The sequence below is a fragment of the Equus caballus genome, chromosome 28, assembly GCF_041296265.1.
Source record: "Equus caballus isolate H_3958 breed thoroughbred chromosome 28, TB-T2T, whole genome shotgun sequence".
Classification (NCBI taxonomy): domain Eukaryota; kingdom Metazoa; phylum Chordata; class Mammalia; order Perissodactyla; family Equidae; genus Equus; species Equus caballus.
This window is the reverse complement of record NC_091711.1, coordinates 32,882,887-32,997,393: the sequence shown is the minus strand read 5'-3', so window position 1 is coordinate 32,997,393 and position 114,507 is coordinate 32,882,887. Positions and strand designations below refer to the sequence as shown.

Sequence of the window (114,507 nt, the reverse complement as noted above, 5' to 3'; positions counted from 1 at the left end):
GATACTGCCTCTAGTCATAGTCATTCGTAAATGTATTAAGGCGGGGCTGCGTTGTGATCTGGTCCTACGCCTTCGCCCTGAAAGAGATACAAATCCAGCAGAAAAAAAAAAGTGAAAACAGTTTAAGTCCCTAACTCACATTCTCAAGCAAGTACAGAAGGGATAATACACACAGCATACCTCAAATTTCCTAAAGTGCCTTTTTCCTCATCTTATTATTTTCAATTTCTCTCCTATGCGTAGCTCATCCTCGCTCCGCCAACTCCTTCAAACCTTTCTACCTTCTCATCCATTTAAACTTTCTTTTGAGAGGTGATCCTCTACCTTTTTAAAAGGAATTCTCACTGTTCTTTCCAGCTCCTCCTTCTCGAGTTCTTCCTTTCACTGATTATTACCCCAATTTGATATTATGGTCAAAGAGAATTTGGGAAGGGAGGGGGAAGACGGCTGGGAACAAAGAAAGGAAGCTATGAATATTTATGTATTAATATTTTTTTGGTCACATACATAATGTGGGCTCTTAAATGTTTCTGTTACAAAGCTGTTGTGTATCTGAAACGATACTGGAAAAGTTGGGATAAAGCAATGAGTTTTTCATAAAACTTAAAATATTTAAAGAACTGTACTTTATTCTGAGGGTTTAGTGTTAAAATGTCCTAAATTTATGAATGATGCTGTAAGTAGGTGGTAGCTGTTTCTTTAATGCTCTTCCAGCAAAAGACTAAGAGCAAAATTAAAAGTTGCAAACCCGCTGTTGATATTCAAATTAAAAAACAAAATAAATCTGGTTTATGGTATTTGAAAATCTGAAAATCCCTGAACTAGGGGAAAGGTGAAGGGAAAATATTAAGACGAGAGATTACAAGTTATAACTGGCTGCTTAGATAAGGAGCTGCAGGAAGCGTGTATAATGGAGGAAGCATGTAGGAGTTTCCTAGGATTGCTGTAACAAAGTACCGCAAACCGTGTGGCTTAAAACAATAGAAATTGTTGGCTCACAGTTCTAGAGGTTAGAAATCCACAATCAAGGTGTCAGCAGGGCCATGATCCCTCTGAAACCTGTTGGGGAGGATGCTTCCTTGCCTCTTTCTAGCTTCTGGTGGTGGCCGTCAATCCTGGGTGTTCCTTGTCTTGTAGCTGCATCACTCCAGTCTCTGTCGCCAGCATCACATGGTGGTGTCCCTGTATGTCTGTGTCTCTTCTCTTCTTATAAGTTCACCAGCCATATTGGATTAGGGCCCATCCTAATGACCTCATCTTAACTTGTTTACATCTGCGAAGACCCTATGTTCAAATAAGGTCACAATAAGGGATTGGACATTAGGACTTCAGCTTATCCTTTTGAGGGACACAGTTCAATCCGTGACAAAGTGCTTAATCCACTGGGAGAGATGTTTTACCAGAGCAGCTTTGACTCCACTCTGTTTAAGTGAGGAGTCTAGAATTAGGTTCCCAGTTCTCAAGATAGCCACCTTCAATCTCTGAAACTACAGGAATGGAAGTCATCACCTGGGAGGAGAGTGTAGAAGGGAAGAGTGAGGCAGAATAGCTCCCCAGAGGAGCCAAGATTTGAGAGGTAAAGACAGAAGGAGGCACCCAGGAAGGAAATGAAGAACCAGTAGCCAGAGAGGTCAGAAGAGAACTGGGTGAAGTGATGTCAAAGAAGCCACAGGTGGAGGGGGTTTCACAGAGGCGGAAGTGGTTGTCAAAGCCAAAAGCAATAGAGAGGTCAGAGAAGAGAGAAATGAAGTGTCTGTTGGATTTGCAAATTAGGAGGTTATTATGGCCTAGATTAAAATATTCAGTGGAGTGGGAGGAGGGAAGCCAGAGAAGATCGAAGAACAAATACCAACTAAGGAAGTGCAGATAACATGTATAATGTTCTTTTTACAGAGACTTGCCGATGAAAGGAAGGAAAGACAAGTGGTTGGAGGGGAGAAATGGATACAGGACAAGCTGTTCTTACTTTTTTGCATGGGATGAGACTTGAGCATGATCGTGGGCCCAGGAGAAGCATCCAGTTGAAAAGGAAAGACTGAAGAAACAAAAGGGATGCCTTAGTCTGTTTGGGTTGCTAGAACAAAATACTACAGACTGGGTGGCTTATAAACAGCAGAAATTTGTTTCTCACAGTTCTAGAGGCTGGAAGTCCAAGAGAAGGGTGCCAGCGTGATTAGGTTCTGGCAAAGGCCCTCTTGCAGGTTGCAGACTACTGACTTCTCGCTGTGTCCCTACATGGTGGAAGGGGCAAGGGAGCACTCTGGGCCTCTTTCATAAGAGCACTAATCCCACTCATGAGGGCTCCACCCTCTGACCTAAGCACCAAAATACCAAAGGCCCCATCTCCTAATCCGATCACCTTGGGGGTGAGGATTTCAACATACGAATTTGGGGGGGACGTAAACACTCAGATCATCACAAGAGAATATGTCATTTGGAAATGCTTTCTCTCACAAGTAGCAGAATATCCAACACACAGTGGCTGAATGATAAGGCTCTTATCTTGCACGAGAAATCTGAGGTAGGTGGGTCCAGGGTTAGTTCAGCAGCTCAGTGGTGTCACAGTTCTAAGTAGGGTTCTGAATTTCTCTTGACCTTTCCTTTGTGGTCGTAAGAAGGCTGTTGCAGCTCTGGGCATTGTGTCTTCATACAACCATGCCCAAAGGCGTGAAGCAGGAGGACAGCCAGGATAGGGAAAACATCTTGCCCAGAAGCCATCCAGCACACTTCTCTTAGGTTTCGTTACCCAGAACTGGGGCATTTGGTAAATTAAGATTACCTTAGCTGTAGTGAAGAAATACCCAATAAAAATGGCTTTAAAGGTTTATGTTTCTCCCATGTAAATGAATTTTGGAGGTGGCAGTGCAAAGCCAGAGTGGCAGCTCTATTTCACCAAGTCCTCAGGAATATGTAGACTTTATGAATTGGAATTCCCCCTTCCAAAAAAAAAAAAAGAATTCTTCCTTCCAAGTCATGGTCCAAGATGGCTGCTCTAGCTCTAGCTATTGCATCTACATTCCAGCTAGCAGGAAAGTGTAAGAGAAAGGAATGTTCCCCTCTCCAGAACACATTCTGGAATTATACATATTATTTCTACTTACATCTCATAAGCCAGTGTTTAATCACAAAGCCACAGCTAGTTGAAGGAAGTTTGGGAAATGTAGTTTTTATTCAGAATGGCCACGTGCCTAGCTAATAGTCAAGATTCTGTTACAGAGAAAGAATAGGAGAGCAGACACTGGGGGTCATCTTGCAGGAGGGTAGCTACAGGCGCCTGGGAAAGTGGTCCTTTGTTTGTTTGTTTTCAGCCCCTCAATAACGAGAAGCAGACAAGGAAGAATAAGGTTGGAAATGAGAGTTGGTTGAGCTAAGCAACTAGGCCAGCCTCAGGGAGAGTTGAAACTTGATGGAACAGGATCCTGGAGGATCAAGAAAAGACGGACTCAGAAGTACATGTAGATTTACATATATACTAGGATTGAATATATTTCTATATTATAGATTATATAAATGTTCATAATCTATAAATATGTAATAGAAAACAGAAAGCTCTGTTGGACAGTGCAGCCCTAGCCTTTTGAGATTGCATTAGAGAAAGTACCTGCATCTCTCACCACTTTCTCTCCTTCACTGCCGTCCCCTGTATCAAACACCTATCATATACCTGCACTCAAAATATCACATAGGGGTCAAGATCATGGGAGTCAGAATCCACTGGTCTTAGCCATTTACTAGCTGTGGTCTTGGTCAAGTTATTTATCCTCTCTGAGCCTAAGATTCTTGGTCTATAAAATGGGGATGATAATAGCATCTATCTCTTAGGGTTATTTTGAAGATGAAATGAGATAATGCATGTTAAGTCCAGGCAGCCCTTGCTTTGCGTGCTTATGCAGTTCTGCAGAATGAACAGGCAAGTTGAAACTCTGCAAAGCAATCTTAATTCTCAATGGGAAATAGCACAGTTGTTCTGTGATCTTTAAACATTTTTGTCCAAATATTTAAAACTCTCTTACTGTTGGTTTTAAATATCTAAGGAAATGAAAAAATGAGTAGACCTAATATTTATTTGTTATATTGTGATTTAAAACATTAGAAACATTGAGAATTAAATGTGTTTTTTGTGTAAAACTTATCAAGAGTAGTTGGAGCGGTGCCTGCCTTATCACATAACCTTCTGTATGGAGTGAGCGTCTTTTCTGTGCCTTCGCACATTGTCACACTCCTTTCTAAGTTTGAGCAGCTTCCCGTATTTTATCCTTTGCGTCTTCAATGTCATGAAATATCTTTGAGAGTTCCTTTAATGTGAATTTTTTGCCCGTGTCATTTCCTCTGGAACATCTTCATCCTTCTCATCGAAACCGCTTTCCTCATTTATGTTCACAAATTCACCTTCACTAAATTTTTCTGGCTGCAATCTAGAGTTGAATAGTGGCCGTATCATCTCCAGGCCAGCTCTTTGTTCTCTCCCTCCATTTACCTTTGAGTTGAACGTCACTCCCGCCATTATCATTTTGGTTTCTGTGCCACACTTTTATCTTTGTTGGCCAATTCTCTCTAGTATCCATTTTTGTAAACATCACATGGGTTTATCACTGGGAATTAAGGAAACAACACGACTACATGCTTTGCTGTCTGTCTATAAACTGAGTAACAGATGTCCAGAGACCAAACACTGACAGACTGTCAAAGAAGTGACATGATTGGTCACTGGTCATGATGTGGATCTGTTATTTCATAGTAATTTTGTGGACTAAAAAGCTAGCAACAAAGTTTGTACTTGTGTAACTACTCACAGTTAATATACTGTGGTAACAGATTTGAACTGTGTTGTTGGGAGACCGATGTTTTTAAACTAAACCAGGGTAACTGAAATTTGTGCTGTTGCCATGCAAAGCAAGGACGGTGCTGCCCTGATGCCATGCCTGGCCTGTAGGAAGTAGTAGATTGTTTTAGTTCTAACATCATCATCATTTTCATTTTGTTGCTACTGTTTCTGCTCTTCCTCCTGAGCTACAGGCCACTGAGGAGTCAGCCCGAGAGGGAGGGGCTGGTGCTGGGAGGTGGCAGACAGCGCTGTGCTTTCAGCCAAGAGTGTAAATTGCCATGTCCAAGGGATACCTTAATCTCAGTTGAGGACTCAGGCCAAGGGCTTATTGGCAGAGGCCTGAGAAGGGGTTTGGGAGTGCCAACAGGTAGGCAGAACTCAACAGCAGAGAGCCTGGGCAGGCACTGTTCCCGAGATGAAGGAAGCAGATGGTGTGTGTTCACAGATCGCAGGGCTCTGGCCATGGGTCTTGGCTAGAGCCATAGCCAAGGCTTGGAGAAGGCAGTTGGCAAGAGCAAGGCAGAACTCTAGGCCAGGTGGAGCCTACTCCAGTTGCCAGAACAGGGAATTGGCACAAGAGCCAAGGAAGAAAAACAGTCATCTCCTGTGGGAGAGAGGGACCCCAGGTACAAAGAGTCAGGTGCAGGAGCAATGGCTGCAGCTCAGGGGGTAGCAGGGAAGAGTCTGGAGCACCTGGGCTCTGGACAAGGAGATGACCCATCACTGAGCCCCACCCGGCAAAAGAGGGGGAACCGAGGCTCCTATAGTTGTACTTCCTGCCCCACGTGGGTGATCTTGGAGCCCAGCCCTGGGAGACAGAGGCAATAAATAGAGGCTTGTCAGCGTGACCCAGTGTAGAGGTTCACTGCTGCTATAGAATGCTTCCTCCTTTTCTTCAGTTACTTTTATCAGCCTTAGTAGATTTTATCTAAGACCTTGTCTACAAAGTAATGACTCAGCCAAGGCAGGTCTATTGGGGAAGAGGAAATGATGAACATTTTACTTTCAACTAATTAGAAATAAACATGGAATAATAATGACTCAGATATACATTGTGTTGACTAATGATATCACAAATTTAAAATGCATAGAGATCACATGAGACTGCCTTCAGGCATATACCTGAGACCTGACCAATCGACTTAACCACATTAGCGTTCATTTTCCTCACATAGTTAGATGTTCCATAAGTAGTACAGGGCTGCTATGGTGGCTCCCAGCACCATCAGAGACTTAGGCTCCTCCTATGTTCTTGCTCTGCCCTCCTTAACAAGGGAGGGCTGCCGGGTCACGCAATGCAGGGGACCCCAGCCACGTTGTGCAAATTTTCCATTTGCTTACACAGCTCTACTCTCCACTCTTCTTCACCTTATTCAGTGCCCTGAGAAGCTGACCTAAATGTGCTACCTCACTTGAGCTCTCCTGCCCTCTGACTTCCCGTTGGGTTTGGCCAATGAGAGACACCCCCAATAGGAGATTGTAAGGTTGGGGTAATTAGCCCCCTAGTCCCTTTTGTGTGGGTCAACACAGGCTGCTCCTGTGGGATAGCCTTGTCCATACAGCTACTTTCTCCCAGTTCTGGTAGTTACTTCCTTTCCTTGCCCTTCAGGGCTAGAGGTGGTAACGGCTCCAGCAATTGCTAACCCCAGGCTACTGCACCATCTCTTAACCATGTTTCCTTAATACCAATTACATCTTTTCAAATGGTGCCTTTCTTCAAAGTCTCCACCGTTAGCCCGCTGGAGGGAGCCATCTGTGTCCTGCCAGGGCCCTGACTGATTCAACACTGCCATCTCTGTGTACAGCAGTGTGGCCACGTACCCCAGCACAGTGTGGGCCTTTTCTCTGCAGAACTGCAAGATGGCTACTCCACCTCCAGGCATCAAGGCTGGATGTCAGGTAGGAAGAAAGGGCAAAAGGCACCAAACAGCCCTTTGTCAGGAGAACAGCAGCTTTCTAGGAAGTCACAAACAGCTGACTTCTGCTTACATGGCGCTCTAGCTGCAGGAGGTCTGACAGGTGAGTATTTTTAACTGACAATTACTGCCGCAAATGAAAGAGTGTTTCTATTTGAAGGGAAGAAGCAGAGCCACAGAAGAAGTAGGCCCAGCAACATCATATAACTCATTTAGATTTTTTTAAAGTTACAAATAACATACTGTTACAATTTCTTTCCCTAGTTCTTACCTTGGGGTGTCTTTGGGCAACAATACTAATAATAACGATATATTGAGCCCTTACTGAGTGCTTTATGTGCATGTCTTTCTTTTCCTTTTTTTTTTTTTAAGGAAGATTAGCCCTGAGCTAACATCTGCCACCAATCCTCCTCTTTTTGCTGAGGAAGATTGGCCCTGAGCTAACATCCGTGCCCATCTCCCTCTGTTTTATATATAGGATGCCGCCACAGCATGGCTTGATAAGTGGTGCTCAGGTTCGCGCCTGGGATCCAAACAGGTGAACCCTGGGCCACCGAAGCAGAGCCTGTGAACCTAACTGCTACACCACTGGGCCAGCCCCCATGATGTCTTTTAAGCCTCAAACAGTCCTGTGAGGCTTCCCCACTTTATAGACGAGGAAACTGAAGGTGAGGTTTTCAGTAATGTGTAACTTTAATACCTGAGCAAACACCTAGGTCTGTCTGTCTGCAGAGCCCATGCTGGTAGCCACAGCACTTATCAGCGTGTCTCTTACATCCTGTGTCTCTTTCAGTTCTTCTCATTTCTTCCCCAGGGAACAATCTGTGCGTACAATGTGGAAATCTAGGTCATAGATAGTAAGCCTCTTGCATCTTCAGAACATGGCCCAGCAGAAATAAAGGAGAAAGAATCAGAGGTTGGAGACAGAGGGGGCCAGGGGGAAAGTGTACAGAGAATAATGACCACAGAGATTTGGGTCCATGTGGAAATTAATCTGAATAGCAAGCAGAGTCTGTGAAAACAATGTGATTCCTATTTCAGTTCTGAGTTCCCTCTTGGGGCTTTGGTTGTCATACTCTCTGAACCTGCTTATTCACCAGCTCCTACACTGGGGCAGGCATTCTGCAAGTGCATGAGAGATGCAAAGGGGAGAAAACCCAGTCTTTGGAGGAAGCTGGAATAGGCCAGCTTGGAGAGCTTTCCACCACGATGCCTTGGGACACGTCTGAGGGCCTCTCCTGATGCTCCTGACAGCACATAATTCTGGAAGGGCAGCGGCAAGCCCTGAGCCAGGAAATGTTGATATTTTTGCTCACGTGGGTACAATGTGGACTGGAGCAGGAGGACTTAGAGCCACTGAACCTTCCGGCTTCCCACAGGGGATCAATGTATACAAAGTATCTTTGCTGTCACCAAAGATAAATATCTTACTACCATGCCTGTTAGCGACAACATTGAATGGTGCTGTGGTTAAAACAGAATACAACTTGCTGGGAGGAAAGAGAGAAGAGGAATAGCATAATGTCAAGCCTGCCCCAAAGAAAAATGACACACTTGCTGGATTGTGTGAGCACTTTAACAGGAGTGTATAAGGGAATGCCGCCAGGGCAGCCAGTTTATTTCTATACAAACAGTGACGTGATGCTGAAGGATGACCGAGAGAAGAATGCAGTAACTGTGGATGCAATAAAACCCTAGAGCTGCAGCCAAAAATCTTAGTATTTGAAACAAGTAAGGAACAGTTAAGAAGTACTGAACGAGAATTGCAGTCCTGGCTTCATCAGTAACTTGCTTTGGGAACTTAGACTTTAACTTGCTCACAGCCTCAGTTGGCTCATCTGCAGATTGGGGCAAAAACATCTGCTCAATTTACCTAAAAGGAATGTCGTGAGAATAAAACAAAATAGATGCAAAAATGCTTTGTCAATGTTGGAAGTTCTATACAAATGGAAGCTATTCGGGATACTCCCACTCTCCAAGTTCGAGTCTGAAAAAACCCCACTCAATCCATTAGAGCAGCATGGTTCAATACAGTAGCCACTAGCCACGCTGGCTACTGAGTACTTACCCTGTGATTAGTGCCACTGAGGAACTGAATTTTAAATTTTACTTAATTTAAATGAATTGAAATTGAAAAACTGATTCTTGATTCAGTTATTGGAAAATTGTTAAGTGTGCTTGGAACAACCTGAATATGTGAATCTACTGTTTACACTGTAAATTTTATGAAACCTAAATACATATCAATTGTTTCTGATGAAATTTAGTGTTTGAATTGAGATGTACTGCAAGTATAAAATACACACCAGATTTCAAAGACTTAACACACACAAAAAAGAAGGTAAAATGACTAGTTAATAATGTTTTATGTTGATTATATGTTGAAATAACATTTGGTATCTAGTGGGTTAAATAAAATATATTGTTAAAATGAATTTTACCTCTGTACTTTTCTTCAAGTGACTACAAGAAAATTTAAAATTACCATGTGGCTTGCATTCCATTTCTATTGGGCAACACCGCTTTAGAAAGAGGTTGTGAGCAGAGGGGTCCTCATTTCCTTATAGGAACTAGGGAGAGAAGCCATGGCAGAAATAAATTCTGTGATCCCAGGCAAAGCGCTAACACATTCCCTGGGTTTCTGAGATTCAATGGCAGAAACACAGAAGAGCACAGAGCTGGGTGGGGTTGATTCCCCGCCTTATTCTTTTCTGTGTTCAGGCACAAAACACACCATCTTGAAACTTCTGCCACTATCACTGCCTTGCTAGGATGAGACCATCATTCTTATCCTGGCTTTGATTTGGGGATGCTGGCATTTTAATGACTAGGAGATTTCAGGAGAAGCTAGCTAACAGGAAGATGTTCTTAAAATCAGCATGAACTTAATTTTTTTCACTTCTGCCATTTCAAAGTTTACCTTAGACCCAACGTGTGGTAGAAATTCACCCTCCAAGCATTTACTTTTCTCAGATTTTGAATCTTTTCCTCTAGAGCAGCCTTGTTTTGGAAATGATATGCGCACAGACTGCCCGTGGAGGAGGATGCCAGAGGAAGTCTGGCCCATCCCAGCCGGCCTGCCAAGCACATCTGGAAGTGGTTTCGGGCCTCCTCACGCTGCCAGCGCAACGCCTGGAGTCCCAGCTGCTCCGCGCAGGGGTGGAAGAAACCCGAGCCGCTCCAAGTCAACGCAAGCAAAGGCGGGTGGGAGGGGGAGGAATACTCTTGGAAACGTTATATTGGCCTTGGGGCTCTCCAGCCCTGTAGGATTTCCAATGAGATCTTAGAAGCAGCCGATGTATTGTGAAGGGCAGCAGCCCGCGGCCAGCCACGATCTGAACGCTCTGCCCTGCAGCTCTTCTGGACCGAGGAGCCCAAAGCCCAGCCGTCACCATTCACCAGGTAACAGAAATTTACGTGCGGCGTGGCAGTCTTTCCATTCGACCCTGGCCCGCCTGGAGCGCTCCTTTCTTTTGCTATAGATTCGAAAAAGCAAATCGGAGGTAGATTGTCCCACACAAATTTTGCTTTCACGAGCCCCTAGCCCATGTTTGCAGCGTTTCAACGGAAACTTTTTTTGCCATGGAAGCAAATCCAGAATACTCAGTGTGCAAGTTTTTCACAGCCTGGACTGCTTTTCCAGACCGGGGTTCAACCCCTCCCCCCACCCCAAACAGTGTACTCTTTGCATCAGATTTTCAGCATGGAAATCAGCGGTTAGCTAGGACGCAGACAAACGCTAGCATTTAATGCAGGTAAGTTTCTGAGCCACTAAAGATTTAATTGAGCTGTGATTCATGTTTTCAGAATCTGTCTTAGGCTGTTTTGAGGGCAGCAATCCCCCGAAAGAGGAACTGACAGTTGTGGAAATCTAAATGAGGCTTATTGTAGATACAATAGTCATAGTGTTTGGGTTGAAAATGCTTTTTAACACTCAAAAACTGTCTTGTTATGTTCACTTTATGAGCAAATGTAATACATTGGATAAGCCTGATGTATAACTTGTGACATGAGTTAAGACGGGATAGTTAACACAAGAGTAAAAAGAGAGAGAGGAAGAAAATATGATGATATCTAAAAATCTGGATGTGCTGTGGAAAAACATTAGTCCTCTAGCTGTTTGGTTTTATGGAGCGAAATATCCAAAATGACATTGGTTTGTTTGTTTTGTCTTTTTCTCCAAATGGCTCGGTGTTGCATTTCTGTACAGTATCCTTTTTGTGTTATGTAACGGAATCCCAGTCCTTCATCTAATGTGGTCAGACGGAGAGCAGTGCGGGGCAGTGGTGAGAACGTGGGCTCTGGGGTCAGACTCACCGAGTTGAATCTATGCACTCCCGCTCATAAGCTTTATAAGGTTTGACTCTTGGTGAGTTATTTAACTTGTCAGTGACTCTATTTGCTCATCTGTAAAACGGGACTTAAGGGACATCCTATGTCTAAAGGACGTGACTCAGGATCTGCAGGGTAGTGAGGCCTCAGGGAAGGTTAGCGTCTCTGGTGGTGCTGATGATGAGGATGGCGATGGTGAAAGTGACCACACCTCCTGCATTGGGCCGCAGCCCTGCTTTTGACACGTGTTCCCTCTGAGACTCCGGTCATCCAAGTGTTCCTTGTGTCCTCACATCCTGTCTCTCCAGGGCCCTGCTTTCTTCCTTCCTCTCTTCAAATGCCTCTCTTTCTTTTTTTCCACTCTGGCTCCCTTTGTTTCTTTTTTGTTCTCCCTCTTTCCTTGATGAGAGAAAGACATGCTTATTAAGCCACGCCCTCATAGTTTTCATTTCTAGTTCCCAGGGAGCATGATTCTAAAGCCACCTTTTATTTCAGTATTTACCAAAGAATGTTCTGAAGAAGATAGTCCCATGGGAAAAAAGTGCTCTGTGAACTATATCACCTTCTTAGAAATCTCAGAAAGCATAATGGCTTTTTAAAGGTCCTGAGAAGTCCTGCAGTAGAGAAATCTGCTTGCGATTGCTTAACAGACTGGTTCCCAGTTGACCCATGAATGATTTTATCACGTAACATTGATCAACACATCTCAGAGCGCACTCTACTATATTCTATTCTGGCCACATCTGTTTTTATTTGGTTTCTCTTATGAACATCCTACTTCATACCTCCCCTGGTGAACATGCAAGGGGACATCTTGTTCTTCCTTCCCTAGTTAAGGGCATAAGATTGATCACATGTGCCATGTTGAGATATGGAAAATCTGGCCTCAAGGGGACAGCAGGGATCAGCAAACTTTTTCTTCAAAGGGCCAGATAGGTGGCCTTGCAAGCTCTGTGGTCTCCATTGCAGCTACTCAGATCTGCTGTTTTAGTGTGAAAATAGCCATCGACAAAACATCAGAGAATAAGCCTGGCTATGTTCCTATAGAAATTTATATAAAAGCCAGGAGCCATAGCTTGTTGACACATTTTGTGAAAGAATGCCTCTTTCCAACACAGGAAAAAGCAGAATAGGTCCTCCACAAACTGAAGGCACCTTCATCGGGCTTCCCTGTCCTGTGTATCTTGGTGGATCTTGAGTAAACCTTTCATGCTATAGCAAAACCCAAAAAAGCCAGAGATGTTCTTAGAGGCCAGATTCCTGAGTTCTGATTTTGTTCTTTTTCTCTCTCTCTCTCTCTCTTTTCTTCTGGTGAGCTTGTTCTATTGTCCTGTTCGTGACTCTACAGCTTACATGGTTTAAGATGAAGGGCTCTATTAAATGTGTTTTATGCAGGTGTGAACTGCAGGGTTAAAGTCTTATGGAGTTTAAGTTAAATCACAGAGATTATGTCAGTCGCTGGACACATAGTGATAACAGTCAGCCATGGAAAGTAGTTGGCTGTAGTAGCTGTGAAGCTGGTTAAGAATATGAACTCAGAGCCAGACTGCCTGCCTGTGAATCCTAGCTCTGCCCCTCATTAGTTGTGTCACCCTTGGCAGGTCTCTAAACCTCCCTGAACTTCCATTTCCTCATTGGCAAATTGGGGATAATAACCTTATAGGGTTGTTGTGAGAATTGAATTAATTAATATATGTAAAGGTCTTAGAACAATGCCTGGCAGATAGAAATTGCTATGCAAGTGTTACCTATTATTATTATAGGTTATTTAATTTAATCTGCAGAACATCCCATTTTCCAGATTGGCTTCTATAAGTTGCCCAAGATTGCACAGCTAAGAAATAGGGCAGAATCAGGTTTCAAAGTCAGCTCTGTGTAATGACAAAGCCCAGGATATTTCCACTCAGGCACATTCCCTGACGGATTTAAGTCATTCAACAGTATCTTTTATGTTCCCCTCTGATTCCCAGGTCCGTTCCCATCCTCTGTACCTGAACCCATGGCAGACATAATTAATCAATCACAGCACTCCTTTCTTTCTTTCTTTCTTTCTTTCTTTCTTTCTTTCTTTCTTTCTTTCTTTCTTTCTCTTTTCTCTTCTTTCTTTCTTTTTTTCGTTTCTTTCTTTCTTTTTCTTACTGAGTCTTGTGATGGCTTTAGATTCCTTCTCAATTTAGCAATACCCAAAGCACCTACCAACTGATTAGAGTTGGCATGTGAAATAAAACCTAGGGGCTCTGCTTTTTGCAATATTTTTCTGGAGTCCTTCCCACTTCTGCTTTTTTTCCACAGCAGGGCTAATCCCCTTAGCCACTGCCAGGTCTTAAAACATTCTTTCCAGACTTGGCTACAGGCCCAAACTCTTTGGCATCTGGTAAAACAGCTCCCTATGCAAGGTCTTCAGGGGCCTGTTTTTAAACTTAACGGACACTTCTCAGGTCCAGACCAATTCCCTCAGCTCTCCTTTTCTTCCCAGTCACAAGCCCTATGACCTCAGCCTTCTTTTCTCCCCTCTTTGAAGCTGCCACCATCCAGTACCTTCCTAGGGAATTCCTCTAACGCTGGCTTTGAGGTGATTCCCCAGCTCTGTCTTTCTTGCTGTCTTCAAGACAAGCCTACAGGCTCTTTAATGCTACGTGCTTGACTGTTTATTACTACAGGGAAACCACAACACGGAAGTCACTCAGCCTAGGAAAGTTGATAAGGGTACAGAGGACACAGTTCTGGGGCTCCTTGATGTGTGATGGGAAGAGAGAAGCAGGTAAGAAAACCAGAGTCTTGTGCTTTTATTCCTGGAGTGGGACCATCTGTCTCCTCCTTCTGTCTTTCTTCCTTAGTGAAGGTATGCTGACCCCTTTCTTCCTGGGATTGAAGAGCAGAACAAGAGCCTCTTTCTCTTTCTTCCTCTCTCCTGTTTCTCACTCATTCATTCTGCACACATTCACTGAGGCTCACAGAGGTGGGTAAGCCACAGTCCCTTTCTTAAGTCATTTCCTGATCTAGTGGAGGAGACAGGCACACCCATGATGCTAGAACACAGTGTTCTGAGTGCAGGGATATGGACGGGAGTGGTGATTAGGGGAACGTCAAGGCAGGGCAATCAGGAGAGACTTCCTGAAGGAGGTGATGCCTGAAGCGGATCTTTAAAGCACAAGGAACAATTTACTGGGGAAAGAGGAGGAAGGGAAAGGGTGTTCCTTCCTCTGCCTGTTCCTTCCAGGCAGAGGGAACAGCAGGAACTCAAGTCCAGAGGCAAAAAAGCATAGACTTGGGTGTGGAGGACCGTGGAGGGCTGGAGACTAACCTTCAAGTGGTTCAGCTTGGACAGACGGCATAGCACGGAGGACCTACAGGCATCGTAAGCTCCAACCTTAACCTTTCGGTAGTGGGGTTCTAATGAAGGGCTTTAGGCAAGAAAGGGGCACTCAGAATTGTGTTGCAAATCGTCAGAAGAAATCTACAAGACAACTGGCTTGTCTTCTTCAAGAAAATTGAGGTCATGAAAACTAAAAAGGCAGTGTGGGTGGGGTGGGACTGATCAAGAGTAAAAGAAACTGAAGTCATGACAATGAAACTATCAAAGATGATGTTGGGATAATGGGGGAAATTTGAATGTGGACTGATTATTGGATGTTTTAAAATTATCGTTATTTTATTTTTCCTGAGTGTGATAATGGCATTGTGGTTATATAGGAGGATGTCCTTGTTCTTCAGATGTGAAGTAATTAGGAGTGAATGTCATGATGTGTATAGATAGATAGATAGATAGATATCAGAGAGAGAAAGAGAAATAAGAAATAACGCAAATATTGCAGCATGTAAGCAATTGGCGAATCTGGCGTAGGGTATATGAGAATTCATTCTTTCAACTTTTTGGTAGACTTGAAATGTTTTAGTTGATAAGAAGAAAAGGAAAATTGAACATAAAATTAAAGATACTCAAAATACATGTATATTTCAAATTAATTTACTGTACTTATCAAACGACAAAAATAGTCACTCTGGCAGCTGTGCCAAGGCTAGACTGGCAAAGGAGAGGGAGCAGAAATTCTAAGGCAGGAGGGCCGGGTGGGAAGCTGCTGCAGAGTCAGCGAGCGAGTGAGATGAGGCAGGTTAGAAAGGAGAGGGGATGGGGGGCCAGCCCGGTGGCGCAGCAGTTAAGTTTGCACGTTCGCTTCTCAGCGGCCCGGGGTTCGCCGGTTCAGATCCCGGGTGAGGACATGGCACCGCTTGGCAAAAGCCATGCTGTGGTAGGCATCCCACATATAAAGTAGAGGAAGGTGGGAACGGATGTTAGCTCGGGGCCAGGCTTCCTCAGCAAAAAGAGGATGACTGGCAGTAGTTAGCTCAGGGCTAATCTTCCTCAAAAAACAAAAAGAAAGAAAGGAAGGAGAGGGACTGAAGAAATACTTGGGAGGTGACCTCGTAGGAGGCAGTGATTGACTGAGGGATTAGGAGGGAGAAGTTGAAGAGGAGGTTCAGAGGACACTGGAGGAGGAGCTTCTCTGGGGGAGGTGCTGGTTTCAGTTGTGAAATCCGAGGTTGGATGTGCTTGGGCAATGTCCTAGAGGAGAGGGTCAGATAGTCGTTCCTTCAGTCTGGAAGTATTTGTGAGGGTTTATATCGCCAGGTGCTTGTGCTGGGCATCTGGCAATGGACAAAACAGACCAAAAGCCCTGCCTTCATGGAGTTTATAATCTGTCGTTGAAAGCACAGATGATAAACCAGTAGCAAAATAGGCTGCCTGTTGGGTGCTGGTAATTGCTGAGGAGAAGTAATCTATGTATTGTTGGGGTTCGGGGCTTTTGACTCAGAGTCTGAGGGAGGTAAAGGAGTGAGCCACGTGAATATCTGGAAGGAATTTTCCAGGTGGAGGGAACAGCATGCCGGGTGGAGGGAACAGTGAATGTAAAAGGCTCTGAGGCAAAAGAATGTCTGGCAAGGAGGCTCGTGTGGTCGTGTGAGATCCTGCAGGACACTGTAAGGACTTCGGCTTTTACTCTGGGAGAGACAGGGAGGCCTTAGAACGTTTTGAACAGAAAATAACATAATCTGACTCATATTTTAACAGGCTCCCTCTGGCTGCTTTGTTGAAAATCAGCTAAAAGGAGACAAAGGCAGAATAATCCAGTCAACGGATGACGGTGATCAGGCCAGCATAGAGGCAGGGCAGGTGGTGAAAATTCTGGATATATTTTGAAGGTGGAACTGACAGGATTTGTTGTCCATCTGTGTATGGAGAACGAGAGACACAGAGGGGTCGAGGATAACTCCAAGTTCATTTTGCCAGAGCAATTAGAAAAATGGAGTCTCCATTAATGGAGCTGGGAAGATTATGGGAGTGCCTGTTTTGGGGGAAATATCAGGAGCTTGGTTTTGGATAGGTGGATGTCTTCAAGTGGAGATGCCAAGTGGGCAGGTGGCTTTAGGAATCTGGGGTTTATGTCAGAGGTCTGAGCTGGGGAGAGTTATGTGGGAGTTGTCAGAGTGTGAATGGTATTTAAAGCTATGAGATGGGTTGAGACCTCTTAAGGAGAAAGTTTAGAGAGAGAAGAGAAGAAATCAAGCACTGACTGCCGAGGTGTTCCAACGTTTAGAAGTTCAGGAGATAGAGGGCACCAGCGAAAGTGACTGAGAATGAGCAGTGAGAAAGGTGGCAGAAAAGCCGGCGAGTGTGGAGTCCTCCAGGCCACGTGTAAGAAGTGTGCAAAGGAGCAGAGAGCTGGCAGGTGGTCTGCACCACCCGGGCACCTGGCCTTGGCCCTACATGAGAGTGAATCCTGCGGTGCATTTCCTTGCGGGCAGGAACCGTGTTAACCCAGAATATGTTCTCCCAGGCTCTGCCCCAGACATTCCCGTTGCTCTTGGCCCCAGGTCTCTGCCTCTTATTCTTTGCATTCTTAAGCTGTCCCTCCCTCCATTCCCGCCAGCTCTTGCCCCTGACTTCCTCCATCAGTTTCCTACCTCTTGACAACTCCGCTCCCTGTACCAAATCCCCAAGGTCAGCTCCTGTCTAGGAGCTGCAGGCATTTCTCGAGCACTTGCTTAATCTATTAGAATGCTTTTGACTACAAGTGCCAGAAACACCAATTTACAGCAGCTTAGACAGGACATGCCACCATCAGAGATGAGATGAAATTGTAACGAGGGAGAGAAGGATGCCAATCAGGCATGCCGATCTTTATACAATTTCATTTTTTTAAATTAAATAAAACAGGCTTTCTTTTGGAAGTACATCCTTCTCAAGGAACCCACTCCTGCCTCGTATTCTAAAAGTGGCTTAGAAGCTTTCCTACAGGAATCTGCTTCAGAAATTTCCCTCCTTGGTTCACCACTGCTGTGCCTTGTAATTAGATGTGTCGTTGTCAGTTTCCTGAAACCTCTTGTGTCATCTTAAAGAGATTTTAGAGTTGGCAGCATGCTGGACAGGGGAAATATGAGCCCACTTCTCAGAGGAGTCAGCACTTACTATTTCTCTGCTTCTGGCATGATTTCAGTAGTTATGGCAGCCCGGCACCCAGGGGCAAGCAGATCAACCTTGCCTGTGAGCTGTGAAACCTCATCAGTGCACAGTGACATCTGTCACCTGCTTCCTGGGGTAGCCAAGTTGGCCCTTCAAGAGCTTCAGCACCTTGTGGTTAAAAAGCATAGGCTTTGAAGTCAGAGAGCCCTAATTTCAAATCTCTGCTCTGCCATTTCCTAGCTGTGTCATTTTGAGCAAGTTACTGAACCTCTCTGAGCCACAGTTTCCTCATTCGAAATGGAGATAGTAATAGATCCACCTGAAAAGTGTTGTAAAGATTAAAGGAGATAATGTATCTAAATGGTCAGCATAGAGCTGGGTGCAAATTAAGCTTTCAGTAAATGGTAGCTATTGTTATTATCTAGACCCAGCAAGCTTCTCCCCGTGTGTCCCCACCATTCTGCCCACAGGGAATGTGTTTGTAAGGGCTCTTGTTTGCAAGAAACTGAACCTCATTTCAAAGCAATTTAAGGAAAAAAAGGGGAATTTCTTGCCATGGCTAACTGGGACACCCAGGGAAGAGGTGACATCAGAGACTCGAGCTCAAATCCTTCCGCTCTTCCCCTCATTCCCTCCTGTGTACTAGATGGCCTTCCTTCATGGCAGGGGTGGGGGGAGGGCATGGGGGCATGCGGCCAAAGACCATTCTAGGCTTACATCATCTCGAAAAGTTAGCTGAATGCTTGCCATCTAAAATCGTAAATAGATAAGCAGTACCTGAAACCAATCGCAAAAGGACCCTAAGTAATGTGCTGTTTTGACACGATTCTTTCCCTGGTACAGAGGCGGATGCAATCAGCTCCTGGGTATAGAGTGTATATCCTGGGACAATAAAAGGGACATTGTAGCTGGTCTTCACAGTGAATCAAAGACTTGAATCAGATTCCCGTTGACGCATTTCCCTAGACCACTGCCAGCAAGCCCTCACAATTCTTTGCTTCACGAAGAAGCTTGGTACTCTGACATCCCCTCTGTCTTGATTGCCTCCCGCAGGCTGTCTCTCTGTCGTGTGGCCAGTTTCTAAAGGTTATTATATTCCCTGTTTGCCGACTGCTGCCTCCAATCAAACGTCAAGTTCAGAAGTCCCTTTGAAGGACCATAATGAAGAAGGGTCAACTTAATTTTAAAATAAACTTTGAGTTTTCAACACAAATTGTTATTTATAGAAAATTAACTTTTTTTTAAAAAAAAAAAGATAAAGGATGTCGGTTTCCAGCATCTGGGCTGATTGGCAAAATGCCACAAAGAAGTGAATGAACATATAAATGGGACAAACTTTAATTTAAAATTTTCAGACTAAAATGAATTTTATCAAGTTCTCTTCTAATACTTAAAGTTAATTTTTTCATCAAACCTGCCCTGCTGTCCTCTGCTTCTCTTCGTGCCCGCTGCTTCTTCTAATGAATGTGTCAGGTGCTGTAATAAGCACATAGGTAAGCTGTGAACTGGGACAACCAGGAGGCAGAGTTGTTACAGGTGTATTTTAAGAACAGGCAGTTCGTTAACTTTCTTGGATTTGAGGGCACAAATATTGTGCAAAGGTGGGATTTGAATGTGGGGAAATGTTTGGTTGAAACTTTTTCACGATGTTATCAGTCCTTGTCTTGCCTCCTTAAGCCTGGTGCCACTTTGAGAACATTGCTGAATCTTTATTTGATGATATAAGTCACTTTTTAGTGACTGATGGCTATCCGGATTTATAATTCTCCTGGGAGAAAGCATTGGAGAGAATCCAAAACCTGGGTTGAGCCCTCTCTCCCTTCTTTGGGACACACTTAATCCTCTATATTAAAACTCCTTGACAGATCTCAAGTCTCCCTTTGGACACCCTGAAATTGGAATGAAATATTAAAGAAAAAATCAATCAATGGAGGGGCTGACCCCGTGGCCGAGTGGTTAAGTTCACGTGCTCTGCTGCAGGTGGCCCAGTGTTTCGTCAGTTCGAATCCTGGGCACAGACATGGCACTGCTCATCAAGCCATGCTGAGGCGGTGTCCCACATGCCACAGCTAGAAGGACCCACAACTAAGAATATACAATTATGTACCAGGGGGCTTTGGGGAAAAAAAGGAAAAAAAATAAAATCTTTTAAAAAAAAATCAATCAATGGAAAGGACCATCTTCTCAACAAATGGTCCTTGAACAACTGGATATCCAAATGCTAAAAAAATGGACTTTAACCTATGACTCATGCTATATGCAAAAACTAACTCAAAATGTCAGTGTAAAATATAAAACTACGAAATTCTCAGAAGAAAACATAGAATAAACTCATCAAGGGTTAGGCAAAAAGTTTTTAGATATTGCACCAAATGCATGATCCATAAAAGAAAAAAGTTGATGAATTTGACATTATCAAAATTAAAAACTTTTGCTCTGCAAAATTCATTGTTAAGAGAATGAAAAGACAAGCCATGTACTGGGGGAAAGTATTTGAAAATCACGTATCCAACAAAAGATCTGTATCTAGAATATGTAAAGAACTCACACAATTCAAAAATAAGAAAATGACCCAAATAAAAAATAGGCAAAAGATTTACACAGACGCTTCACTGTGTAAACCTGTAGTCAGGGTTCTCCAGGGAAACAGAACCAACAGGACATATATGTATATCAACAGATTTATTATAAGGAATTGGCTCATGTGATTATGGAGACCGACCAGACCCAAGATCTACAGGGTGAGACAGCAAGCTGGAGACTCAAGAGAGCCAGTAGTGTCGTTCCTGTCTGAGTCTGAAGGTCTGAGAACCAGGAGAAGTGATGGTGAAGATCCAGTCTGAGAGCTGGCAGGCTTGAGATCCAGGAAGGGCATATGTTTTAGTTTGAGTTGAAGGTAGGAAAAAGCCAACGTCCCAGTTCAAAGGCAGTCAGGCAGGAGAAATTCTCTTACTCAGGGAAAGGTCAGCCTTTTTGCTCTATTCAGAACTTCAACTAGTTGGATGAGGCCCACCCACATTAGAGAGGTCAATCTTCTTTATTTAGTTTACCAAATTAATGTTAATCTCATCCAAAAACACCCTCACAGAAACACCCAGAATAGTGTTTGACCAAATATCTGGGAACCCCTGGCCCAATCAAGTTGACACCTAAAACTGACTATCATAACCATACACAGATGGCAAATAAACACATAAAAAGATGCTCAACATCAGTAGTCATTAGGGAAGTGCAAATTAAAACCACAGTGAAATACACCTATCAGAAAAGCTAAAATAGAAAGCACTGACAATACCAACCACCGACAAGAGTGCAGAGCAACTGGAATTCTCTTAGATTGCTGGTAGGAATGCAAAGTGATACAGCCACTTAGGAAAACAGATTGATGGTTTCTTACAAAGTTAAAAACACATCTACCAAATGGCCCAGCAATCCCACTTCTAAGTGTTTACTGTAGAGAAGTAAAAACTTAAAATCACACAAAAACCTATAAACAAGCGTTTACAGAGGCTTTATTCATAATCACAAAACACTGGAAACAACTCAGATGTCCTTCAATGGGTAAATAGATAAATAAACTGTGGTACATCCTTCCAATGGAACATTATTCAGCAATAAACAGGAACAGTCTATTGATAGGCTCAGCAGCGAGTATGAACCCCAAATGAATCATGCTAAGCAGAAGAAGAGAATCTCAAAAGATTGTATACCATGTGATTCCATTTATGTGACATGCTGGAAATGGTAAAGCTACAGTGACAGAGGACAGATCCGTGGCTGCCAGGGGCTACGTGTTGGGCAGGGTCTGCCTACAAAAGGGCAGCACAAGAGAATCCTTTGGGGGTGTTGGAATTGCTCTATGTCCCATTTGTTGTGATTATTACAAGAATTTATACATGTGTTAAAATTAATTGAATGATACAACCCAAAAAGTGAATTCTACTATATGTAAATATTTAAACATTTAAAAGTCAACAAGTCAAAATTTGAAGCTTACCTGATAATATGCCTTTAATAAATTATGTGTCACCAAAAGGAAGCCTGTTTAAGAAAAAATTAAAATAAAACAGGTATCCCAAATATTTATGATACAGCAACATTTGTGTTTCCTGAGGTGAAGCACTCTTTCTAATTGTGGAAGTTTGGAATAGGAAATTTGTGGAAATCCAGGAGACCGCAAGGAAATTACCTTGTCAGCATGTATCAAATGTCTTGGCAGAAAAATAGTTCTCATAAGGCCAGTTCTTCATTCTCTGAAGAAACAACCAGCCTCTTCTGTTAAAAGAAGTTGTTCCTAGAATACATCTAGTTGATAGCCCTTTGGAATTTGCCCTGAATTTGTCACATGCAAAACCAAGGGCTCTGTGTAAAAAGTAAAAAGTTGGCTTGGTAGAATATGAGAAGGGTTGATGACATGACAGCAACTCTTGTTGCTAATCAGAATATATTGCATTGCATGCATGTGTGTGTGTGAGTGTGTGTGTGTGTGTGAGTGTGTGTGTGTGTATTTAGAATCTCCTGTACTTAACTGTTTGTTTGTTTTATTACCTATTTAATGATACGTTCACATGGTTCTGTAGGTGCCAAGGCTTCTGGTTATTAGAATATGCCAGTCGGGTGCCCATTTTAATTGATCGATGCCGAGGGCCATATTGGTTATTGAATAAGTTCAATATAAGCCGTGTACGAATATCAAGTGAGGAATCTCCCTCTGTTTTGTCTCCTGGCCCTTCCGTTGTTTTCTGTAACCTGCACCATCGAGGCAGGGGACTTTTCAACATTGGTCTAGATGAAGTTGCAAAGAGGTGGGTATTTTAATTACTTGCAACAGTGTACAGCAATGCAGCACAGGGAAATCTTAGCCCCGCTCTGTCTGTGACATCCCTCCAGCCTTCCTCTGAGGGCTTTATCTTCCCCTTGTGCCCCTCACCTCTGGCAGTCACGCTGAGAGTCAGCCCGCCCCCTCCTCATGTTTGCTCCGGACCACTTCCTCACCCTGCGGCGCGTGGGGGACCCTGCAGCGTCACACCGTATGCCCCAGGCTATGAAAGGCCTCAAGACAAACCTGGCAAATCTTCCAGTTTTTCCAGCAGTTGTTCTAGATAGTAAACGTTTAAAACATCACTTTTCTGTGACACCTTAACCCGGATGTCACTTGGGTCTCCCTAGCCTGGGGGTTCTAACCTTTAACCTGGGATGCGCAGAACACCAAAGTGCCCATGGATACATTTAAAAAGATTTCATGTACTTAGCTGAGAAAAAATTATGCCTTTATTTTCACTAACCTGCAACTGAAATCGAGCATTTCCTTCGATTGTGAATGTCGGCCGCAAATCACAAAAGTAACTTCAGTATCCGTGACTTCATCAGCAGCAGAGATCAGATGTTTTCATATCACATTACAGTGGTCACAGATATCTCACATTTTTTTTTAAGCTCATTACTACTTCGTTACAGTAACTATTAAACCTGCTGATAATTCTTATTACTTGAGAAAGAAGCATATATATTGCTGTATCACAAATTTGGGTTTTCCCCCCAATATACTGGATGGCTTTCTTTTCTTTAAAATTTTGTAATTGGTTGTCTTTATAATATATTTTTTAAGCTTTTAAAAGCATTATTCTGGGAGGAGGTCTATGGGCTTCACCAGACTTCCAAGATATTTATATCACAAAAAAGGTTAAGATTCCTGCCATCTGCCATGGATTTGGAGATTCAAATAAAATTAACTCACCTTTCCCTCATCCAGTATCCCCTCCGAAAGTCCTACAAATTCCTGATGGCTTGCATTCCATTTCCAGTGCCCACGGAACTTTCTATCTCAGTTGCTTCTCTCCCCAGTCCTGGGTGTTCAAAATGGGGAACATGGTCTCCTTCTCTTAATTTCCCTCAAACACGTTGACACATCGTGTCTTTGGATCCAGAGGGAAAAGTAAGTGGAGACTAGAAGGGGCCAAGAATGGTGGAAGACTGTGAACTGAATATTGGACATCCCAGTTCTTGAAACGTCTCTGAGGCTCACCTGCCACGGGGAAAGAAGTTCTCTGGGGCGAGTGGCAGCCCCTGCTGTTGAATCTTTCTCCTCCTCACATAATGTTCCTGGGCTGCTGCCAAACCCCAGGATCCCAGTTCATCATTTACTCAGACCCATTTAAGATTTTCCTGCTCTCATCTCTGCCCATCCCATCTAAGCACAGAAGACTTTGATTTCTAAACAAAGAGTTTTCTCCCTGAGGGGAACTCTGCTAGCAATGAAAGGAACTATTATTTTTCTTACCTTCCTGCACACTTTACACGAATTTGAAGGTAAAGCAAGAAACTTGTAAGATATTTTGAGCTCATTGTGGATGCCTTTGAGTGTTCCCTCTCCTTTAACATCAGAATTCCTGTGGGAGTGTTTGAAAACATTGCTTTAGGACTTTAATGAAGACAAAAACTGATGGAGGGGATTATATGTGTTTAAAATAAAATCCAAACTCCATTACGATGTCTCCAGCCTCTTCAGGCCAGTCCCTCCATTAGTCTACTGCATTCCAGCCACATTGACCTTCTTTCAGTACTTAGAATACTCAGAGCTCCTTTCAGCCACAGGGCCTTTGCACCTGCTGTTGCCTTTGCCCAGGAGGCTCTTCTGCATTCTCTCCACTGCCTTCAGATGCCATCTTCTCAGTGAGGCTTTTCCTGATTTCTCTTCCTGCTGCCCTCCCCACCTCTGTTGATCTTTATCCCAGCACCTCTGTTGTTTCCTTCATATCACCATATCTAATTATTTTATTGGTTACATTTTAATATCTGTTTTACCCACTGGACTGAAAGCTCCGTGGTGATGGGGACCAGGATTGATTGGTTCATTGGTGCATCCCCAGCACACAGCACAGGGCTGAGCTTTTAGTAGGATCGAATTAAGTACTTACTGAATGAATGAGTGAATTGAGCGTAAGGTGCACCCCTCACAGGAGTGATTCTGTTTCCAAAAGGGATTTCTGAAGCTCTAAAAGATTCCTTATCAAAGGAATGAAGTTATGATAGCAGAGATAGGCATAGGGTTGATCTTTTAGATCAAGGAGAGCTTCTTCTGTGACATTTCTTCCAGTTAGAGCATCTGATCTGCCAACTCAGAGGGCTGACGGGACTCTTTTTGGAGAAGGGAAAAAAAACTGAAGAGAAAAGATGACCTCTGGGGAGCCCTTTGTATGGTTTGAACAGCCAGAGAAATCAGTTTGAAGAAGCGAGCTATATTCAAGAAATATTTAGTTTCTAAAATTCTAGGTTCACAACAGCAAAGAAAGATTGCTCAGTTTGCCACGTATTAGAAAGTCAAAGACCTAGTCCTTGAAAATTGTATGATGACTTTTGGGTTGATTGTCTTTTAAACAAAATTTTATTCTTTAATTCACAGGTTGCAGTTTTTATCCCCGTGAACACACATGGCTTTGTTACGAAAAAGTAAGATTACAACTTTTGAAAATCATGATTAAAAATAGATACTTTGCAGGACTGTTTTGATGCTGTCTTGGCTTTTTTTGAAATCTCTGATTTTCATGGATAGTTTTCCCACAGATAATTCTTGGCATCGTCACGTCAGAATGATTCCCATGCAAAGTTGCTATGGATTTTGTTTAGAGGTGGATTTATCACGAGAGAGGTCATGCATTTCTACAAAACTTGCAAATATAGTTTATTTTCTCATTTAAAATAAATATTCATGTATTCCTGTCTGATTTAGCATTTGTAATTTTGTATTCTTATTCTTAAAGAGCCACCTCAAATTATATAATGTTCAGAACCCACTGAAACCTGGATTTGCCCCGATTGTAGAAACAGTTTATGAATCTGGGGAAAACCTTGATAACCTAATTGTGTTACTGTTACCCTCAGGGCAGAGTTGCCTGATGCAGCGGATGAAAAGACAAGATATCCAGTTAGATTAATTTCAGATAAACTATGAGTAATTTTTTAGTATAAGTTTATCCCAACTATTGCATGGAACATAATACTAAGAAAAGTGTCAGATGGTAATAGACATCGGGCTGCTTCCCCAAACTGGCTGTGGCAGGTGAATGTTAATCAGATGTGTTGATAAACTATAGAACTTTGCCCGTTATTTTCTGCTTCTCTGTAGTTTCATTTTAAACTGAGTCTAGTACCTGGTTGTCTCTGGATGAATCTGATAATGTAGAAAGGCAGAGAAGAGCTGGATGTCAGTAAGGTAGAATCATTGAACCTCAGAATGTAGCTGTGGAAGGCATCTGTGGAGACGGCCCACCTCCTTCCTTTCACAAATGTGAAGACGTAGGCCCAGGGACCAGAAAATAGATCCGTATGAGGCTGATAAATGTAAATATCTTGGTGCACAAAAATAATAAATAGTACACAACAATTGTAAAGTCTTTATTGGGCCTGCATTGCCTTTGTTAATTCTCAAAACACCCCCGTGAAGTAATGATTATTATTACAGTCCCCATTTAGCAGATGAGCAAACTGAGGCTTAGGAACATTAAGTAACCTGTCCAAGGCCACACATCTAGGAGGTGGAAGAAACAGGTTTGGAGTCATTTCAAATCCCAGCCCTTTCCCCTTCGACCAATGTCTTCCATACTTCAGGCATTTGTGCACCGCAGATGGCAGTGGCCACAGGTGGCAATGTGCCACCTTCTCAATTTTTCACCAACTGTGTTCATTCTATCCTATGCATGACTTACTATTTTCTTTACATTGACTCATTTTAAACATTCTAAGTGTACTTTATAATAGAAAGTGTATATTCTTACTGTAAATAGAGTAACAGTTATCTCCTATCATAAAAAGAAGGTGATTGTACATCTATACATGATTAGAATAATGTTATTCAATTCTGGGTAGCTTGTTTCTGCCTGCCTGCATTTGAAATTCGGACTGATTCCTCACACTGTGATTTAATGTTACTTAATGCTATGAACATGAACCTCCTAAGTCATCTCCTGTACAACCAGTGGTCTTTGCTCCCTACCTAGGAAAACACTGTTCTACACCATTCTACTTCTCACTAGGTCCCAAGGGCAAAGGTCACTGTTCTGGAACAGATGGTCCTAGAGGCTTAGAACTAGAAGAGGTATTGGGGTCTTCTAACCTCTTATGCAGGGCAAGAATCTTCTGTATGTCACCCTTGACCAGTGGTTGAGTTAACCAGAAGCAGCTGTGTTATAAAGGCTAAGAACACGTACCCATCATAAGCAGTGGCTCATCACACAAAGCGTTCATCACGGAAGTGGCTCCAAAGGCAGCATCATATAGTCATTAAGGTGGTGGCCTCTGCCATCAGCCTGCCTGGGTTTAGCCCGGGATCTTCCTTAAACTACATCAGTGTATCCTTGAGCATCCACAATATGTCAGGTCAACTCTTTACTCCACATGCTACGTGCTTAAAGAAAGGTCCCAGCCCACCACTCCTGTGTGTGTCAGGGAAGGCACCTGCTCACTGGCTATTCTAAACTTCCCACAATTTCACCTTGGTGGGTTAAACTGGAACACGTTTCTATTTTCATTTCAGTTAATCAAGTGTTGCTGTTCCTTCTCATTGTGACCCTCTGTGGGATTCTGTACAAGAAAGTTCAAAAAGGGACTGTGCTCAGGAATGAAACAGGTACGCTAAGTGAATAAGCCAGTCACAAAAAGACAGCTACGGTATGATCCCACTTATACGAGGCACTTAGTCACGATCATAAAGACAGAAAGCGTAATGGTGGTTGAATGGCTGGAGCGAGGGGAAAAGGGGGATTACTATTTAACGGGTATAGAGTTCCGGTTTTACATGGGGAAAAGAGTTATGGGGATGGACGGTGGTGATGGTGGTACAACAGTGTGAAGGTATTCAATACCTCTGAACTGTGCGCTTAAAAAGGGTTGAGATGGTAAATTTTATGTTATGTATTGTACCACAATAAAAAAGAATGAAGCAGGTAAGCAGGAATGTAATCTATCAAGATGGGAGACTAGGAATGTGGTTTAAATGTGTTCCTTTGAGTCCTTTCAGTAGGTGGGTTCAGAGACAAACAAAAATTGGATCAGCTCCAAAGACCTGCTTGTAGCATATCCACTGAAGGCTAACTTTTGAGTTGTGTTCTAGAATGATCTCTGCTACTGAACTTTAGCACCTACACGAATCACATGGAGGGCTTGTAAAAACACAATACTGGCACCAGGTTTTGAGTCCATAGTTTTGGTGTGGGGCCTGAGAATTTGCATTTCCAATAAGCTCCCAGTTGATGCTGATGCCGTTGGTTCATGGACCACACGTTGAGTGGCCTGCTCCACCTGCATCTCTTTGGAATCTCTCAACAATTTTGCTTATGAAAATTGCCTCTCTCTGTTCTCCCTGCTGGTCCCTTCCCCCCAGCACACAAACAGCATCATAACTCTCAACTTAGAAAAAGACCCTTTCTTGGCTCTATATCCCCTTCCCCTTGCACTGAGGACTTCCCTCCTCAGGGCTGAATTGCTCCAGATGGCACCTTCACAACCTCCAAACACGCAGAGCCAACCCACACAAAAATTAACAGGCACTGGTAATGTGTTTATTATACTTTTAATTTATTTACTTTTTATATTAGTCAAGCAAATATACTCATTTATGAAAAATACAGAAGAGAATAATATTACCCGTAGCTGTATCAGCCAAAGACAAATACAGTTAATGTTTTGATGCATTACATATATTAATTCCACACTTTTTTTTTTCTTTAAGATTTTATTTTTCCTTTTTCTCCCCAAATCCCGCCAGTACATAGTTGTATATTTTAGTTGTGGGTCCTTCTAGTTGTGGCATGAGGGACGCCGCCTCAGTGTGGCCTGACGAGCGGTGCCCTGTCTGCGCCCAGGATCTGAACTTGCAAAACCGTGGGCCGCCGAAGTGGAGCGCGAAGTTAACCACTCAGCCACCGGCCGGCCCCCTCCACACTTTTTTTTTAAGCCAGAGACTTAGGCACTGGATACACAACAGTGAACACAATAATGTCCCTGCTCTCACAAAGGCAACTTTTTTAAATATAAAAAATTCATTGAAAAAGCTAATAAAAACGTGTATAATCTGGTCTGCGTGAACGTCAGGAACATCTGGAAAGAGGATGATTTCCACACAAAGACGTGTATGCAAATGTTTATAAGGCGTTATTCGTTGCAGACCCAAACTGGAAATAATCCACATATGAACCAACTCAAATAGATAAGCAAAATGCAGCATCTCCTAATAATGGAGTATTTTTCAACAATAAAAATGGAACAAACTACTAATACATGCTACAATATGGAGAAACCTCACAAACGTTATGCTAAATGAAAGCAGCCAGACCCAAACACCACATACTGTATGATTCCGTTTATATGAAATTTCTAGAAAAGGCAAATCTGTGGAGATGGAAAACAGATCAGCGGTTGCCTGGGGCTGGTCGTGGGGGTGAAATGACTGCAACCCAGCTTACGGGAACTTTTTGGGGTGATGGAAATGTTCTAAAATGCGATTGTGATGATGATTGCACAGCTCTATAAATTTACTAAAAATCCTTGAACCGTGTACTTACAATAGGTAAATTTTAAGAAATCTGTATTATAACCTGGGCTGCCATAACAAAAACCACAGACTAAGTGTCCTAAACAACCGAAATTAATTTTCTTGCAGTTCTGGAGGCTGGAAGTCTAAGATCGAGGTGTAGCAGGGCGGGTTTCTCCTTGGCTTGCAGATGGCTAGTCTTCCCCCTGTGTCCTCACCTGACCTTTTCTCTGAACTCGCATCCCCTTCTTCCTAGGACACTAGTCGTATTGGATTAAGGCCCTGCCCTAACGGCCTCGTTTTAACTTAATTGCCTCTTCAAAGGCCCTATCTCAAATACACTCACATTCTGAGGTACTAGGGGTTAGGGCTTCAACATAAGAAATTTAGGGGGACATAGTTCAGTCCGTAACAGTATCTAAATTATGCCTCAATAAAACGGTTTTAAGAGAGTGAGAGAGAGAAAGAGAAAGGAAGTCATACAAGGTCAAATGTTGTCTGAACTTCAAGCTCTTTCCTCCCCACACTTCACGCCCTGCCCATAAACCAACACATTCGGTCAGCTGATCCCACTGCAAACTGCTTTCTCCATGGAAAGAAACAAGCAGCTTTTATAACAACTAACAACTGGTAAAAGACTGTAAGGAAATGCGCATCCTGAGTGATTAATCAGCCATATACTGATAAACAAACTGTTTGGACCACATGAATGGATCCAATATCACATTTTTATCCCATTCTGTATCCCGTTCAGATACTGTTAAAATAAAAAAAAGAATCAGCGTTGTGAAATACCACTTAAAAAACATAGTGTTGACATGGAAAGATGTCTGTGGTATGTTAAGTGGAAAAAGTAAGTTGCAGAAGATTGTGAAAAGTATGATTTCATTTTGGTTTTAAAGTGACACATACGTGGTATTTATCGTTTTGTGTTTACATGAAGAAAGGTTTGAGAGGCGCACAGCACGCTGGGAACAGAGGTCTACCTTTGGAATGGGGTGGAGAGTTCTGCAGGAGATAATCACCGTTTACTGATACTCTTTGGTTTGGACTGGAATTTTTTCAAGGAGTGCACAATAATTTTTTAAATAGACTTTATTTTTTTAGAGCAGTTTTACGTTCACAGCAAAACTGAGTGAAAGGTGCAGAGATTTCCCACACACCCACTTCTACCCACTTCTGCTGTACCTGGTTAGCATCCCACAGCAGAGTGGTACTTTTGTTACAACTGATGAACTTATACTCACACATTATCACCCAGGGTCCACAGTTTACATGTGGGTCCACTCTTGGTGCCATATATTCTGTGAGTTTTGAGAAATGTATAATGACATTCATCTACTATTATAGGATACAGAATAATTTCACTGCCCTGAAATTCCTCTGTGATATGCCTATTCCATATTAATTTTTATAATTTTAAAAACATTAATTTAAAGAACTAGTGTCGTAAGAGACTGTCCAGAGGCCCTGTGAAGTCATGTGCTGACGGAAACATGGCACCATTCCGTGTAATCTCCTGATAATTTCCTTGTGATTAGCAAGCTGGGGATTCACTCTTGGCCCATTGGGCTGAAATGAGTTTCTATGTTTGGCTAAAATAATTCTAATTTGAAATGGGATTCAGAGATTTGGCGTTGGGAGAGCAGATGTTTACCTCTTCTATGGGTGGGCATGGTTGATGAGAGTTGCTTGTGGGGATGGACTAAGGCAAGGTAATAAATTTCCAGTCCATTCTGCTATCTGCCATGATGTTCTCTAGAGATTTTATGGGCGCCAAGTAGCTTCCCGTAGCCAAACCTTTTAATAGGTTGGTTCAGGCACCAGTTGGCACAATGGATCCAAATAGTACAGTGGGTGAGTCCCAAAGAAACTGCAAGGGCGGAGCATTGGTGAAGAATTTACAGCTGAAAAACCTTCCCACCCTTTCTCCAACGTGCCTTCATCCATCATTCTGACCAGGGAAGACTTCTTGGCGGAGAGCAGTGTTTTGGGCTTGGGTTAGCTCCCAGTTTCTCTGACTGCCAGAGGCTCTTAAGTGAGGCAGTGGGGCCGGCCCGGTGACGCAGCAGTTAAGTGCGTACATTCTGCTTCGGTGGCCCGGGGTTCGCCGGTTCGGATCCCCAGTGGGGACATGGCACTGTTTGGCAAGCCATGCTGTGGTAGGCATCCCACATATAAAAAAAAGTAGAGGAAGATGGGCACGGATGTTAGCTCAGGGCCAATCTTCCTCAGCAAAAAGAGGGAGATTGGCAACAGTTAGCTGAGGGCTAATCTTCCTCAAAAAAAAAAAAAGAAGTGTGGCAGAGTGATGTGTCTGCAGCAGAGCTGTAAACCCAGGGTTTGACCTTCTCTTGGGGTGCGGCTCTTTCATGGGTTCACCTTCCTTCTACCTCATTCTGCCCATTGCCTGATGAAGACCTCTACCTGAGCTTGACAGCCAGGTACTGCCCCAGGTCTTTAACCCTTCCCTCCCTCTTTGCCTGTAGGAGCAGCCCACGAATCATTCCTCCAGGGCCCTGTGCTCTAAGGCCAATGCATCAGTTCGGTTTAGTTCACTTCAGTAAACTTTGATGAAGAGCTTGCTAGGTGCCAGACTCAGTGGGGATAATACAGTGAGCTTACAGTCTAGTGGAGGAGGCAGACACATGAGTAGATTCTTCCCACGCAGTGTGGTGAGTGCTCAGATAGAAGTATCTAACAAATTCATCCATCCATCCATCCATCCAAGAGGAATTAAGAATCTACCATGTTCCAGGCACTGGGCCAGCTGCAGAGGATAGAGATGAACAAGATACTGTCCCAGCCCTCCTAGAGCTCCTAGTGTAACAGGAGAGAAAGGAAAGACATGCAACAAATAAACTGCAGTGCAGCTGGTAAATCCATCCACAAGTGAGGACAGAGAGAGCATGGACGAGGGGGTGCACTAATTTGTGTAGGGAGCTATTAAAGGCTTCCCGGAGAATCTGATATCTGTACGGCATCTGGAATGAATACATAAACGTTAGCCATGCAGGAAAGGATGGAAAGTGCATTCCAGGCCTCAGAAACAGCATGTGCAAAGGCACTGAGATAAGGGACAACATGGTGCAGTGTTCAGGGAACCAGGAATAGTTTGTGGAATTGCTGGAATAGAAGGAGATGAGGCTAGAGAAGTGAGCAGGGACTGGATCATGAGGGACCCTGTGTGCCAGGCAAAGGAATGTGATTTTACCTTAAAGGGCCCACTAGAGAACTGTAAGCAGTGAAGAAATGCAGTCAAATGTGCATTTTAGGCAGATCACTTCACTGCCTGCAGGTAACATGCCCCAGATGACAATTTAGTCTGAAAGGAACAATACCTTAAGAAATATTTTCTTTTCTGTTTGTAACGATGACCTATGTTTACTTTAGAGAATTTGGAAAATACAAGAAACAAAAATAAGGAAATTAAACTCACTCATAGGGGCTGGCCCGATGGCATAGTGGTTAAGTTCATGTGCTCCACTTCAGCGGCCTGGGGTTCACTGGTTTGGATCCTGGACTGGACCTACATGCAGCTCACCAAGCTGTGCTGTGGTGGTGTCCCACACAGAAGACCTAGAAGGACTTACCACCAGGATATACAACTATGTACTGGGGCTTTTGGGAGAAAAAAAAAAGAGGAAAGTTGGCAACAGATGTTAGCTCAGGGCCAATCTTCCTCAAGAAAAAAGAAAAGGAAAAAAACCCACTTATAATTCCATAAATAGACATAGATCCATTTAAAATATGTATGCATCAAATTGGGATCAAATACCAGAGAGAATTTTGTATTCTTTTCCCCCTTAACATTACACTATGCGTGTTCTCTCATGTCAGTAAATATACTGTGAAAACAAAATTATTCCAGTGGTGGAAATTTGGAGGCAAGTTGGTGGAAGAGATATAGGAGGAGAACAAGGCCCTTCAGGGTTTCTTTTCTTTTCTTTTTTTGCTGAGGAAGAGTTGCCCTGAGCTAACATCTGTGCCAATCTTCCTCTACCTTTTAGTATGTGGGCCACCAGCACAGCACGGCCGCTAACAGAGCAGTGTAGGTCCACACCCAGGAACTGAACCTGGGTTTTTGAAGCATAGGGTGCTAAACTTAACCACTAGGCCACTGGGGCTGGCCTTAATGTTTCTTAAATTACACAAAGCACAGCATCTGGTGGTTAGTTTAATAAATGTTTTTTGGATTAAATATTCGCTAGAACTACCCTGGGTTTCAGTGATAGATATTTTGCAAAAAGGTATCTGTAAAGAGAGGGAGAGCTTTAAGTAAAAATTAGATGGACATTTGATAGCAGATACTCTACCTACTGATAATTATTATTCCTCATACCTGAAAGTTGCATTGTGGTACCAAAATATGATATTATGACATCAGTATTTTATATCATAGCCAAGGGTTAAAAGAATAATCCATTCTTCATCTCGTGTGTTAGTCATGCTCTTTCATTTACCTCCTTTCTCTTGCTGTCAACTTCGGAGACACTTGACTGGAAGGTGGATAAGAGAAGGAGGATGGCCAGCGGTCTATTTTATAGCAGGATAAGCAAGGGAAATATTCCAATTCGGGGGAGAGTTGAGGAGTTGAGGAATTGTTGAATCAAATGAGGCTTTTCAGTTCTTCACATATTTTTCTACTGTGTGTATATGGTTAGGCTATCCGATTGGCTTCTGTAAGAGAGCTGCAAAATAATAGTGACTTAAGCAAAACAGAAGTTTATTTTCTCTCTCCAGAGAAAGATGGTGTGTCAGTTCCACCATCATCCAGATCAAGATTCCTTCTATCTTATGGTTTTGGTGTCCTGAATAGGCAGCTTCCATCTTGGGGTCCAAGATGGCTGCTCTAACTCCTGTCATCATATCAACATTCCAGCCAAGGGGAAAGGGGAAAGGAAAAGGCGAGGGTAAACAAATTCCTTTTAAAGGCAAACCCAGTAATTGCACACATCCTTGCACTAACATCCCATTGGTCAGTATAGGATCCCATAGAGCTGCAAAGGAGTCTGGGAAAAGCATTCTTAGTGATCAGCTATGTGCCAGCTAAAATTCCAATGTTCTGGTTCTAAGAGAAGGAGAGACTGGATTGGAGAAGAGCTGGCACTCTCTTCGACATTACGCTATCTTCCCCAGGAGTGTGGGAGACAGGCTAAAGTGGCTCTACCGTGAAATTCCTTCATGTTCCAAGACCCTGATTTTGATGTTTCCAGATGATGACTCCGAGATTCCTGAGGAGACGGAAGACGAGATTCCTGTGGTGATCTGTGCAGCAGCAGGGAGAATGGGCGCTACCATGGCCGCCATCAATAGCATCTACAGCAATACTGACGCCAACATATTGTTCTACGTAGTTGGGCTCCGGAACACTCTGACCCGAATACGGTAATTCGTGGACTATAGACTTTGGAGTTTTCTGCTTTCTTTTAATCTTCCTTATCTTTCCTTAAATGGGTTCCCTTCTTTTTTTGGTTTGATAAATGTCGTTCAAATTAATGAGGGGATGACCTGAGGTTTACTCGGTGACCTGACAAATGTGTTGTCTAGCTAAGGAAATTTCAGCCAGGCCCCATTAATCTGGTAGAATGCATCATTCTGCAGAAGCGAATTGTCTAATTAACTAAAGAACCCCAATCCGTAAGCAGTTTATATGAAAGTCTTTCCCTCTCAAATGGTTTCTCTTTTTTCTGCTTTCTTAACCTGAGAGAATATTAATATTATATAATCATTTTAATATGGCTCAGAATCATCACTAATTATAATTTTTGAACTGCAAAGTGATCTTTAACCTATGGCACACCACACTGAAAAATAAACTGGAGTTGGACTTAGAAGAAATAAACAGAAAATCCCTGAGCCCAAAAATCATCAGGAAAAAACTGATAGATCTGACTGCATAACATTTTAAAACTTTTAAATGATGAAAAACACTGTAAATGAAATTAATCCCACAATAAATCAGGCAAAATATTTTCAACACGTATTATAGATGAAAGATTGCTATTCAAAATATATGAAGAATTCTTACAAAGAAAATTTAAACATACAAGCATCTAGAAGAAGAATGAGCATGGAATGCAAACAGACAATTCAAGAGGAAAAAATACATTTGGTCAATAAACATGAGAAGATGTTGCATGTAACTAACAGGGAAATGCAAATTAAAACAGTGACGTATAGTTTTTCAAGCATCAGGATGGTAAAAATTCAATAGGACAACACTCTATCTAGTGCAGGAAAACAGACAGGCTTATTCCTTGTTTATACGATGTACACTTTGTAAATTGGTAAAGCATTTTGAGAGGGCAGTATGGCAATATCTATTAAAATATTATATGCGTATATAGTTTGACTCGCCATACCATTTCCACTATTAAGAATCCTTACTACAGAAATTCTAGTACATATTACCAAAATATATGTCCAACAGTGTTAATGTCAGCATTATGTGAAATAGTAAATAAATTGCTAAGTGCTTAAATGGCCATCAATGGAAGAATCTTTAAATGAACTATGGAATATGATCTGGCTATTAAAGAAGAAAGAAGGCAGTCTGTGTACACTGACATTGACGATCTCCAAGGCATATTGTGAAGTGGAAAATGCAAGTTGTAGTACACCTCGTATGTATGATCCACTTTATGAATGTCTTGGTCCGTCAGGCTGCTGTAACGGAATGCCACAGACTGGGTGGCTTATGAACGACAGAAATTTATTTCTCACAGTCCTGGAGGCTGGCATGTCCAAGATCAGGGTGCCACGTCAGCAGATTCCACGTCTGGTGAGGGCCCACGTCACTGTTCATAGAGGGCCGCCTTCTTGCTGTGTCCTCACATGGCAGAAGGGGTAAGGGATCTCTCTGGAGTCTCTGTGATAAGGGCACTAATCTGATTCATGACAGCTCCACCCTCATGACCTAATTACCTCCTAAAGGCCCCCTTTCCAAGTACCATCACATTGGGGATTAGGTTTCAACATCTGAATCTGAAGGGGACACAAACACTTGGTCTATAGCAATGAAAATCAAAAACCCCAAACTATAAATGTGTACATGTGCATATATGTGTTTCTGTAAAGAAAAAGACCTGGAAAGATCTCCAGCTGTTAACAATAACTATCTCTGGGGAGGATGGAGGAATTGGGGAAAGCAGTGATGAACGGAAGGAAGTTCAAGGTACTTCAAGTATTTCCATCATTCATAAGGCGAATGTGTTTATGTGCGACTTTTAGAATTAGATATTTGGCCATAGCACCATAGGAGGTACTGAGATCTGAAAGGCATTTGCTCCTAATCTAAGTGTTCCTTGGCTGCTGTTTCAAGGGCTAATGTGCACTTTCTAGTCTTTCTGTCTCATTTCTCGCTCTTTTATCATTTATTACTGTAGATTATTCACTTAGCCTGCTGTTAACAGCTCTTTAGTTATCCGTGGTTATGAAAACCAGATAACCAAACCCAAAAGGAGGGCATGTGTAACGTGCTGAGTAAGGGTTTGTACTTGAACAGAAGGCATGAGCTCCAGGACTTTGCGACATCTGAGTGGGCACAGGTTCCAGTTCTTGGTTGTCTAGTCCACCAACCTGGTTTTAAAATATTTTTTAAAACTCTTTTCATTGAAATATAACACAAAAACAGAAAATTGTATGAATCGCATGTACACTTAGCGCACCATCACAAAGTGAACACACCCAGGTAACAACCACCACCTCCACACTGCGGATGGCCGGTCTTTTCAACTTCATCCTTCCAGCCAGTGTTCAGGTGTCTCAGTGTGGTTTTCATTTGAGGTTCCTTTATTTCTAATGTGATCGAGCACTTTTTCACACATTTCTCAGCCATTTGTATGTGCATGTTCAAGTCTCTTGCCTATTTTTCTGTTGGTTGTCTTTTTTTTTTTCTTATTGGGATGACTCGTTTCCTCCCCCAGCTTTATTGAGATATAATTGACGTATAACCTTGTGTAAATTATTGATCTTCATGGTTTAAATTTTGCAGATCTAAATTTTATTTGGAAGATTTCATTCTTTTGTTGATTTCTAATCAACAACAAATTCTACCATTTATGGTTTTAGTCATTGGAAATTTTATTTTGAGATTATTTCTACCAAGAATCTTATTATGAATTGGATAAAAGACAGAAGTTCTGTAAGACTGAGAAAACGTAAGTGGAGAGGGCGTGGGAAAGGAGGAGGAGGAGGCGGGGATTGAGGATAGATGGGGAAGATTGAGTGACAGAGACGAGGAGACAAGGTAAGTTCAGACCATCCTTGGAGTCAGAACAGCAGAGTAAAAATGCCTTCAAAGTAGAAGGTTCAGAATCTCCTGCTCCGTAACATTACAGAGCTGTTGGCACATGACACAGACAGTACCGGCAACCACAGATGCTGCTTTATTAGAAAGAAGGAACACTTTTTGTTTTTCTAGTTTCCTGTGGAGATTATGTGGATCTGGGGAGATATTTGGTTATTACTATTTCGCTTCATTTCCTTTGCAGAAAGAGTTATGTGAATGGAAAAAAAAAAAAAAGGAACGATTTGAAGCCAGACCAGATGGGGAAAAAAGTCAGAAGGATTTATAGACTAAACTCTACTAAGGTTCCACACCTCTTATTTTTAACTTTCCAAGGAGGCAACACATTGACTCTGAGGCAATAGGCAAATTGAGGAAAGGTTGGAGGTGTGTACCAGAGGTTTTTTTTTTTTTGTCATCTCTTTAGAAAATGGATCGAACATTCTAAACTGAGAGAAATAAACTTTAAAATCGTGGAATTCAACCCTACGGTCCTCAAAGGGAAGATCAGACCAGACTCATCGAGGCCTGAATTGCTCCAGCCTGTGAGTAGGAATCGCGCATGTGCTGGGGACGGTTCTCAGTGAGACCCTTGGGCAGTGTGGAGCACTAGCCGCCGGGAAGCAGACAGAATATTTTTGAAGGCTCACCGTGTTAGATCTCCACCACACTCTGCTTATTTATAATTTATGAACCGCCTGCTGCAGAAAGGGTTTAAGATGGTTTACATAAACATACTGAAGCTATGAAAGAAGAAATGAAGCATAAGAAAATGTAGGATGCATTTGCGTGTGTGAATAGACCTGTGGGGTCGGGGGAAGGGGACAGGCAGTGAGGCCAGGGACAAATATTCCCAACCTACAGGCTGTGTGTCCTGTGACTGTATATTAAATTTAGTTCGGAGGATGCCAGCAGCTAAGGAAAAATAGTAGCATGATGGATTATATACTTTATAGTATCGACTAAGATAATATTTTCAGGAGACACCAACTTTTTCCCTGTAATGAGGAATCTTGAGGTATTTTACTGCAGGAATTCTTAGGACAGGGCCCCTCTCCAGCATAAAGAGTGGTGTTTTTGATGGCAGGTTTACAGAAAATGCAGCCACCTTCCACGTATGATTGTTACTTAAATCCATCCTTGAAAATTTTCTAAATTCTAAGCCCTCTATCGAATGGCGTGATCTTTTCCCAATTCCAGATATTTATTGTCAAGGGTGCTAGCTGAGTTGGGACTTTGGCTAATAAAACTTTAAGACTCTCGCTCCCAGCCCATGCTCCTCTGACTTTCTTCTGGTTCAAGGAGCTAAGAGATTGAGCTTGTTGCTGGCATGATGAGTGTGTGTGTGTAAGCCTGATTTAGTTGACAGTAATCACATGACTGAGCGGAGAGGAAGGCAGGCAATTTGTGGCCTGGAAGATGATATGTAAGCCTCTGTGACACCCACGGCAGCAGTCCACAGAGATGAAAGCGGCCACAGTCTCAGCAGTGGGGGGTTTGGATCTGGGAGAAACGCCGACCTGTTCTGGTTTCAATCTCAGGGCCCAGGTGGGTCGGGCACCAGGAAGCTCAGGAGAGGCATCTCTGCAGCCTCTGTTTTATTCTGCTCCAAACCTGGAGCCGAGCCGAGGCCATGGTCAAAGCCGACCCTCCAGCACCCCAGGAAGACACTGAGCCAAATGCCTCTTCCCCACCATCCCTTCTTTTGTTGTTTTAACAGCTGAACTTTGTTCGATTTTATCTCCCTCTGCTTATCCACCAACATGAGAAAGTCATCTATTTGGACGACGACATAATTGTACAAGGTATACTCGCCGACCGCCAAGAACGCTCAGAGAAGGAGCAGCTGATAAGTAGAACGACTGACTCTCTTCATTTTCAAAAGAGCTAGCTGCCCAGGGATTCTGACTGCTTAGTACAGTGGGGAGTATGGTATTGTTGTAAATTCGGGATTATTTTGATAACAGGTTGATACTCACTTTCCAGGACAATCCAGGTGACTTTCTGAGAGCCACGCTCTGATTGTTGAAGTCTGTAATAAATAGCTTGGTAGGCTTTCCTTCCTCTGCACCCCTAAAACGTAAGAGAATGAAGTCTCCCTGATGACACTCTTGGAAGTGAGCTAAGTTTTGGTGTGTAAATGTTGCCTTCTCTCTCCCCATGCAAATCAGATAAGTATTGGTGTGGTACCTACACAGCAGTAGAAATAAAGAAATTTGACCAATGCTCATCTGAGCTTATTAGCAAATGGCTTTTTAAGTCGACATGAGCTATTCTTATTGTGCAAATTGCCAAGCTGCTTGAAATCAGCGATCACGTACTTTTCCTCTGTAGCAAAATCAGGGACCATTGAAGCTCCATCTAGCCCTAACTAAATGCTATAATATTTTAACTCCTGGTGTTTCTAAATTCAGGTGACATCCAAGAACTGTATGACACCACCTTGGCCCTGGGCCACGCGGCAGCTTTTTCAGATGACTGCAATTTGCCCTCAGCTCAGGACATAGACAGACTCGTGGGGCTGCAGGTGGGCACCTTGTCTCAGAAATCCTACCTTTACCCTGTGACTCTCGCCCTTGCTCCAGCCTGCAACTCACAATGAGGGTAACCTACACCTTCAAGAACCCTCCAGCCCAGACTGCTGGGAGGCAGAACGGCACAGGGGCCTGGGCTTCTGACTCACAGCCCAGCTCTGCTCCTTACTAACTCTGGGGCAAGTTACTTAACCCTGCAAGGCCCACTTTCTTTCCCTGAAACACGGCAACAATAATATCTGTTCTGTTGTGTTTTTGTGAGCTGTGATGAAATAACGTGCTATCAAAGTGTCCAGTATGGAGTAAATGCTCCAGAAATGACAGTTGTTATCTAGACTGCTCATAGCCACACACCACGTCAGAGATGGTGTTTTCTGTAAAAGAGACTCACTGAAGATTTGGTTCCATTTTCAGAGTTTTCACCATTGCTTTTTCCCCCTTTTCAGTAGAGGAAAATAGTGATTTTGTTCAAGGGTAAAAGAGCTCCTTACCCTGGTGGAAATGAGGAAAGTTGAACCTGTATGTAATACCGAAACCAAAAGAATGGCCTTAAGATACTATTAAGAATCAAATGCTGTTCTTTTTGTGTTTGTGTGTGTGAAGATTGGCCCTGAGCTGCCATCTGTGGCCAATCTTCCTCTTTTTGCTTGAGGAAGATTCACCCTGAGCTAACGTCTGTGCCCATCTCCTGTTTTGTATGTGGGGCCCACCACAGCATGGCTTGATGACCTGTGTGTAGGTCTGCACCCAGGATCCAAACCTGTGAACCTCAGGCTGCCAAAGCGAGTGCCACCAGGCCAGTCCCTCAAATGCTGTTCTTCAAAAAAGTTCCAGGAAATAATTTCATATGTGTGGCATTTAAGATGTGGCACACATTAAGGCCTAGGTTCTGGGGCCAGACCAGACTTTATCAAAATCTTGGCTGCATCACTTAGTAGCTTTGTGACCTTGGGCAAGTTACTTAACCGGTCGTTTTCTCCCTCATTTGTCAAATAGAAGTAGTAACAGTACTTCCCTTGCAGAGTTATTGAGAGAATTAGCTTAGTTAATCCATGTAAAGTTATTGCATGCAATTAATGAGGTAGCGTGTGGAAAGTTCTTAGAACAGTGCCTGGCACATAGAAAGTGCTCAAGCATTTCCATTCTTTCTGTGTTGTATTTGAGCATCACACCGAGGTGGATTATGACAGCTATATGGGTGAAATAGCATGTCCTGCCTCACATTACATTCATTCAGCAGCTACCAACTGAGTGCTTACCACGTGCCTGACACCGTTTTAGGTACTGGTAATACAGTAAACAGGACTAAAACTCTCGCCTTTGTGTAGCTTACATTCTAGTGGGAAGAGAGGGTCAGTAAACAAGTGAAATATTTAATAGAGGACAAGGGCGGAGGTGGGGCTGTGTTTTAAATTGGGTGATTAGGGAAGGTTCCACTGAGATGGTGTTGCTGAGCCTATACCAGAAAGAATCGAGGGACCCACCTAAGCAGATATTTAGGGGAAAAATATTCCAAGAAGAGGTAACAGCAAGTGCCAAGGTCCTGAGGCAGGGGTGTGTCTGATGTATTAAATGAACAAGGAGGTCAGTGTGGCAGAGGGATCAAGGGGAGAATAAGAGAAGTTGGAGAGGTAGTGGGGGCAGGTGGTGGAGGGCATGGCAGGCCATTTTGGGAACTCTGCTTTTACTCTGAATGAGATGGGAAGCCACTGGAGGGACTTTGAGCAGATGAGTAACAGAGAGACCAAGTGGGGCTGAAAAGGGTGGAGGAAGGGACACAGGTTAGGAGGGGCTTGCAGAAATCCAGGGAGTGGTGATTATGGCCTGGACTAGGAAGGGAGCAGTAGAGGCAGCGAGCAGTGGTTGGCTTCTGGGTATATTTTGGAAGATGGGACCCACAGGATTTGCTGACAGATCTGGATGAAAAGCGAGAAAGAGGAGTCAAGGATGACCTAACTACCCTGGGGTATTTGCCTAAGTAACCAGAAAGATGGAGTTGCCACTAACTGAGGTGGGGCAGGTTGTGGGGGAGCAGGTTTGGGACAGGATCGGGATCAGTCTTGGGATGTAAGTTGGAGCTGCCTTATGATGCATCCAGAAGGAGACATCATGAGTTGGCAGATGTAGCAGGAGTTGGAAATGCAGAGGAGAGGTCCAGGCTGTCTCCATGGGTAGTATTCAGAGCCAGGAGACCAGAAGAGGCTGTCTAGGGAGCTGGTGCTACAGAAAGGAACAGGTGCTGGCAATGAGACTAGGGGCACTCAGCTTCTAGTGGCTGGGGACACAAGGGGAAATCAGCAAAGGACACTAGGAAGTGGCCAGTGACACAGGAGCAAACCCAGAGATAGATAGTGCACAACGGTTTCCATACAATGGTCATTTTCCAGAAACAAGATCCATCAGTCCAAAGCACGTGTGTCCTGTTCCTTTGCAGAATACATACATGGGCTATCTGGACTACCGGAAGAAGACCATAAAAGACCTCGGCATAAGCCCCAGCACTTGCTCTTTCAATCCTGGCGTGATTGTTGCCAACATGACAGAATGGAAGCACCAGCGAATCACCAAGCAGTTGGAGAAATGGATGCAAAAAAATGTGGAGTATGTGTAGACCTCTCTACCATTTTTCCATTTTGCTTGGGAACTCAATTATTCAATTAATTTTCTATGCATAGCTCAGGGGTTAGAAATATTTCGCAGACTTCTGAAGTCAAATTTTCTCACGGGGGCACTGCTGAGAAAGAAGAGGGCAGGAGATGAAAATTTATTGTCAAAAGATACATCAGAGGGAGGGAGAGCCTGCGGAATCCCTCATTATCCAAGCTTTTTTCTAAGATAGTGTTTAATAATTTGACTTTAAAACTCCCAGAATGCTAGTGAGCCTTTCCTACTGAAAATCATTTATCTTAGTCGAGTTTCTCCTTCTTGTATAGATTTGTTTCTAAGGATTATTTTAAAAAGTCAACTTTGTCTTTTAAGGTTGAATTTTAAATAACTTATCATTTTTCATTATCAAAGTTTTAAAATAGAGAAAATAGAAATTAACACAACCACTATTATCATGTCATTGCATTTCCCACCCATCTTTTTTTATCTGGATATTTTTTAATACCATCATAACTTGAATTTTTAAGTAAAGTTACTCTAAATAATGTAGGATCCGAGTTTGATCTTCTTATGTTTGCCATAAAAAAGGCTGAGAATTGGGGGCTGGCCCCGTGGCCGAGTGGTTAAGTTCACGCGCTCCGCTGCAGGCGGCCCAGTGTTTCGTCAGTTCGAATCCTGGGCGCGGACATGGCACTGCTCATCAAGCCACGCTGAGGCAGCGTCCCACGTGCCACAACTAGAAGGACCCACAACGAAGAATATGCAACTATGTACCTGGGGGCTTTGGGGAGAAAAAGGAAAAAAAATAAAATCTTTAAAAAAAAAAAAAAAAGGCTGAGAATTAAAATGGCAAAATGCCAACCCTGTGAGTCTAGGCAAAACACGGGAGTTGATGGTGTTCTGACAATTCTGTGGAGGTTTGACAACTTTCAAAATAAAAAGTTGGGGAAAATGAAAGACTATAGTCTTATTATATAGTGCGACTGTCTTGCATCTTTTAAAACTTTTAGATTCGACTTTATCCCAGTCTGTGGGGCTCCAGACCGAGTGTTGCTTTCCTATTCCATTTCTTAGGGAAAATCTCTACAGCAGCTCCCTGGGAGGAGGGGTGGCCACCTCCCCAATGCTGATTGTGTTCCACGGGAAATACTCGACCATCAACCCCCTGTGGCACATAAGGCACCTGGGTGAGTATTTCAGAAAAACAACGCAAATGTGCATTTTATGGACCCAGCGAGGGCTAAGGTGAGGACAGTGTGCTGGAGCACCAGGTTCAATTGAAATCCTCCAGGTGACCTTGGACACGTTATTTAACCCTCAGTGTTCAGATTCTGCAAATGCAATGGATAAAAATGCCTACCTGAGGGGCATGTTTCTAGAAATTCATGAAAAGCCCTTAGACTCAGGCTTAGCATACAGTATGTGCTCGATAAATATTAACTATTGTTAAGACGGAAATTTCACTGTCAAAACTTCTTCACGTGCCTTTACTGCCCTCTTGCAGCAGCCTACAGTGGACAAAACCAAATGAATTAGCATAATGGCTTATGACGAAATTTGGACAGCTGGCAATTTATCTTTTAAAAGGAAGTTGTTTACTGACTGCTCACTACATGAGTCCCGTGGCAGTCTTTTATTCACTCTTCACTACAGGAGGGCAGGCTCTAGGGTATGGATCACAATCCCAACTCTGCTATTACCTATGATCTTGGGCAAGTTACTTGACCTCTCTGTGCCTTAGTTTCTTCATTTGTAAACTGAGCTAGTAGAACCTTACAAAGTTTTTATAAGGAATAAATTACCTATACATGTAAATTTCTTAGAACTGAGCCTGGCACAGGAGACACTGACATTCATTCAGACACATGGCCACAATCCATTAGCTAAAACAAGTTGGCCAGACCTGTTTAGAAATTTAGAGGGGGCGCCGGCCCCGTGGCCGAGTGGTTAAGTTCGTGTGCTCTGCTGCGGCGGCCCAGGGTTTCACCGGTTTGGATCTTGGGCGCCGACATGGCACTGCTCATCAAGCCACGTTGGGGCAGCATCCCACATGCCACAACTAGAAGGCCCTGCAACTAAGATATACAACTATGTACCGGAGGGATTCGGGGAGATAAAGCAGAGAAAAAAAAAACAAGGCTGGCAACAGTTGTTAGCTCAGGTGCCAATCTTAAAAAAAAAAAAAAAAAAGATTTAGAAAGGTTTTGAATTTTAAAATGGTAACGTGTTATACTTGTTATACGGTACCCCGACTGGGACCTAGGTTTTACTGCCAAAGAAGTTATTAAAAATCCTTTCGTTTTCAGACATTTTGAGATTATTTTAGAATTGGAGACATATTTACCAGGTGTCCACTCCATTGCCAAGAACTGGGCTAGGTTCTGGTGACAAAGATGAACCTTATTTCTGATTCTTAGAACAACCCTGCAAGGTGGGATGGCCCTTACTCTCTCTTTCAAAGTAAAAGACAGACAAGACTGTGGAAGCTGGATTCTGGTCTCCTCTGAATGATTCTGTATAGATTTGCTTCTGCCTCATTACCTGAATCTTCCCTGATTTTCCCGAGTATCTGTGTGCACATAAGAGTGACACAGGGAAGTCAAGGACACTAGTGTTCCATCTGAATAGATTTATAATAATGTTGGGTTCACTGTTAGGTCAAATATCAACATTTCCATGTAATGAATGTGCAGAAAATCCTATCAAAGTAGAATATCTATAAAAAATGTGTAGGAACAGCTCTGAGGAGCTGAGATCGGTAAGGTTAGAACATTTTATGATCTTGGAACAGAGACTGAGAACTACATTTTATGAAACACCTAACTTATTGACAAGCAGGGAGGGGCAGAACCTTCCCAAGGGGAAGAAGTCATTTTTCTTCGTAGAACAGGGCTAATATCTGTGCTGACGGTTTTGAATCAGGGACGGTCTGCAAAGCAAATCTACACAGAAATCATTTGAAAAATGATTCGGTTTTGGAAGCAGAAAGCAATGTAACAATAATGGGTATGAAATTTGGGTCTAAGCAGCTAGGCTTAAGATTTTAAAAATTTATGAAACACACTTAGCTAAAAGCAAACTGCAAGTCCCTACAGAGCCCTCAGTCACGGAGCCGAGAGACGATGTCCGACTTAGTGGGGTCTGCTCATGTGAAGGCACCTCCTTTGCAGAGATTCTGTGGAAGCTGATAATTATTCAGTTAAGCTCCGATTGCCTCAAAACACCTAGCTCTTCTTCTGCAGCCGCCTTCACAGTTATGTTTATTATGAGTAACAGAAGACAGGGTTTTTGGTTGTTTCTTTCTTACATCATAGGTTAAACTAGAATAACATAACTCTAGCTATTCACCCCTCTTTTTACTCGATGGACTTTCGATTGTTTTTTTAAAAATATCAAATTCCCTTTAATAGAAAGAAAATTTAACACCATACAGGTTATTAAAAAAAAGACTTACATTCACAAGCTCTTAATGTACTTCTGGAAGAGATATTCTAAAAATATTCTAAGCAATGACAATATTAGGGTAAATGCACAGTCTCTAAGTGACTACTTATGAGGGGAATAATATTCAAATGGAGACGGTTGTTTGTTAAAAAGTAGATCTTATTCTTAGTTGCATTTCATATGGTATAAATAAGACCACTTAAAAGAAAATGTTGCCATATTAAGGAGGGAAAATGTAGAGAAACAAGAACTTTTATAAACTCCGTGTGGGAGGGAAACTGATGCAAGTGCTTTTGGGGACAATTTGGCAATCTCTTATCAAAATGTAAAAGGCATGCGCCTTTCAATCTAGCAGTTTCCCCTACAAGATTTTATCCTGCAGATATATTTGTATACATGCACAAGACGTGCAGAGAAGACTGCTCATTGTAGCCTTGTTTATGCTAGTGAAGGGACAGGAACAACCTAACTGTCCTTAAGAAGGACAGTTAATAAATCATCATATGTCCACTCTATGTAGTCATTAAAAGTAATTCAATAAATCCACATGTGCTACTGTGGAAAGTTCCCTAAGACAGTAATTTTAAAAGGCAAAGTACAAAAGATATATACACATATACATATACATACATACAAGTAGAACGTCACTGAAGGATTTCCTGAGACACTCTTTACGAGTGGTTATTTGGAGATTTAAGGGGGTGTAAATTCCTCATTGTGTACCCTTTGATTTTTGTTTTTTTACAATGAACTTGTATTCCATTTTTAATATAAAAATTTTATTTTCTAACAAGCCTATTATTTTCCTCTAAATGCAATGAAGGCTGGAATCCAGATACCAGATATTCGGAGCATTTTCTGCAGGAAGCAAAATTACTCCACTGGAATGGAAGACACAAGCCTTGGGACTTCCCTAGTGTTCACAACGACTTATGGGAAAGCTGGTTTGTTCCTGACCCTGCAGGGATATTTACCCTCCATCACCACAACAGCTGATAGAACTCGACATCTGAAATATTTCCTGTATAAAGATGTGGAATTGTCCATTTGCAGCCTACTATAACACTGTTCTTTATGAACAGTACCTTTGAACCATACGATCCACAACATAAAACCCAAAAACTACTGTGTGCAAATAGTACTTGGGATCACATGGGTATTGCGTTACTTCCTTAAGTACAAGGGGTAATTATGGAAATGAAGGTTACGTGAGTGAAACATATTGCTGGAAAGAAAGAAACCCAGCTAGGTTTCAGCAGTCAATGTGCTTAACTCTGAATGGCAGTTGTATCCACAGATTTTTAAAATTTCTAAATGTATTTTTCACATGTAGTATTTTTTAACAGGTTACCAATCTTGCCTTTTGTAGAATATGTTACATTTAAAACACGGATGCCTGAAAAAATAAAATATTCATAGATTTTTTAATCATTTTCATTATATATATTATTCTACATGTTAAATATATTAGGAGGTAAATTGATCTCAGGTTTAAAGGGGGAAAGAATACCAGGAAGTCTTGCTACAGAAAATCTGCAACTTAACGATAATCATTCTTAATATTTTTTATTGTAAAAACCATCAGACTTTCAAAAGAATTTAAAAACTTTTTCAATATTATTTAATGAAAAAGTCTCATATTGTCACATATAGGATATATCAACATTTACTACTCATCTGTCATATTTAATGAAAAACATCATTATTGTATACTTGGAAAATCCTCAAACCCATTCTCCAGTGAGAGTCCATCATAATTTAAAGGGTATTTTCTCCACTCAAAAAAAAATCTATTTTAAGGCTATAATTGTTATATACCAAAACAATACCTAGTTACATGCTTTACATAGTCCCATGAAAAAATAATTCAATTGCTCCTAATCCCTGATGCAAGGCACTTCAAAGCACCCGCATAAAACATCCATGTAAACAGCAGTACAGTACGTGACTTAAATAACATGAAGGACTTACACAGCTTGACCTAGACTAAAGGAAAAAGAAAACCCATCACAGCCACAACTAAAAAGCATGTTCACATTCACACAAGAATTTCTCTTATTATAAAGAGAACAAGCCATGTGACCGCTTAGAAAAGAAAAAAAACCTCATAAATATTTTCATATTGAAAAACAGCATGCTCCCTGGGTATGTATGAAATCAGAATATTCAGAAGTGATCAGGAGTAAATGCAAAGGGCATTTCCGAGTACCCAGCTTTAAAATCCACCAGGCCTAATAGTCTGGACTCTCTAGCACCATGGAAAATGCATTAGAAAACCACAAAGGTGCATTTCTTCAGACCAGCCTTGCTGTGAGGTTCATTTAGTCCACAGTAACAAACAGCAATGATGCAGCAAAGAACTTTTTCAATTACTGGCTTATTAGATTTACCTAGTAAGAAAAACTCTGTATTACTTATTTTAGTACATCTCATGTACATAGAGCACCAGTTTAAGTAAGATTATCAAACACCTCCAGCATCTTGTTGCTCAGCCTGGAAGTTCATTTCTCATCACTTTCCATGATAGATTCTTAAAGCCACAGAGGATAAAATCAGAACGGTGACAGCTATTGAGAGGGACATGCAGTTCCTTCGCTGTCAACCGTTATGTCTCTCAAGTAAAACAGAGATGAAGGAACAAAATTTAAAACGTCTACTGCGTTCTCTGGAACTTACCATCCTCGTAGAATAGTTTCTGCCTACGAGAGGACTAACACACGGGGGAGGGAGGCCAAAGCCAGGCTCCATGTCCTGTCAGGACAGGCCGGGCTGGCCTTGCAGCTGCAGGGCCACACTCTACGTTTCTGCCGCTAAGAATCTCCTAAAGGCTCCCCACTGGTAAAGCAAAGAGGTCAGAGTGTGACTGCCACTCAGGGAGCCCATCAAACCTGCCAAAAACGACCCAATGAGGCTCCACGGAGGGTTAACTTCAGACACGAACATCAGCACAGCTGCCTCTGCACCCGTGCTAATGCTTATTAGCATGCGCTTCTTAGGCATAAAAGGGATAACGTTGTTATCTAGGTTTACGCACAGTTAGCAATCAAGTATAAATATTTAGACTGTTGCATTTTAAAATTACAGATTAAAAGTGATACCCAAAAGAAAGTCAATTTCTTCATACATGAAACAGTTTATAAAAAGCTGGAATGATGGTTAATTCAACTACAAAAACTCATATACCAAAAAAAACCCTACTTTTTCCTTCCAAACTACTTAGGTTTGTACAGTTGATTCTACCACACAACTGTACTGATTACATCACCAGAGTAAAACAGTAATAAAGTACTTTAGTTAGCACGCCGAGGGACTCTTCTTCACAGCTGCATTAAAACTGCAGCCTTGAAGCAGAGCTGAGCACCCTTCTTAAGCATGGCTTCCTTCTTCCTGTTCTTGCATCCCACAATGATTATGAAAGGAAGGAATCTGGTCTGTAAACGACTGGGTCATCCACGGCCCATTTGGAACGTCACTGAAAGTTGATTCTCCATTATCAGCTGCTGGCGGGAAAAGAAGATTAGTTTATACTATTTAAAAGCTTTCAATGATCAAAATCAGGAGATTTTAACAGTCCAGTGAAGAACGGTTAATAAAATAGTTAAGGAAGCTTCTTGAGTACAATGATAAGTGTCTGTTCTGTTTTCAAATCCAGGGCTGATAAATCCTCACTTGTTATTGAAGGAGGAAAATGCAACTAGGATGACTTAGAGTCAGTCACTTAAAGAAAATGAGCTGTAAGAGTTTGTGTAGTTAAACCTTAAATAACTACCAAATTTTCACTGAAAGTCACTAAACAGATTTCCTCTTTTGGTGAGGAAGATTGGCCCTGAGCTAACATCTATGCCAGTCTTCCTCTACTTTTTGTACCAGGGATGCTGCCACAGCATGGCTTGACAAGCAGTGTGTAGGTCTGCACCCAGGATCCAAACCCATGAACCCCAGGCCACTGAAGTGGAGTGTGCGAACTTAACCACTACGCAACCAGGCCAGCCCCTAAACAGATTTTTACATTCCAATTCCCATTTTTCAATAATATCCTCTCTTTACAAAAACTTTTTTTCTCAATCCTGACAAAACCAAGTCTTTGCAAGGAACAAACATATGAAGGGGAACATACTTGGCCCATTTGAAGAGAAGCTGCAAGGTTCACTGTTGCACAGATTGTCATTGTAAGCACCGCCATACGCTGCTTCATAACCCGGGTCATATTTTTCTTCCTTAACAGCCATCTTCTTTGCATCCTCTGTGAGGAGGGTAAAAGGGATTTAAAACTGATTTTGTACAACAATTTTGAAAATAGCTTTATTCAGAAATCATCAGAACAAATCATTTTCTTGAATGTTCATATATACTGAGATATACCTTTTACTATAATCTTTTAAACTCTTTGTAACATACACTAAATTAGCTCACAAGAACTGTAAAAGCCTACTAGATTTAATTTTAGGTTGGCTACTGTTTCTTATACCCTCAACATCTGTGGGAGTATCCAGAGTAGACAGAAGACCTTGGTAGGAGATTTTAACAGTGACTAATATCCATTATCAGAGCACTCTGACTGCAAATGTAATTGTTTTCTTTCCTCCTGCTTTTAAATCCACAACATACTTTCTGTTATATATATTAAGAGTACATATATACTATATATTATCATGTAATATATACATGAAATGAGTAAAACGAGTGATAATGGTAACGTACCTTGGGCCATCTGTAGGTCAAATGTATATTGCACCTCTTGAACGTCTGTGTTTCGTTCAATGCCCTTCAACTGATCCCTCAAGTCCTTGAGCTTGATGTAGTAATGAACTTTATCCTGGGCTCGAGGAAACTGAGCACATCTTGCACTGGATGATGGCATAACATAGCAGAGCTGGAATCAGAAAATTTTATAGTTACAGAAATCTTACAATGCTATTGAATCCACTCATATTGAGATTAGAAAATTTATCTTTCTTTGGGTTCATAACTTGATGCTTATCACATATCAATATATGCCAAACCGACAAAAGTAGTTATGTTTGAGTTCAAATTTGTAATATTTACTTACTACAAAGTCATAAAATCAAAAACAATGAGGCTCCCCCTCCCCGGATGTTCATGTATCAATTAACAGTCTTTTCTTTTTAACAGTAAGTATTCACGATTCAAAAGGTACAAAAGGCATATAAGTATAAACAAAAAGTCTCCCCTCCCAATTCTGTCTCTATGCACCTAGTTCTCTTCCCCAAGGGCAATCACGGTTGCTAGTTCCAGAGGTATTCCATGAATATACAATCAGATGTGTCTGATAAATGTACTCTTCCCCACCCCTTTAAAAACACACAAAGGATAACATGGTCTATTCCCTATCCGGCAGCTTGCTTTTAATTCTGCATCAGATATCTAAATCAGAGTAAAAGGAACTTCCTTTTTTATAGCTGTGTAACATTGTCATATTTATTTAACCAGAACCCAACTATGGGCATTTAGGTTGTTGCCAATCTTTTAATATTATAAGCTGTAGTGAAAAACCTTACATTTATAAAACTTCGAATATGCGTGAGCAGATCTGTTGGATAAATTCCTAGAAGTGGAATGGCTAAGGAAAAAGACATTTGCAATTATCATTTTGGATGATGGCGACAAACTGTCCTTCATAGAGCGTAACAAAAAATGGGATTTCCAGTTGCAATTTTTTTTTTTTTTTTGAGGAAGATTAGCCCTGAGCTAACTGCTGCCAATCCTCCTCTTTTTGCTGAGGAAGACTGGCCCTGAGCTAACAACCATGCCCATCTTCCTCTACTTTATACGTGGGACGCCTACCACAGCATGGTGTGCCAAGCAGTGCCATGTCTGCACCCAGGATCCAAACCCATGAACGCCAGGCCGCCGAAGCGGAATGCGTGCACTTAACCGCTGCGCCACCGGGCCAGCCCCCTAGTTGCAATTTTTAAGTTGGCCTCCATACCATGTATTACAGAAAAATATATATTATATATTTATTTTATTTTGTTTATGCAGCATGTAGAAAATCCTGATTCATAAAGATAGGCAGGTGCAAATGCTACCAGGTTTTGTAATCGCACATTTTCCAATCTCAAGATATTCTTCAATTAAAGTGATCTAGAAACTTAAAAAAGTAGATTTTTGGTTCAAAGTTGAATCACTAACATCAATAACTGTGAATATTTCATGACAAAGAATAAATTTTAAAAGATAAAAGCACTCACGGCTCATTCTAAGAGCTAACACGACCCGTCATGACATGATTCAAGTTCATTTATGATTGTGCTGTGATCACGTATATCCGAGGGAGGCACCTGAGCCCCATCCGGCATTTCAGGGACAATAACGCAGTTGTCTACAGGAGGCACTGAACTCACCCACACAGTTTTACTCAAGCAGACAAAGGTGGGCCTGAATTTCAAGACTAGGCTACAACCTACTTTATCAACCACATATTTATAAGAAGTTAAAAACAGAAGAAATTTAAAAAGAAGTTGAAACGTATGTAGGTAGCAGAAACTTTATACTGAGGTCTCCACAAAAACCTGTCGGCACAATAGCTTCTCCATCATTTAAAATGCTGTCTGTAGGGGCCGGCCCGTGGCCGAGTGGTTAAGTCTGTACACTCCGTTCCAGTGGCCCAGGGTTTCGGTTGTTTGGATCCTAGGCGCGGACGTGACGCTGCTCATCAAGCCATGCTGAGGTGGCATCCCACATGCCACACCTAGAAGGACCCACAACTAAAAATATATACAACTATGTACTGGGGGGCTTTGGGGAGAAAAAGGAAAAATAAAATCTTAAAAAAAAATGTTGTCTGTAACACATGGGTGTCTGCGTGTGTGTTGTTTTTTAAAAAGTTGTAAACAAAACTTAAAACTATATTTAAGAGGCAAAATTCGAACCAAATGTCTGCAGAAATGACAGAGTTGAACACCCTGCTCCTCCATGATGCCTTTATGTCTAGACACTTGAACCAAGTGCTGGTCAGGTCGGATGCCTGTCTGCAGCTGGGCTGCAATATTTATATGGCTTTAAAGCGAAACTGGGCTAAGATATGGAAACGGGGTAATTAGCAGTGTTACTAATTGGGATCATGTCTCTATTTATGTACATATGTAAATATATATGTATTTATACAACTGAACAAGGGCTAACCCCCCTGGAATCTGACAAGCATATGCCATTAAGTATATTTTGAAACTAGTATGTGAGCCAGCTTCTCTCAGTATTTTACCCAAATAACGTATCATTAAAACATCTGACAAATGTTTCTTTTTCTAATAAAACTGTAACAGTATCTGAATTAATTTGCAACTATTAGTTCAAATTGATATATAGATAGCATTCAACAAAATACAGTGTGGTTTTTTTATGGCATAAATCACAAGGGATAGGACAAATAAAAGAGAAACTAAAAAAAATTCATATTTAGCTGATTTACAAATGTAATTTTAAGGACTTACAGTTTCTGTGTCTGGGATCTTATGGGGTTGAAGTCCAAATTCTAAGTTCTTAACCTTTATTCCAAAAACTTCTTTACTAAAAATTTCATAAATACCTAAAATAAAATATAAACATATTGACATTGCCCATACTGTTAGCAAAGAAAAAAGATAAAATTTAGAAGTAAATCTTACATTTTCCATTAAACACTGCTATTCGTGGTTGATACTTCTGTAATTTCTCCACTAGAATACGTCCTCCTTCACGAAATTCTTTACTAAAATCGAATTGAAAAGTATCACAATATAAGAATGGCAATACTTATGCTAAATTCAGATAGCTTTCAATAAAAGATCTATCCATGTATTTGTTAAGCTCGGCTGGCACTAGATACACATGGTGTTCATAGAGTATATGAGGCGCCGGCACGGTCGAGGTTCCCACCTATAAAGATAAATGTTACGTAATTACCTGGAAAGATCCTTGCTGCCTGGTGTTGTCCTTTCCACCATATTGGTAAACCCAATACCATACCTCCCTGGTAAAGTGTGGTCATCCATATGGTTCAGTTGGACCTCACTCAGCCCTGACATAAACAGACACTTCCCTGTGACAAGAGAGTTCAGTTTATTTCCATAGGTCAAAGGTCTTTGCTCCATGAATTACAATCTATTCTTGAAATTGAAAAAAAAGAAGATTTAGGATATTTAAAAAATTGTAACATAGTAATTGTTTGCTATGCTATTTGACCTATGTGCTGAGTACTGCGGCCCCTTGCATGGACTGTCTCATTAATCATCCTAACTACCTTATGAGACATCACTATTCTTATCTCCTCTCCTCAGGAGGTTAAGGTAAATGCCTGTCAAGAATACACAGCTAGTCAATGCGGGAAACCGTGAAACCGTTTGTTTTCCTCTCTAATAACTGGTGACCCCACCACCTGCCCCTGGAATCCCTCAAACAGATAAACATTCACCAGTGGACTCGGAGCATTCAAACATCCCGACAATGGAGGAAATGAAAAGTTCAAACTTCTCCAGAAATTTTTTTTAAATAATGGAGACACTGTCATTAGTTCCAAAAACAGTCTACTGTCATTTGCCCTAAATGTGTTCAATGTTACTCTTAGATAATTAACTACTATTTCCTGAGGGCCTACTGTATGCCTTGTTCTAACAGGCAGTGTGAGGTAAGATGACTTGTACAGAGGACAACGAGACAGTAGCTTTACTTGGTTCTAAAGCTCACTTTACAAGCATGAGGGTCTTTAATACTATTTTCTGCTAGATATGAAGTGTCTGTTAAGAATGTTTCCAATCACAGCATTTCTTAACTATTACAACTTAGTTGCCAGTGATCAACGCATTTTATCTCTTCTAGGAAATAAGATGAGAAGAAATCTGGAGAGGTCCGTATTTTGTCTACACTGGCACAACAATGTACTATTGTTACTATGTCTGTACATAACAAGTAAAAGAAAATCATTGAAAGAAAGTACTACTGCTCATCTGAAACAATTCAAGCAAAAGAAAAGCAGTCCTTTTTAAGTCCCTCCACTCTCATACACAAAATGTTAACAGCGACGCATCATTTCAAACCTTTTGTGTAGACACACACACACACACACACAGAAAATATAGACTCTTTTTAAAACACAATTTGGTTAAAAAAAAATCCCCCAAACTATTAGAAGAGACTATCTAGTTTAAAAGCAAAATAAAAACAGCACCCACTTACAAAAATGGTTTCCAGGTCCAGGGTAATGATGACCTTTGTAAGCAGCCATTAGTCCTGGGTTTATGCCAATCTATAAAACAAAACGTTTACACATTTCAGTCTTGAAAAGAAGGCTTTAAGACTTAAGGTTTCTGTGGAGGAGTGGTGGACAAAACTGAATTTATTAAAATAACAATTTAATCCAGCACCATAAGCAATACTGTTTATCGATTAGGTACTCGTGATCTGAACCAAGTACCCCATTTTGAGGAGAGAAATATCCCTTATATCAAAAGTTTTGCTCTTGGGGCCTGCTCCATGGCCGAGTGGTTAAGTTTGCGCGCTCTGCTGGGGCGGCCCAGGTTTCAGAGCCTGGGCTCTGACATGGCACCGCTCGTCAGGCCATGGTGAGGCGGCGTCCCTCATTCCACAACTAGAAGGACCTGCAACTAAGATATACAACTATGTGGGCGGGGGGGTGGGGTGGGGGGGGAGGTTTGGGAAATAAAGCAGAAAAAAAAAAAGATTGGCAACAGTTGTTAGCCCACGTGCCAATCCTTAAAAGAAAAAAAGGAAGATTGGCAACAGTTGTTAGCCTGGGGCGGGGGGGCCAACCTTTAAAAAAAAGAAAAAGTTTTCCTCTTGTTTTTAAAAACGAGTTTGACTCCCTCATGTGCCCAGGCCCCTACCTCCAGCCACCTTTGCTGGAGAGAGAGAGGTCCTGGGGCAGTCCATCAGTCTGAGCCCAGGTCCAGCCACAAGTTGGCTTCTTGACTCAGCGAGCAGCTTACTCCACATCATCTACACAGCTGTCTGCATGCTGATGTCTCTTATAGTTACAGACAAAAACCAAAGTTCAAAATCAGTGTCATCATCTATGGAGAACTCCCAGGTGGCATGCAATCTATGGACTATTTTATTTAATTGCAACCGTATGAGGCAGGTACTATTACCACCCGTTTCACCAAGGAGGAAACTGCTGTTTAGGAAGGTTAAGGTTTGTCCAAGGTCACATCGACTTGGCAGGATTTGAAACCAGACAGCCCCCCTTCCTGAAAACACCTACATAACACAACCTCATGAAGGTGACACTATTTGCTACCAAAAGGATTCTTAGAAATGGACTTTTTCAGCAAAATGCTATTTGCAAGGATAAAGGTGAAGTAAAGTTCATCCATCAATACTACTTATAAAACCAAATGAGGACAAAAATCCTTACAATCACAATGTCCAGATTGAAGGTCAAAATGTCTGGGAGAGTCTTGGTCAAAAGTTCAGCTTCTGAAACACCATTAAAACGGTCTACTTTTCGTTTCACTTTAAACGTGTCTGTTATTTTTTCTTGCTTTTCTTTTGATTTTGTGGACTTCCCAGATTTTTTGGTCTCAGCAGGTTTTTTGGGTTCCGCTGGTTTTTTTGGTTCTGTTGTTCTGGGTTTTCTTTTCCTTCCTTTTGGAGTCTCTGAAACACAATGGATGTAGGTGCAGAAAACCATAACTTACAAACTTTAGGCAGCTTTCCCCCAAAAAGCCACCCTTTCAACATCCTTTTTACCTTTCTCTTCTATGTCCCAACATCAGTCTCGTCTGCAGTATCTTCCCCTTCCTTCATCCTAGAAATCGTTCATGTGGCCTCACCCCCACCCTCTGCTGGCTGCCCTTGGGATGAAATATCCATAATCATCATAGATTGATTTTCCACACACTCTTACCTGGCATTCCGGCCTCCCTAGGGATAAAGTATCTATGTACCATTTTATAGGAATTCTAAATGTAAATATATAAATAATTAAGTAAACAAATGAAAGAATAGATAGAAAAATAGGGAGGAAGGGAAACATTGTAACTTAATTTCCCCATAATTTCCGGCAGTAGAAAACTTCCACTGGTTTGTTGGCTTGTTCTGGAGATTGAGCATACATTCTGTTCCAAACACAGCCAAGGAGGTGAATTTAGAGGTTGCTAAGGATGAACTCTCTGGGCTGGCAGTATTTTTCAAAAGGCAAGACGAGGAATCCGATCTCAGGATCTAAAGCAGTTTCTCAATCTTGGCACTACTGACATCTTAGGCTGAATAATTTTTGGTTGTGGGGTCTGTCCTGTGCATTATAGAAGGTTTAACAGGAACCCTGGTCTCTATCCACCAGATGCCAGTAGTATCCTGCCAGTCATGACAATCAACACATCAAGGGTCTCTAGATACTGCCTAATGTCCCTTGGGGCAAAATCACCTCAGGTCAAGAATTGCTGACCTAAAGTTGCCCAAGAGGAAGTTACCCACCAGAAAGCCTTGGATTCCTCACCCTTAACTCGTTAACATCTCTCAATTTCTCAGGCCCCTACCCCATTCTACTGCTATTTGGCCTTTCCCCACCTGAGCCTCCCATCCTTCCTCTCTTCTATCTCACACAGCATTAGCCTCTCCCTAGGCCAAGGAACCCACCTCCACTGGCTTGTAGCTGGGGACATCCTAGTGCTCCCTGCCCAGAAAAACAGGAGATAAGGGCAGGGGTCCTCCAATGCAGTGGAGTTAGATGTGTTCCTGGACTCATAAACCGAAACTCCGGGCACATTTCTCATCCAATACTGCTACGATGGAGAAAATCATTACCTTCTCTCCACCCCCGAACCCCCAACCCCCAACTCTATTCTCTTCTCTTCTAATTCTCTGTCTTGGTGAACTGTACCTCCTTCATCCAACAGCCTGGGAGTTACTTCCAGATTCCTCTTTCTCCCTCTTCCCCCACATGAAATCTATTAACCATGGCCAGGTAATTTTACCTCCTGAGTATTTCCTAATTCTGTCCTTCTCCACCTCTTCAGGTCCTCTTCATTTTTCCCCAGATTATTCAAACAGTCTCTAATCCACTCCTTGCCTCCGAGTTCTGCCTTGCTCTCTACCATCCAATCTAGCCTCTATTATATTTCCAGACTGATTTTTCAAATGTCCATCTATTTAAGTAACCCTCTGCCTATATTCTCTCAAGAGCTCCCTGTTTCCTTCAGGACAGAATATACATTCTTTAGGTTAAACAAGCCTCAACTGCCCCCACCTGGCCTCATCTCTCACCATTCCTGTGCTCCACCCCAGACTCCAACGACACGGAACCACTCAGTGCTTTAACTGTCATGCTTCTTCATGTCTGTGCTTTGGTGCAAGCCAATCCCTTGGCCTGGAATCTTCCCCATCCTGTTCTCCTAAAGTCTCCTCACTCTTGAGTTTCAGAGCTCTGGGAAGCTGCCTCTGAGCCTCAGTGTGAGTTAGGCGCCAACCCCGTGAACTCTCACAGCATCCTGCACCCTCTTCACGGCCCAGTGTGCTGAGGCATAATGCGTGTCGACTTATTTTCCTCTACTAGATTATGAAATATTCAAGGGCAGGATCCATGTTCTTTTATTCCCCAAAACCTACCACAGTGCCTGGCACAGACTAAGTACTTAAAAAGTGGATTAAATTTTAAACACTAAAATAGAGCTAAAATTCATCATTAAATCCTTTCTTAAATACGTTGGCTAATCTAATAGCTAATTTTCTAACCTATCCTGGCGAACACTACCTTGTACGGGTTCCTGAGCAGCAGCTGCGGCTGGAACTTCTGCTGGCATTTGCTGTTCATTCATTACTGCCATATTAGGAGCTTCAGCCATCATTTGTTGAAATGGAAATGTATAAAAAGCTTGAGCTTGCTGAAGGGAGTAGCTAAAAGAACAATCAAGTATAAGATACCATGATAAAATTACCCAAATGTAAGTTTACATGATCAGCTGTAAAAAAACCTTTAGGATCAAAATATTTTCTAACCAGACTGTGGTATTCATTTCGAGTCAATAATAGGGACAAAGAGAGGAGGCAGAGCTATTTCCATATGTCCACCTTCACTAACCTTCATCAACTTTTACCGAGCGCCTACTAAGCAGATGTTAATTAACCCTCACACTGTTTAACGACAAGATGTGTCATCAATAAAACTTACCAGTCCTGTCAAGTCAGCCTGTACTTTCTCTGAAATGAGATCATGGGAATTTTCTAGTAGAGAGACTTGAGAGGCCCACCAGCCTGTACAAGGTTGAAATGTCCACAAAAATAATTTGTGTCCCTAACTTCAGTATTTAATCCTCTTGTGCAAAGATCCCCTCCAATCTAACTTCCCCCCAAGCTTGACATATGATTGACATATAATATTGTGTAAATATAAGGTGCACATGTTATCTGATACACTTACATACTGCAAAATGATTATCACCATAGCCTTACCCACCACTCCATCACGTCATGTAATTACCATTGTTTTTCTATGGTGAGAACAGTTAAGATCTACTCTCCTAGTAACTTTCAAGTATATAACACAGTATTGTTAGCTATCACCCTGCTGTCCATTAGTGGCCCCGAACTTGTTACTCTTATAACTGGAAGTCATAGCCTTGGCCCAACATTTCCCATTCCCACCCCTCCTCCAACCTAACTTCAGGTCCTCTTTTGGTTCATTTGCCTGTTTACTTATTTATTCATTGGCTCTGTTTTTAATTGTTGCTGGGGTTTTTTTTTTTTTGCCACTAAATGAGGACTAGAAATAGATATTTTGTAAATGTGTATGAATTTATGGAAAAAAATCACTCTAAACCTCTCTTCTGAACATGATTTAAACTTTGTTCAAAGCATTCTGTTCAATGTAAGGAACACAGGCCTTCACAGAAAATAACTTTCAAAAAGTATTTCTGATGACCATAAACCACTCTCTCAAGCTGTTGCCATCAACACAAAGCTAGGGAAGTAAACATGTATTTTATGAAACTCGAGTCACAGCTGATGCCAAATAATGCCATTAAATAAGCGTTAGGAAGAAAAACACTAGGAAATAAAATGGGTAAGTGCCATTTACCATTTGGAGAGAACACTCTGATTTTCTGTGGCAAGATCCTCTACTTACTAGTTTTCTTTCTCCATGACATGTGGAGAAAGACAGGGAGCTCAGAAAGCAGAGATTAAAAAGGCAAACTAGTACACTTTAAATGGGTCAACTTTATAGTATGTAAATCATATCTTAAAAAATGGCAAACTAGGGGCCAGCCCTGTGGTGTAGCGGTTAAGTTCACATGCTCTGCTTTGGCAGCCCAGGGTTCACAGGTTTCCTGGGCACGGACCTACACACCGCTCATCAAGCAATGCTGTGGCAGTGTCCCACATACAAAATAGAGGAAGACTGGCACAGATGTTAGCTTAGGGCCAATCTCCCTCACCGAAAAAAAAAAAAAAAGGCAACTAAAGCATTCCCCTGGATAAGCTTAAATGGCTGAGGTAGATCCAAGGTTACAGACTACCCATGGGTAGCTGGGTTAGGATGTTGGATGCTCAAAGAAAAACAGGGGCCCAATCCCTTGTTTATCCAATGACAAACCACCAGAGAGGCATTTAACTTCAAGCTATCTTTTAAGGGTAAGTTGATAAGAAATGATTAAGAATTAGCGAGAAGGATATTAAACTATATCCTAAGAGTTTTATTTCTTTAAATATATTGTTCTCAAATTATATAAAAAAATAAAGACAATACAATGATTTAGTAAACTATAGTAGATTAACATGAAAAAATACTATGCAGCTCCTAAAAATTAAATTTGATATCCTGTAAGAGCACAGAAAATGTTTTCTATTTTAAAGTGGAGGGGTTGGCCCCAAGGCCGAATGGTTAAGTTCGCGCACTCCGCTGCAGGTGGCGGTTTCGTTGGTTCGAATCCTGGGTGTGGACATGGCACTGCTCATCAAACCACACTGAGGCAGTGTCCCACATGCCACAACTAGAAGGACCCACAAAGAAGAATATACAACTATGTACCCAGGGGCTTTGGGGAGAAAAAGGAAAAAAATTAAGATCTTAAAAAAAATAAATAAAGTGGAAAATACAAAATAGTATTGTAAATAACGCTGCACATAGGGAAAATATGGAGGCAAGTTCTAGAAGTTAAAATATAACAACGAAGAGAAGTGCTTAAATTGTGCCCAGCACAAAGTAAAATGTCCTCTTTTTTCACACTTTTAATACTATTCATAGCTCTTTTCAATAAATTGTCAAAATGTTCCTTGTTCAGTGTTCATGACTGAAATACTCTGCTGAGGGGCTTGATGTGGCTGGGTAACACTGAGAGCTCACGTGCAGTGATGCTCTGGAAATTCTAGTAAAACGAACTGTAACCTTTGGTTGTGGCCAGTGGCAGTTTTCTGAGATGCAAACAGCCCTTTCAGCTGGAATATATAAAAATAAAGACATGTGTTCACAGTAAATGAGCGGCCAAAGAATGCATGAGGTCTGTTCTCAGTCTGTCACACTGTCGAGAAGGCAGTCAGCCACTCTCGCTCATGCTTCTCGCTATCGCTCTCAGAGTTTCACAGGTGTGTCCCATTTTGAGCACTTCACAAAAATCCAAACTTAAAATATGTATATAAATGAGAGAGACACCATTCACATTACAACAGGATTCTGAACTTTAAAAAATAAATTTCTAAAATGTGGCTCCCTTAGTATATTGAGGGGGTCATCAAGCATCAAAAGATCAGAAATTCTGGGGCTCAGAAATCGAAAATTAAAATTTTAGAAATCAGTGGGTTGAAGAAAAAGTAAAGAATACTGAAGAAAAAACCCTGAAGTTTTATTTTAGAGATATATATCAATTTTGAAAGAAATCCAGAAACTTATCTATAATAGCGATGTGTCCCTTAATTTAAACGATCCCTGGCACTTAACAATAAGTTAAATTAGAACAGAAATAGAAAAATAAAGCTATGCAAAATAGAATGTGTAAGTTCTGAGGTATTATACTATCTTTAAATGTTAAATTTCGCCTGATCACCTCAACGGCTTCCTAACAGCCAGAACAAAAGGAAAGAGGGTGGATTACAACATTCTTATTACTTGGCAGAAGAAAGCATTACATTTGTACAAAAACCTTCATGAACTCGAATGCCAGGAAACCAAAGCATTCTGGATAATTTAGTTCTCTATTATCAGTAAGTTAAATCTGTAAGCAGCATAAACCTGTTTCAACCTTAATGTGAAAATACTTCTTAAATACATTTGTTGTATTTATATATGATAACTGCCTCTTCATAATGCAGAATTCTGCAATGTGTATGAAGAATAATTTTCTCCGGATGAGAGGGATGGCAACAGAGAGCATTAGTGGAGTCATTCATCCTCTCAGGACCTGTTTCCTCACTATGAAAATGAGGGTGAGATTCAGCGATGTCTATATATACGGAGAATGTGTAGGAAAGGGGACCAAGTCTGTCCCGACTCAGAACAGACCCCAAAGAGTTCTCATTTTCTCTAACTCCCTGATATCCAACTTACAAGCATGATGAATGGCTTTACTTCCCCTTGTTCACTTTTCTTCTCCGTTGTTTTGTTTGTCCCCGCTCTGTCCCACAGTTAACCCGTTCCTCTCTCCCAGCCTCCATTAGCACCCCCCTTCTCCTGAACAACAGTGCTCAAAGGATTGGTTTTTAAAGCCGTCTGAAATTGATGGGCTGTGTATTTTCCTAATGAATTGTGTCTTTCGACAGTCTTTCTCAAAACACACACACACACACACACACACACTCACACTCACACAGACACACAGCTGACAGAATCCAGTTGATTCAGATTTTGCTGTATTTCAAAAAACTAACTCTTTAAGGTTTTCTCTAAAATGAACAACTCCAACTTTAATCTTTGGTTATTTTCCACTATTTAAAATATTTAAGTTGCTCTTTTCTAAATACACGTGTCTTACTTCATTTGGGCTGCTATAACAAAACACCATAGACTGAGTGGTTTATAAACAACAAATATTTATTTCTCACAGTGACGGAGGCTGGAAAGTCCAAGTTGAAGGTGCTGGCAGATTAGTTTCTGGTGAGGACACCCCTTCTGGTTCACAGAGGGCCCCCTTCTTGCTGTGTCCTCCCCAAGGCAGAAGGGATGAGGGCGCTCTCTTGGCCTCTTTTATAAGGGCACTAATCCCATTCATGAGGGCTCCACCTTCATGACCCAGTCACCTCCCAAAGGCCCCACCTCCACATACCATCACATTGGGGGTTAGGTTTCAACATAGGAATTTTGGAAGGACAGAAACCTTCAGTTTACAGAAAAATTTTATTATTTTCATCTAAACAAGCATATACAACACCGAATACTTACAAAATAACAATCAATGCTAAATAATTCAAATGCTCAATTAAAGGGGACTACTTATGTAAACCTCTCTTGGAATACCATCATAACTATTTAAAGACTACACTCAGTATGGCTAAATGGAAGTGTGTGTATTCACCATGCATTACTGGGAATTTACTGTGCAGTCCACTAAAAACTGTAAACACAAAGATTTAGAACAAGCCAGAGGCCCCAGTTCATTTAACTATTCTTCATATAGTATGATTTCAAGTTTCCTCACTATTTGGTCATTTTTTGGTGCTCAGAATCAAACACAATAAAAACACTCCAGATACAGCCTCATCTTCCTGAAACTGAGCAGGGCTATCAACTTCCTCATTCTGGAACCATATTACAGAATCCATTACACTAGCCTTACTGGCACCCACATTACACTGTCGATTCACACTGAGTTTTCCATCAATGAAGGCTGCCCTTTATCACCTCTCCCTCATCGCACATTTGTATCATTGATTTTTCTGTACGTAAGCACAGGATTGTGCCTCTTTTTGTAAAAGATGATTCACCATTCCAGCCAGTTGGGATTGATCTGGATTCTGATTCGAACTATCAATTCCACAAACCCCTCCGGGAATTAGGTCACTCACAAATTTTATCAGCATGCCATCAGCAGCTCGAAGTTGCTAACTGCTGAAAAGAACAAAGTTGGGGTAGAACTACATGGCACATCAGTACAGAGCTCTCTTCAGCCCGCCCTTGATTCTTTCAGTAGGAAGCCAGTTTTGATTTCACCTAATTGGACTGCTGTCAGTCCATCTTCACCTTGCCCACAAAAAGAAGTGTCGCAGGGCTCAGCTGCTAGGGAGGCAGACTGAAGCCACACCGCCTGGGTTCAAATTTCAGCTCAGCCATTTACTAGCTCTGTAGGCAAGTTTCTTAACCTCTTTATGTCCCAGCTTCCACGTCTGTAAAATAGGAATAGTCGCACCTAATTCACTGGTTATGAGGATTAAATTAGTTAACACATGTGAGACACTTAAAACAGTGCCTAGTATACCGTAAATTTGCTATAATAATAATAAGACAGCAAGAGATGATTAAATATTTCTGATACCTCCTGATGCTGTCTAGTCTAGTTCCTTTTAAATATGCTCAATAACCACTGAGAAGTAAAAAATTTGTTTAGGATCAGTCCGATACATTAGAGAACAGACTCCACCACTGAAAGAAACAGGGACTCACGTGTTTATTTCTAGGCCTCAAGCCCCCTCTCCCGCTGTCTACAAGTTCTTAGACTGCTGTAATCTGGCCTCTCACTTTAAATACAACTTACCTAGGCCAGGAAATATGATTTCTGTTGGTGCAGCTAAAAGTTTTCTTTCTTTTGTTTTTTCAAGATTGGCACCTGAGCCAACATCTGTTGCCAATCTTCTTCTTCTTCCTTTCTTTCCTCTTCTCCCCAAAGTCCCCCAGTATATAGTTGTATACTCTAGTTGTACGTCCTTCTGGTTGTGCTGTGTGGGATGCCGCCTCAGCATGGCTCCATGAGCAGTGCCATGGCCGCACCCAGGATCCAAACCGGCGAAACCCTGAAGCAGAGTGTGCGAACTTAACCACTTAGCCACGCGGTGCGCCCCTAAAAGTTCTCTTAAATGCCGTCACTGATCTTGAGCTTTAAATCTCTCTTACAGACTTTCCTTCTGCCATTTCTAGTCTACGATCATTTTTCTTAACATAGGAGATGAGAAATCAAAATCAGAACGAAGTGCTTATGTTTTCTGTCATCAACTAACATCATGCCAGTGGACCCGGCAGAAAACCCAAAACATTCTCGTCACTCTTGCTGTCCACACGCAACTAGAAAAGTCCTTCTCGGTCTCCTTACCATCTCTAGAAAGGCCGATCTCATTTGAGGTTAACCTTTCCTGTCTTCATTCATTTTCAGTGGTCCATGTCACACTTCTCCAGTCTGTGTCACTTTTCTAGTCATTTTTGACTTGGCATCCTACTTTCCAATTTTGGTAAATGTCCTTTTCAGGCTTGGCTCATTAGAAGGTCCTCTTCTTTCTTTTTTCCTTTCTGGTCAGATTCTAAGTGCTTGTTATGACTCTTGAACTATCTTCTCTTTTAAAAAAAAAAAAAGAGTCTATATCCATGGTAAAGTAAATTCATTATACCCAGCATTCCATTCCATTCCTTGATTAGCACAAAGTCAAGGGGGACAGAGAACAGCTTTCTCACACTATCTAGGGCCGGAGTCATTTCAGAATTCCCAAAGATAAGCGCTATACTTAGAGTATTAACACAGAATTCTCCACATGTCCAGAGGTGACAGCTTTGCCAGTCAGAATAAAAAATGGTCTATAACCGTATGGATGAAGTTAAGACAGAATGTAAGTTAGACAGTTTTGAGCTAAACCCTGTATCAGACACCTATTACTTTGCTGTCAGACAGTGAGAAAGGTCTTATAATGTGTAATTTATTTCATGGTAGGCTTTACCCAGGTTTCAATTCTGATCTGAAGATCACAAAGGCGAGAGGAATTTCCACCAGTTCTGGTGAATTCTTTTATTTGTAAAGTTCTTCTAGGAAAGAAGTGGAGTACTTTATTTCAGGATTTGATCCACAAAATCAGAATAAAGTCTACACTTTATCTACATATATCTCCTTTCCTAAACTCCAAGATAATTTATTTTGGTTACTTAAGTACGCCCCTTCCACATAACACTGATTCACAGCATGTCAGAACTGGATTCCAGACATGCCCTTTTTACAGACACGACCAGGCCCAGAGAAGCTAAGTGTCTTGCCTAAGTTCAGAGCCCATTAGTCATTGAGTCTGGGTAATTCTCCACGAGGTCTAATAGTATTTTATTTCAATGTAAACTATTTCTTTTTCTTTTTAAAGACCCTGTTACCATAACTATTTATTTTTTCATTTGGCTTTCTGTCTGGAGTTCAAATCGCTGCTTCCGGAGAATGTCTCTCCACGTATCTAACACTCCTCAAAGTACATATTAAAAGTAAATTTTTAAGCTCGTCCTCAAGAACAGCATAAGACGTTTTTAGATGACTCCTCGGGAGTGTTATTCATAGTCCCAGAATTCAAGAGCTCTAGGATGGCAATGTTATCTCGTGGCCCTGGCTGTTGCCTTTAGCAAACCTTTGGGGGAGGAAGCCCAGCCAATCTACCAACTCTAAAACGAAAACTCCTGGAGTGACACGTGTGATACTCCATCTTTACAGCTCTTTGCACGATAATAGAGGGTGAGGGGAAATGTACCCAAGAATAGCAACCGGAAGGAAATACTAACGGGAGACTGTTGGCTGCTTATTAACGCATCCCAAAGGCTGCTAGAAGCCGGGAAGGACCAAAGAGAGGTCCAGGTGCACGCGGCGCGGCGCCGGAGCGACTCGGCTGGGGAGGGGCTCGAGCAGGCCGGCAGTGCGCACGCGCCGCCCCGGCCTTTGTACTCGGGCCGCGGCATTTAAAGACCCCTGCGTGCGTGCGCGCGCCCGCCGGCCGGCCCCGCCACGAGGGGCGCGGGGGGAGGGGCGGCGCTCCGCCCCGGCCTTACCTGCCCGCGTTCTCCGCTTCCATTCCCTGCTGCCGCTAGTGCGGGCGGCTGCTCCTGCCAGGCAAGCGAGCGACTGGTCTCTGTAGTACCGCGGCCTACGAACGGCGGTACGACAAGAACCAGAGACTTGGACACGATTGCCGGCAGAACTGGGTCAGCGGCTAGCGCTCAAGCTCCTCCCCCAATCTCCTCGTCCCCCCTCCCCCCAACCCCGAGCCCTCTCCGCGCGGCGCTTCCGCCTGCTTGGAGCCAAATCCCACGCCTGTGGTCATCACGTGACACAGAGCAACCAATCACGTTCGCTCCCGTCTCGTTGGTTCTCCTGCTCGCCGCTTGGCCTTTCGGGAAAGGTGGAGGGCAAAAAAGGGTGGGAGCAGAAGCGCTCTACTGACGGAAGTTTTTGTCCGCCCTGACTTTTTTCTGGCAGGCGGATGCGGGGGAGTGAAAGGGTGAGGTCGTCCCACGGTGCTGTGCAGACAGGCCGGTTATGCTTATCAGGATTATCCAGGCTTTTCCACCCGAAATTTTATGCCGATTAACAGCAGTAGTTTGCGTTAATAATCAAGTATTAATTATTAAGTGTGACATCGGGGCATCTTTGGAATCAGAAAACGTGCGAATCGAGGCCTCTGTACCATCTTGGGCCTCAGTTTCCTAATCTGTAAAACGAGAGTGATTGTAAAACTGCTTTGTAAAATGTAAAGCTTTACGTAAACCATTGTCTGCTCTACTTTGGAAGTGTACAAATATTAAAGATTTGAAGTCTGAAAATAGATGCCATTCAGGCACTCTGTCCTCTTTATACCTTCCCAGACTAGCCCCTGTTTTATTTCTCAGTGGCTCTTACAGCTAGTGTTTGTTTCATTAGTTCTCAAGTTGTCACTGGTTTTTGTACAGTGACTTCATGAAATAACGCTTAATGGAGACAGGCTTTTCTGTTGCTCTAGTTTGCGTGATGAAAAGCATGGCTGCTATATTAGTTAGCTTTCTCTAGTTAAGCCGTGGTAACAGAAGACGCCAAAATCTCAGTGCTTTACAGCAAGAGTGGTTCATGTCTCACTATGTAACGTGGGCTGGGAGAGGGTTGTGGCTCCGTGCTTCGTGTGTCTTCTGCATTCTGGGATGCAGGAAAGGGCTTTCGTGAGTACATACAAGTGATTAATTTGTATTCTATCAGTTGCTTAAAGGAAAGTTTTAATACTTTTAAACTTTTCAGAACTTTTACGAATGCTCTGTCCATTAGTAGTTACCGCTCAGAACTTGACTCATGGTCGATTGTCAGTGAATATTTGTTGAGTGAATGAAGAAACAACAGCCCATCCTCTCTCTGGTTTTGCTAACTACTCAGGACCAGAGTCTAGAAAAGTTTTAAAGCAGGTGGCTTCCCTCAGTTATTACAGAGAGAATTCTGGTGACTGAAAGGGTGTGTAAAGAGCTGCAGACTTTTTTCAGGAAGTTTCACTCAGGATGAGTTAGCCTTGGGCGGCACGCATCTCCCTGACGGTGAGGTGCTGTGCGTTCTGGGTCTGCCGGCTCCCTTCGTAACCTCTGCAGACCAGCGGACTCTGTTCAGTTTCGATTTGCAAAAGGAAGAGTGTACTGGAAGAGTTGCTGGGGAGCAGCAGGTCGAACCTGGAAATGGTGAAGCAACTGCAGCAAAGTGGCTCCTGTCTCATCAGTGTCTCTTTCCCCATCCGGAATCAGAGTCTGGAAGACAAACTTCTGCTCGTGTGCCTTGCCCACCAGAACTTGAGGAAGCCTAGGAGAAATGTCCTCCTCCTATCTTTCCCAAATATGTCTACTTCAAAGAGACCTTGTATGATAGGACAACAAGAACAGAAGGGCAAGTCCCTTCACCTATTCCCCCTCTTCTCCCAGTGCCTCCTCTCCCTTTCAAGAACCCTGTAAGCTTGCTTCCTTCTGAGCTAAACTTCTGTCAGTCAGTTACATACATCTTACTGTCAACAAGGCTTCTGACTGGGCAGGGTTTTTCCAACTGCAGATTTTCATCCTGAAAATAGGTCCTGAACTTAACTAAGCATAAAAAAAGAACTAGAACAGAATAGGAAGCATCAAAGGGTTCATATGTAATAAGGGTAAGTATTGTTTTGTAAGACTTTTGTTACACACACACATACACACATCTATAACGGGTACAGATAGGATCATGATGTTACAAGTATTTCTTACTGTGAATCATGATAAAGTTTGAAAAGCCACTGTAACAGGGCTTATTCTTCCAAGTGACGGAGCAAATGAGGAGACCCGTAGTTCAAACACTCTCCTGTATTCACTCAGATGATTGCTTTTATTACAGGTGTTTAACACTTAAGCTATATTTTGCAAAAAGGGGGGTTTGTAGTGTCAGCATGGGGGAATACCTACATGTTTCAAACAAATGATTTAGAAAGAAATCTGTGTGTCAGGGAGCTTTAAAGAACATTTTAGGGGAGCATACAAGATTTTCTGGGCTTCAAAAGAGTTGATTTTTCTTACTCAAAATTTATGAGCCCTTGAACATTTTCTTTCAGTGAATGTTTAAACTTTTATTTATATATTTTTAAAATTTTTGAGTAGGTAATAAGGGCTTGTACCGAGTTGAATACTGTCTCCTCCACATTCATGTCCACCTGGTATCTGTGAATGTGGCCTTATTTGGAAATAGGGTCTTAGTAGATGTAATCAAGGCAAGATGAAGTCATACTGGATTACGGTAGCCCCCAATTCAGTGACCAGTGTCCTCCTAGGAGGAGAGACACAAGACACACAGACATAGGACCCATTACTGATAGACTACAGTGTGAATGGGACTCCTGGAGTTGTGCACTGCATAAGATGTGGTTTTGGGTGCATGGTAGAAAATTAAAAAGAAACAAATAGGTGTACCCCTCTGTTTTCCTCCGTGGTGGAATCTACTCTTACTAGTTTGTCATTTAGCAACACTTTAAGGAACCCAAACCGTTTTCAGCTGTGCTAGGTCAACATTTTGCGGTACTTATCTCGCCTTAAAGATAATGTCCTGGAATTTCTTATCTATCTCATGTATTCTTTCTTAAGAATTAAAAAAAAATGCATGCTTTCTTAGTTTATAAGAATGTGTGGTTTAAAAAAATTCTCAGTGCGTGTAATTATCCTAATAGAGGTTAATTTATTTTCTGCATTGTTTTTAGAAAATAGCTTCTGACATTTAATATCACATTTATTCAACATCTGCCATTTGCAACAGATATGCCAAGAATTTGATTAATGTTTGAAACCTGATGTAGCTTTCACTTCTCAGAGACCGGAATGTGAGATGCAGAGCAAACCAAGATCCCAAATAAACAAACAAAAAGAATTAGTTATCTTCTGAACTATTTAAATTATTTAAACTCATAGCTCCCTAACATGAAACCCATGTTAGATGACATAACGTGAATTAATGTAGAACTAATATATATTTTTAACTTCATGAATTAGGGGAGAACACTGCAAAAATTAAGTAGAAATCAAGGTTTCTGAATGGGGAGCTCAACAAGTAGAAAGCTAGAGTGTTGGATGGGAAATCGTCTCTGATGCTGGCACACGGGGTCAGCTTCATGGGTGTGTGACCCGTGCACACCAAAAGCACCATCCATAAAAGAGAAAATTGAAAATTGGACTTCCTTAAAATTAACTCTTGCTCTTCAAAAGATTATTAGGAAAAAGATGCCTTAAACTTATGAGGAAGATTATTAGGAAAAAGAAAAAACAAGCTATAGACTGGGAAAAAATATTTGCAGATCCAATCTATCGGATAAAGGACATACCCATAACATATAAAGAAGACTCAAAACTCATAATAAAAAAACAAACAATACAATTAAAAAATGGGTAGAAGATTTGAACAGATACTTCACCAAAGAAATATAAGCACATAAAAGGATTCTCAACATCATTAGTCATGGGATACCAGTACCCACCTATTAGAGTGTCTAAAATTAAAAACGCTAACCAGACCAAGTGTTGGAAGAGGATGTAGAGGAACTGGAACCCTCAACACCGCTGGCAGGAATGTAAAACTGTACCACTACTTCACAAGCAGTTTAGCAATTTCGTAAGTGAAATATACAGCTACCTACCATACGCTGCAGCCATTCTACTCCTGGGAATATACCCAATAGAAATGGAAGCACATGTTCACAGACGTGTCTGAATCTTTCTGGTATACTTTACTCTTCATAGCAGCTTCATTCCTACAAGCCCCAAACTGGAAACAACCGAAATGTCCACCAAAGGTGAATGCATAAACCAACTGTGGTATAAACATAGTCAGCAATAAAAAGAAGTGAACTACTGATACACACAACAATGTGGCTGAATCTCAAAATAACTGTGCTGCATGAAATAAGCCAGACCAAAATAGTACCTACTTATGATTCCATTTACATAACATTCTAGAAAATGCAAATTTATTGTTACAGAAAGCAAATCAGTGGTTGCCCAGGGAAGGAGGCGATGTGAGAGGAATTAGAAAGAGGCACAAAGAAACTTTTGGGGGATGATGGCTATGTTATTTTTATTGCAGTAGTGGTTACACAGGTGTACACATGTCAAACCTCATCAAATCGTATACTTTAAATATGTGGTTTATTTTGTCAACTATGTCTCCATAAAAGTGTTTAAAAAGTGAATCTACCCTTCAGAATTCAGTCTTGCATGAACCTTTTGCTTAACAGAAAATCCATAAAGCACAATCTAAAAATGCATAAACTAAATAATGTCGATTTCAGGTTTCATCTTTTCCAGCGGCACCGTAGCACACGGGCAGAGCTGTGTGGGTGTGGCTGTTTGATATAAAAGGACGCCCGGCACAAGGACAGAGAATGCTTTAACTTCACTCCCTCGAGGGTGACTTCCCTCAAGCAGGCACTGCTCAGCGTGCCAACCTCCACCCGCTCCCAAAACGTGGTAAACGCCAGCAATCTCCCTGTGCGTGCGATGAGACAAACGCTGCAAGAATCCAGCCAGCTCCGAGCCCGAGACTCCACCACTGCCAGGAAAAATCCTACTACGGGGAGAGTGAAGAGTGTGACGAGAGCCTGGGGCTGGGACAGGACTGGGAATCGGTTAAAAAAAAAAAAAAAAAAAAAGAAAGACACTGGCCAGGGTCATCCGGCCGCGCCGGCGCCGGCAGTGCCCTTGCTTTCCGGTCCGGCGCAGCCCCCAGCCCCTGCTCTTTCGGTCCCGCCCGCTGGCGGTCCGTTCCGGCTTCTGAGCGCACTTCCGGCCGCCCTCTGAGCGGCTGCCGAGCGGGGTGCATTCCCCGTACAGTCTCTCCTGGGGTGCACCTATAGGGCAGGCGGGGAGTGCGGGTCCTCCTTCTAGAGTCTGAAGGTTGGCGGGGAAACCACCCGCCGTGGGCCTCCCGCTTGCTCCGCGAGAGCTGCCTTTAAATTCCGAAGGCCCAGCCCCTCCTCCCCCGGAAGCGCTTGAAGGCGGGTCTTGGGCCTGCAGGGCCTTCGTCCTCTCAGCGCCCGCGTTTCCTCAGTGAGGACACGGGGAGGCGGGGGGGAAATGAGGGGAGGACCTGGGCGCCCAGCTCCCGCCCCTCCGCGGCCGGGCGGCTCGTTTCCGGCGCGACTTAGTTGTGGGCTGGGACCCTTGTAATACCGCCCGCCCTCCCTCCCGGTCCAGCCCCCAGCCATGCCAGCGGGCGTGCCCTGGGCCACCTACCTGAAAATGTTCGCTGCCAGCCTGCTCGCCATGTGCGCCGGGGCCCAAGCGGTGCACAGATACTACCAGCCGGACCTGGTGAGTGCGCGGGCGGCCGCGGCCTCGCTCCCAAACCGCCCCCGTCTCCGCGCAGCCGCAGAAATGATCGGAACACGAAGTTTGGAGCATCTCTGCCCTGGGCCTTAGGGTGGCATCCCATTGCATTTAGAGCAATGCATGGCCTGCTCGTACAGGTTTAGGGTCTTACACGGTCTGGCGCCTGCCTGCCACCGGCTTTACCTTCTACCGTTTCCCCCTTGTTCCCTCTGTTGCAGCCACACCGGCTTCCTTGCTGTTGCTTAAACTCATCCAGCCTGTCCCCACCTCCAGGCCATGCTTTTTCTCTTCTTGGAGTGCTTTTCCCCCAGGTCTTGGCTTGATTTCCTTCTACAAAACCTCAGGCCTCCGCTGAAATATCTTCTCCAGCAGGAGGGTCCTTTGGACAGCTCCTAAAGGATTCTTCCTCTGCGATTCTGCCTCAGTCTTTTGTTTTCATAGAGCACTGTCATAATTTGCAATCATTTTATTCCTTTGTTTAGTGGTTCTTGGTTTCCTCCCCTGGAATGTAATCTCCAGGAAGGGACTGTGCCTGTCCGCTTCACACTTGTATGTCAACCACTAGAAAAGAACTTAGAATGTAGTAGATGCTGAATAAATACGTGTTGCATGAAGAATGAGTGGATGTATGCATTTAAAGGAGGGAGAAATTTAAATTTATCTTAATAAGCATTCATGGAATTAGGAACTGGCAATTAAAGGTACTTTTGAGGAGTGATGCGCTTGGGGAGGTGGAGATGAGGAAGTATGGTGCAAATAATTGTAATTGTAAGAGGGTGCTAAGTGTTATGCTATAGATGTGAATGGAGTGCTTTGGAGCGCAGTGTACGGAGCAGTCATTTCTGCCTGGACTCTGCACAGGTTACACTTACGGAGAACCAACCGTTTGTGTTTCTCATTTCAGTTAGTTGTCACTACAGTTTTGGCGGTATTTATTCTTGTTTTCAGATGAGGAAACTGAGTCTTGGAAGAGTGCAGGTGACTTCCCAAAGTCGCTTAGCTTGATGAGGATTTGAAGCCCAAGCTTTCTGTTTAATGTTTCTCTCTTTTGATCCTGTTAATAAAATAATACAACACCCTTGTAAAACATTCACGTTGAATTGAAGTATGTAAAGTAAAAAGTGAAAAATCCCCCCACTTACAAGCTCCTTTCTCCAGTCTCCTCCTCAAAGGTCACTACCGTTTGATGGTGGGTGTATATCCTTCCAGACTTTTTACTATTGTTGAAAACACAGAGACACACACTTATTTTTGGGGGTGTTTTTCCTCATATAATAGGAGTTCATATACACATTTCTCTGCAACTTGCTTGTTTTGGTTAACATCTGTATGAATAGATGTTTGTTTATATCACTGGGCTTTTCTCTTTCTGACCAATGCATAGTATTTCATAATACAGATATTCCGTATATTATTTAGTCAATCCCCTGTCGACATTTGGGTGGTATCTACTTTTTGTGCAAACAATGCTGCAGTCGCTCTGTCTTACCACTTCAGACTGCCTCTCTTTTGAGTTCTAGGGAAGCATCAAGGATACTTAGTGGAGACAGAAGAGGGTAAGAACCTTCCAACGCAGTTCAGTCTCTGGCTTATACAGGAATAGACATCAGGCAGGCCTTACAAAAGACGGAAGGAATGCCTGTGATTTGACCCTGGGAAGCTGACCTTTGATTCACCCATCTCATTATAAGTGGGATTATGCAAGGGTTGTTACCAGAGCTACCGGGACCTTGGGACGAGGCAGCACGAAGCCAGAATCTCCAGAAGGGCACACTGAAGCGCCTCAGGCCGCCTCATCCTGATTGGGCTGTGACATTGTTAGTGGGGCTCCTCTGTAGACTTGAGGCCAGAGTGGCTGGCCGTGTGTAGGATGCTGTATGCCTTACTCACATTTAAGGAATTTACCTACATCTGTTGGTATTGTTCCAGTGCTTACTGCCACTGGCGGTGATTGTGAACAACCTCGGGCCTTCCCAGGAGTCTTTCCCTCTGGGCAGCTAGAAGGTCTAGGTGGAGTCCAGAGCAGAGGAGACCCTGGGGGCTGCCTAGGGCTTGTGCTCAGTGCTGTCTTAAGGGAGTAGCATTAAAGGCGCTTTTCTCTAGTTGTCCAGCTCACCGTCAAAATGGGAGAGGAGGCGAGGACTCGAGGCAGGTGCTCTGTCCTGGAATACAGGGGTGCCTTTCGCTTGAGCTTCCCTTTTGCAGCTTCTCTAAAGTCCTCAAGCAGCGTGAACAGAGGAAAGGACGATGAGAAACCATGCCACAGGGGCTCCTGACAAGAAGCAACCAAAGTCTTAAGTTTACTAACCAGTCAGTGATTAACTGTTTGTAAAGTTTGTTTGTAATTTTACTTTTACTTGTTCTTTTTTCCTTAATTTATAATCTTTTTTTCCTCCCTGCTTTTTCTCCCCAAATCCCCCCAGTAAATAGTTGTACATTTTAGTTGTGCGGTCTTCTAGTTGTGGCATGTGGGACGCTGCCTCAGCGTGGCCTGATGAGTGGTGCCATGTCCGTGCCCGGGATCCGAACCAGAGAAACCCTGGGCCTGGGCCTCCGAAGCAGAGTGCATGAACTTAACCACTCGGCCACAGGGCTGGCCCCCTCTGATCTTATTATTGACGGCATAGTAGGTCAAATGTTCATTTTTGGTTGTCTCCAAACACACCCATATACACACAAACTGCTATGTAGAACCTCTGATAACATTGATAAGTTTTTTTTTTGAGGAAGATTAGCCCTGAGCTAATATCTGCTGCCAATCCTCCTCTTTTTGCTGAGGAAGACTGGCCCTGAGCTAACATCCGTGCCCATTTTCCTCTACTTTATATGTGGGACGCCTACCACAGCATGGCTTGCCAAGCGGTGCCATGTCCACAGCCGGGATCCGAACCAGCGAACCCGGGACTGCCAAAGCAGAACGTGCGCACTTAACTGCTCCGCCACCGGTCGGCCCCCATTGATGACTTTTGATACCAAAAAACTTATTAGTCTTTTAAAAATTTCTTATATATTTAATATGTAAATAAAACTGCTGTCTTAATAAAAGTTAAATTGTCATTTTAGCTTTATACTGTATTGGAAATTCAGGTCACCCCAAATTTGTGTGTGTGTGTGTAGTTGTGAATACTTTGTAGAAAATTGAAACATGTTGTTATTGTATTTTATAGGGCTTTATGGTTTCACATAATTTCCTGTTGTGACCTGGGGGAAAAAATAGCTCTTCTAAGTTAGTTTGGACAGTTTAATGAACATGAAACAAGCTACATTCTTTGCTTGTAGTGAAGGGATTGGAATGTCAAAATCCTAGGACTACTTTTAAGAGAACAAATTGTCATATGTGTTACTCAGGCTTTTATTCCAGTTCCCATCACTGATTTCTTAGAAAGTCACTTTCACTTCAAAATGAGAATGGTGCTGTGTAGCACATCTCTTACCTCCCTACCTCTCCTATTATCCTGACTGCAAACCCCATAGTCTTTCCTAAACTATTTTATTTCTTTAGGATTAATTAATCAATAGGAGATAAAAGGGTAACATGAGCCAGGTCAAGGTGTTTGAACTTTAGACATTGAAAAGTGATTGAAGTTTTCTGATATGACTGAAATTATGCCAGAATGATCTTGCAGTTTTGTGTAAAGTAATTTGAGTAAAGATTTTATTTCTCTAATCTTATGAGTTTATAAGAGTCCTGAGCAAAGTCTGTTGATTTACTCCTTCAGCACGTTTTCTGACTGCCTCTGATAATGAGGGGCGTTCTCATAGGATTGTAAGAAATAAGGAGGAGATTAAGGTGTGATCCCTTTCCTCAGGGACCTTACAGTAGAAACTGATATCTGATAGAAATGGACTGCTCTAAATCATGATATACGACCTCATGGGTTTAACTCCGGTCAGAGATGGGTAAACAAAGCGTGGTGGGAATGGTGTGGAGGGAGTGATACATTCCATCTTCCTCGAGCTGTCACTGAGGTGGGCCTTGGGTAATGAGAAGGATTTCGGTAATGCCAATATGAGAGGCCATGTGGAAGAATACGTGCAGGGGACATTCCAGATGGAGAGAACAGGATACACAAAGGCCTGGAGATGGAAGCATGTGAATACTTGACTGAAATGCCTTTTAAGGTCACCATCATCTCCATGTTGTTAAATCCTATGAGTCAGTTATCAGTCTTCCTCTTTCCTGACGCGTCGGCAGCGTGTGACACATGGAATACTCTCTCCTTGAAACACCTTCTTCACCTGGCTTCTAGGACATCACTCTCTCCTGGTTCTTCTTCCTCATTGGTTGCTGCTTCTCAGTCATTGCTGGTTCCTCTTCACCCCCTTATCCTCCCAAGATTGGTAGGCCACAGGCCCTTGTCTTTGACCCTTTGTTTCTGCCTACATTCACTTCCATGATCTCATCTAATCTCAGAGCATTAGTTATTATTTATATACTAGAATAATACACTCCAGTCTGGACCTCTCCTTTGAGCTTAAAACTTGGTTGTTAACTGCACCCTTGACAGTTTCACTTGGATGTGCAGTGAGCATGTTCAGAACTGAGATCCTGGTCTTCCCCTAACAGACGTGGTCTTCTCCTTGAAGTCTTCCCTATCACAATAAATGGTGACTCCATTCTTCTAGTTGTTCAGGCCAAAACCTAGCCGTCATCCTCAACTCCTCTCTCATACTGCACATAGCAAATCCCTTTGGCTTAACCTAAGAAGTAGATCCAGAAGTTCACCGCTTTTTACCACCTCTGTTGCTACTGCCCAATTCAAGCCACTGTCAGTCATCTCTCATTGCAGTTATTGTGCTACCTTCGTGACCTGTCTTACCCCTTCCACCCTTGCTTTCCTGCAGTCCATTCTCAACAAAGCCACCATTGTCATCTTTTTACACTTGTCAGGTCATGTCACTTTTCTGCTCAAAACTCTCCTGTGACTTCCCGTCTTCGCACCGCCTTTCCCTTCCTGGCCTCTCATGGAGTACTGTGCACCAGCTGTGTTGACCACCTTGCTTTTCCTTGAACATAAGGCACATTCCTGCCTCAGGTCCTCTGCTTTTCTGGTTCCATCTGCCTGAAACTCGCCTCAATATCTGCATGGCTGGCTTTCTCATCCTTCTTCACGTCTTTGTTCAGAAGTCACCCTTTCAGACAATAAGCACATGAAAAGATTCTCAGCATCATTAGCCATCAGGGAAATGCAAATCAAAACCACAACAAGATACCACCTCATAACCACTGTGATGGCTATAATTTAAACAAAGCAAAAAAACAAAACAGGGGCCAGGCCGGTGCCATAGTGGTTAAGTTTGTGCGCTCTGCTTCGGCAGCCCAGGGTTCGCAGGTTTGGATCCTGGATGCAGACCTATGTTCTGCTTGTTAAGCCATGCTGTGGTCGTGTCCCACATACAAAATAGAGGACAGTTGGCAATAGATGTTAGCTCAGGGCCACTCTTCCTCACCAAAAAAACCCAGCTAGTGACAATTGTTGGTGAGGATGTGGAGAAATTGGGACCCTTATACAGTGCTGTTAGGAATGTAAAATGGTGATTCTGCTTTGAAAAACAGTTTGGCAGTTTCTCAGTGAAACATAGAGTTATATGACCCAGCTATTCCACTTCTAGATTTATACCCAAGATAAATGAAAGCATATGTCCACATAAAAACTGCTACATGAATGTTCATAGAAGTATTATTCATAAAAGCCCAAAAGTGGGAACCATCCAGAAGTCCATCGACCAATGAGTAGTTAAATAAAATGTGGTTTATCCATATAATGGAATATTATTGGTCTTAAAAGGGAATGAGGGGTTGGCCTGGTGGCACAGTGGTTAAGTTTGTGCACTCTGCTTTAGCAGCCTGGAGTTCGCTGGTTTGGATCCTGGGTGCAGACCTACTCACCGCCTATTAAGCCATGCTGTGGCAGGCATCCCACATATAAAATAGAGGAAGAGGGGCACAGATGTTAGCTCGGGGCCAGTCTTCCTCAGCAGAAAGAGGAGGTTGGCAACAGATGTTATCTCAGGGTTAATCTTCCTCAAAAAAAAAAAAAAGAGAATGAAGTACTGATATGTGACAACATGGTGAACCTTGGAAACATGCTGAGTGAAAGACACTAGTCACAAAAGACCTCAAACTGTATGATTCCATTTGTATGAAATGTCCAGAACAGGCAAATCCATACAAACAAAAAGTAGATTTAATGGTCCCCTAGGGCAGCAGCTTGGTGAGCGGGAGGGTAGTGTGGGAATGGGAGTGACTGCTAATGGATATGGGGTTTCCTTTTGGGGTGATGAAACACTTCTACAATTTATGGTGATGGATGCAGAACTTTATGACTATACTAAAAGCCACTGAATTGTATACTTTAAATGGGTGAATGGTATGAGATGTGAATTATTTCTTACTAAAGTTGTTACAAAAAAAAGTCACCTTCTTGGGCTTTTTTTGACCACCTTTCTTAAAGGCGGTTTTGTAATTTTTTGCTCACTGCGTTATGCTTTGCACATAGTAGGCACTTACTGTTTTTGAATACATTGATTCCTGATAGCTGTTTTCTGTGCCAGGCACATGGTGGAGAGTCAGTCAATAGTGCAGGGATGAATTTCCAGATGTGGAAAGCCTTACTGGGACTTGTGATCCGTCAGTTGATGTTGATGCATCTCCCTCTGTGAGTCCTCTTGTTCTTAAGATGTAGCCCGGATGACAGGCATATAAATGTGGGGCCAGAAAGCGACTCAGAGTGACCGCAGGCTCTCATGATGAAGATTTATCATTGAGTAGCAGAGGACTTTCTGTTCTTTTTTACTCTTTACTTTCTTTGGAGTCTTTCAGGTCACATTTAATTACAGTCTGAGAAAGCACTGGTATCTATGTTTTGTTTTGTTGTGTAGACGATACCTGAAATTCCACCAAAGCCTGGAGAACTCAAAACGGAGCTTTTGGGACTGAAAGAGAGACAACACGAACCTCAAATTTCTCAGCAGTAGAAACCTCAAAGTACAACTCTGCCAAGAACTCTGTGAATAGTATTATAAGTCTTAAATATGTATTTTTAAAATTTATTGAGTCAAACTGTTTGTCCTTAAGCACCTAATACATTGCTAACTGCAAGGGGAGGTGCTTAGTAGATACTGACTGATGCAGTGGGATTTAATGACGGTTTGACCAGTGTGTCTTGAAAACTGCCAAAGTTTCTATCATCAGCTTCCTGAATGTGGTTTGATGGATATTTAGTCTTGAATATGATGTGAAATAGGGTATTTGCACTGACTCTTGCCCTTATAATTCTGGTTTATTTCTCTGAATAACCTTGACTATAACGGCAAATGGAAATTATAAATTAACTGTAATAAAAGTGGCATTGACTTTTAAATGAATGCTTATGGTGTGAAGTTAATATTTCTCTAAATATAGGAAAGTACTATTTGTACTAAACTGAATTAAGTTGAAATATTTAAAGTTTGAAGTTTTTGGAATTGTGTACGTAACAAAATTATAACAGTTGTGGCTTGGACTGTCACAAATTCTTTACCCCCAAATTTGAGAAATCGTGTTGGCATTTCATTTTTCTTATAAAACATATTTATAAATAACTGATAAAATGAATATTATTATGGGTTGAATTGTGTCCCCCCTAAAAGATTTTGAGTCCTAATCCTTAGTCCCTGTGAATGTGACCTTATTTGGAAATAGGGTCTTTGCAAAAGTAACCGAGTTAAGATGAGGTCAATGGGGTGGGCCCTAATCCAGTGTGATGCCTGTCTTTATAAGAAGAGGAAAACACCATGTAAAGGACACACACGGAGAATGCTATGTGACAACAGAGGCAAAGACTGGAGTGACGCGGCTGCGAGCAGGGAACACAGAGGGCTGAGAGCCATCACCAGAAGCCTGGAAGAGGCAAGGAAGGAGTCCAGCCAGTCTCGGAGCGCGGCTCTGCTGACACGTGGATTTCAGATTTCTGGCCTTCAGAACTGAGAGAATAAATTTCCGTTGTTTTAAGCGACCCAGTTTGTGGTTTTTGTTATGTCAGCCCGTGGAAACTAGTAACAAACATTTCAACCTTTTTTCTGAGTCTATAAATATAGGACAAAAGTAATTCATAGAGCAGTTGGCTTTCTGTTCAGGGCTATTCTAATACAAGAAGTTTTTCAGAATTCTGCATGCTTAAACATAATGTCTAGGCTTACTTCTTAGCCAGTTAGCAGATTGCTACCTGACATAGATCTTTGGTGTCAGTGTTGAAATCTTAAATATTAAATCCCTAAATGCAAACAAAATGTTTTTGTTTCACTCTCCATAGTAAATACTCTTCAGTTTAACAGTATGAAGCAACTAAATGAAATAGCTTCTTTCCAGCCTTATATCAAGCTCGCTCTTTTCTGCTGCCATGTCATGTGGTGCCTTATCATATGCTTCCAGCACCAAGAGGCCTTCCGATTCCGTCAGTGACAGACGAGCGGTAGCCTACCCTAGGGAAAGGATTGGCATTCTGGGTAGAAGATGGAGTTTGGAGTTGAGGCTGCTTGCTGTTTGCTGGGACTTCATTGACTCTGGCCTTGTGCATGAGACTGACCTTCTCTGGATCAAATTTCATAGCTGCCATTAACTCAATGCTTTTTTCCTCAAAAAAATTGTATACTTTACAAATGGTGAAGCTTGCCACAACTGCCAATTGCAAGGGCTTTGTATCAGACTGGAAGAAGTTTGACTATTTTTTTTTAATTAAAGGAATTCAAAAATGGTTTCCTAAACGAGAATTCAGTATTTCTAATCTGGTGCCTAACTTCCTCCCAACAGTTGGAATTCCCAGAGGTGTCAGGAAGGGCACTTAGTATAAATCAACACTAAAAATCATTTTTAGCTCTGAACTAGTTTCAGCAACTGAATTTGTCAGGTGGAGTTTTTATTTCTCATTGCTAAACTGCCAATTTCAGATTCCAGTTCTCCACTAACTTTAGTGGATGAACACCAAGTTGGTGAGCTTTGATAAGGCATTTTGTAGATAGCAGCGAGGAGCCCCTCATTACCTTCCAGAATGAAGGCCTGGGGGCCTCTCCCCGCCTTGGCATGCAGAAAGGACCTGCCCTCTGGGGCCAGTCTCTGCACAAGGGGAGGACCCTCGTGCCATGGGTGAATGCGGTGGACCATACTTGAAAATAGGTCCTTTCATAGGTAGAGTGATTGGTCTAGTCGTTGAGGAAAAAACTCATGATTTGAACCCAACTCTCCTACAAGACAATGGCTTCATGAAGGTGAAAAGTTAATTTTCTAGCTATTAGAAATTTTCCAGAAGTAAAAATGCCATAATTTCAGTAGGTACTGATTCTAAGTGACTTTCACCAAGATATATATTCTTTTCCTTTTTTGAAGTTGACCCCCATTGTGAAAAACATACTTTGTGATGGGTGTTGAAATGTGTTACTCAGATTCCACGAGGAAAGGCTTGCTGCCCCGGGCTGAGTGCTGTCAGTGAGCAGCCTTCAGTTGCCAGCTCCTACACACTTGCCATTCAGCATGACACAGATCGGGTGGGCAGCTCTGAAGGGCCCTATTGTAGCTCAACGCCCCACTGGGTTGACTGAGGCTGTCTTTGTTCCTACCTTGACAGCTGAACTTCTGCTCAATTCCATTTCCTTTCCTTCCACAGGGGTTGATCCGAGGACACTCCTTAATAAACATCCTGTACACTAAACTCCATCCCCGTGCTTCCTGGAAAACCAAATTGGTGACATATACAAACCAAAAATTAAAACTAGTATTAGATTGTTCCTTAATAAAGCTGTGGAGGAAAAAAAGTCCAAGATAGACCAGTTGCAACCTGTTTGGCACACTATGGTAGGTCAGTTAAAGAGTTGTTATACAAGGTGTTTATGATGTAGCTGTTTCTTTTTACCAAAAACTAAGGGAGTATGATACTTTTTATGCTTCGTGCTGGAAACAATGGACATTTGGAATTTGTAATTAGAGGATTTTGAGGAGCAAAAGTTTCACGTCTCTAATTTAATGCAATCTGATGGCTTTAACTTCTGTATCATAACAATCATTAAAAATGGTAATTTATAGTGGCCAAAAAATTGGAAACAAATTATAGCTAATAGCTAACGTAACACTGAATTATGAAAGGAAGCTATACCTTAACTATAGCATGTTTCTCTATGACTGAGCTCCCATTTTATTTCTTGTAAGAGAAAAGGAGGGCAGATTTTTAAAAAGATACACATTCAACTAGAGTAGCTGGTGATTTCAAAACGATTATGGCAAGCTAACCCTAGAAAAACAGCTTGTGGGGAAGGGTAGGAAGGATACAATGAACAGAAATACTAGAAACCCAGAAAGGGGTCCTAGATTTTCAGGAAAATTGTTTAGTCCCTAACAAAACTTATAGTACAGGGGCCAGCCCTGTGGCCGAGTGGTTAAGTTTGCAGTGCTCTGCTTTGGCAGCGCAGGGTTTCACGGGTTCTAATCCTGGGCGCGGACCTAGCACCACTCATCAGGATATGCTGAGGCGGCGTCCCACATAGCTCAACTAGAAGGACCTACAACTAGAATATACAACTATGTACTGGGGGGCTTTGGGGAGAAGAAAAGAAAAAAAGAGGAAGATTGGCAACAGATGTTAGCTCAGGGCCAATCTTTCAAAACAAAAAACAAAACTTACAGTACATAAAATTAGGTTCCACAGAACTTTCTTACATACACATGATCTCTAAATAAGCAGTTGGAAAAGATTTTCTCTCTAGCCACAGTTACTAGAACAAAACTCCCATTTCGGATGGCTATATGACTACTGAAATTAGAGAAACTTTCTCCCGTAAGTATATATTTCAAAAGAAATTAAATGATAGCTCAATGAGAATCTTCCCTCAATCTCTATTGTTATCTCTGTGGTAGGATTATGGGTGTTTTTTAAAAGACTGCAACTTTTTTGTAAATCTAACTCCAAAATACAAATGCTAAGACAGTACTGTGTTGCCATATACCTCTCCCTATTTCCATGAATGCTATCGTACATGGTACATGTCAAAGCTAAGGAGCCAGTTAACTATCCTCCAGACTTCATTGGGTTTCACTAGTTTTAATCCAGGGCACTCCACTGCGTTTAGGTGCCATGTCTCTTTAAGTCTCTTCCAATCTCTATTTCTCTCCTTGGTTTTGACCTTGAAAGTTTTGAACAAGAGTATGGTTCACGTAGTCTAGGTTTGTCTGATGTTTTTCTCATTAGGTTATTTTTGGAAAGAATACCAGAGGTGTTCTTTCCAAAAGAAAGAACATTTCTCGTCATATCATATCGGGGGGGTACATGACATCATTGGTAATATTAACCTTGATCACTTGGTTAAGGTAGTGACTGCCAGGTTTCTCTGCTATAAAGTTACTGTTTCTCCTTTCTATACTCTGTTCTTTAGAAGACAGTCACTAAGTCCAGCCCTCATTCAAAAAGGAAAGGAGAATTAAGCTTCACCTGGAATTCTCCATATGGAAGATTCTTCTATGGGTGATTTTTAAAAATACTTGATTTTTAAAAAAACTTTTTGATAAGTATGAATTACTTTTGTGAGGAAAAAACCCAAGATGCGTGATTAAAAAAATTATCAGCCAAGTATAGGTAGTTTTATACAACACATTATGAAAAGACAGGCAAGACACTGAGTATTTGGGATCTTTTTTATTTTTATACACATGACAAGATTTTACACCAAGAATAGTCAGTTAAATAGTACAAATTTACATTCATGAGGAATGTTAAAAAAAATTCAACTAAAAAAACCCACTTCTTCCTGTGACCCACAATCCCAACATTTTACAGTGCAGGGGAGAAGGGGGTCAGGGGAGCATCAAAAACAAGTCTCTCCCAAAAGAAATGACTTAAATTTCACATTCCCTCTCCACACAGGATCCAAATGGTGAGAGTGTAATTTACAATTCATCTTTATCAGCTGTGGATTTCTGTAAAAAAAAAATCAGAAGACATTAAAAGCTAGCAGAAAAAACCTTAGCTCACAGAAGTTTCATGTATGGAAAAAAAAAATTTAAATGGACCTAGCCTATTTCCATGATTTCAGCTGTAGGCTAGAACCTCACCTTGCTAATATGCAAAACAATTCAGAACACACCAACAAGATGAATGGCCCCCAAACACAACCAATCAAAAATTTTAAAAAGCCCAATGCTGCTATACAGCGAGGCAGAAGCAAGTGGAAAGAATATGGAAGCATTGTAGGCTAAGGAAGTCTGTTTAAATACATCTCATGAATAGGATGGCTGGAATAAAGGAAGTGGGAAGATCAAAGTATACACTTTATTTAAAGAAAAATGTGATTTGCTCCAGCTTTTGAATTTGATATTAGATGCCTATTTTTAGGCAGAATTAGATGCCTATTTTTAGGCAGATTTCTCTAAGTCACACAGTCCTAACTTTGCCAGAACTGAAAGTGCAAGTCCCATTCTTGAGTTGCTATACCTTTGCTGTTTCTTCTTCTTCGTCATCTGCTCCTCCATCCATTTCTTCGTCTTCGTCTTGCTCCGTGTCGTCTGTGGTGTCCTCTGTTGTTTCTTCAGGTTCTTCTTCGGGTTCTTCTTCAACCTAAGAGCAACATTTATGAGCCCATTAATGGATCTATTTTCACTTTGCTCATTTAAATGTATAAGATCACAATTAACTTCACTTCCGTCTATCCAGAACTGTAGGTAAATCTTCTAATTAGAGTTAACAGTCAAACTAACAAAGGGAGACAGACAAAAAAAAGGATGTAAAAGGAGAATTTCTCATTAATTTCGAGCACAGTGTGATACCGGGGATTCAAAATTCAATAAATTATTTAAAAAAAGTAGAAATCAGTCAAACTTCTCTGAGCGACATCACTTAATCATGGGAAGCCTATTCCTAAAGAAAGGAAGAAAAAAATAAACCTCTGTGGGTAGGCTGAGCATACAAACCTTTGCATCGGGGTCAATGTTTAAACTGAGGCGCAGCATCCTTTCTATTCTATCTCCATATGCTTTCGTGTCTGGTAAAAGATATCCTGATCGCAGTGTTGCTGTTTCAAACAAAACCACAGCAAGATCTGAAACTGTTTTGTCATCTTCATCTTCCTGAAATAGAAGTCGTCACACTTGATTAATATTAAAAGGTACAAAGTATTCAAATTAAAAGACAAAGTAGCATGGCTGTATTATTACTCACCTTAACTCGTCGAAGCATATCTTTGATCAGCGGGTGTCTGGGATTAATTTCAAATGTTTTCTTCTGGCTGGCATAATAACTGTTCAGGGGTAAAAGTAAACGTTTACAAACAATCAATTTTAGGGTTCACACATTTCTTGTATTCTGTTACTAACTTTCATAATTACAGAGAATAACTCTTGGAAAAAATCATTGCTATATCACGCTTTCCCTTTTAAAGGCGGATGGACATGATTAGATGAAAGAGTGAAATGAAGAGAACTATTTTATTTATTAATGACTCCCAAGTGCCTAGAACATTTTGTTGAGTGGATGAACTGATTTAATGTCTTGTTCATCCCCTCTTAATTTATTCTCACTACCTTAATTGCAGCTCTGTCTCCCACAGAATTCTGAAGTGTCTGGGCAGCCTCTGGGTGCTGCAAAATAACATCTTCTCTGTGATGCCTTCACCAATATGGTAGCAAGAAAACTTGTTTCTTTCATCTGAGCTCAGTTCCCAATGCAGTCTGAACATCCCTTCGTGATCTTTACATTCCCTTGTCAGGTGATTGTTCTCCCGCCTGCAGCTGCATGCTGAGGGCAGGGAGGCACCACATCTACCCTATCTTGGTATACCCGTTATCTATGCCAGGCTCACAAGATCACAGCTTGATGTGTCATCCTGACTAGTCTGAATGTCACAAAGACAGAAGCAATGTTTGCTTTAGACGACCTGTGTATAGACACAGTAGGTGCTCAAATGTTTGCTGAATGGAAGGAATTTCCTGTTAATTACTGAAACAAGTGGCATTAAATGGCTATTATACAGTTGCAATGGGACATAAGCAGAAATCTGGTCTTCTCCACCTGAAATTTATAATCTAGACAGAGATCAAGACAAGCAAAACAGCATTTTAGCATTTTGTGTATATACATTATACAGTGGTGAGTCAAACTAATTATGAAATACATTATATATATATATTTTTTTTCTTTAAATGGAGTTTTGGCATTATGACAATGGAGACTGTACTTGTGAAAAGAATCCTTAAGCTAGGTCTTGGGTAAAAAGGTATGATGATTAGGTTGTAAACAAGACAGAAGATATTCCAGATGGAAGAAGAGAGAAAGAGCAGGAAAGAAGTTATTTTCAAGCCATTGCTGTGACATTAAAATATAAACTTGAACTATATATTTCTTGAAAGTAAAGGGTATTGAAGACCCACTGGACCTCCAGTACTTGGCCCTTGAGCTCAAATAACGAAAGGACCCTTTCAGCTCACGGGTCCTTTACCCTTTATTTTGTGGAGCACACTGTTGGTGGGGGGAGGGGGTAGTCACATTTGAGAAATGTAACTGTCACTAACCTCATCTGTAAATATTAACTAAAAATCTAAGAGTCCAGATACCAGGCCAAGAATATAATCTAATGAAAAGTATGTGTAAAAGATTAAGACAATTTACATTTGTGTACTATAAAATAAATCATGAGTCCAAGACCTTTTCTTTATCAATCTAATGTAGCAGGTATCCCTTTGTAAACTTGTTGTCTGCATAATATATACTACACAGCGTGGACACTTAACACCTCAGCTCTTGGCGGAGAAGCTGGCCTTATCTTCTAAAGGAAGCCTGGACAAGAGCTACCACGTTGGCAGGGACCTTCCGGAGGAGGCTTACTTTGTAGAGATGTCCTTGCCCGTTTGGTATGCTTGAGCTTTCATGATTCTCTCCATGTTCCCCGACCACCCGTACTGGCTGGCCACGAGAGCACACGGAGACTCTGTCAGGCGCTGAGACACCACAGCCTTTTCAATCTTAGGAGAAGAAATTAAAAGTTAGATACATATAAATCTCAATAGTTAAGCTCATTCAGTAATTGCATTTCAACTCTTTAAGGATTCATCAGTTAAGATCATAAACAGAGGCAAGTCATAAGAGTACCTCTCATTCAGATTCTTAGACACTGTCATTTAATAATCTGAATTTTTCAGTCAGAAATACTTAAACATCAACTTTTAAAAACATATAAAACTTAAATTTAACCTGTAAAAATTTATTACAAAAGCAGTATTAAACTACAGAAAAGTTTCAGTGATAAAGAAAAACAAACCAACCCAGTACCCTCATACAGAATAACCACTATCATCCTTTTAATTCTCTGTAGTTCATAAATTTTACGCTCCTCCTCCCAATAATTTAACCACAATATTAAATACCCTGTACAACTTTAATGGTTACAAGGTAACCAGCTGCAAAGCTGAATTTGTTGACAAAACTTTTTAAAAAATGCAGGTGCTAAAATTTTCACAATTTCGAATTTCCAGAAGAATACCTTGTCCTTGAGGGCTTTATCTTTCATCCAATTGAGCAGAGGCTCAAATTCTTTCTCAACTGCTTCACGACTCTCCTTAGTTTTCTCACTTTCATCAAACTTCACTCCTTCCTTGGCAACATTCTGGAACCTCTTCCCGTCGAACTCCGGAAGAGCCTGGATGCAGTATTCGTCCACAGGTTCTGTGAGATAAATCACTTCGTAGCCCTTTTTCAGAAGTCGCTCAACAAACGGAGAAGATTCGGCCTACGAAAATAAGGGCAGTACAGTTTTCCAAGTCCAGCCTTGGTATATGTATTCACTCATCCTAGCAGCTGTGTGTATATAGTAGTGACAATCCCATCTTACAGGTGGAGAAGTAAGAGGTGCAGAGGACATAAATGACATTCCTGTCAGTGACCAACCAGGCCTGCTCACTATGCCAGTTCACAATTACAATGAAGTTTTCCCTTTTTTCTCAAGAGTTGGCAATAAATCCCAGCTACGGACCAGGATCCCTGACAGTTGGAGTTCATCTCACCTCTTTTCTGCTGGACCCAGCCATGAAGTAGATTTTGTCTTGTTTCTCCTTCATTCTTTCCACATACTGGTCTAGACTAGTAATATCACTTGGATGATGAGAAGACTGGAATCTAAGAAGTTTAGCAAGACGTGTTCGATTTGAGTGATCTTCAATCACACCAAGCTTGATGTTGGTACCAAATTCTTTCCAAAAAGTATCATTGTACTTCTCATCAGCAATCTTCTTGATCATGTCCAGAGTTTTACGGACAAGCTTCTTTCTAATCACCTAAACAAAATTGAACAGTAACTGATTAGAGAACTTCATCTCCACCATCTGAGAACCTGCATATGTAAGGTAGCAGTGAGTAGTGGTGAAAGATGCGAAGACCGGGCATCGTCACTGGCATTTACCAGGGGGCAGGGAATGGGGGTCACTCACTCCAACGACGCAGCAGAAACTAAGCCACCTGTGGCAACAGTCACAAGAGACTGCTTTCACAGTATCTTGCTTTAAGGTCTACATTCTAACTTCAGACCAGGTAGTGGGTATAGACGGGTGTTCACTGTACAATTTTTTCAACCGTTCTTTTGAAAATTTTTGATATAAAATGGTGGGGGGAAAACAGATTTTCAGATTTGATAATTCCAGAGTAAAATTAAGCTCTTTATCTGAAGAGCCAAGGACTGTCTCAACGTCTGGTGACTCCACTAATGGAGCCTGTCCTCTGAAGCCCAAAGAGCAAAGCGGCCAGTCTGCTCCCAGACACTCACCTTAAGCAGTTTATGTTGCTGAAGAGTCTCTCGAGAAACATTCAAGGGAAGATCATCCGAGTCCACCTTTAGATGGCAAAAGAAAGTAGTTCAGTGAGCAATGAAAACACTCCAAACCCCGACACTCCCACCTCCCCCAAAAACTCCACTTCCAGACCCCGACTCTAACCCCTCCCCCCGAATCTTCAGATACTTACAACACCCTTGACAAAATTAAGGTACTTGGGCATCATATCATGGAAGTCATCTGTGATGAATACTCGGCGCACATACAGCTAAGGAGAGACCAAAAAAGAGCGTCACTTTCAGGAAATTAGACTTTCAAATTTTAAATTCAGTTTATACTACTTAAAAACCCACCTTAATGTAATCACTCTTCTTAGATCCATATTCGTCAAACAGACCACGTGGAGCAGATGTGGGTACAAATAAAATGGATTTGAAGGTCACTTCCCCTTCAGCAGTAAAGTGGATATAAGCCATGGGGTCGTCACTTTCCTACGGAAAGTTGGCACTTAGTCATTCAAAAGGCACAGGAAGAAGGCAGTGCAAAGGCCAAGCAATTTATGGGGTGGCCCACATTCAGTTTAGCATTTAAGGAACAAAAAAGTTCGATTATCAAAAAGGGGCGAGGGGCCTGGACGGAAGAAGAAACATTGAAGATTACAGTGCTAAGTAGCTAGACATGGTTGTTTTGGTGGTGATGTCAATACCATTATTCTATCTCCTAACTCAGGGAAGTGCAGATGAGCCTAGGTTCCACACGTGTGAGAGAACAAGACAGGAAAACCATCATCCTGCCTAAATGACAAAATAACATACAACACTTGATGAGTATACTGATCAACCACAAAAAGCACTCAGGAAGAAACTTCTTCCATGGGAACTGGACTACAGCAGTGGCTATAAAGAGATATGTAAATAGCTATAAAGATAGAAATTCCCTGGATCCGCATTATCCATTACAATACCCACATGTGGCTACTGAGCACTCGAAATGTGGCTTGTTCAAACTGAAATGTGCTGGTGTAAAATAACACTAGACTTTGAAGACACAGTACCCCTACCCCCACAAAAAAGGAGAATGAAATACTTCATTATTAATTACATGTTGAAATAACACTATTTTGGGTATGTTGGGTTAAAAAAATATTTAAAAATTAACATCACCTGTTTAAAAAAAAATGTGGCTTCTAAAAAATTTAAGATGACGTGTGGCTCACATAATATTTCTAATACAGCTGCCCCAGAGCAAAGTACATTTATATACACGTGGGAATAAAAATGGAGGCAGAACCAAGGGATAGTTTTTAGAAGTAAAGCTTAAAGAATGGTTGCATGTTTACAAAAGGAAAATGAAGAAGGCTCAATAAGAAATCAACAGATGGAATAAAGAGTAAGGAACAAACACAATCAGAGAATATTAAGTTTTATCTAGCCATGCTAAGTCCATTAAACTAGTCTATTTTGTACACACTGCTATCTGGGGAAACACTAACTTGAAACAATCAATCAAACACTAGTTTTGCATTCTTCAGAATTACAAGAAGGGATCAGTAAAAGAAAAAAAAAAAACAAGCGAGGAAACACAGATTTAGTAACTATTCCAAGGCATATGACCTCACAATAATTGTTTGATATTGCTGTAAACAAGCTCTTTGAAGATTATGTTAAAAACCACTCAATAACATGATTTTGTTTTATGATTTTTATAGTGGAAATCAAACTTCTACCTATGTGAGTGGTTCTTCATCTTTTCTGTAACAGAGACCCCCTTGGCAAGGTGTTGAAAGCCTCTAGATTCTCAGAGTAAACTTTTTTTAATGTATAATATAAAATACACAGGATTAAAAAGGAAACCAACTGTGTTGTAGTTATAAAACTATTTTAAAACATACTTTTGAGTTAGTAACGTTTCATTATCACATTATTCTAAAATAATACTTACCTTTGAAAATGATTTGTAGAAAGCTTTGTATTCATCATCTTCTACTTCTTTTGATGGTCTCTGCCATATCGGTTTGATATCATTCATAAGTTCCCAATCCCAGACAGTTTTTTCAACCTGAAGTTATAGTATTTGATTAACCTCCTAGCACTCATCAACAGTCATATGAGTGGTAACCACAGCTTTAGGACATTTCAAAAGAATACGAGAAACATCAAAGGATACCTTGAATCTAGTACAGCTCCTGCCAACTGGATCAAAATTCTTTTTTTTTTTAAAGATTTTATTTTTCCTTCTTCTCCACAAAGCCCTCCAGTACATAGTTGTCTATTTCTAGTTGTGGGTCCTTCTAGTTGTGGCATGTGGGATGCTGCCTCACCATGGCTTGATGAGCAGCGTCATGTCCTCGCCCAGGATTTGAACTGGCGAAACCCTGGGCCACCGAAGTGGAGCATGCGAACTTAACCACTCTGTAATGGGGCTGGCCCCCCCCCCAACTTTTTTTTTTTTTAAGTGTTTCTCTCAACATTTAAGCCTGGTATTATAATACAAAAAAGGCAACTGGTTATCATAATTGATAAAAAGCCGATTAAGGTTCTTGTGTTGTTTTTAACTAGCTAAAATGTTATTTCTTGAAAACACCTGTTTTGAGGTTAGAAGGATATACATATTATATGTTCTTATTTCGTGACTGATGGAAATCCAACATCTTACAATAAATATTCCTCAAAACCCACCACCACTACTTCTGCCTATTCTGCTACCTGAGCAGGCTGGAGAACTAATTTTATAGTTAATATCTATAAGACAAAAGAAGATGCAGAAAGCTTTTTAAGATTTTAAAATTCAAAACATATTATAAGCCACCAGTCCTGGGCAATATGTAGAAGTCAGAAAACTCTACAAAAATGACCTGTGTTCACTACTTAACACTTTCTAGAGGGGGAAAACACACACAATAAACTAAGTCCTTGTTTTAAAGGTTAGGCCTATGGGCTCACCACTTGGAAAGATAAGACCTTTAAGACCTGACGCTTAGCTCAAGCCAGTCTGTGCATACTTAGGTTTCTGTGTTCCCCTAACATATCCTAAACAATATTTTCAGTGGGGAGATGAACCAGACTTACTTTTTTAGTTTTCGGTTTCTTTTCTTCTTCTTCTTCTTCTACTGCAGCTTCATCATCAGAGTCTTCTTTTTCTTCTTTTGCTGCTTCTTCTTCTTCCATGGGTTCCTCAACTGTTTCAGTCTGTGGAAGTATAAAGTAGAATTAACTCGTCATTTAATAATTCTGACTTCAACTATAGAATATCAAACAAAATTACAGCTCAAAAAAATACGCCGTCTGTAGGAAAACCCCAAGAGTACTCTAAACGGAAAAAACCACGTTCAACCTTCATTCTGTAAGTGTTAAGTATTTAAATATGTGCCAGGGTCATACACATAAATTTTATCAACAGATTTACCTTGCTGCTCCATACATAAATAGGAAAGTTTATGAACTGTGAATATTTTTTCACGAGATTTTTAATTGTATCCAATTCAAGGTAATCAGATGCTTCTTCTTTCAAAACAAGGCTGCAAGGAAAATAAGATGTTTATAGAGACACATCCATGGCTTAGATGATTTGATTATAAATTCATCTAAACACTTTCCTGACAATGCTAAAAGCCAACCACTCTATGTAATCCAAGATGTTGTGTTATTCACATTAAGAATTCTCAGGCTGTCCCCATGGGGTAGTGGGATAAGTTTGGCAGGCTCTGCTTCAGTGGCCTGGGTTCACAGGTTTGGATCCCAGGTGTGGACCTACACTACTTGTCAGCCATGCTGTGGTGGTGACCCACATATAAAATGGAGGAAGACTGGCACAGATGTTAGCTTAGGGCTAATCTTGGGCAGGGGGAGACTGGCAACAGACGTTAGCTCAGGGCTAATCCTCAGCTAGAAAAAAAACAAAAAATTCCCATCATCAACAAGGGTTTGTGAGCTAAATATACCAAATGTCAGTAGGGTAAAGGGAAGAATCTTCCTTGCATTCCCTCAAGAGAGGACGCTCTTAGTTCTAAGCAGAAAATGAAAATGTTACCAATCTTCTGAATATGTTGGGTTTTTTCATTTGAAGAACTGAAATCTTAACACAGCTTAAGGTGAGAAGGCACTGGCACATTCTGGAGAAAAGTGGAATTACATGCACTCTGATAGTTACTCTAAAAATCAAATGATTATTGTAGATAGTGAACTCCTAATAAAAACATGCTAAAGTCCTTCAAAAAGCTAGAAAATTAATCTGAATTATTGTTTATATCTGCACTATCCTAAACAGTAGCCACCAGTCACATGTGACTACGTAAATAAAATTTAAAGTCAGTTGTACCACCACATTCCAAGTACTCAATAGTGACATGTGGCCAGTGGCTGCCATATTGGACAGGGCAGAAACAGAATATTTCCACCAGAGGTGTACTGTATCTAAAGATAATCCCAATACTGAAAATTGGAGCACTGCTTCCTCTTCTTCCTCACAGCCCCTCTGCCAGTCCCTCCTCCACCCACCAAACATAACAAATCACAACGCGCACTCAAACTCAGCGGGTGGCCCATATCTTGATGTTTGTGCTCCCAGTAAATATGGGACATTTATCCATGGTTCCCTTTCTGCCTCAAAAATCTTAGTTTAGGAGCACATGCCAACAAGTGGACAGTACACGATGACATAACCTAGTGAGCCAACTAAGTCTCTAGTCTTGGAGCAGCACACACCTTAGTGACGTGGGATTGGGGAGAGTTCAGTTTTGGATCTAAGTTGAAGCCGATGGTTAGACATCTTAGTCACAGATATTTAAAAGGCAATTAGATACATGAGCACAGAGCCCAGCAGTGAGACCCATACCAGGGGTTGACAAACTATGGCTGGCACCCACAATAAACTTTATCAAGACACAACCTCATCATATACTGTTTACAGCTACTTTCAAGATAAAACAGCAAGGTTGTGACTTGTAACAGATCCTATACTTTACAAGCTTAAAATATTTTCTAGCTAGCTCTTTAAGAAAAAGTTTGCTGACTGCTGCTCTAGACTAAGAATATAGATTTGAGAACCCCAAGAAAAAGCTGCTACCTGAATCCCGAGACTAAGACTGCATGAGGAACACAGGATAATGAGAAAAGGGCTGAAACTTAACTTTTTATTAACATTTAAGGAACAGGCAAAGGAAATAAAAAAAGATATACAGGGTCATGGAAGCTGGGTACTTGGTAGATTGTTTTAGGGAGTGCACAGTAGAAAGCAAATTCTGTAGAAAACATGAGAAAAACTAAGAAAAAAAGAGAATCTATTGCTAGGAGCAATGTTAATGGGAAAAAAAAAAAACAAACTCAAATCCACTGGATTTAGCAACAAGGATCACTGATGACTTATTTTAAAGGAAAGGTGGTGGATAAAGTCAAAACACAGCGGGCTGAGGCATGAACTGAAGGCAAGTGTACTTTTTCAAGCTCAATCGTAGGGCGGGAAGAAAGAGCGTGTGCCTGACAGTAGAAGGGGGCCTGGCACTACCTGCCTTCCAGCCTGCCCCTAGAGAGACTGGAACATGTTTACACTTTGATGTGAAAGAGGGAGGTGCGCGGGAAAGGCTGACTTTAGAAAGATAGGGTAGTAATGAATTTATGCTTAGTCTCTGAGGAAGTAAGATGAGAAAGAATAGATCAGAAGTCGAGACTAGCTTTAGGGGAAAATTGTGTAATACCTCCCTTGTTGTAGGAGGAACAGAAGCAATTATATCATCATATCAATTAGCATTTAGTGGATGCCAATTTCATAATCTCATTCAATCCCCACAAAATCTCTCACAAAGGTACAGCAGTGGCTAACACAAGGGTACAGACAGAAGCAGTAGGCAGGAAACTGAACTGATAGCTTCAATTATACTGGTTAAACGTGAGATGAAGTCACACATACAGGGCAGGATCTTGGTCTCGTCACTTCCTCGCCTTCACTCTCATTTTCCTTTGACCATTCTAGACTTTCAGTTCCTCAAACGGGCCTCTTGCCTCTGGAACTTCCAACATGCTGCGTGGCTGCCTAGAATCTCTGAACCTAACGCATCACTGTTTCAGAAAGGCCTTCTGATAAAGGAGGTGTCCCTTAGCTGCCGTTCCGGCAGCTGCCACTCTAAAATTTTTTGTTTTCCTCCCTTACTAGAACAGGCCATGCGAAAGCAGGAACCTCATCCCTCTTATTCTCCACGGTAGCTTAAACCCCAGTAGGTAAGCGGCACTCAAAGGAAGGCCTGGTGAGTGAGCGCGGGGTGGCAGGACTTGAAGAACAAAGGCCCTTTTGCCTAGGGAAAGCAGAACCTGTTGTAAAGTTTCATTTGCTGATCAACCACCTGTACTACCTGCATGAAGCTGTCCCGCTTACCTTACTCACTCATAAAATGTTTGCCAGGCGAGGGTTAGGCTCTGGGAAAGGAGCTGTCAACAAAACTCTGCTTTCCTGAAGCTTACATCTAGAGAAGGCGCCTGTCTCTCAGCACCCTAGGCCATAAGCACCTCTCGAGACAGCATTTCCTCTCTTTCTAGTTAAGACACGTGATTTACCGATGCTTCTCTAATGCCTAACAAGAGAGGACGCCCGGGTAGAACCATTAGTGATGCCTCCTAATGAGGCTGGGAGCCGTGCGTGTTAATAGCAAAGGCAGGGGAAGGCAGACTGGGAACAACCAACTGCTACAGGTACTTGAGCACAGCCATCTCATTAGTCTTCGTTAAAAGAACATCTGCGATAACGAAGATAGGACACGCTGCCTTCTGGGATGAAGAAAATTGGTCAAAATGGTAGATACATGCTTCTTTCCTACTTGAATATTTAAAAATCCTTAGTGTCGAGAAAATTTTAAACTGAACTAAGAAAAAAAATTGAGGCTGTAGACACATTTCACTTGACAGAACTGGGTAAGTCAAATGACCCCTGACACGGAATTTCCCTACCTCTGAGATGCGGGGCGAGGGGGAGGCAAAACGCTGCCCCGTCGCCCCGTCTCCCTCACAGTGCCACAAGCACCACGAGGCACAGAGCTGTCTCATCCATACAAACGATGGTGCCTTAAAGCCAATTCCAATTTGAATTCAGTCATTTGCAACTATCCTCAAATAAGACAATTTCTTCCAAAGAACTTTCATAACTTCCTTCAAGCCCTTTATCTGCACCTACTGTCTCCAACCTGCCCCCAACCCTGGTTACATCATGGATGTTGAAGATCTTCAATGGTCACTTCTCATCCAGTCCTGCCACCCTCCATGCCACCTTCAGAAAACTTTTTAAAAGTTGATCAAAAATTCTATCAGCAATTGCCAGGACGTGAGAGGAGTTCCTTTAATCCTGTGAACATGCTGTGCCTTTATCCAGGAGGCTCCAGGGACTTGACACTACTTTTCTAAGTCTTGCTCACCTGGAAAACCAGGCCACTTCTCTGCGAGGCCTCCAATTTTCCTTCTCCCCTGGAAGAGCTAACCCTTCCCACTCTATACAGGTCCTCCAGAGTATTTCTTCAGGTGATGAGAACAGTTCAATTTCCTCATGTTACAAGCAAGGAAATAAGACCCAGAATAAGCCATGTGCTCAGAGAGCCAGAACTGGAGAGTCAAGGTCCTCAGTACGACTATTAGTTCTTATTAGGGATTAGTAATACTCACGTAATTGTTGTTCCCCGTCCTAGAGTGTTTCCTCTTGGGTCAGCAATTACGGAAAACTCATTGGAGTCGGATTCCCAGATGTGCTGGGTATCGTTGTTGTGTTTTGATGTGACAATAACCTTATCTGCCACAAGGAAGGCAGAATAGAAACCGACACCAAACTGACCAATCAATTCAGAAGTTGACTGGCCATCTTCCTGTGCCTCAGTCATTTTGTTCAAAAACTCGCTTGTGCCAGATTTGGCTATGGTACCAAGGTTTTTAACCAACTCTTCCCGGGTCATTCCTACACCAGTGTCCGTGACATGTAGCAGGTTCTTCTCCTTGTCACACTAAAAGCAAGTCAAGGACAAGATAGTTATACATGCTTAATATTCACGGTATGACAAGTAAATACTGAGCCATATATTGAGAAACTACCAACTTTGGGCCACATCAGTTCCAATACAGAAAATAAAACAGATATTTTCCTCCATATAGTATTTTATAGCCTTTTTAGAAAGTACACATCTTAAGTACAAGCATCTTTCTTTATAGAGAATACTTTCAAGTTCAGTGTATTTGAAAAAGTATCAATATAAAGAGGGCAGAGATGGACCTAAACAAGTTAATTTTGAAGACAAAATTAAAAAAAAATTTTACGCTTTGCCTATTTCTCTCATAGAAAATAAAAGGATTCAAAACTTGAATGACTTCTATATTTGGAATCTGTGGTGATCAATGTTTTTCACTAAATGTTCCAGGCTCTCTGCCTTCCAGAAACACCATAGGAATATACTTTCTCCATTTGTGGTTGGGTAAGGCCACGTGATGAATTCTGGCCAATGAGTTGCAAGTGGGAGTCAGGAGTATGGCTTTGAGGCTGGAGCCTTTAATTGATGTGAGACCCTCTAAGCTCCCTCTGCACCAGGGTGACCAGCTCCCAGTCCAGATGGCGCTGCTCAATCAGCCTGTGTCCTGGAGTGAGAATGACGCAAAGCAAAGGGCACAGGCAGCCTGTGATTAATGATTTAAGCCCGGGGTTGGCAAACTATTTCTGTAAAAGGGCCAGAGAGTAAATATTTTAGGCTTTGTGAGCCATATGGTCTCTATCAAAATCACTCAACTCTGCCATGTAGCACAAAGGGAGTCATAGATAATACACAAATGTGCATGGCTGTGTTCCAATAAAACTTTATTTATAAAGAGAGGCAGCAAGTTGAATTTGGCCCACAGGCCATATATTGCTGACCCCTGAGACTTGGGGGCTATTTGTTACTGCCGCATAACCTAGCCTATCTTGATGGATATGGATTCACTGTCTCTAAGGGTTTTTTCTTTAAAAGAAAATTGTTTTAGCTTACCTTAATTTTGACCGTTAGTTCCTCATTTCCAGAAAGAGCATTTTCATCCGTCAGTGATATTAGCCTTATCTTATCTAAAGCATCAGAAGCATTTGAAATCAGTTCTCTCAGGAAAATCTAAATGGAAGCCAGATTTAATAAAAACTTAGATTAGCCTCAAGATAGACAAGATATTAAATTTGATGTCAGACATTTTATTTCTCCCCTGTATTCTGAAAAAGCACTCTTTAAGGAGTAAGACTTTTTTTTTTTAAAAAACATTTTATTTTTCCTTTTTCTCCCCAAATCCCCCCAGTACATAGTTGTATATTTTCAGTTGTGGGTCTTTCTAGCTGTGGCATGTGGGACGCCGCCTCAGCATGACTTGATGAGTGGTGCCATGTCCACACCCAGGATTCGAACCAGTGAAACCCTGGGCCGCCAAAGCGGAGCGTGTGAACTTAACCACTCAGCCACAGGGCCGACCCCAGAGAAAGACTTCATATGGTACAGAGATGGCTTTACTCTCTTGGTAAAAAGAGGTACAGCTCTTTACACAAAGGACTGCAGAAACTAGAAGGGGTACCTGAACTGGTAAGAGCAATAACACTATTCCACTAGTGATCTTTACGTATGCAATACATGACATTCAGTTTGTGTGACTGCTCTCAAGATTCAACTACATAGCAGGCCATGAACACATTTGGAGGGCAAAGAAAAAAGAAAGAAGGGAAAATGTCTAACAATCCTTCCCTCATCACCCAACACACACACACACAATAGGTACCCAGTGGCAATTCTTGTACATAGTGGCTATTTAAACTTCACTAACCACTTACTTGCAATTATCATGCAAGTACATTTACTGTGAAAGTAAACAAGTGTGCTCAATGACATAGAGACAAAATAACATGATCCTAACCACATGTTGCTTACCTCTTTATTTTTATACAAGGAATTGATGATAAGTTTCATCATTCTGTTAACTTCAGCTTGGAAGGCAAACTTTTCTGATTTCTCTCTAAGTTCTCTTATTTGGGATGCATTTAATCCATCCAACTGAATCGCCTCTTCCTCTCTAAGGAAATAAATTCGGTAAGCAAATACTGCATTGCTTGCTTCCCTCGAAAAACATAGGATCTGTGACGAGAGCACAGTGGTCTCTTACGATTGTCTTAAGGGTTAAAAGGGTAAAATGGAAACCTTAATAAAATATTACTGTCTACCATCTCATTACTATTTTACCACAGTAGCAGGTTACCTGTAACACCGAGTTGGAAATACCCAATTCTTAAAATTGTCAGAAAAGTAAACCCAATTTTCCTCTACTAAAAAGCAAAGTCACATTCATTTATGTCCCCTTACACGTGGGACCGCCCCTTTGCCTGGGAAGCTTTCACCTCTAAGGACCCACAAAACTGTCTATAAGTTCTAAGGGGCCAAATTTTAAAACATTGCTCAACTGACAGAAATCTTTTTAAAAATTACTAACTGTACACATTTTACTCAGTATACAACCCACTGAAAGTCTTTTCTAAGGTCTGAGAAAGGTTATAGTGCTAATATTCTGAAATAGTGTTATCAAAACAGTTTTCAAAGGAATCCACTCAATTTTGATCTGTCACTCTTCGGGAAAAGAGGTACATATGTAGGCACACACTTGCTACATCTATGTTTTCTCCGACCATTTTTTTGGTATTTAAATTCGGGATGTTACATTTCATCTGAACCTTCTGAGAAGAGACACAAAAGCAGCAACTGGATTCCATGTTCACAAGGGCTTATCTGTAGTTTCAAATGAGCACAAACCTCTGGACCACTTCATCATCTGTCCTTGAGCCTTCTCTGCTTTTACCCAGATCCTCTTCTACTGTACCATCCACATCGACTTCATCGTCAGCTCGGACCGACCCTAAGGAAGATTTGACACCGGAGAACTCTTAAACATCAGCGCTTCGTGTACTTCTCAGCAGAAATATGATCCAACAGGGCAAGGGTAGGGGTTGCAAAATTCGGTTGGTACATATGGGAGGTGGGGATGGAAGAATGGATCCACCGGTTTAAGTGCCCAACGTAAGCCCGCATAGTTCTTATTTAAGTTCAGGTACTGGGGGCCCCCAGTAGATTCTGAAATACGGAGGCAGCCACGACTTATAAATTCGAATCCTTTATAAATAACGCGTAGCACATTGGACACCATGTCCCTTCCACCCTCACACGTGTTGCGCACAGGCCGAGATGAGGCCTCCAAACCGACCCTGCCAAAACTCAGGCCTTCGGTATCACAGATCGGAATATAAATAGGATTTGTGCAACCTCTGGCGAAGCGGAACTGAAATCGGGCCCGGGGGCCTGAGAAGGGGAAGAGATGGTAAGACATTGTAAGATGTTAAGGACCTCGGGCAAAATTGAATCAACCCCGCTGACCCTGCCTTTCCGCGGACCCGGGCCGCGCGCTCCCCGGACCAGCGCCGAAGAAAGGCGAGGCGCGTTGGCGAGGGGTCGGAGGACCGGGCGCGGGCCCCCACGCCGACGACCAAAGGTTGCGGCGTCTGACAAAGTCCTCGGGGAGGTGCACGCGCAGGGCTCGGGGGGCGAGTGCGGCGGGAGCCCCGCCCGGAGGCGGCGGAGCCCTGGGGAGCCCCGCAGGGGATTTGAACGACTCCGTTCTCCTTCTTTCTTTCCAAAGATAGAAGAGAGCGCACGAAACCCCTGAACCTCTTTCGAGGAAAGGCTATGGGCCAGCTCAGGCCCCCTTCTCTCCCTCCCAGGCTCAACGCCCCCAGAACCTTCGAGAAGAGGCCGCGCTTGGGGAGGGAGGGGGCGTCCGGGGGTGCCCGCTCCTCCGGAATCACTCACCAAAGGTCAGCAGGACGCAGCAGAGGCCCAGCACCCACAGGGCCCTCATGGCGTGCGGCCGGTGAGTCTCAAGTCCCTTCTGATCGCAGGAGCCGCCTCCGCCCCCCCACGCCTGGGCTCAGCTCCTCACACCTCAAGCCGTGCGGTCCGCCCACTACCCCCGAAGCAGGTCGGGCCGCTTTTCACCCCCACTTCTCGCGGGCGGGGGACGGGAAACACGAACCCACCAATCGTCCCACACCACGCACCCCCTCTACCCAATGGGGACTCGTGGGGGGGGCCGCACTCCACCAATCGGAGCTGTCCAGGTGCGGTGCCCGATGCCCGAAGCGTGGCTCCGTCCGATTGGTCATCTGTAGCCTCTGTTCTCCAATCTAATGGCTCCGCGGGCCCCTCTCACGCGGGACCGCCCCTTTGCCAGGGAAGCTTTGGCCTCTCAGGGAAACCGTCCAATGAACGTCAGCGCAGAAAACGTCCCTCCTTTTAGAGAGGTCGCAGCGGAACCACTTCCGGGTTGCAGAGCACGTTTATTCCGTGACCAGGGGAAACGGTAGCCATGGCAACGCGTTCTTCACCTTTTCTCCCTCCTACGCGTGGGGGTCGCCTTGGGAATGATTCCACTGCGACCTTTCGCAGTTACTTTCTATTTGGCAGTGCTTCTCGGAAAATAAAAATGCGTGAGAGGCTGAAAATTCCCCAGAGCGCTTTTAGATGGGGGTGTTGAGGGACTTCAGTTCCCGGCATGCAACGTACTAGGGGGTACACTATTGGATGCTGGGAGTCGTAGTCTTTGACCAGCTGCGTAGTTTGGTCCTTTCTTCCGCGTTTTCCCAGCGTGTGTTTGCGGCAACTCTGCGCTGTGTGTTTCAGAATTGACATCTCGTTCTAATTGTAGTACAAACCTGTACCGATTCCAGGACTCTCCAGTCTACACAGCCTTTAGAAGCGGGCTTAGAAAGCCGTCACGCCTTGGCCAAGGCCGCCGTAGGTTCTGGGGCTTGGCCTCTTTGAGTCTGGGTTCCGCCTCCAGCTCTTGAACACGCGTTTTCGAATCTGGCTTCTCGTGTGTCGCTTGGGCAGCCTGAGCCCTCTCTGTCTCTGAACCTTCACTGTCTCTGCGCTATCTGTGGCCGGAATCCCGAGGTCTTTCTGCTTCCGTTTACAGAAGAGGGTAGTGGGCCGTGTTTTTCCTTTCAGGGAAATTGCGTGCAGCCTTGATTCCCTCGACTCCCTCAGAAAGTTGAAAGGCGGTGACCCGGCGGTCCTAGAGTCCCTGCTCTGTCAGGTGGAGGGCGTGATCGGAAGGTGCAGTCTAGGACAGAAAAGAAAAAAAACTCTTAGTTTAACGAGTGCAGGAGGATACACCTGCAGATATTTGAAAGCAAAACCTGTGGGGCTGCAAATGAGAGAGGGAGTGCAGCTTTGTAGCTTCATAGAATTACGCAGCGTTTAAAAAGGCGTAAAACACCAGGTGTCTTTCCTGTGAGGGAAGTCCCTCACACTAAACTTGCGCCTTCGGAGATAATTTCTATGTCTCTTTAACCTAACCTTTACATACCCCCCCGAACTCGACCCGCATCCCGTTTCCAACAAAAACACTCCCTTTCTTTCTTTAGGAAAATTGAACTTTGAATTTGTTTTCAGATAATCTCCCCAAATTCCTGAAGTCAAGCTTTTCAGTGACAGTCTATCATAATCTTTATAATTTCCCCTATTTAGACATGCCAATCTTAATTCTGTGGTTGGCGTTTACACATTGTGGTGGTGTCTCATTTACATCTGCCAAAATTACCTACAATTGTTATTGGTAAGCAAAGGCTAGCTTACAAACCTTTTTTTATGCTTCTGTGCTTCCATTGTTTTTTAAAGAGTACACTAGTGTGTGAATTACATTCAGAAATAAAAAAATTGCATTTTTATATGTATTAACTCGTTTCTTTTTTGCTTTTAGAAAAAGACGAGTTCCTTCACTTTTCTGCATTTCACAGCTCAGCTTCTTCACCTTTTTCTCTAACTCTGAACAAGTAAGCAACCAGTTCTGAAACTGCAAATTCCCATCGTAACTGGTCAGTGGTGGGTTGTTCGTGCTGCACCTGGAGGGAACTGAGAATGAGACATGCCCTCCAAAATAGATCCATTGCTTGTGGGTAGGTGTTTCTGCAGATGATGGTGGGGATTTATGAGGCAGGCAGAACGCAACACAGTAGACTGGCATAAGAAGATGGCTGGCCCTTGTCTGGCTCAACTCTGCCCCTTTAAGACGGGGTCCCTGGCTGTGCACCCTGTAAAAGGAGTAGGCAGCTTCCTCAGTTCTCAGCCTCACTGCTTCTCTCCTGTGGTCTCCACTTCTTCTGACTTTTGACCCATTTTTGAGCCTCAGTTCCCATCTTGGTCTAGCTCCTCCAAAACTTAACTCCTGCTTGGGCTTAAGCTCCCTACCTTTGGATCTGATTCTCTTGCTTCCTAATTTTAGTTTTTCCCTTTTGACACCATGTGTCCATGGATGCTACTGGAAACAGCCACCTGTGTTGTTTTTTGTTATTACTGCTGTTAAGCTTCTTCTTGGGAGAAAAAACCAAATAGGTAAAGGGGTGCCATTAGGGGCAGTGGATGGCTCACCTTGTAGACAGGTGTCTTCCAGCAATGAGGAGTCGGGGAGGATGCAGACTGGGGAGTTGAAGGCAAGAAAGCAGTTGGCATCAGGGAGCATTAAGGAATGGGGCTGAACACGAAGATGAATTTGTTGGTTGGTTGATTGGTTCATTCATTCATTCATTTATTAATTCAGCAAGTGTTGAGGACTTGGTGTGTGTTGGGTATTATGCAAGGTGCTGGCAATATAGGGGTGAGCAATACAGATGCATTCTCTGTTCGTACAGCTTGAACAAACATTAACAGTGGAGTTGCATCATAAGTGCATACATCTTATTTAAACTGAAGCAATGATATAAAAGAATGACTTCAAAAGAATATAAGGGAATTTTTTGGGGTGATGGGAATGCTCTTAATTTTTATTTTGGTGGTGGTTAAAACTCATCAAACTGCATTTTTAAAAGAGTGAATTTTGTTATGTAAATTATACCTCAGTCAAAAAAAATCCCACAAAAAACTTATAGCAATTATCATTCTAAACAAGAAAACCCTAAAACCCATTTCAGTAGGGATCAGCAACCAGACTGAGGTGCCCACTGTTGTCAGTATTGTCCCATACTATTTAGGAGGGTCCAACGGTAAGGCAAGTAAAATAAGTAATCGACAGTTTTAGAAAAGGTGAAGTCTTTTATTTTGAAATTCCTTCTTACTGGTGAAATGATGGTATATCCTGGAAACCCAAGAGACTCTAGTTAGAAAAATATATATATTGTATATAGAGAATGAATATGTGAATCTGGTAGATTATTGTCTATAATGTAAATACATAAACATCAATAGACTTGCTTGCAAAAAACACATAGAAATGGACTTTTTTTTTTAAGGAAGATTAGCCCTGAGCTAACATCTGCCACCAATCCTCCTCTTTTTGCTGAGAAAGACTGGCCCTGAGCTAACATCCATGCCCATCTTCCTCTACTTTATATGTGGGACGCCTGCCACAGCATGGCTTGCCAAGCGGTGCCATGTCCGAACCCAGGATCCTAATCGGCGAACCCTGGGCCGCTGAAGCAGAACATATGAACTTAACCACTGCACCACCAGGCCGGCCTGAAATGGACATTTTTAATAAATTTCATTCATATAAGACACAAAAGACATAAAATACTTAGGGATAAACTTGACAAGAAAGACATAGTTCCTACATGAAGAAAACTATAAAATCTTATTGAACAGTATTAAACAAATGGAGAACTTGGGTCAGGTGCCATAACCTATGTATTATCTTTTGTTGCGTAACAAATTACCCCAAAACTATGCAGCTTAAAATGATAAACATTGGGGCCAGCCCTGTGGCCAAGTGGTTAAGTTCGTGCATTCCACGTCAGAGGCCCAGGGCTTCACCAGTTCGAATCCTGGGCACAGACCTCCACACCACACCGCTCATCAGGCCATGCTGAGGCGGCGTCCCACATAGCACAACCAGGAGGACCTGCAACTAGAATATACAACTATGTACAGGTGGGCTTTGGGGAGAAGAAGGAGAAAAAAAAAAAATAAAGATTGGCAACAGATGTTAGCTCAGGTGCCAATCAAAAAAAAAAGATAAACGTTTCTTGTCTCACACACTATGTGTAGGTCAGGAAGCTAGGAGCACTTCACTGAGTGGCTCTGCTTCAGGTCTCTCAGGAGCCCACAGTCATCCAAGGCTTGATTGGACCTCAGGATCTGCTTCCACGGTGGCTCACTTGCATAGCTGTTGGTGGGAGGTCTCAGGTCCTCACCACATGGACCTCTCCACAGGGCAGCTTGAGTGTGCTTATGGTATGGCAGTTGGCTTACCCAAGAGTGAGTGATCCAAGTCAGAAAAGAAGGCAGGAGTCACGCTAACTCATGACCAACCTGAGAAATCACACAGCATCATTTCTGCAATGAGCCTACTCCATGAGAGAGGGGATTACGCAAGGATGTGAGTGCCAGAAGTCAAAGATCACCAGGGCCATTTTAGAAGCTGGCTGTTAGCACACCCTGGCTTCAAGGGAAGCTGAGAAAGGCTCTGTGGGATATTTTCAACTTCTTTCACGAGAGATGGGTTCATAAGGTGGAGATAAGAATCATAAGGTGGGGATTTTCCCAAATATAGGAAAGGGGTTCAGATGCCACATAGTCAAAAAGAATGATAAATGTCCACTACATGTTTGACTATACAGACAGATTGGTGCAACAAAAGAGAGAATCCAGAAATAGATTGTTTCAATTTAATACATGAGAAAAGTGATATTTCGATTTAGAGGGGAAAGGATAGTTTATTTCATAAACAGAGCTGGCTTTGACTGGTTGTCCATCTCAAGCAAAATAAAGTTGACTCCTACCTTACACCATATAAAAAATAAATCCCGCTTAGATGAAAATAAGAGAGGCTGTGAGTACACGCTAGGGATGGGGGAGACCTTCTTAACCAAGATTGGGCATCCAGAAAATACAAGAGTGAGCTGAGGCCTCCTCCTTGGTGGGCCCCGAACTACAATTTTTTGTCTTCGTGGCACTCATGAGGCTGCTGAGGTTTATCAGCCTCGCACCTTCTAAGAATATTGGTTCTTGTGGCATGAGAATCAGCAAGTACTTTGAGGGGAGAAGCACTAGAAAATGTAGGGCTCACTTCTCAAAGCCTCCTTTCTTTCTGGACTCCTGGTTGCCCAGGTAGCTATCTGATGCCTTTAAATAGCTTCTCAGATATCTCCTGCAGCTCCTCTCGTTGATGTGGGCGGAGGGCTGGTTTATTTCAAATTGTCCATCATGGTAGAATGTAGAAATAGAGGTAGATCTACACAGCGAGTGTAGAAGTCCTCAGTCCTATTTTAACGCTTCACAAAAAATGAGATTTCAGCTAAGACATTAAACAACCATCATTATTTTCTCATGTTAACATTTTGGTGGTTTTTCATCAAGCCATTTGTACGATGTTTAATGTTTCCAAACTATGGAACTTGTAGCATTTTTGGCTATAGAACAAAAACATGTGTTTCTAAAGATTTAGTGTCATTGTCACTGCAGTTTACATGACATCTTCTTTTTGAATAGTTTTAACTGCAGTTTTGGGTTATTTGTGATCTTCGCCCTTCCCCCTGCCCCAGTTCCACCACGTTACTTACCCTCCTGGAGAATTGACTGGATTTATCAAACGCTTACCTGCATTTGCTCATAAAACCTCTGCATGCTGTGACTCTCTTCCATGCAGTTGGAGAGTTTAAACCTGTCATAGATTAAACTTACCCACAGTCTTGTACTTTACATTTTATCCTCTATAAATTAAAAACAAGCGTCTTTCTAGAGTCTGCCTTAGAAAAACAGTTCAATGAAAAAATATCTATCCAATCATCCCCTATCAACTTTGGACACAGGCAGAGCGCCAGGAGAATTGAATTTCAAATAAGAGATTTGTTAAACTTTAAATTGTGGTAAATAAATTTGATACTTTGCTTGATCAGATCCGCCATGTTGATGATCATTTACATTAGCGACTTAAGGGAGTGTTAGAGCTGGAAGGAATCTTAGAGGCATGTAGTGCTGCAACTCTCCCTTTTGGTTTCAAATCATAAAACTAGTACATTTTCATGGTTTAGAAAAATCCAATATAGAAAAGTCTAGGGGCTGGCCCGGTGGCACAGTGGTTAAGTGCCCACATTCCGCTTCAGTGGCCCGGAGTTCACCGGTTCAGATCCCGGGAGCCGACATGGCACCGCTTGGCAAAGCCATGCTGTGCTAGGCTCCCATGTATAAAGTAGAGGAAGATGGGCACAGATGTTAACTCAGGGCCAGTCTTGCTCAGCAAAAAGAGGAGGATTGGTGGCAGATCTTAGATCAGGGCTAATTTTCCTCAAAAAAAAAAAAAAAAAAGTCTAAGGTATAGAAAAGTATAAGGTCAAAGGTGAAAATTCCAGGTTCTTCCGACTCCACCATTCCATTCTCAAGAGGTCACTACTGATGGAGGTTCCTCATGCATCCGTCCAGAAATTTGTGTGTGTGTGTGGGTAATAAAATTAAAAATGAATTTTTTTATTTTTTAAAGTTAAATGGAACAATACTCCACGCGTTAGCTGATTCCAGTTAGCACATCTTGGATGTCTCATTCCTTTTTATCTGCCCCCCTTTTTGATAGGCGTTTGTCTTGTTTCCAGCTTGTTGCTATCACAGTCAGTGCTGCAGGGGTATTCCAATTTATGCTCCCATCTCAAGCCTCCCCTGCCTCCCTTTTGTAAAAAGCTTAGGAAATTTGAGGACCAGAGAAATTAAATGAAGTCTCCGAGTTAGTAATGGCAGAACAAAGTGGAACTCACATTTTAAAAATTCCTTACGTTGTTCTAGCCACCACATATAAGCAGCTAGACTTGACTACTGGAAGGAGTTTGAAAGTCTTTTTTTAAAAAAGAAATTTTATTTTTTTATGATTTCAAAAGTCACAAATGTGTAATATAAAAAATTTGGAAATTAAAAAAAGGTCAAGGAAGAAAATTAAAAGTAACTCGTAGGCCTTAATTAGACATAACACTATTAGCATCTTGGTTTCTTTATTAATATTTAACATATATATTTTAAAATTAAAAGTAGGACTACACAATAATACTGTATTGTAACTATCTTTTTCACTTGCCAATATATGGTAAACATTTTTGCATATAAATATTTTTACAAGATATCTTTTAATGGGTGTACACTATTTCACATCATGACTGTCCCATAATTATTCTTAGACTTTTAGTTTGTTACCAATTTTTTTTTTAAAAGATTTTATTTTTTTTCCTTTTTCTCCCCAAAGCCCCCCAGTACATAGTTGTATATTCTTCGTTGTGGGTCCTTCTAGTTGTGGCACGTGGGACGCCGCCTCAGCATGGCTTGATGAGCAGTGCCATGTCCACGCCCAGGATTCGAACCAACGAGACACCGGGCCGCCTGCAGCAGAGCATGTGAACTTAACCACTCGGCCACGGGGCCAGCCCCTGTTACCAATTTTTAAACCACTATAAATGTTGCTTTATTGAAAATCCTTAGAGGTAAATCCTTATGGACAAATAGAATAAATTCCTAAAATTGGAATGCTTCCCAAAAATGTATGACTTGTTTTAGAAGGCTTTTGATATACACTGACAAATTGCCCTCTAGGAAAGTTGTACCAATTTACATTCCCACCCACTTATATTTGAAGCATAAAAAGCTTAAAGAAAAAAAGAAAACAAAAGGAAAAGTTCAGCCTGGGACTGTCAGGGTGAAAGTACTAAAATTAGATGCTGTAGTCCTTGGGGCTGGGGAATGGGGGGTATGGCGTTTGAATATAGAAATTTCTAAGCCTTAAAATATTTAGAGAAATTTCTGAAAAAGGTCAGAGGAACTTTTGACTAGTCAGTAGATATTCTCATAACTTTTAGTTACAAGCTACAGTGATAAATACTGTGATACTATTGAGGCTGCTTTATTGCAAAATATGAAATCAAACATTTGCGATAGAAGTAATATTAACATTGACAAGAAAATAGGAATAGCAAACATTTATTGAGGGCTTAGTATGGATCTTACAGATTCTAAAATATAAATTAAACAGTGATAATTGGATTAAGAAATCTGTTAGGAAGGTTTTTTTTTTTTTTTTCTGGGTGAGGAAGATTGGCCTTGAGCTAACAACTGTTGCGAATATTCCTCTTTTTTTTTTTTTACTTAAGGAAAATTGTCCCTGAGCTAAGATCTGTGCCAGTCTTCCTCTAATTTGCATGTGGGATGCTGCCACAGCATGGCTTGGATGAGCAATGTGTGGGTCCGTGCCCAGGGTCCAAACCTGTGAACCCTGGGCTGCCAAAGCAGAGCATGCAAACTTAACCACTACGCCACCAGGCTGGCCCCAGGAAGGATATTTCTTAATAAGTCCACCTTAGAAAACAATTTTAAATAAAAGTTTATTAGGTGCTTTTTATGCAAGGTCTCTGCCACATGGGTGTGGTCATTATTCCAGATTTACAGCTGCAGAAACTAGCGTCAGAGTCAGACCTTGAGGCAGGGTTTACATGACTCAAAGCCCACGCTCAGCCTCTGGGAGAGTACCTGACGCTGTGGGAGGTGTCACTGTGATGCTACTTGCCGGGGTCAGGCAGGCCAGGGACAGAGATTAAATAACTTTGGTTCCCTGGTCAGGAGTCGGATCCTTTCACTTCTGTTTCAGCCTTTCAGATTATGCCATGAGATAGTCAGTTTGGTACAAGTTTGTCTAAAATGTCTCTCCAATAAGTACCTGTTACTCTACCTTTTTAACATGTTGTCAAGGTCTGGGGTTTGTTGTCTTCCTTTAGAGAGTGTTGGGCTTTGTTAAATGACCTCTGGATGAGTCGATCCTTGTGAGGTTTGTTTTTATGCTTTTTCAGGGAAGGTCTGGAGTAGCCTTTACTCTAGGGGATCATTTATCCTTATAAGGTGTGACCTTTCTGGAGTCTCTACTGAAACGCCTTGGGTGATCAGTGAGGACTCTCCGCTCTAGCCAACTGGAACTGGAAATTCTCTCTGCCGCATGTAAGCCCTGGAGATTGCTGAATTAAGAGTTCCTCAGTCATTCTTTGCTAAGCTTTATGGAATTTCGCCCAATGCATGTGTGGCTGGGTATTCAGACAAGACTCAGTGGGACCCCTATGCAGGTTCCTGGAACTCTCTTTCCGCATGGCTCCTCAGGCTCCCTGCGCTACCAGCTCCGTCTCGTCAATTAGCCACAGAGCACCACTGTGCTCTGCTCTGGATCCCTCTTCTTGCACCATCGTCTGGATGGGTGTCCAAGATGAAAGACGGGCTGACCAAAAGATGCATCTCATTCATTTTCCTTCTCAGGGATCACACTCCTCTACTGCCTGATGTACAACATCTGAAAACAGCTATTTCATATCATTTGTCCAGTTTTCTAATTTTTTGAAGAGGGTAGTTAAATCTAGTCCCTGTTATTTTATCATGGCTGGAAGCAGAAGTCCATGATGGTCTTTTAACGGTCATACAACCTGCCATGAGTGGTTTTATCCTCTTAGTTATTCCCTTTGTGAAGACTGTTTAGCTTTCTTTCTTTCTTTTACTATTTTTTTCTATCTTAAACAATGCAATGAAAACCTTAATGTCTATCGTTTTCCTATTTGGATTAGTTCTTTGGAGTAATTCCCAGAAAGGAGAATCAGTGAGTCAAAAAATTATAAACACTTTAATATAATTTGAATTATATTGCCATTTGCTTTCTAAATAGACCTTCTGATTGCTTTCCAAAGTTACCAATTTACTCCATAACTAAATGAGAGATATAAGATTCATCAATATTTAGATTGCTATGATTTAAAAAAAAATCATTGCTTATTTGTAGATTTCTTTGAGCGCTGTAAAGGTTGAATATGCTTTTATGTGTATTCTTGTATTGCTTTTTTTTTATTTGTATCTTTTGCTTATATGTCCACTGGAGTGTCTGTGTTTTTCTTAGAAGAAAGGTAAATTTATTGTCTATTGTTTGCCTTTTAAATCTTTTAAAAATGTAAATATATCTGTCCATCTTTTCTTTTGTGATTTCTTCTATAGCTTGTAAGTTTTAAAAGTCTTCCCCAGGTTTGGTAAATATTAAATTATGTTTTCTTTTTATTTAAAAGATTATATTCAGTTCTTTCATTCGGCAGATATTTACCCAGCACCTCCTCTGAGCCAGTCATTGTACTCGGTAGTGGGGACATGATAGTAACGAAGACAGAAATGACCTCTGATCACGTGGGAACAGGAGAAGGTGGATATTGCAAGTGCTGTTAATCTAATTCTAGCTCCTACATGGCAGGTGAGAAGTCTATTAATAAAGCACCCTGCTGCCTATCCTTTCATCTTTTAGAGGTTTTTTTTGGTACAATAGTGTGAGATTATGGCTTAAATTAATTTTTTTTCAAATTGCCACCTATTTATTACAATATTGGCTATTGGATGGGTGTTTCCCACCTGTTGATTTGCGTTATCTTCATGACCTAGAGTCTTATCTCTATAATAAGGAGGCAGTATAATGTGTATGTTCTAGAGCCAGGCTGACTGTGTTTAGATCCTGGCTCTCCACTTACTAGCTAAGTGATCCTGACGTGTTGCTTTTCCTGTCTGAACTTTCGTTTCTTTGTCTGGTAAAGTACTATCATAGGATGATTATAACAAATTCAAAAGGATTAACATTTTTTAAATAACATAACATAACCAAAAAAGTAACTTTAGGTATGGAAATCAAGAAAAAGCTCATAAAACTGGGTAGTTTTTGTTTAGTTTTTTGCTTCTGAGCAAGGTGCAATCATATCTGCATCCTTGTGGGGAGGTGTGTATTTTTCCATTAGCTCAGTGGAAGTGAATTCCCAGCACATGTAGATAAATGGAATGTTGTGTGAGCCTGCACAACTTCAGATTAGAAATATCACGGAACCCCATCTAGTTCTTAGCTCCAGACCTCCTTGCCTCTCAGATGCCAGGTGCTTTACTGCTCTTGGGCCTTGTGATACTTTGATTTCTTCCTCTTGTCCTGACCTCAACTTCATACCTACTTTCATTCTCGCTTCTGGTCACAGTCATGGGTCTTGGCTTGTCCTGCTCCTAGATACATCAGGCTCTTTTTTGGGATTTGTCTTCCTTTTCACACTCTCAGCAAGTCCCCTTGCCTAATTTCCAAATTCATAGGGGGCAGAAGTAGCAGCTGGCTGAAGGAAGAGTGGGAAGGTGGAATGGGAGGCGGGGGAAAGGAGGGAGGGCCTGTGTCCAGTGCCCACTCTCTCCCTTGTGGTTCTCAGCTCTTCAGCAAAGGCTTTGGGGAGAACAGGGCAGACTTGAACTTGTGTAATCCTAAAATGAGTGTGTTTTCTCATTTTCAGTCCCAGCTTTAACTAGATTGTGTTTCTCCTCTGATCTGTCCATTGGTTGGCCTCTCTCACCTTCAAGTGTTGATAAGAAAGAGACAATTCTGGGGAAAGATTTCAATCTGTTTGTAGCAAACATACTTAGGAGGAAGTCTAAGAAGCAGTGGAGGTCAGTGGCTGCACCAGGAGGAAAATGTTATATTTTAAGTATTATATTTTGTCATCTCTGAGCGAAGTGAAATGAACCAGAAGGCAAATGAGAACGTAGACAGGTATGCCCAATTTGTTTTTAAGCCCCAGAAACCCGTTCAGCTTTATATCTGCTTGACTTGGAATGACTTTCAAGAAGAGACAGGCTTTTTGGCAAACTGTGTGTTCCCTCAGCTTAGTGAACTCTGCAGTTCCCAGGGCACATGTTTCAAAGTGGTGGGCCTGACATGGTCAGTGTTCAAGGCCCAGGCACCCTAACCCACCAACCTGTTTAGACAGCATTCTTGTCTCCACTGCCACCATCTCAAGCTCTGTCTCGACTGTGTGAACAGCTGCTTTCCCTTTTTCATCTGCATGCTGGGTCACACATCTGGGGACTTTCTCTCTGACTGCTCACCTTTCCTGTTCTCCAAAGCAACTGACTTGTCAAGTTTATTCACAGTAGAACAGAATCTCTATGTTGCTGCAAAAAACAGTTATCCCTGGATCCTAGAGAGTCCCACATGCAGTCTGACCGAGCTTGAGATCATCCAAGCAGCATTGCTGAAGGAGTCTCAATGTCAGTATTTTTGCTGTAGGACTGGAACCATGCTGCTGGAGACTTCAGATGGGGAATAGGAGGAGAGGCTATTCTCAGGTTCTCTGGCAAACGACGAGGAAAAATTAAGGATCGGAAAGCTTAAGGCCAAGATTATTAGCAAAGGGCCCCCTGTCAGATTCTGTAGAGATCTGCATGAGGTGGATGAGCTGGTTTTCCAGGACTGATTGGTTGCTATAGGAAAACTGTACCTCGCCACTTTAATGATTGAAAATATAGGTTCGTAAATATGGAGATAGCCAAGTCTAGCATCAGTACAAAGTTAGGTGTTTTGTCTGTCTTCCATGTGAAAGGAATTGTGAAATGATTGGAAATATTCCTTAAGCATTTAATTCATTTAATTAATATTCTTAAGCATTTAATTCATTTAAGCATTTAAAATTGTTACCATATTCCTGTAATATGCATTTCTCCATTTGAAGGTTTTTGAAACTGAAAATAAGAAAAAATAATGGATCGTGGAAGATTATTTAGGCAGTTAAGGAGCTCAGAGAAGTCTTAGGATATCTGGCAGTTAATATGTAGATCTAGAGTTAATATGTAGATCTAGAGCTAATATGTAGATCTAGAGCTAATATGTAGATCTTGAGCTAATATGTAGATCTAGAGCTAATATGTAGATCTGTTAATATGCAGATCTCAACCAGGGCTGATTTTGAGCCCAAGGGAGATCTGACGATGTCTGAAGACATTTTTGGCATCACAGTTGGAAGAGTGCTACTGGCATCTACCTGGTGGAGGTCAGCGATACTGCTACACATCCTACAGTGCCCAGGAGAGACCCCCATAATAAAGAATTATCCAACTCCAAATGTCCATAATGCCAAGGTTGAGGACCCTGATCTGAAGGGAAGAGAACTTCTGTTAATTGTCTAGTGCTTTTTGCATGTTGTCATATTTAATCTTTGAGGTTGAGCCCTGCAAGGTGGGTACTATGTTCCTGTTTTACAGATGAACAAATGAAAGCTGCTGGGTAGCAGTTAAGTGACTTACCTAATGTCACATCGCTGGTGAGGGATCATTG

The 114,507-nt window shown here is 42.0% G+C and overlaps 4 protein-coding genes and 1 long non-coding RNA gene across 15 annotated transcripts; 2 read left to right on the top strand and 3 right to left on the bottom strand.

Annotated features, from left to right (window-relative positions):
* Window positions 1–4,761: 4,761 nt before the first annotated feature.
* GLT8D2 (glycosyltransferase 8 domain containing 2) lies at window positions 4,762–47,366 on the top strand. Of its 4 annotated transcripts, XM_070254575.1 has the most exons (12): window positions 4,762–6,724; window positions 7,220–7,409; window positions 9,736–10,143; window positions 24,939–24,985; window positions 27,069–27,161; window positions 34,280–34,451; window positions 37,781–37,898; window positions 39,074–39,158; window positions 39,768–39,880; window positions 42,322–42,488; window positions 43,569–43,681; window positions 46,762–47,366. In XM_070254575.1, exons 4-12 carry the CDS (start codon window positions 24,967–24,969, stop codon window positions 46,932–46,934), a joined length of 1,053 nt encoding a protein of 350 aa, XP_070110676.1. In that variant the 5' UTR covers window positions 4,762–6,724; window positions 7,220–7,409; window positions 9,736–10,143; window positions 24,939–24,966; the 3' UTR covers window positions 46,935–47,366. The 4 variants fall into 4 exon arrangements, with proteins under 4 accessions (XP_070110676.1, XP_005606613.1, XP_014592263.1 ...); XM_005606556.4 differs by lacking the exons at window positions 4,762–6,724; window positions 7,220–7,409 and adding an exon at window positions 13,734–13,834 and having other exon boundaries at window positions 9,934–10,143; XM_070254576.1 differs by lacking the exons at window positions 4,762–6,724; window positions 7,220–7,409; window positions 9,736–10,143 and adding exons at window positions 13,490–13,645; window positions 13,734–13,834.
* A 122-nt stretch (window positions 47,367–47,488) lies between these two features.
* TDG (thymine DNA glycosylase) lies at window positions 47,489–67,106 on the bottom strand. 8 transcript variants are annotated; one of them, XM_023631570.2, is made up of 11 exons: window positions 66,820–67,089; window positions 65,126–65,364; window positions 58,648–58,790; window positions 56,311–56,552; window positions 55,113–55,182; window positions 53,844–53,979; window positions 53,567–53,649; window positions 53,393–53,487; window positions 50,640–50,811; window positions 50,056–50,181; window positions 47,489–49,438 (listed from the first exon to the last, which is right to left on the bottom strand). In XM_023631570.2, exons 3-11 carry the CDS (start codon window positions 58,739–58,741, stop codon window positions 49,305–49,307), a joined length of 1,152 nt encoding a protein of 383 aa, XP_023487338.1. In that variant the 5' UTR covers window positions 58,742–58,790; window positions 65,126–65,364; window positions 66,820–67,089; the 3' UTR covers window positions 47,489–49,304. The 8 variants fall into 8 exon arrangements, with proteins under 8 accessions (XP_023487338.1, XP_070110674.1, XP_070110671.1 ...); XM_070254573.1 differs by having other exon boundaries at window positions 47,489–49,435; window positions 66,820–67,070; XM_070254570.1 differs by having other exon boundaries at window positions 64,574–65,364; window positions 66,820–67,064.
* Window positions 67,107–71,329: 4,223 nt separating this feature from the next.
* LOC138921307 (uncharacterized) lies at window positions 71,330–73,077 on the bottom strand. Its single transcript, XR_011433795.1, has 2 exons — window positions 72,514–73,077; window positions 71,330–72,128 (listed from the first exon to the last, which is right to left on the bottom strand). It is a non-coding gene; the product is annotated as an uncharacterized lncRNA (long non-coding RNA).
* Window positions 72,356–80,606, top strand: UQCC6 (ubiquinol-cytochrome c reductase complex assembly factor 6). Its single transcript, XM_003364284.5, has 2 exons — window positions 72,356–72,591; window positions 79,492–80,606. Exons 1-2 carry the CDS (start codon window positions 72,484–72,486, stop codon window positions 79,585–79,587), a joined length of 204 nt encoding a protein of 67 aa, XP_003364332.1. The 5' UTR covers window positions 72,356–72,483; the 3' UTR covers window positions 79,588–80,606.
* Window positions 80,607–84,254: 3,648 nt separating this feature from the next.
* HSP90B1 (heat shock protein 90 beta family member 1) lies at window positions 84,255–101,391 on the bottom strand. The gene is given in 18 exon segments (NM_001163873.1): window positions 84,255–84,550; window positions 85,065–85,187; window positions 85,541–85,696; window positions 85,788–85,866; window positions 87,450–87,586; window positions 88,105–88,350; window positions 88,625–88,894; window positions 89,380–89,445; window positions 89,577–89,654; window positions 89,740–89,877; window positions 91,328–91,444; window positions 92,455–92,574; window positions 92,792–92,903; window positions 97,027–97,358; window positions 98,370–98,486; window positions 99,285–99,426; window positions 100,158–100,260; window positions 101,208–101,391. Coding segments are annotated over 18 exon segments (2,415 nt in total). The 5' UTR covers window positions 101,257–101,391; the 3' UTR covers window positions 84,255–84,520.
* Window positions 101,392–114,507: the final 13,116 nt, after the last annotated feature.

Bases quoted from the DNA above. Each gene is read 5' to 3' on its own strand.
- GLT8D2 (XM_070254575.1), top strand. The intron at 39,881-42,321 runs GTGGGCACCTTG...GTTCCTTTGCAG, and splicing joins ACAGACTCGTGGGGCTGCAG to AATACATACATGGGCTATCT. The intron at 43,682-46,761 runs GTGAGTATTTCA...AATGCAATGAAG, and splicing joins GTGGCACATAAGGCACCTGG to GCTGGAATCCAGATACCAGA.
- TDG (XM_014736775.3), bottom strand. From the start codon at position 66,842: ATGGAAGCGGAGAACGCGGGCAG. The intron at 55,183-56,310 runs GTAAGGATTTTT...TTTGTTTTATAG, and splicing joins TCAATCTGGACATTGTGATT to ATTGGCATAAACCCAGGACT. The intron at 50,182-50,639 runs GTACGTTACCAT...CCCTCCTCACAG, and splicing joins TGACCTACAGATGGCCCAAG to AGGATGCAAAGAAGATGGCT.
- UQCC6 (XM_003364284.5), top strand. From the start codon at position 72,484: ATGCCAGCGGGCGTGCCCTGGGCCACCTACCTGAAAATGTTCGCTGCC. The intron at 72,592-79,491 runs GTGAGTGCGCGG...TTTGTTGTGTAG, and splicing joins GATACTACCAGCCGGACCTG to ACGATACCTGAAATTCCACC.